The sequence below is a fragment of the Micropterus salmoides genome, unplaced genomic scaffold (assembly GCF_014851395.1).
Source record: "Micropterus salmoides isolate LMB-PRFRI ecotype aquatic unplaced genomic scaffold, ASM1485139v1 Ms_hic_scaffold_18, whole genome shotgun sequence".
Taxonomy (NCBI): domain Eukaryota; kingdom Metazoa; phylum Chordata; class Actinopteri; order Centrarchiformes; family Centrarchidae; genus Micropterus; species Micropterus salmoides.
Genome location: NW_024040928.1, coordinates 11,380,758 through 11,484,375, shown reverse-complemented (window position 1 = coordinate 11,484,375; position 103,618 = coordinate 11,380,758). Strand labels below are relative to the sequence as shown.

Sequence of the window (103,618 nt, the reverse complement as noted above, 5' to 3'; positions counted from 1 at the left end):
GCAGACAGCACAAAATATGTTTTCCATTCTAAGCTGGGGTGAATCAGGGCATAAACACAAATGTTTTAAAATGGTGTAGTGGTATAGTACATTGATGTAAAGTAAACCACACTGTCCATTTGGGTGTAACTACAATGTGGACACCAGCTGATCTGAGCAAGGTTAATGTTTTCCTCAGCAAAAACATTTCTACTTCACTTACATCAGTTTAAAGAAATAGTTTGACGTTTTGGGAAATACATTTATTTGCTTACTTGCCATCTGTATGCTAAAAATTAAGCTACAGGCAGCTTAGCCTAGTAAGACAAGATGCTCGGAAGTCAAGGTGATAGGCAAGAAATAGTCGAACACATAACCTGTAAAACTGCAACTTGTCGGTTTACATTTTTTGTACAGATTAAACAGACTAGATGTTATGTTAGCTTTAGAGGTTGTGGTAGGCAGATTTTACTTTTAGACAGAGCCAACTAGGCTAGCTGTTTCCACTTGTTTCCATTCTTTATGTTAAGCTAACTGTCTCCTGCTACATAGAGAAGGGTATCAATGTTCTCATCTAACTCTCAGCAAAAAAGTGTATTTCTCATATGTTGAATTATTTCTATAGATCTCCACAAATGTTCTTCATATAGGCTGTCACCTTATAAGTAAAATGTCTAAAATACATCTAAAACTCAGTTTACCCTTCAGTACATCTCTGGCTGCCACGATGACAGCAGTCTTAATCAAGAGCAGCAACATGCTGTAATGTCTGCTTTAAGGATTATTAGTTTGTCAGATTTACAGATCTTAATCCAGTTAAAAGTATCACTATCCACGTGTTACCCCAAATATGTCTCATGCATCATCAACAGTGTGAGTTCACTGTAATTTTTCCAGCTGTATCCATTCCTGCTCAGTATATATAAACCCATCAGCAGCAGAGCAGGAGCAATGACACAGGAAGGAACTATCACTTGGGTATCCGTCAATTCAGTGGCAGCAAAATAGGATTTTTTAAGGATTTTGCAACTCATGTAATTTCTGTTTTAAATTTTGTAGATGTGACTACATAATGACCAGTTATTACCAGAATGTATAATATTTTCATAGCTAATTTGAATTATAGCATTTAATTCTTGCTTTAACTTCTGTTCTTCTTTCTGAGATCACTGTTATGTTTTCAGCTAAACAGGAGAAACCACAGGTCTCAAACCCACATGGGGTCACCCAGACATTTATTATACACTCCTCATCTTTCTAAATTGAGCAAACAAGATGCAACGCTGGACTAAATCACTTCTTAAGGACATTTTTACAGTACAGAATCCTCCAGGATCAAATATAGAGACCCTGCTAGCTAAAACTGAGCCTTCTGTGCTTTAAAGCAGGATGCATGACCCTTGTGCAGTCTCACTTACAGTACAATGATTGAAGGGCGCGACAGTTATGTAACGTACAAGGTGTCATGTGATGCTGTGTGAATATGAAGCCTTGTCCCACTGAGGACAGCCTTTACAGGGTACGTCTGACAGGTAGGTGTTCTGTCACAGCATGTCAATACGAAGCCTGTCTTGGAGGCCCATTTCTCACTCTCTCGGGTCCTAACACATTTTTCCTTTTACCCTTTAAAAGCTCATTTTACTTAATTATCCCTGAAGTTTCCAAATACTTTTTCTCACCCAATCTGATTTCACTTTTGACATTTTTTTACTTTTCCTTGTCTCCTCCACCCATCTGGTTTCTTTTTTTCTCTCTCCCTGAGTCTGATAGCCAGAGATCTTTTACTAGCTCTTTGTTTTATATCACGCATACAGTAGTGTTCTTACAAGGTATGTTTTGTGTGTTTTTGCAAAACTTAAACCTTCCTTTGCACTCTAACTTTTACCAAGCATTTATAAACCATAAACTGAGGGTTGCACATTTCTTAGAGTGCCTTTTGACTGCAGCCTTTTGTGGTTAACTGTATCCTGCTTTACCTTTGCTTCTCACGGTAACTGTTCCCAGGTATGTTATTCTCCTGCCTTTTGGACATGTGGTTTAACGTGCCTGGCAGGGCAGCAGGCAACTCTTCTGGCTTGGTGTGTTTATGCAGGTGCAGGACATTCAGGACACACCACCCTCATGAGTATTTTGGAGGGGCTTTTCAGGGTAGCCTACCCTGCAGTATTAGAAGGGGCCGCCTATATGTGGCATTTAGTGGGACAGCCCAGAAAAGGCATTTCCTCAGGTTACTGGAAATGGAGCAGTAAAGGGTTTAAAACAAAGTCAAACACACCAGCGTAAGGAATATTTTAATAACAGGCAAAAGATGGATGCTCAGAAATACACTGTGAGATTTTATGACCAACAGGAGTGTGCATTAGATCAACACATTTTCTTATTACAAACTACGTTGTACAGTATGTCCCAAAAATGTATAGCTCAAAGTAGTTTCTAGAACATACTATAGACACGACATTCAAATACAGTAATTTTCACCTTAATTTTTACTCTTTTTCTCACAATGCAAAAACATTTTCATGCTCCCAGAATTAACAATAATGTGGAGGAGATGACAGTGGGATCTCAAGACTTTTGAATGGGTGTCCTAAGTGGGGCACTGACTTGCAGGGGTTGCATAAATTAAGTCCGGTACACACAAACACACACACAAGTTTGCATAGCTATCTTGCATTGACTTTAAAGATTTTTGAACAGCCTAACCCAAAAACTAACTTTAACTTACCTCCTAACCTCAACCAGTACCTCAGAAATTATGTTTTGCCTCATTAGGGCCAGGCTTCGGTCCCCATGAGGAATACTGGGCCCGACAAGGTCTGTACTTACCGGAAAACAACAATGCGTGCACACACGCAAGCAAAAATGAACCATTTCCCATATCTACTTTTAACATTGCAATATCTTATATATCTAAATTTTTTTGTATGTAAAGCTTACATATCTCTCTTTGTTTTTAAGTCCTCAAAAAGAAACTGTACCTCCATTAAAAAACCTAAAAAAAACCTAAATACAAAAAAACACAAGACACATTCAAAACACTTCTTAAACAGTTGGTTCGAACTAAGGTCAGGTGATTGTATGGCTGATGAGGGAATGGCTGTATTTGAAACTGCCAACGATATTAGCACAAAATTCTGTAGTATGCAGTATGCAAACAAAAGCAAAATCTGCAGTATGTGAAAAACACCCAGATATTTGGAAAAAATTCTCCAGTATGCATCGGACCAGTCTACCTTGTGTACTGTGTCCCACAATGTAAAGCACTAGAATGTTAACAACAACAGGTCTTTTAAAAAAATGTAATCTTAATTTAATCGGGCAATCTCAACAATTGTTGAAATGGCAGCACCATCCCTTTGTCATTGTCAGTGGTGGACAAGGAGCAATATAACTGCTCTGTCCCTGATAATACAAAATATTACTCATCATTAGTTTTAAGTTATGTATGTTGTGTTGTTTTCTTGTTGACAGCTCACTAAGGTTAGCGATGATGTCTTTGTGATGTCAAATGTTATCTTAGCAGGCTTAATACAGTACACATCAGTGGTAACAGGCTTTATTGGGGCATATGTCGGTTTTATGTTTGCTGATGATATGCCCCAGGGTTAGAAGGTCGCAAGATTATAAAATTTGTGGACTTGTTGACAAAGACAACAAAGTTGCTGAGTTGCTCAAGTACTTGAGGGAATACCAACAACATAAAAACCGCATAAATGTACAATCTGTCTTTTTATACCTCCAATTTTTGTGTAACATCCCATTCTTCCAACACAAATTAAATTGATGTAGAGAAATATTATTGTATTATACTAAGATATACAAAGCAGAGTAAAATGGATTTCATAGGGCTCTATCCATGGTCATGTCGCCCAAATATCTGAAGGTAGCATAACTGTAGCAAAATCCATCAGGAGGTTTTAATTTTAGTGTTAAAAATGTCTAAGAGTAGTGGAGAAAGTGATGATCCTGAACAGGCAAAAATTAGTGCGTCGCGTCTACAATGACACCATGTATCCGTAACACACCAGCACATTTTTAGTACTCTGGACTTTTGTAAAGATGCCTGGTCAAAGTGCAGTTGGTGTCTAATGATATCTAATGGATCGAAGTTTTGATGTACTTGATATTTTTCTTACAAAAAGAATCAGATCCTTGTTGCCTCTGTACAGATAGAAGCAAGCTGTCGAGTGTAAAAACAGGGCTTCCAGATAGCCTTGGTCACAGTTCACATGGCAAAAGAACAGTGGTCATCAGTAGCAGTAATAATAGGCCAATTGTATGCCATGGTTTCATTGTCAGAAAGGACAGGAAAGAAGAATAGCCTCGCTCTGCTTGGCTCACGCTTAAGTTTCCGGGATAATGAATTCCTCTGGTTTGGTAAGCCACCAGTAGAAATGAGGAGAAGGGGGATGAGGACTAAAAGTATGAGAGGAAGGCCTTGGGTGTTTATCCAGTAAGCACTTAGGGCGTTAACAAGCTCTCTGTATTGTGGATAATTGCAGATTACTGGCTAGATAAGTGGATTAGACTAAAAATTAATGTGGGGGAGTGCAGAACTGTAAAATAACAGATTGCAGTTCAAGGTTTTGTCTTGTCCCTGAATATAGAGGAAATTCAACATGTACGACTCTTCAGGAATCCTGGTATTTCAGTCAGACAAACACGTTAAAATACCAGAGCAAACTGTGTTAAAGAAAACCCTGCATTGATTCAGTTGTGAATTAAAAACCATACCTGTTGGCTACAGAAAGCAGAGTTTGGTCCAATACGCATCTACCTGTAATTCTTCATATTGACAACATACACGGGCTGGCTGGATTTACACAGGCTTAAAGTTTATAATTTTTTAACCCTCCAGTATGTTCCACTTTAAAGCTTGTGAACTTTGGCAACAGCTTAAAATGAGCACATGCTCAATGAGCCATACTGTTGCTGCATGTGTACAAACACAGATGCACACTTAGCACACACCTTACAACACAGTATGCACACACACACACAGCACACTGCGCTTGCATGTCGGAGTGAACTAGGTTGAGAAATTTGAAAGAAAACAAACAGGATTCCAGAGCAGTGCGGTGTGGCGTGAGGCTGCTGGACTGAAGCACAAAGAGAGGCCTGTTCGCAGCGTACAGGAGCATTCCAGCTAACAGAACAGGCTCTGGGACACTGTTGACCTAAGCTACTTTAGAATGTTTGTGCAATACCTTTTGACCACTTGATTAAAAATATCCTTTGATGCTGGAGCGGCCGTGTCCTAGCAAGGGGCAGTTCAGACTGGTCTGAGCAGAGCAACATGTTGCCGCATGAAGGGAGGCCTCTTAAAAGGTGAGCACCGAGCTGTTTGCCTGGAACAGTGAGCCACAGTTGAAACCATTGAGAATGATCATCCGTGCTGTCTGGCACTTATATAATGTAAATTCTGCTAGAAGCCAAGTGTCTTATTAGACAATTGGCCGCATGCAAGAACCACTCGTACGAACAGATTTGTTCATAAGTGGCTTGTACGAGTGATTTGGAGAACTTGCGCATTGACCAGTTTTCCCGTATTTTAAATTTTCTCTTAGGTACGAACACAATTTACAGGTGGTTCAGACATGTAGTAGGAGTCCTTTGCAAATAGTCTGCTGTGATCCCAGAGTTTTTTTTACTAATTGATTGTATTGCTTTGAAAATAAAATGAGTTTGAAAATCCTTCATAAATAAGAATCCTGTTTGACTCTGCAATTGAAATTATAATACAATTCAAAATTTATTCATATAGCCTAATGTTATCATCCATTTAAATTGGCTATTGATGCTATAACACCACAAAATCAATATGAACATGTCAAACTGCAAACGACTTAGATTATGTACTAATTGAAATTTAATTTGTCTCTGGATATAACAAGGTCTGCTGGAAGTGTAATCTTTTGAATGGAGAGTGACAGCGTGCTGATGTATTGGTAGAGTAGATGGCAGATGAATTGTTGTCGTTACGGTTTAGATTACCATTGTCTGAGCAAATGTGAAACCTTTTAGAGCTTCAACTATGCAGAGAAACACCCCAATCCAATTCTGTTCCCTTAATTCCTCTGCTGATGCAGTTAAAAATGATAGACCTTCCTTTATGCACCTCCGACAGTAGGACTTTAATTTCTGAATTCCTTAAGTTCTTCTTTCTAATCTTCAACATCATCATCTTCATTTTCATAACTGAACACTTCCTGACATATGGGGCAGGACCATAGACTGGGGCTTTAATTATGCTAACTTGCAACTCTCATAATGTTTGCAAATACTGTATTTTTACACAGTTAACAGAAGTTATAAGTGTTTGCTGAATCTGACGTGGTATACTCGTATGAAAAAAGTTAAGATTTAAGTTAGAATATGATTAGATTAGAATATGAAAATGTTTTTGCATGAGGCCCAATGTGCCAACTTTTCGAGCATAATGGACTGAAATCGCATACAGCTGTTACATGGCTAATCTGTTTTTAGCCGAGGGTCTGGCCGGTATGATATTTTTACAGTATGATTACCATAAGGAAAAATATCACGGTTTTACGGTTTTTCACGGTATTGTGATTCTAGCTCTAAAATGTATTATTTTTAAATGTCTAGGTAAAAAACATCAACATTTTTTTCACTAAACACAATATAGTTTATTTTTAAGCAACAATATATACTACTGCTGCTAAAAATAATATCAAATAACGCTAGAAAATTGATTATTGTTATTTCGGTGTTGCACATATACACATAAGGAGAGAGACTGTCTCTAACAGACACACACACACAGTTAACGGTACTGTAGAGCTGACAGGAAATCAGCTGATGTGCAGTTCATAAAGCAGAGAGATTTAGTCAGTTTAATTACGACAGTACGCTCTTGACCGTGGAGTGTGTGCAAGCTCTGGTGGGAGTCAGTCAATTGGAAAAAAAGGAGGTGCTAAGTAAGGTAATGGAGAGGGGTGCGACAAGTACAAGTAGTAAGTAGTATTAAAAAGGTCTTAATTTAACTTTGAGAACCATGGGGGTACCCTGGAAATGCAAGATTACTTAACTTTTCACTCAAAACTAGGTCAAAAATTAAATATCTTCACAACCAATAAAACACTCCCATCAGTCTCTGGTGTACATTGTGTTTTGTGCTAATTAAAGGTGGAGTAGGCGATTCTAATCCAAAATAAGTAGTTTTTTCAAATTCAGCAAATATCTCCTCATGGTCCTAGCTGTCCGTTCTGTGTGTGCTCTGAAAAAAAATCTTGTTTACATAAATTTTGGTAGGCCGCCCGCCACACTGGCAGGTAAATGTAGCATGAAATCACCTAATAGCTAATAGCCGACGGGCGTTCTTGTTTGTTGTGTGTCGCACTTAAAACCAAGGGATCTAAAATCACACAGCAACAACACACGGATTAGGCTGGGTCATTGGTTGTTGTTTATGTTCATTTCATGTTACTTGTGTTTGATTGGCGTAGATTTGTAAGGGGGTGGGCGTTTGGGACAGGACTCGGGAGGGGAAGAGTGAAGAGTGAGAGTATAGCTGCTTTCAAACAGAGATCAACGTGGAAAGAATATCCGCTGCTTCACATATATATGTCGCATTCGCAAATTCATACTAGTGTTGTAGTCAAAACCACCCAAACCTAGACCAAGTCAAGACCAAGACCAGAGTTTATCGAGACCGAGACGAGAACAAGACTTTTAGGGGCTGAGAGCAGTCAAGACCGAGGGAGGGCGAGACCGAGTCAAGACCAAGACCAGTTTCCTGCATTACATGGCACGCAATAAAATGTGAAACGAGATCATAGCTACTTCTCAAAGTGATCTGAAAGATCCACTTTCCCATTAAAACACCCACATGCAAACACTAAGAGCTGAAATCAACGTAAGCATCGCAGGGAGGGGTGACAGTCGTTAACGGTAACAACATGTTTTAGGGTTATTGGCTGCATTTGAAGCAATAAGTTTTACTTCCAATCAAAGTTAGGATGTTAAGAAATCGGACAATGCAAGATCAATTTATTGATATTGATTTATTGATAAGACCGGTCTTGAGTACTACAACACTAATTCATACTAAACAAAAGTTCGCAACATTATCCCGCAACCGTGTGTGCTTTCACATAGTGGTCCGGCTTTACCAGAACCAGCGGCGTGAAAAAGGACTGTCACATGTAACCATAGACTGTATATAAAAACAACACCAGCATGCTGGTTGTGGCTTTTCACACAGAGATCGTTCCGTCTCTCTATCTCATTTCTGTCACCAACTTTCACGGCTCAGAGGCAGATAAAATCAAACCCCCCTTTTCAGGCTCCGTACCTTTCATACAGCACAGCGAGGCGGCAGATTGGCTCAATACCCCCATGAAATAAGCGTGAAAGCTGCTAGGGTTTGGAGCACATTACAAAAGTTGTACTTTGTACTAGTGTTTTTAGCTTTTAGCTGGCTAGCCACCAGCGCAATGTGCCGACATTTAACATTACCACCAAACCAACAAAACGAAAAAATGAAGCAGAGAAAGAGGAGGCTGAAGTAGAACATAATAAAGTTGGCGGCCCAGCCAGTGTCTGACACACTGTCAGATCTTCGAATGGTCATGCTGTCCTCCCCAGAGATCAAGGAGTATGATCCATAGACTGATCCCACAAAAGCTGTGATGCTTTGGCACCATGACTCAGAACTAGGAAGCCAGAAGAGGGTGATAGCAGAATGTGAGCAGTCTGATGAGGAGGTCTAAGTTGAATGATAAAGCACGATTAAGAGTGAGCAGTGATGAGGTTTAAGGTGACTGATTAATAAGAATATTAGTTTAGAAAACAATTTACAGGTATGTTAAGGTGACCAGAGATCTGAAATTAAAACCGGGGACATTTTTTGGTTTAGTGGTCAGTATGTGATTAAAAAATATAATAAAAAAGGGGGACAATTTTGGTTTTATAATTTGTGAAATATAACTTCTGACTGAAATCAAGCCATTTTGAGGCCGATTCTACCTTTCACTCAATAGAGGCTGCATCACTTTCTGGCAAGTAGAATACTGCATTTTATGTGTTGTTTTGGCCACTTAAAGGTATTTTAAGAGGTAAAAAGTTCTAGGTGAGTCATTTTGAGACAGAATCTACCTTTCAGTCAATAAGTAGAAGCTGCAATCACTTTCAAGCAAGTGAAATACTGCATGTTATGTTTTTTTTGGCCATTTAAAAGTTATTTCAACAGGTAAAAAGGACTGGATTGGTTGGTACACAGCAAGTTAATTAATGTAGAGTCATAAGGATAATTTAAAAAAAAGATCATGTCTTTATTTTATATATAACTCAGCAGTAAGTCATGTTAATTACAGGCTACAGTCTGTTTTACAAATGTAAACAAGGATATTAGACATAGGCCTACCAAATAAATATTCCACTGGCAACAACATGCTTCTATTATTGCCTATAATCACGTAAATGTCACGCCTGATTACGGTACAAACTGCACTTATTTAGCCACAATGTGATTATTCCATTAAAAGAAACAGTAAAGTTGCTTGCATGGATGGCAATCACTTTTCAGCTATCACTTTTCGGCACATCACCTATGTGTTCTGCTGTCCAATTCTTTCTGGCGACGTAAAATCGGATTTCAGCTCCGTTAACACCTTATACATTCCATGATTAACACACAGTTAAAAACAGGGACATTTCCGGGGACAGCTCCAGAAGGGTACAGGCCACTAAAACTGGGGACTGTCTCTGGAAAACGGGGACGTCTGGTCACCCTATGTTATGTCTTAAATACATGGCAATTAATAATAACATTAATGGCAATAACATAATTTTGCTTCAAATTTCACTCTGGCCTCTTCTTTAAGTTTGTATTTGACATAATACCTTATTATCTCAATTAAAAGTATAAAAAAACGTTTTTTATTTATTATTAAATATTATTATTTATTGGTAAAAAATATGCTTGGCCTTGGAAAAGTTCATTTCTACCCCTGGCTCAGACCAAGCACACAACACTATTCCAGCTGTTCCAGCGATGATTTGTGTGTCAGGTAAAGTTAAATGACTTGCCCAAAATATTCAGCTTACTTTCTAGTCCACCAGGACATGCTGTTGTTGTGATGTTAGCTATAGAGAGCAGTCTCCTCCTCTCTGCATGTTAGTTTCATGTTAGCTGTGTTGTTGTTCGCACTGTATACATTTTTTGTCATGGTGGTGAATTTCTCCATAATCGTTTACTGCACCTTTAACAAATGTCATTATGCTAACATGCTAAATTAAGAAGGTGAACATGGTAAACATTAAACCTTCTAAACATCAGCATGTTGTGGCATTGTAGCATTCTGATATTAGCTTTTAGCTCAGTGCTCTGTCTTCACAGAATCCAACTAAAGGGAAACAAAACCCAGAACAACACTAAAATAAACTACATTTATAATAAGTAAAATGAAAATGTGATAATTAAGAATGTCACATCAAAGCCATGTTTTAATTCAGCTGCTTTGAAAAACTGGTTAGGGATCATAACCTGAATCACAGAATTAATAAAATGGTTTTAGAGAGACAGTATTTTTTGATTTGCTTGATTTTCAAAATCTTTTCACCGAATGCTGAATTGAATCTTCTAAATGTCTTTCATACAAAGTAACTAGTTCCAATATGTGAAGGCCCTATGTTTAGACAAGTGGGCTGATGAGAAGATTGAGATTTTGGATTACTGATCTGCCAAGAAAAATGTAGTTCATGGGAGTGAATGTGACCTTTTCTCTTCTCCTTTTGCTAATACCATAGAAATGTCCCTACGCAAATGTCCTAACACCCAAATTGCTCTGGTGGAGCTGCCTAGTGGGCTGACACTAGAAGACTGTGGTTGCACTGGGCAGCTGGCAGATATGAATGTGTGTATCTGTGTACATGTGAAGCAGGGTGTTGATGAAAGAGAGTATGTGTGCTTGGCAAATATTCCCAGGATAAATTAAGTCAAAAAGCAAAAGTCTATACTGAGGCCTAAAAAGAAAATGTTTGATGTGGTGGCAGATTTGTGATTTGAGGGTCGGATTGAACCGGTCCCAGAACAGAAGCATGGGGATGGAGTTAGCTGAAGTCTTACCTGAGGCTGTTTAGCCTGTTGTGTATCTGTGGTTGAGGAGATGCCCAAAGAGAAAAAGACAAATAATCAGTCTTACCAAACAGCACCAATTAATCCTAGCATGTTCTCCACAGAAAAACGACCATAGGCTATAGGTCGTTTTAACCGCACAAAATTGCGACTCATATTTACGTTTATTGCAGCAGCAACCTCTACTTGGGTGGTGGTGGGTTGGGTGGAACGATAGCAACCTACCCGGGAGACCAGGGTTTGGTTCCAGTGTCAAACACGATTAATTTGTTTTTTAATAAAGTTAAGTAGCGTTAGCTTTGTAGCATTAGCTAATTAGCTAACTATGTTAGTCTTAAAGGCGTTGACAGCTCTCCATAGCCCTTAACCCTTAAGCAAGGAATATACTTTCTGCTTTTGCGAATGCGAAAGCTAGTCCGTGAGACGAAAAAATCAGAGGGGGTATGCATAGGCTCTGTGCGGATGTCCACGTACCTCCCGTTTTTGTGACTGCGTGGACATGTCTGTGCAAAGACTACGCTACCATGGCACCAGCCGATCTACTGCGCATGTGTGGAACAAGTTCGCCAAGCTGACTCCAGAAAGTAGTATAAACAGATGTAGTCCGTGTTGTCCACAGCTGTTTGTGTACACGTACACTCCAGAGTATGTTCGAGTCTTTACCATAGACTGTATATAAAAAGGTCTTTACCCTAACCTTCACAAGGGTGTGTGCCTAAACCTAAGTCAGTGTTTGTATGCATGTTGACCGGTGAACCCAACAGCTGTGCAGATTGGTTGGTCACGTGATTTCTAGGTCCGGTCAATATTATGTAGCTGTAGTACCGGAGGCTGTAGTTTCGGGACCCCTGTGATGCTGGGACCGCAGTTCTAGGACCGTAGTTTGTTTGCGACAACGGCATCTAGTGGAGTGGTGGTGGTAATGCCCAGCAACATGAAGGAGGTTAACCCTGTCTGCTTGCACAGTTAACCGGTCGACATGCATATAGTCAATAACTTAAGTTTAAGCACATACTCGGTGGTTGTGGTAAGGGTAATTGGCTTCAGGGGGCTGTCAAGAATAACATAGTTAAAGTTATGGAGTAAAAGTTAAAGTTATGGAGTAACAAGCCAACTAGCTAGCTGGCGGTTTGGAGGTTGGTTAAAAAGACCTATGTTGTCATTCAGGTTGGAGTACTTGTTGATAAATACTGTTGTCAAAGCCTGCCACAGCCTCAAAAATGATGATAATTTCGTCATCACGTAATCACTTTTTCATCTCATTAGTAAAGTTTCAATCAATATATTTTATCTCGTCTCATCTCATAAGTAAAACTAATTAAATTTAATCTCACCTACCCTGTTCTCTTCTCATCTTGATTCATATCATCTCATCTTGCTTCCTCAGTAAAGTTCACGTTAACTCATCTTATTAGTAAACCTCACCATTTCTAATTTCATCTAGTTTCACATTATAAGTAGAGTTCATCTCATCTCAGAAAATCATCATCATAAAGTTAATCAAATCTTATGGAGTTATTTTTATTCTACTCATGTGACATCCCCTGTGGGGCTGTCCTTTGTAACATTCCTCTGCTTACATTCATTAGGTAAATGGTGAACACCTGAGGGCCCCAGTGTGTGCGCATTACTTGAGCCTGGCAGTAATGCAGTTACTGCTCACTTCTTTCCCATCATAACAGAGTCGTCCCCCTCCATGGATGTGGCTTAGGCCATTTTGAGTTGTTGTTTTATTTCTATACCTCAACACCTCCACATACACCATACTTTCACTCATTCATACTTCTCACTACATGCTTTTTTTTTGCGTTTTACTTAAATTTATTGGTTATCCTTTGTTAAAAATGTCTGTTATACTTTCAATACAGTGTGTCTCCATATTTGCCATGGTCCAAGAGCCAGATCATGACACTCATCTAATCTCAGTGTGTTATCTTGTCATTTTGCATTTCTTCTCATCTCAAGCTCAAGTTCATCTCATATCTTTTCATTCCAGTCATGTCTAATATGTGCAGTACAATTAATCACAACTCATGAAATGTAAAGTAATATCAAGCAATCAATCTCTCTGATTGTATTATTAATTGTGTCTCATTTTGTAATGTCTCTTTTCTTCTCATCAACAAGTTTCATCATCAGTAAAATATAATAAGTATATATATACTATATATATATAGTTTTGTCTTACTTCATCTAACCTAATGACTTCTTATCTTGTCTTATCTCATACCATGTCATCTTGCCATATAAATTCCTGCTATCTATTTTTTTCCACTCATCTCATTAGTCAAGGTCATCTTGTGTCAATCTAAATTTTATCTCATCTAACATCCTATCATCTTGCCTCCTTAATAAAGTTTATTTATTTATTTAAAGTTTATTATAGTTAATCTCATCTAATGTAATGTAATGTAATCATCATTTTGTATTATTTCTACGCTAATATTGTCTCATTTCATCTTATCAATGAATTTTGTCTCATCTCGTTAAATTAACTAACACTCATCTACCCACCTCTTCTTATATGTCATTACACATATCATCTCATACATACATATACCATTATCTCTTTTTTCTCCCCATCCTTATTCGATCTTAGTCCCTTCTAATATGTGTCTCAGCTTGTCTGGTCTCATATATCAACTGTACACAACTCAACTACATCTTGACAGTTGAAGGTAAATGCCAGACAGTGAAATGGAAACAAGCAGCCTGAGAATCCCCCCAGTGTGAAAACATGACGAACATATCACAAAGCTGTGAGTAAACCGAGGGCCTTCCGCCTTCACTCTTTCCCTCTCGTGAGCTCTCTGTCTACCTCCCTGGCTTCCTCTCACACACTTGTCCTTCCTCTGTTTCTCTCATAGACTATTCATATATCTGGTGTGTTTGTGACAGCAAGCTGTGTTTGCTGAACAGCTTTCACCATACCACCACTGCTCCACCCATCAACCCCTCTTAACCTTTGACCCTGACAGCCCCACCTGCCTACTCAAACACACTCTTCACACCTCTTTTTTCCCCTCTGACGTCAAACGCCTTTCAATGCAGCTGATTAACAGGTATAAGTCACTCATGACTCAGGGACAGGATCTGTAAATAATGTGTGTGCATTCCTGCTTGTGTGGTGTTGTCCGGTAAGTCGACCGCATTGAAATAAATAACTGAAGAATAATCTATCTCAATAAGTGTTTTGACTCTCAGCTTTAAATCTTATTTGTGCAAATAAACAACACATATCTTTTAAATGTCATATCTGTAAGGAATCAATCATTTAGCAAAGTCTACAATGCTGTTAACAGTCTTTATAATATTACGGTCACCAGAGCAATATTTGAATTGATATTTAATAACTAAAGAGTACATGTAAATGATGGGATCCTACATGAACACAAAATTTTCCACAAAAGAAGATGCCCTGTATTTCTGTGCACCAATCAGGGTTGTTTCCTCTCATGTTGCCATCACTGTTAATCACACCTGGTCAAACATCTGGTCAAACCACACCCACACTGTTCTGCTCTGAATCTGCTGAGTTATAGCTGAGTAGCTGAGTTTTCCAAAGTTTAATTCATAGTTCAGTTTTAAGTTGCTTATTTAATCATTAATATTTGAAGAATTAAAAAAAAAAAAATTCAGGGGCTTTATAATCAAAGCTTTGCAATGATGCCCTAGTAATTCACTGATTGGACGTGACAGTGCATCAGTGACTTTGACTACCAGGGTGTGTTCTGTCCAGCACGCTACCTCATTCTCTGGCTTTTTTGTTATAATTACATTTTATAGTCTAAATAGCCAAATATGGTAGACTGTACGTAGCCATCACCATGGAAGAACAACAAACAGAAAATGATGTAGATCTGGTTTCCTGATTACTTAAAATATGTTGTTTGGGTGGGAAGCCGTCTAGCTTACTCCGCTGGCAGGTTTTTCCTGCTTCATGCAGATCCTCCAAGCGTAACTGTAGTTCAACAGGAACTTCAACTGAGAGCCAAATTCCTCTAGTCCCACCATGACAAACACCCGCAATTTATTACCTACCATTATAGAAACCGAGAATCAAATACCTACCACTGTAATAATGCAGACTCTAATTTCTATGGTCCCACCATGGTGAAGCCCCAGAGTTTAATCCTCACCACTGCATAACAATAACTACAGCTGAAGCTTGGCGAGGCCCTGCTATTAGTGTGCGTATGTGTGTCTCTGTTTGTGTGTATGTGTGTGTGGTCTGACCAGTGCCCACATCCTTCCAGAGCAACAACATGGCCACCTAGGAGACACTCATCCATTCCTCAATTACCTCCCTGCCTTCCTCCATCCTCCATTCTTCATTCCCACCAACGGTGTGGCGGCTGGAGGTTATGACGTCCGTTGCGTTATACAAGGTCACCATAGTTTGTCTTCCTGCATTTTTTCTCCTGGTTACATTTCTCTATATAAACAGTCCCCTACACATATAGGAGATGATTTGGGGTGAGCAAACCAGAATGGTATTTAACTTGTACCAAAAAATATTTGAGGTGGAGGTTAATGAAAGCCTCCCTTACTTTCTCCTTTGTTACAAATGAATAAATCAATTTGTGCTGTAATAAGAGATGTCTGCAGGATGAGAAAGTAGGAGTTTGGGAAATTGTTAACAGAAATCATCTCCAATATCAGCTCATACCTAAGATAAAACTCCTGGTTTTAAGGTCAGCATTTAAACCACAAGGCTAAACTGTAAGGAACAAGTAGTTATAGAAAACAAAAAATTAAAACTGGGACGTGTTTTTCATTCTGAAAGCCACCCAGACTCATGAAAACATTCCCAGTCATGCAGAGATGTGGAACACATAGGCCTGTGAGACATTTACAGTAATAGCTTGAGAAACTGCAGGCTAGGTGACAGGAACAATTGGTTATAGTTAAAAGCAGCACAGCTAAATGACAACAGCCACAACTGAAAGAGTCTCAAACTGTAAAATTATATTACAAACTGCAAGGGAATAAGTTCATGGGCTATTTAGTGGCAAGTCAAAAGTAGCAACATTTTAATTGTAGTCTTCCAGATGTTTGAAGATTACTTAGACCTGCATAACGTTATTCTTTAGCCACTTGGGGGCAAAGCAGCATGCTGTAAACACAACACTGACATATTATTACCAGATGGACCAACATTAGCATTCATTTCAAGGCTTGTTTCTGGCCAACTGGAGACCTTTTAGCTCTGTCTTACTCTCTGCCAACTCTTGAGGCAAAAATCTGTCTGTTTTGGATGCTTAATACTCCACTGTGTTAACCAGCTAGTTTCTACATTTGTCTGCTCTATGCTGCTGGGCGAGAAGGGTACCGTGGGATTATCAGAGCTTCTTTAATTTTTTGCAGAAAACAGCTGCTTTGTGTAGCTGGAAACAAATTTGATGAGAGACTGAACCAAAACAGTGCAGTAGCAAGACGAAAAAAAATTAAACAATGAACCTAAAGAAAGCTAAAAAAAATCCTGTAGGGCTGAGGTGAACCGCAGACGAGTGATAATTCTCTGTAGGTTTGTTACTATGAGCAACCCCGTTCCCATCGTTTATCTAAAAATGTTACATTAGTGCAGCTTTAAAGGTACTTTATTAGAGGTGAGGAACTCAGACATACTATATCACATGAGGCAGGAATTCAGACTAAGGCCCTTTTCATACTACAAAGACATTCAACAAAGACAATTTTAATTTGTCCTTTTTGCAAATGTGATATGGGACTGAGGGTTGACTGAGGGTAACATAAATAGATGTTCTGACTTTCTTGTCCCTTTGGTGTCCCTTGGCATGAAAAGCCCAGCCACTTTGGTAAATGTGAGCATGCTGCATTCTGTTTACCAACACCACATCACATGGTTTCTGCTTATTGAAGTTGTTTAGCATCATTTACCACTAGCTCCCACCAGCAGCCACCAGACTATTAAGTTACCCGCTGTGAGCTTAAATATGAGAGGTTATCCAAGTTCAAAAGCACAGTATCTGCGCTTACTTGATTTTATTTGTTTGTTTATCAGCGCAGATGGAATAAACAGTTCTGAACAGGTGTACGAAGGTTTTGTTGTGTGAGCTTGGAATTTTAACATTGAAACGGCAGGTGAGTACAGCGGTTTCCTCTCATCGTGGAACATCCTGTCACATACCTGAGAGAAACTTCCTCTTCAGAAAAACATCAATATTTACCAGAATACACAGATGCCTCTAAATCTAAAAAAGGCCTTTCCTCCTAGCATGTTTTTATGTTCTACTGCCAGTTGCCCTCCCACCAGTGCCAGCTCTACCACATCTTTATTTATGACTTTTTTTTTTCTAAATATTCCTTTTCAGAGAGGGTACACTTCAAGGAGGACATTTTAACAGAAAGTACTCTGCATTCCTCCTGCCGGACTGTAGCTGGACTCCAAAGTAAAGTTTACATTTCTGGGCTGCTGAGAGGAATTCTGCCCTCTTGGGCTCTGGACGAGACCTGAGGGTTACAAGACAGGGATCACGGATGGAGACTGGGATTCTCACTTACAGATACGTTGTGAAGGTGTCACCAAACACAGGCTCATTTAGACTTTAACTTTGCACTTTGTGTGGCACTGATGAGATCTGCAGAAGTATTGATACTTTAGTGATAATTTTAAGTTGCTTTGTCACTCGTAGCAGCTTTGGCTCTGGAGTGGCTGTTAAAAATTCAGAATGTATCAAATGAACACTGGCAAAATGCTGATTTTAATTTTCAGAGTTGATGATTTTCTGTTGAATGTGGAGTCTAATTAAATCTTGATACAGGTGTGATACTCAATAACGAAACCCTAATGTGCTCTGCAAATTATCTCACTCTTCACATTTTAGTAACCTTCCAAAATACATGTTGAATCAACAGGTAAATGGATCTTTTATTAACATTATTGTCTTGAAAGAGAATAGACATCCTGCAGGCTTTAGCTAGCCCTATAAATAGAGGGCATCTGCAGCCATTGATACAGCACACTGTAGATGTGCTGGGAGAGGAGAGGAGAGGAAATTCAGTAACGACAAGCACAATTCTGCTGCTAACACGATTTCAGCTGAGAAAATAATGTGCTACTCTATAACTTTTACTGCACCATCTGATGATAATTATTATTGTGCTGATCTGAAACCCTGAGCAGAGCTGTCTCACTCAAGGACTCTTCTACATGCTGCCTGCTGAAGGGCTTAAAAACTGAGCAGCCACTTTGAAGGACAGTTTGGACTTTGATCTAAGCTAATTAACTTGGCCTGGACCAGAAAAATCTCACTTGGGAGAGATCAAAGCCTTGACTAGCTGTGATAAAGATCTAATGAAGTTTATTAGAGCTTGACTTTATTCTATTAATATATGAGATGTATTATTCTATTAACACGTTTATGCATGCGTCTTTGCGTGTGTGCACAGTTGTAAATAGCGGGCAATGACAGTATACTGTGTGGCTATTGTATTGTTGTACTTACAATAATACCAATGCTAGGCATGGGTGCAAGGTAATAGCAATACATAGTGGTATGTTGTAGACTTAACTACAACCACAATATGAGGGTTATGGTAAGCAGTTCAGCACTGCCCCCTGCTGGAACAATAATTAATTACTTATATATTTTTTCTGATGAAAAGACAGACTTTTTACCACAATCAGCAACTTCACATTTCAGGAAGATGTGATTAAAAGTGCATTGAGAGTTTTACAAAACAATTGCTTACATGCTGTGTACAATTGTTCAAATCTTATAGGATCCCTATTAGCCTCTGCTAATGCTACTCTTCCTGAAAAAATACACACAAATGACATGAAAGAAAAACACAAATTAATGGATATGAAAAGTGTGTAAAAACAAAATTGAACTGGTACATAACACAGTGTCTTTGCCCACAGTGTCCTTCACTGTCACTCTACTTTCAGCTTACTAATGGAAAGAAAAACTCACAGCAACTTATTTCCTCCAATCCTTTTTCTAATGACGCACCTGAACGACCTGACTTCAGTGATCTCAGTGTTTACCCACTGATGAGTTATTTATCCCATTTATCTGCATCACAGAAGAGTGAAACTTATTTGTATAGTCCTCCAGTCCAACTTCTGCCATCACGTGTGATTTTCTACATCAGCAGGCAGAAACCGCCTCTGTGCCCAAGACACATTACACTATTATAAAGGAGGAGACGCATCAACAGATTACTTCCACCTACAAGTTCAACCTTAATTCCTGTCTGCCATATAATCACATGTGGATTGCTGTTTAGCATTTTTCTTAAAGGAGACATTAAAATAAATGTAAAGGAAAATGACGTGTCAACTGAAAAACAACTTAATAATTTCCTATGTGTCTATTCACCTCAAAACAAACACCCCTGCTTTCTTTGCACCTGGTGAAACTTTCCTCATGCTCCTCAGCTGTGACATTTCTGTTGGGAAGGAAAATCTTGCTCAGCTCTTTGCAGAAAGCTGCTACTTTCTGTGTGTAACCACCCCAGAATACTCCCTGTCCTACTGACGTCCACTTCAACCTGTTCTCTTCCCGAGTGATGTATTCACAACATTGTCCAAAATGTCCTCATCCCTCACTCTGCCAAGGAAACTTTTGCCTTCTGCGTCACAGCAGTCTGTTACTTCCACATCTAAATCCAACTCCAGCACTGTCTGTTCTGAAGTATACAAGCTAAATCCTGTCTGCTCCTTGATCTCATCCTCTCATCGCTGCTTGGAGCTTACTTTCTTCAGTCTATGGGGTAAACATGGAGATGACATTTAATGGGGATTTTTAACTCCTATCAGACCAGAAAAGGTGTACCACAGGGATCTGTTTTTTAATGTTTCTATATAAAAAATGCTGTTTGTGACAGATGACATATTTGGCTCAGCCCCAGCAAATGAGGCATTTACTCAACTTTAGTTAACCTTTAATAGGGTTCAAACTTAGCTTTGAGAATGTAGGCTGTTCTTATATGCAGAAAATGCTGAGTTAATGCTGTTCTCAAGACACAGGAACACGGTCGTGCATCATGGGCAGATACTAGTGATGACTGTCTTAAATGACCAGATGTTGGCAAAATCATGAGCTGACATTCTCTATTATGCAACAAAGTTCAGCCGGTACACCATTTGACCTTGCCTATATTTGTCCAGTTAATAACTGGGCCTAAAAACCTATTTGAACCTTTATTTTCCCCAGGACAGTCAACTGAGTACACATGTTGTTTTCCAGGTTCACTCCCAATATACATTTACTGTCCTGTACTGATACTGAGCTATACTAAAACAGTTGAGTTAAATGCTTTGATCAAGAATAAAAAAAGATAGTCACTAACAGTTACTGAGGGTGGAAAGAGCATTACTCATAAATCACTTGTGTTTTATCTGCAAAGTTTAAAATTAGACTAACTGTAGGCACGCAGAGGTCACTGGATCTCTAATATCTTCTAATATGAAAGAAGCTATTAAACCTAGATCTGGTAATGTCTCCAACCAAGATATTTAACCTCAGATTGTTAAAACTATTTTAGTAATGTCCATCCTGAATTATTCATTAAATGTCTTCCAATAGGAAACTAGCACTTTCACAGTAATACTGTGATGTTGACAAAAAGAGGGAATGACATTCAATCTTTGTTCCTGAAGTCACTTGCACCTTAAATAAAACATTGTAAAGCGACCTGACCACTGACTCTCATCCAGCAACCTGCCAATCTTTGACTTTAACTATTGAATAAACAAATCTATTTCTGCAGTGTTTGCAAGAATTGTGCTATGTAGGACTGGTGGAATGACATAAAACAGTCCTAACTCAAAGAAGCAGTATGGATTTAAATAAAAACCAAATCTAATAAACTGTATTTTTACTGCAGAATAATGTAGTCATGCACACATACTTAAGGACTCTGTTATACTAGATTTGGCTTTGTGTTGGAAAAAAAGAACTTTAAGTGGTAAACTATAATTTCATTCAAATTAAAAATGACTCTTCTCATTTCAGGTTCAGTACATTTGGGTAATTTATTCAGCACATGGTAGGCTGCTAAATCTCAGTATTAAAAATATACATGTCATCATAACTTTACATTTGGGTGAAATAGTAAAAAATTATTAGTGTTTGCTTTAATTTATTTTACTTCAGGTTACTACTAAGTTTGGTTTCTTCATTTTCGGGAATATAGCTTCGGGATAGAGAAATGTACTGTGGGTTGTCAGTCACAGAAAAATAGTGATAACTGTACTTTAAGTGAAGCCCCACACGCAAGCCGTCAAGCCACACAGATGTTTCCACTTAATGGGACTGATTACACCTCTCCTCTGGACCGTGATTGACTGACATAGCTATGGCCACCATCAACGCATAAGGAGGATTAATCAACCAGATGATTGAAAACACCTGTGTGGTGTGCGGGGCCTTTAAAATCAACATACCTATGTACTGTATGTTAAAACAAACCATAAAACTGAACTATCACTTGACCTTCACCAGCACTAACTAACATATTGCATGTAGATTCATTGCGTAGGATCATCTGTGATGTGACAGGCAATTTAATACACAGAAGAAAGAACAGTTAAAAGTGATTTGTCTGGCCGAAGGAAACACCACCTACTTACTGTAACAACAAAATCTTATTACATGGAACAATTGGCTGATAGAAGAGTGTAATATACTGTCCTAAGCATTTAGGATGTGTATGTACTGTACTTCTTGATTTATCATTAGAATACAACAGTGTCAATTTGAATAGAAATTATCAATTTGAATGAATTATAACTTAAAATACAGGAGATAATAGATAAGAAAGAGGGCAATGTATGTCAGATCACTTTATTGCTGAATATAATTTGGCTAAATTGCACTATAAACCAAGGGTGGCTTTTGTTTATTCCCAATTTTACAGTGCACACTCATAGTTTAATTGATAAGAAACGATGAGAGACTGATCTGAGGGTTAATCCACTTTTACCGGCCTACTGCAACCTGCTGCTTCATTGCACCCAGAAGCATTGTCTGTACTGTATTTTAACATTCAGAGCTGGTGGAGCCAACAAGACTGCCACTGAACACAGCAATAATCTCCCTCTGATAATCAGGTTGACGGCTAAAACACCTTTTAGCTTTTCCGTCCAAGTAAATCACACCCCAGTCAGACACTAATCATTTAATTCAAGCTGATTACATAAATAAAGCTACCAGCGCTAGTTTTATTTTCACAGTGAAGGAGTGTGTGGTCCTGTCAGTGAGGACTGCAATATCTTAAAAATATAATCAGGTCAAAGAAAGACACACAGTCGTGATGACTCCCCTCATGAGGGGGGTGAGAAGAGGAAGGATGTGCTTGATCCGTTGTCCAGGCTGATGACTAAACAGGACACGTGGAGGAGAAGAGGAGGAAGAAGAAGAAGCCTTCATTGTTTGACAGAACCCCAGATGATGAGTCCAATAATAACAGCAACTACAACCAACACTATCACCAGGATACACATCTTCTTCCGGGAGCTCCGCTGATGGGGGGGAAGCACAAAGTGATTGTTTGTGTAATAAGGTATAAGATAAAGTGTGAATTGTAATAGAGGGATGGATTTTTTAACTGATGCAGTGAAGTGACTCAAAGACATAGCATGAATCAGATCACCTTGTGACTCAGCTTTTAATTTTCTTTTTTCCTTTATTTATTCAAGCAAACTGACTAAGAACTTGGTTAGATAAGGGAGCCCCTGTGCAGGAGTCACATATGAATATCTACTGCTACCCCAGAGACCACCAGAGCAACCAATCTTTCTTCACTGATGCACCGCTAACAATCAAACTTCTTGAACGTTTATACATTTGAATGCCTCTTCTTGTTCTTTAATCTCTTCTTTGTGTATCTGCCCTTCCTCTCATCTGATTGTCCTATTGAGTTTTTACCTGGTAGTCTGCAGCACGTGACAGCTGCTGTGTGGCACTCTGGACATGCACATCTGCATTCTCCACATTGGCTTCTATACTGTCTGCAGAACACACAGGAAACACATACATTTTCATGCAGCAGGTTGGAAGACGGGGGAAGATCATGTAGCACAAATACACACACTTGTGTTTTCACAGTCATTAGATGGTTAGACAGGTCAGCACAGTCATATTCTTAATTTATGTTATTATGCTCATTATTTCCCTGATATTATCTTTCTTTTTGTAACTATAAAAATTTTACTAATGTTTTTTTGTGTGTAGTTTTTCCTTATCCAAGGGTCTAAGAGAGAGTAAGATGAGAAAATCCTATCTGTCCGTTCTGTGTGAAGCACAGCCAGGTGATAGTTAGCTTAGCTTGGCTCAGCTTGTTTAGCTTAGCACAAAGACTAATTAGCATGTTATATCTCATGTTATTATCTAACTAGCTGTTCTCCCGCGTTTCCAGTCTGAGTGCTAACCTAAGCTAACTGGCTGAAGATTCATATTTACCGCACAGACATGAGAGTGATATTGAGTTTATCTTCTAACTCTCGGTAAGAAATATTTCCCCAAATTTCAAACTATTCCTGCAACACATTTGAGTTCCGCTGTCTTTCCCAAATATTTGGATTAAAAATTGCTTTAAAATGCTACTTCACTGTTATGTTGACACATTCAGAAATGACTATTTCTTCATTAATGTAAGATTGATATAGCACAAACTACAAAGTACTACAAAGTAATTTGATCATCTACTCTGTAAGGAGGAAGCTGTGGTGTAAGCTTGAGAGTTCTATTTTTTTGTTTTGTCAGCTATTATGTTAAGGGTGGATATGAACATAAGAATACATGTTTCCATTACATTTATACAGTTTTTGTTTTATTTTTTTATTTTACATTCTGGGCAAAGATTTTATTGAATAACGTTGGTGTATGTGAGAGAAGACTGTTGACCCAGCCCACATTCCTGTTGTCATTAAGTAGATCTTTCAGTTGCAAGTTGTTACATTATTAGAGGAACAGACGAGCAATCTATGAACAAGTGACAAAAGCTCACCTATCATGTCTCCCTGCTCATGGACCATCATCCCCAGGTCCTTGAAGATGTCATTGATATCTGTGATGTCAGCCTGAAGAAGCATAAAGACAGATGGTTCATGTGAAAGGGGCACTCGTGTACATGGGTTAACAGTGAACATAAAAACAAAGAGCCGATGAGATATTGTGATATTGATATTGTGTTCATTCTTATTTGCACCTCCAACTGCCTAATGGACGACTCTCTCTCCTGGATGAGCCTCAGGTCTTCTTCAGTGATGGCCTCAGCCTGAGCCTGTACCTGGGATTCACTGAGGAACAAATGCAGATCAAATAATAATAGTCATAATAATGATTGAAACAATAATGAATATAAATAGTGGACATACCTGGGGAAAGGAGGCCCACTTCCAAAGCTGGGTTCAGGCTGTCCCACCTGTCGCAGGAAATTAAGGAGTTTAAATAAACATAATGTGCTTGTTATTGCACATGTGACTGCAGAGGACGTTCTTTACTGTAAATATGGGTACAGCAACAATTCAGTATGTACAGAGGGCTATAAATCCCACAGTAATTCACATAATATCTCATCAAATATAATTTGATTAAATACCAGCATAACAGTTCATTGTCAATAACATGGAATGGGGACCTAAAGCAAATTAAACCCGTTGCTTTTAGTTTCCCAGCCAAGAAATGTTCCTTAAATCAACAACTTAAGGCAATAAGGAACTGTTCCTGCTTATCAGCATGAACACGATACTGTTCTGTGCATTGAATAAGGTGTGAGGGGACGATGTTGCTAAGAAGGCACGCTCTCCTGAAAGAATCTGTGTCTACACTGTCTGTGGCACAGTAATGTGCGCTATACCTTGTGAAGCTTCTCTTGTAAACTCTCAGTGAAAATAAATATGAACACACAACTTAAGTAGAGAAACCAATGCCAAAGTACAGGCTCATCAGCACCTGACATAGTGGACATCAGTTTTCATCCATTTTGGTGATGGTAGTCTTCTCCTTTGTTACTGCTGTCAACTGTTTCTTACCTAAATCTGCTGTCTTTATCTAAAGCCTCAATATCTTTATTGAGCTATGTGGCAGAGTCAACAGAAAAAAAGCCTAAAAGTCTACACCTTGACCTGGTGACCTTGCAGGCAGAGCAGGTTACTCACCGACACCCTGGAGCTGGCTCTGACTCTGGCCACAAACTCTCTCTCTTTGTCGGCTGCCTGCCGCTGGGTCTTTTGGAAGCTGTTCAAGGCGGCGGAGAAGTCATTCAGCAGACGCTCTTTTTGTATCTTTCTCTGACGCTAAAAGAAACACACACATAGAATAAAAATGTTGACCAAAAGAAAAGCCACAAAACTTAAACATTTGGAAAATTAACAGGATGGTACTAAACTGCTATTAACAAGCAGGGAAACTGTGACTTTGAAGACTAGTTAAGGAAGAAATTCGATACCTGATCAGGACCAACGGGAAGTACACCGAATGCCTTGATCAGTCTGTCAGTCTCCTTCGCTAGCTGGTTGCCTTGCTGCTGTTTCTGTTGCCTGGTCACCAAAGACAGATATTTTCTTCGTTTTGTTTGAGTAGAAAAATACTGTCCACAGATGTGTAAAATGCAGTATCAGTATCTGTCCAACATAATTTTTTTATGATTGATTACAAGGTTTATCCTTTTCCCCCATCTACATGACAACAGACCAATTATGCAAATACAACCGAGCCCCCATAACTCACAGCGTCTGACGCAGATGGCTGCTGTCCTTCTCTGTTCCCAGCAGAGAAACTGTCCTCTGCAGCTCCGAGGCTGGTGAGGAAGAAAGAGTGCAGACATTGTTTACCTGTACTGAAGTATCTCCACATGTCTACCATAATTCAAATACTGGAGTCAGTAAAGTGGTTGTAATCTGAATGTTGCAGCTGATGATGACAACTTCTTCTGTATGCGTGTATGTGTTGTGTATTACTCAGCAGTGTCAGCTTCTGGATGTTGGAGCTGATGCTCTGAACCAAAGCACTGGGCTCGTTGAGAATCCCAGCCTGGTAGGCCATGATGGGGAGCTGTGAGGACACACAACAGCACAGTTTGTTATTTCATTCATTCATAAAGTCAGGCAGAGACATTATTCTGGGATGTTTGCTGGGGTCATGTGACTCGCATGTGAAAACACATTTTGGTATTTGGGCTAAAAGCATTCAGTTTAGTTAGTGGGGGTGAGTTTTGTCTCTCTGTAGCCAATTTGCCTCATTTTATCACAACTGTAGTGGCTAACGTATTGAAATTTTAATACAGTAGAAGCAATAAAGTTGAACATGACAATATGTTCAGGCTTCACTGTAGATATCTGGAAAAAAAAACATAGTATTCAGCCAGTCTACACGTCTTCTCCACTGCAAAACACCAAAAATGTCAACTGTTATTTTTGGAGGCTAAGTCAAGTAATTGAAAAAACAGAGACTGATTTGATTGAAAAATATATATCCACACATTTGTGTTTAAGGGAAAATAAACATGCAAAAATTATTACAAATGGTGGTCTGATCATTAGTAAATGTAATGTCACAGTAGGCAGTAAACTACCAGCTATGATGGCTGAGGACACGGTACATGCCTGACACATGATGTGATTGAGAACGTGACACCTAGTTAGCAAGCTAGCAGAGAAGTTTAATTACTTAAAAAGTAATGGATAAACATTTGAAAAAACTGAATAAAGGATAGACAGTTGAAGTAATTAGCTAAAACCTATGGATACACTTTTGAAATAGTCAGCTGAAATTAATCGACAAATGTTTGTAATAATTAGCTAAAAACAGGGTTTTCCCTGGCTCAGAATGGGCCTCTGGGGGATGACTTTGCACGACAATAAGCATGATGGGTATGCGTTCAGTAAAAGCAATGACTTACCTAATGACCGAAATTTATGCATTTTCTTGTTATTTCTGATCATTTGATAAACAAAAAAAATATATATATATATATATATAACATTAAACAGAAAGTATAATGTTAGTATAATAATATATTTAGATGTTACACTTTATTTGGATAATCTGCCTACAGATAATTTATTTGTAGAGCCATTTTCTGATATTAGCCTACACCAGTGTGGTTAAGGTTTGATTAGTGTTAATGTTTGTGTATTCATTAAAATTTCAGATAATAGTACAGGCTACTATAGCTTACCATTAGTAGCCTAATATTAATTCCAGTTAATAAAACAGCAGTTTCAGTGGGTTGTTTTCAGTCACTAAATTATTGTGCAAGAAAACTGCTCTACACGGTGGTCAAACCAGCGCAGCGCATGTGTAACATACACAGCGGCAGTGGATGAGAGGAGAGATGCTGGAAGACAAGGCGTCGTATTTAAAGTTGTGTTCTGCTTGCTCAACAGTTGTTTGATAAATGGCTATTAAAACACATTCGCAGAGGGTTAGAAAGGTTGTCCCCCCCCCCAATTCTGATCGCTAAAACCTCTTTGGGGGGCGCCAAAATTTCTCTATGCAGGAAAAACCCTGAAAAATAATGTTTAACATTTTCAGTTTTTATCATTGCTTTTAATTAAATATTTACTGTAACTTTTATTATATTTTATGTTGCTTTTAACTTTTTTATATTTCCCTGTTGCTTTTATGTTTTATGTAAAGCACTTTGAATTACCTTGTTGTTAAAATGTGCTATACAAATAAACTTGCCTTCAATAATTAGCTAAAAGTAATAAATAAATGGTTGAAAGGCTCAGCTCCTGACACTCAAAGTAGTAACGTTAGTTATATAAATGTAAATTTGACTAAACCGGCCTAAACACTGACAAATGAATGTATGAAAAATTCCTGTAAAAATATCATATTCACTCTTATGCACTACTAAACTTCCACTTTAAATGATTTTAAATGAACACATTTGGAACATTAAAGTGGAGAAGGCATGGATGCAAACATGCAGAGACATTTCTATATATAGTTATATAAACAGAACATCCTGCGTGGGAGGATGCTTAATAAAATCTAACGTTATTTTTGTTCTTTAAATCTAGGTCTATTAAAAGATTTGTTCCATGTGCCAGAACAAATCCCAAAGCAAATTGTTTAATTAAGTCGCGGTTTTATCAGTGTTAGACTTCCTAATATTATCTTAGCATAAAGACAAAGGAATCATCACGTAACGATAGTAACGTTAACCGAGGAATCCCAGAGCCCTGACGTCACCTGGAATAACACCGCTAGCTAACGTTGTGATGGCTAACGTTAGCTACATGAAAATAACTCCACCTTAAGGCTAATTAACAGTCCCAAGCTCGACGTGTCGTCAAATATAACCCACTTAAGGTTATCATAACGCTACAGTAAGATAACTGCTAAGGGATGCGGGCATCATAACCTAACCTCCCACAGACATGCCACAGAAGCCTGTTTGTTTTTTTTGACAACTTAGAAGGCTTGATTCTTAATTACCCGTGACTCTGTCCAGGCAGACCCAGACTAGAAAACCTGACAGAAAAGGTTGGCAACAACTTGTCTGAAATATCGTTATATAGATGTAAAATATAATTTTATGCTGTGGCATTAATAAACTATTTCATTTGACTGGGACTAAGGTTAGCCCTAACTCACTAAAACAGTCCCACATAGACCTGAAGCACACGGTCTACTTTAAAGTTCGTCAATTTCATATGCAATTTATAGTTTTTTTTATTTTCTAATGGGACACTCACTCTCATTTACTGCATTAATCCTAATATGAAACAGGGTTGGGTGAGGAATGTTTACAGCCCAGTCACGCAGACTTCCTGTGCTTTTTTCTCAAGAGGACTGAAACTATGGCCAGTAGCCTATGCAAATAACCATCTGCTTAGAAACTATCGTGCCGTAAAACTGCAAAATGCGTTTTACTTAAAGATTCAGATAAAATACATTGATCCATGCTTTCTGCTTTAACCTGTTGCACACTCCCTCTCTGTCCGTTTAACTTTACTTCAGTAACTGCTAGCGAGAAAATGCGGAAACAACAGATTTCCACTGACGAGAAAAGGCAGCATACAAGATCTCTATGAGAACTGAGTAACTTCTTATCAGAATTTAAGTTGCTTTTTTCGTGTGAACTTTATTCCACTGTTGACTCCAACATGAAGCAGGTTACAGACGTCAATAAGTTACAATCAAAGTCGCAGCACATTTTTGAAGATGTTTCTCTGTCATTTTCCGGAGAACAACTTCTTTTAATGACTTAATGAATCAGCTTCACACGATAGTGATTATCATGCTAATGCTGTCAGTGTGGTCAATCCTTCCTAAATGTTCAGTAGTCTAAATGTTGGGACTTTACCTTTCTTGTGATTTGCAGCAGCGGCTGGTCGTTTCCTGATTCTCTGTTCCTTCCTTGTCACATGATGTCTGGAGCAGGCTAAATCATTGGTAGAAATTACTGTAAGACAAAAGAAGGGTTGTATGAAGCAGCAAAAAGTTAATGATAAGGATTAATAGAAACTGCATATTGCTACTTAACAAATATAGCAAAAAGGAAGCTTTAGTGTTATGAAGGTTATTTGTAGGAATTAATGGAATTAAGATGAATAACATGAATTTAAAAGATCTACGTTAAATAGACTATAAAGTACAATTCTGATGAGTATTTCCATTATATGCAGCTTTATACATATACACCACTACATTTTAAAAAAGAAATGTTGTGCTTTTTTTGTCCACTACACTTATTTGACAGTTGTGATTACTAGTTTCATATACATGTATGCATATACAAAACTCGTGCTTTGCTTGTAAAATATGCAAAGCAAAGCAATACACTGGTTTTAAATTAGCACCACCTCAACTGGCCACACCATGGAAATGCTGCTCACATTTAAATGCATCACTGCAACATCTATAATCATTTAGCACTGTGAAGAGATTGTCCTGCATGAGGACTTCTCTTTAGACTTTTATAAGTAAACTTTTACTTGTACTTGTAACAGAGTAATTTAATTGTAGTATTGATGCTTAAACTTGAGTCAAGGATCTGCATACTTCTTCCATCAAGGCTTGGATGTGTATCCTTTAAACACCTCTGTGTCTTCTTTAAAACATCTTTTAACACATTTGTGTAACATAAATCAAAATGTCAATATATATTAACAAGGCCAAAGCTGCCACCTCAGGTCCTGTCTTTTTTTCTAGGGATTTGGCGACCTACGCCGTACAGTTAAGAAAATGCTCATGGGGGGTATTTTATACCCCTGCTTCCAATATTTAAGACTAATGTATAACTTTTAGGCCATCAATAAATAATTAAATAAAGGATTCAATATTTCTTCCCCACAATTTTAGTCCTGGCAGGGTTAGTGCAACAATTTACAGAAAATTTGATTAAACAGACAACTAAATAAAAAAATAATGAAAAAAGACAATTAAAGAAACGTTAGAAACTTTTTTGTATCTGATCTAAATTTTCCAAGAATGGTTAGGGTGCAGGTGTGGGGGAAGTTGGAGGCATGACTCTTTTTAAAAAAATCTTGGCTTTAGCCCTGTGTGTCAAACCTGCAAATGTTAAATTACAATTTTAACATATTCACATGTTGTTTGAAAAAGTGACAAAAACGTGTGTTGTCCAGAAGATGCAGAGATGTGCTGAACACTCCAATGAGTGCAATAATATATGTTTAGGTAACTATGATCTGCTGTCCTGTGTAAGACCAGACGGGCACAGTGTGTGCACATTATGGTTCAGGCAGGTTAACCACACAGCCACTGTAACAGAGTTCAGTTCCACATAATCCAATCTTTCGCATACAAATCTGTTACACTGTTAGTTTGGAGACCAAAAGGCCTGTCAGAATCACAGTTTCTGCATGGCTGCACTGGGGGAGTGGTCAAAACAGTGTGCAAAAGTAAGACCATACAAACCATTAGAGGGCTGAAGCATATCAGCTCGTATGCACTTTCACATAATGTCCCATATCAGTTGTCCTTTGGTTTTGTAACTTGTGACAATGAAAGTCATGTGGGACATGACTTGTGAGTTGGATGTCATGTTGTGCCTGAGATTCCAGTTATACAATACATGGTGGTCAGCTGACAACTGTAGATGTGATAATTCACCACTGATGACCGACAGGACAGGTCTTATCAGTCTGCAGAGTGTGTGCTAAATGATGGTTAAAGGATTTAAACAGTCTTTTGAACTAGCTTTAAAAAATAACCTTAACAATTTTCAACTTACAGATAAAATCATGTATGTATATACGGTACAGTTTAAGACAAAAATAACAAGTAATAAAAGTGTCTAATCACTTTTACTATGTATGTGCCATTTATAGAGCGTTCAACTTGGTTCAGATGTAAAAACAAAAAAAACAAAAACAAATGAAATGTCAGTGACTGAATCATGGAGAAGGTCTGCTTCTTGAGTTGCATGATTTCTCTTTTATGCTGTCCTTATTCAACTCCACTTTTTATCTGGACTTTCTGTTCCTGAGTATTTGGATAGTATTGAGCTCTGTGTAAACACACATTGTCTTATTTGTCTGTCGCTGAGGGTTCACATGACAAGCGGACTAACTTGAGTGTGTGTGTATGTGTGTTTGCTTGTGTAAACAGAGGGTATTTAAGCCTTGTATTTATGTGAGAACTCTCCGTCCAGAGTGAAACTCTTGACTTCATCCCTCTGCAGTCCCAGCTCATCAGTCATGCTGCGTCCGACAGTCTTCGGCCTCCTCCTGGCATGTGCAGTATCTCTCTGCAGCTCTGCCGTATTTCTAGAAAATGGCATGCCTATCCTGTGGGCCCAAACTGCCGGCCAAGTGACTGACCTGCCGATACAGAATGGCATCCTGACTCCCGACCCCTGGCACTTCCTTCAGCGCATGAGTCTTTACCGGCTGATGATAAATGCTACAGACCCATTTATGGGATCCATGGGGACAAATGCCACAGACAGTCCAGTTTGGGGACTTACACTGCAGCTTGGATGGATGCTAACTACAGGTAAGATTTCAATTATTTTCTTTTTTTATCAATAACAATGTTTCCCCTAAATGAGGAAGAATAGTTTGTGCAAAAGTGGACAGTGAATCACTTAAGAGCACTTCTAAATCTAACCCTCAGCCATGACTTCTTTGTAATGATTAAATAAGCAACTTTTCCTGTAAGTCTCGGAGTCAACATGAGCAAAATGCCCATCCCTTGTTGTAATATAAGAGACACAATCTGATAACTTTATGTACAATGTGTTGTTTCTGCAGGGCGCCTCGCTGACCCAACTAGTGCTACAACCTGTGGCCTGCAGACAGGAGATACAACGTGTATTTCTACCCAGAGCTGGTGGGCCTGTAAGTTTGACAAATGCACACACACACACAACACACACACACACACACACACACAGAAAGTAGAATCCAAACTGTCTGACAGCATTCACCCAATGCACCTATAGTATCAGACCCTTTGGGTTCCCACTTAAAGTACCCATTGGACAAAACAACAGATACAAACACTCCTTCATACCCTCAGCCATTTAACTGCTACACTCCAGTAGTTAAAGGTACTATCAATTAGACCACACACCCTTATACTTATTTTTCTGTATTTTTCCTTTTCCTTTTGATATTTGTGTGATTTATATTGTGGTATCTGTGTGTTCGTAATGTTTTTACTGCTGAAAAACAAATTGCCCCTCCAGGAACAAATACAGTTCTACTTGAATTGACTGTAGATGTACCCTAGCCCTAACATTAAACCACATCTTCACCTTAAAATATAATAATTTGGGTTATAGGGACTTGCGTTTTGTCCCCAAAAGGAAGGCGAGTCCCCACAGTGTGACTGTGTAAACAAATTAATGTCCCCGTAACATTATACACACTGGCTCACACAAACACACACACACACACACACACACACACACACACACACATACAAACAGGGGCGGACTGGGACAAAAATTCAGCCCTGGCACTGTAGCCATACCAGCCCACCTTACCACGCATCCCCACGAACACACATTCACTACGTTTGTGTAAAGATGGTGAGATAATATAAGCAGTAGACCTACTGTATGAAACAGCAAGGGCGTCACTTTGTGTTGTAAAGAATTGGTGACATAAGGTCAGAGATTAGGGGTGTGATGAAAGACTTTGGTCATGAGAATAAGAGGAGAAGATATTTTAACACTAATTTGAAGAAATATTCGATGATAAAATGTTTGTGTATCAGGGGGTCCTCCCCCAGAAGATTTTGAGCATTAAACTCTTAATTTTCTGCATTCTGGAGACATTTTCTGCACCAATTTATGGAGTAAATGTCTTTATTTATATCAATGGCAGCACAAAATTTAGCAGGTGACAATTCAAAATACAACAATAAAATGGAATATAATGATTAATCAGTAGCTTTTTTTTGTTGCTTAAGTAACTTTCGTGGACAATGCACATTTGTTTCTTCTGTATTCAAATTGCATTGCATGTTTCTTATTGTGCAAGTAAACCTTTCTCAAAGCATTTTCATTCAGCCTACAAGAACACTGGGGGTCTCTATCTGTGCCGATTTCAGCAACGTCCATGATCACAGTAGCCGATTTAAACATTGCAGAAAAAAACACTGCTCTCAACATTGGAATACACATAAATAAAAACATTACTCACTAGCCTACTTAATTCTGCTCTCCTTGCCTTCACTTCTAATATTTCCACACAAGCAAGGAACAGACACCTCTGCTGCAAACACAGCAGCTTGCCCTAGCTAGCTACCTCTTCCTTTTTCTCTCTCCCTGTATTTGTCAGCCCTGTTGACTTTCTCCATCAGCAGTGGGCTGTTATAAATAATGTTATAAAGTGGCCGAAATGACACAGCATGACCATACTGTTTTCACCCGCGAGTGCGCGGAGGAGGCTTGTTAATGAGGAAGCCAATCGAAACCAAAACCAACATTGTACTCAGTTGCACCTGCACCAAAGTGTTCACTGTTGCATTAGGCAACCTGGTCCGTGTTTGTGAAATATTCACCGTCTGAGTCTTATAACGTAATCATTTCTCTCAGTGTTTCTCTGCAAAATGCTTAAATGGGTCGCCAAGTAAAGCTGATGTGTTGGAGACACTGATATAAATATCAATCGGACAAGCCCACCCCAAAACAAATAGTCCGGCCCCTCTGGCATATGCCAGAATTGCCAGGTGGCCAATCCGCCCCTGCATACACATACACATGCACACACACATGCACACACGCAAGCACACACACACATACACAACACTTTACACTAAAACACTATCAACACCACTTCTTTCTCCTCCAGGTGTGAGCTACTTTGTCTCTGCACTGCCATTCCTGTCTGCTGCACAGCAGGGCTTCATGGGAGAAGGAGTCCAGGTACTTGTGCAGTTGGACAAGTGAGACAGTTGATAACAAGACAAAGGGTCTATTACAGACATGCTAGCGGGCTCTGTGAGGCTTTTCTTAGGCACAGCAGTGCTTAGAGCTGAATGCTAACATCCACATGCTAAAATGCTCACAATGACAATGCTAATGTTAAACAGGTATAATGTTTACCGTATTCACCATATCAGTTTAGCATGATGGCATGCTAACACTTTCTAAAGTAGCACAAAGTTGAGGCCGATGGGAATAGCATTAGTTTCGCATGAATTTAGCCATAAACTAAAGTATTTGACAAATTAAAATTGTTATGGTGTTCATTATGATGATGATGATGATGATTGTAATCATGACTGATATTGATATTATTAGGTCCAGATGCAGGTGCCTGAAGGTGTAACAGACTATTGCACCACATATGCTGACTGTGCAGCTCGCTACCCTGATGCCATGTCTAAGTGGGATGCTTTTTTTCAGGTGCATGCAGTTCACAAACACACACACACACACACACACACACACACACACACACACATAGTACACAGTTGTTGTGGGGATCACTACTCAGCCTATGAGTATGATGTATAATGTCCTTTTTAAAACATAAAGCATGTATTATCTGGGGGTTTGGAGATTGAAAAATGTGGGCATACACAGTATATGTCTAAAACTCAGGATATCCCGGCCTCTGCTGCTTTTATTCTTCTTCTGCATCCCCAACTTTAAGGAAGTGCAATACTAAATCGCTGGAGTACCTCCTTAATGTTCTATGTGTGTGATTAAAGGGTCTGAAGTCTTCGGCTGACTCTCCTCTTCCTGAAAATGAAAAGAAAGACGCTCTCCTCGGCCTCTACTGGGCGGCCCAGATGGCTTCAATTTATGCCTCTGCTGCATGCAAAGCCAAGTAATCTATCTATCTATAATATAATCTATATTGAGATTTCGGAGACTTGCTAATCATCATCCCTGCCAGCTGTCGAGTCCCTCAACTAACTTTATTTTCAAAACTAAAAAATGCGAAGCATTGCATTGTGGGACTGTTAGCAGAAAATAGTGTACATGCCAAGGACACTACTTTTTTTGTTCCATTGTAGAATTTATGACGGCAGTATATAGCTGAAAAATTTACACACTTGTATATGGACACCAAATTAAATACAGTAAATATAGTAAATAAAGAGTGAATTCAGAAAGAGCCAAAATGTTTTCTAATCATTATGCTAAGCTAAGCTAATCTGCTGCTAGATGTAGCATCACATTTGGCAGATATTTGTGGTATGATTTTTCTAACTCTCTGCAACAAAATGAATGAGCAAATTTCCCAAAATGTTTGTGTCCTCTCCTTCAGGCAGAGCCACTACTCTGCTGCAGAGGTGTCATTTGCCAACAGCTGGCTGAACTCTGCGGAATATGTTTCGGCGGCACATTTCCACTCCAATTTGGAAAAATCTGCGATGTTCATGTCCCCTCTCCCAAGTAGAATTTTAAAGGTACGCACCCACAACATTCATTTCTGAAATCACATATTTCCAACCTGTGTATTTATCTCATTTTTGTTTCATCTGTCATATCTGTACAACTAGGATGGCGACAATGCGCCTAACATTGCCGATCTGAGTCAGGAGGAGAACTACACACTGTCTATCTTCTCCTGGATGACTAGCGTCAACAATATCCTGGGTAGGGCAGACACCCACACGCACACAAATATAAATAAGTATCTTTTTTATTGGATAAGTAAGCTTTTAAGGATGATCTTGATCATGTCACCTGCCAGGTGGGACTTTGGTTCATCTGTGGAGAAGTGCCATGTGTTCAGTCAACACAAGAGAGAAAGGCAGAGAGATGTTGGAGCAGCTCCTCCTGAATCCCAACTTCGCTACCAACACTTTCTTGTCCATCATTACTGGAATGACTACGAGCTGCTGAGACAAACAAACACACACAGAGAGAGACAGACAGATAGCAGCTGTAGTTCTATAATTGCATAATTGCAGTTTCTCATCTAAAAGTAACAGACAAATGTGAAAAATCTGATTTGACCTTTGTTTTATTTCTTTACAGTAATAGTAAGTATAAGTATAATACTGATAACTTTTGTATTAAAACTAACTGGCATTTTGTTTCAGTAGTGAAAGTAAGTTACGCCATTATTTGGATGATGTAGATCAACAGGTAGTTCCAGATTATACTTTAAAGCAGTTGATCCCCTGTATGTCTTTGTCCTTGACACTCTTGTGAATACATTGTGTCTCAGTAAATCATCAACAAGCCCTCATTTTATTGGCATTTTATTATATATTATAATCTTGTTATTGAACTGTAATCAATAATATATGGTACAGAAAAACAAGACACAAAAAGTTCTCAAACTTTTCTTTGAAGATGCACAGTGAGGTGTGTTTGCAAAGAGTATCTTAAATTTTTCCACTCCAATCAACTAGGCTCACAGTAAGTCACAATGTGTGGGGCAGATGGCAATGGGGGAGTGTAACTAAGTACTAAGTATTTACCTAATTACAGTTTTTTTTAGATAGCCTACCTTTCCTTCTGTTCTCCTTTCTTCACACTGCTTCACTGCACTTCATAGAGAAAATGTACTTTTTTCTTCACTAAATGTCTGTTACTAGTTACCTACACAATAAAGTTTCTAAAATGTGATGTTTTGTTATAGATTAAACTACCTAACAACAATAAATAAAGTAGTTTAATATCTCCACCTACAATTATACATCATAAAATCTTACACATTTATGCCTCAGTAAAAAAAAATCTAATTTTTTGAAAAATATAATAATACTGCATAATAATACGCATAAGTACGTTTTGCAGATAAGACTTCTGTATTTTTACTTGGGTAAGATCTTGAATTCAGGAAATTTATTTGTAATGGTATTTTACACTGCATTGCCACTACTTTAACTTCAGTAAAGGATCTGAATACTTCTTTCATTATTTATTTCTTTTCTGACAGATGGGTTTAAAGGTTAGACTCTTGCCATCAAGTACAGTTGAGACAAGCTCTTTGTTACAAATCCTTAAATGTATTCATTATGACTGTAAAGACAGTCAGCTAACATATCCTCATATAGCGCCACTTTGATTGATGTTAAATAATGTGTAGCTCTACTCCAGTCCAATAGTGCTCCCTAGTGGTAATTTGGTGCAAGTAATAACCTATCATGAGTTGTCAAAGTGCAAAGCACAAACCATGAAATATATCCAGTAAGACATTGATATTTTAAATAATACTTACAATAACATAAATTAATGTGTATTCTTCTACATTAGCGGAAGAGTGTTACACATACATGTTAATACTGGAAAAGAAAGTCACATGTTTGTAACCTCTTTTATTTTTATTTTATTTTGGCTTCCTTTTGTTGCCACTGGACAGAACAGCCATACACAGAGATGTTGCCAGACAAACAGAAAGGCAGCCATATCTTTGGGGGAAAGGGTGGCTTATCTGCCCATTAAATTCTAATGGATTTATATCAGATGCAGCTGTCTTGGCCAGAGCCATATAAACACTCAATGCCTATTTTCAATTTCTGCACATGGCATTAAGATTTCCTGGTAATGGATTATTGAAAGGGAACAGAAACACTTCAAGAGTATTTATGTGATGTCCAGGCAAAATGACTGAAGACAAGTGGGAAACCAATTTGTAGATGACAAGGAAAGTATGAAAGTAAGAAATAAAGATTTATGGAAAAGTCTTTATTTCAACACAAAACATGACATTTACTTTTACAAAATACAACACACATTTTAAATCACTGTAGGGGATGGCATCAAATAAGAATGACATCCAAGACATTTTTAAAAGGAAGACACAAAGGGCCATTATTCCTGCCAAGAGAGAGCACAATAAAACCCTCTGCATATTATTAACATCATGTACTGTATCTATGCTAGCTCATGATTGTCTGTGGAAAAGCAATATCAAATACAAACTGACAATAAAAAAACACAAACGCAGATTGTGATATCCTTTCAAGAAGTGCATGTGTGTACTGTTTTTTGTGATTTTGAGCTTATTCTTGGTGTTTCTTCCTATTAATTCTTCCTTGTTTTTAGACCACATTAGGTTAGTGCTACTAAATTTTGCTCAGTACAAAAACATAAATTATATTGACAGGGCTTTGAAGAGTTTAGCATAAAATTTTACATTAAATCAATTTAATATATCAACATTACTCACATGGTAATACAATGGCAGAATTTGCAGAATGTATTCTGGTTATAACTGTATTAAAAAACCTCTAAATTCTTACATAACCTGTGCCAATTTGCAGACAGGACTCACCAGTAAATACTGCTTCCTAAGGACATGTATATGATTTACAACACTACCTGTTCAAAATAGTCACGAATCAAGGTTTGATAATACACACATTGCACTGGCTAATTTACATCAGTGGTTCCCAAACTGTGGGGTGCGGCCCTCTGGAGGGACGCATAGGTATTACAGGGGGCACACATTGTATAGTGAAACCACAAAAGATGAATAAATCTTTTTCACAGTGGATTATTTAGAAATGTCCAACACAGGTGTAACTAATAACAGTATTAACTGACTGTTAACTAAACCCCTTCCCCAAACAGTGATTGCACAAGCACAGTGTGGCAACTTTTACTAGGCATGGCTGAGCTGTGGAGTTTTGAATTTTGTCCACATGTTGAAGCTACGTGCATAAGGGCCATACTCCGATCTAAAACCTTTGCAAAAGCAAAAACACAGGAGTCAGATGGTAAGGACTAGCTCAGCTTACTATTATTCTACCTACAAACTACCTTATTATGTGGTATTACAGGGTGTATGGGAGCCAATTACATTTTGAGTAACATCTGTACTATAAAACCAGGGCTAACTAGCTAGCAAGCCTAGTAGGCTACTGCAATACAGGAATGCTATCTCTTTATGGAGGCTGACATTTTGCATGAGACATGCACTTTTGCCTCAGCTGGGACATGATACTTTATCTGCATCATGTATGTAGACATCATGTGCTTTTTTAAGATCCCAAATCAGCTGGAGATCTAGTTTTTTTAACCACACTCACTGAGTAAGACCCAATTAGCTAGCTAGCTCCAGTTAAAAAAGTGCTAGAGACAGTCTAATTTCAGCCAACAAAATCCAAACTCCAAACTAGGAAATAAGAAAGCCTATGAAAGGCCCATTGTTTTAAAAAATTACTAATAATTTTGAGTAGTAAATGTTTCCATTGTAAACTGCATAAATGCTTTGCCAGAAGAAAAGCCTGATAGGCGGGACTTAGCAAAAAAGAAAATGGTTGCAATTGAATAGAAAACATTGATGGAACAGAGCTATTATGCTGCATTCCAGGCATCTCGGAACTGGGAAATTTCCGACCTCCAAACTAGAAAAAGTACTATGGAAGGCCTCTTGAAGTCAGGTTTCCTACTCGTGAACTCGGAGAAAAAATATGTACCGCGACTTCACGAGTAGCAGCCGAATGACGTCACACAACAATGGCAGCTCCCATGGAAGCACACATCTAAATGGTAAATCCTAAAGTAAAAGGCAAAGTCCATCCATCCATCCATTGTCAACCGCTTATCCTGTGTACAGGGTCACGGGAGCCTATCCCAACTGACATTGGGCGAAAGGCAGGGTACACCCTGGACAGGTCACCAGTCCATCGCAGGACCACACATAGACAGACAACCACTCATGCTCACACCTAAGGACAATTTAGAGACACCAATTAACCTAGCCTGCATGTTTTTGGATGGTGGGAGGAAGCCAGAGCACCCGGAGAGAACCCACACGGACAACATGCAAACTCCACACAGAAAGGCCGGGACAACCAGGGTTTGAACTGTGAGGCGACAGTGCTAACCACTGCACCACCGCGCTGCCCTGTAAAAGGCAAAGTAAAGTATTAAATTAAAATAATACATACAAGTATCAAATAGCAAAACTTGTTTTGCATGTAAATTGATCTAGAAATATTTTGTCAATGTTATTAGGTAGCTGGACAATATCTGAAAGTCATGTTCTCTACCCAAAAGTTATTCAGGAAAATATTAAAAATGCCCCAAAATGTGAAAACATTTGGATAGATAGCCTACAACGTTTGCTGACTTTTGAGGATTACCAGCTGATGTAGCTAGAAGGATACACTGTTAACAAGTAGGCCTAACGTATATTTATCACTTGTTTTTAATAAAATGGCCATCCTTTTAATTAAAACCAAGTGCACTGCTGAGAGTTTAACTGTGCATAATCTTGCCAAAGAAACAGTTTATCACGGTCAGCCATGTTATTTTTTACATTTGGCGTCATGCACCACCATGCAACTGAAACTGAAGTCGAATATTTCAACTTGGAAATTTCCCAGTTCCGGCCGGTCTGGAACACGGTTAGTTCTACCTGTGCTTTTCCTGCTATGACAATGACAAACTGTTTGCTGTGAAAAAGGTCTATGAATCAGAATTCATGTAGGAACATTAAAGAAACAAGATGTTAGCAAGGCTACCAAGATTCAGAGATTCTTAGAAATTAAAACAACATGTAAGCAAGATAAGTAGATAGGAAAAAATTACCATTGATATCATCAACTTGTCAGTCAAATCCAAAATATTAAGAATCTTGAGGGTGAGTTCACTGTTTATATAATTGTGTCTTTTTTTGTGTAAAGTTGAATTTATGTTTTTCAGTTGAACACCACAACATAATTCAAGAAGCAAGAAGCAAATTCAAGAAAATGCAGTTTGTGTTACATTCAATATAGTTTACCTCCTTTTATTACAAGTAGTGTTACTAGTCAATAAAAACTTGGAGGAAGAGGGGACAAGTCAAGAGGGTCACAACAGGAGAAGTTTGGGAACCACTGATTTACAGTAACAATGATCTCCTTGACAGTAACATCGGACCATTATCTACTATAAATAAATAAGCATTTCATTCTATGTAAAGACGTCTATGTTATAACTTTTGTAAAGTGTCAGATTGAGCACCATGGTATCCTATATCTGAAAGGATACAAAAAACAGACGTGGATTAAAAATGTCCCCACGCTCTAAAAGGAATGATAGCGGAGGCTGTTTTATTGCCCCATTTCCTCTTAGCACTGGATATACATTTCACCGAACTTGACAAAACCTGTGAAAAATGGCATAACTAACATTGAGTCTGTCCAGATATAAAATAGGAATGTCACTGTAAAGTCTAAACACAGGAGAGGAATAGATCTGGAAGGAGACATTTTAAACAAACATTACTCACACCCACTCAGGTCCCCCCCAGCTGCAGAGCTTCAGCAGCAAGGGCAGCAAGTGAAAGAGCTTCAGCAAAAGCTCTGGGACAAATGCCTTCCAAATCATACTCAAAAAGATTTAAAATTGGGAGAAAACACCCCGGGATTTCAGATGTTTGGTTTTAAATGAGCATGTATTTCACATACGCATGTAGTACACAGTATTGGCCATTATCTTGCTTTGGCTTCTTGCCGTCTGCTGAGTGGTGAGGTAGAGAAATGACTGAATGGCAGGCCTGCTGTTAGCTGTCTTATAGTCGAGCTGACTTGGCTACATGAGAGGTCGAGGATCTCTGAGCATCATACAGGAAGCTGCCCTGAGCCTGCTAATGCACTGGAGTGTGTGTGAAAGAGTGTGTGTTTGATTCTATGTGATTAAAGTTTTTTTGCTAATGTGTGGGCATGTCAAACAGTTAATGTTAAGGTATATATATATATATATATATATATATATATGTGTGTGTGTGTGTGTGTGTGTGTGTTGGGAAGAATGTCCAGGGAGTTATGCTTCTTCGTAGGCTGAGGCCTTGTCTTTTAACAGGTCCAGACACAAGTGACAGCTCCAGCTCCCTGTGGAGAGAGAGATGGAGAAAAAGAGGCTGAAATCTTTGTCCTCCTTTCCATATATAGCCTTTGCTTGTAGCTTCAAATATACAGCACATGACATATATACTATCACACCCTCTGATAATGGAATAAACCGATGAGAGTGGCTGTTATACCTTCTGGAGGCTGGGTCATTGGAGGCTTCAGGCAGTACATGTGGTATCCTCTGTCACAGTCATCACAGAACAGCAGCTGGTCCTACATCAGCAGCACAAAGTCAACATCTTATATATATAATATCTATAAAATATGTAGTGGGCAAAAATATCAATCTGAACGCTGAAGTAAGGAAGTGATTTTTTGTGTGACTAGCTCATGAATTTATGATAATTTACATATTTTCTCCAAAAGAGCAGCACATTTATTTTTCACTCTTAGAGAACATATTACGGAGTCAGCCACTGATGTAAAATATCACATCACAGCAGGGGTGATTAATCAAGTAAAATATCTGTGTTGGCAAGTATAGTAAGTTCAGTTTAATGTGTTGCATATGACTGTGGAAAGGTCACAACATTAAAAGGAATTCAAGTCAAATTTGGTGCACCTCAAAGAAAATTCAAATTCAAATAGCATTCAAATAGCATTCAAACACTGACATTTTTGGAGGATCTTCCCTCTCCCACAGTATACATACATCATTCTCTGAGGTGCCACAGACGCTGCAAGACTTGCACTCTATGCACTGCCACTGGTACGTCCTCACTGCCTGCATCATGTTGTCAGTGAACTGCAGACATGTTGGGTGACCTGGAGAGGGACGAGAAAAGTGAAGAAGAGGTGACAGAGTGGATTGCCAGAAGAATTTCCAAAGCAAAGTTAGCAGTGTTTTCTGATGTAACAGTTTAGAGACACGTGGCAGAAGCTCTGAGTTGGCGCTGACAGCAGATGCAGACAAAGACTGACACGTGTATTTACGTAATCCGTAAAAAGATGACTTACATTATCTGCAGCTGTATCTGATTGCACAAGTGCTTGCTTCAGGCTTTGATGTGCAGCAATGATGTATTTTTCTATGTTAATGATAGATTAATACCAGTATTTACACTGCTCAGATTTTGTAGTTCAGCTGCACTGCAACATTGCAACTTGAAGTCATTTTTGATGCTGTAGATTAAAAATGGTAATCTGGTGTAACAATAGGTTTAAATTGTTTTAAAGAAAATGTTTTGCCCTGGTTGAGATGCATCCATTTAGACAACATTATGTCTCCCTTCAAAATAAGATTGCCGAGTCTTTGAGCCACCGGTAGGTGTTTACTTGTCTGTCATTCAGACAACTGTAATTGCACCCCATATTGTTGACAGTCCATAGAGCTGGACGGAAAAGTAGCATCAAAAGCAATCTGGCCACAAAAGACAAGTGATTTTATATCTGGAAAGCGAAACACAAGCAGTTATGTGTGCACAGGAAAACACATTGTTATCATCTTCCCATGAACCTACAGCTGTGACAACACAAAAAGAATGGTATGTGGTATATATAAAATTGTCATCTTGTTCCCTGACTTAATAACTGTCTTTTATAGCCTCCCCATAGCTTCACAGTGCTGTCTGCATCTCATCTTGCACACAGTTATCTGCATCACCCTGGTATCAACGGGGTGTCAATGAGCCATGAATGAGCCATAATCAAGGATGAAGTGATTTATATCTGGACTGGGAAAGCAGCCAGAAACATTGAAAACATTCCCTATCAGCCTGCGATGGGTGAACAAAGAGAAACGTGAACTGAATAACTTTTCAGACAGAAATGTTAAAGCTGCTGCCTTCCTTTCAAAATTAAATGGAGGAATTACAGTTGGGGAGAAATTAACTGTGGCAGTTTAAATCATCTTAAATGGATACCACTTTGGAGAAAAGGTATTACGCATCAGTACTGCTACTGATGAAACAAAATATCTAGTCCTTAAAGACAGAGAGGAGCAATGGAGTGCCGATTGGCTCTTACCTCTCCGCTACATGTCCTCTTTAGCCAATGGAGTGACTCAAGAGTCCACGTTCATCCCTCCCCCTGCCACATTTGCGGCCACTCATGTAATTAATTCCTTTTTCTCTGGTCCATCGTGTCTGCTATTAACCTTTTTGGTCCAGAACTAATTAAGATGTAGCCACGAAGTTTAGTCTATGATCTTGATTATCTCATGCAAGCAAAGTCGTATGTAAGGACATTATTGTTTGTTTATGAAAAATGGAAAATGTGTTAATGTGTTGGACAGTAAAATCCACATGAGCATGGTTTAAAAAAAGCCTTTGTATCCACCTGGGACAACATTTCCAAGAAAAAGATGGCGTTAAATGTCTTTTGGAAAGAATTCATGTCCTTCATACTCTCTCAGAAAAGTTCAAAATAAATCTGTATATTTTTCTGGTAGGAGTGCCTTCAAGGGGAGCCACTGTACAACATTCTGCGCCTTCAAAGACTTTCAGTGTTCCCTTAATGAAAACATTTCATGAAAAAAGTCATTACTGCCACAAGGTCCGGCTTGAAGTCCCGTTATCAGCTGTCAGCCACAGCATCATCATCGTCTGAAAACAAAATGTCTTGCAGCTCGGCGTCTTCAAAGCCATGAAATGTAGAGGCCTCGCTGTCTGATGCCGCGTTGTCAAACAATTCTTCTAGAGCACTCAGCTTCCTCCCATCCTTCTTCCCTCCTCCTCTTCCAGCTACCATGAAAACATCAGCGTCAGAGCACAGACAAGGCCACATACTCTCGCAACTGTTCTAACAAAGTCTAGGGTAGCAAGAAAACACCTGACTTGCTGAAATGAAAACTCTGCTCTCTTACTGAACAAAACGGTTTGAGCTGATTCAAGAAAGGTTTTGCCCGTGATAAGGGAGGGGGGTAAGAAACAAAAATGCAGCCAAATGTGCCATAAGATAATGCATGAAAACTGAGCAACAAAAGAGTGAATGCATGTCGTCTATAGGCAGAAGTCCTTACAGATGGACGAGGCTGACATGGTGAAGCATGCATGATGGAAGCAAGCAGCGGGGCCTATGAATCAGTATTTTTTACAAGGGAAATTGTAAGCTTTTCCTGCAATTGGTTCTCACTTTTAATGGTCTACAAGGCTCATTGACAACCCACTGAAAAGACACTGTAGCAACATGAAAGCTCAATTCACTGCACGCCATAACCGGTTCTTTATCAAGTAAAGACACAGGTTAGTTTGAACAAAGATGACTTGGAACAACAGCTGAGGCTGTCCTTTGTATTTTAGTGATTTTTCACAAACTAAAAGGATCTGTGTGAACATTACTGTAAACTTTGTATTAATAGTAGCTTCTGAAGAGATCCCCCAAATAAATTACAATTAATCTAAATAGATATTTGATGCATAATGTAAGACTTCATCACATTTGTGGCCATTAGGGAAGAACCTTTTTAGTTCATGTATCAAAAATAAACATCGCAAGAAAGCGAGGAATAGACATGAACAAGATTGTGGATAAAAAGGAAGTAAAAGGAAATAAAAATGAGATGTGTAGTAGACACAAATTAAAGTGTGAAACTAGCAAACAACTAATTTCTGAAAATCTCAATAATTTCCCAAAGAAACATTTTACACCTATTCATTATCCTGCTGAAATTTAGAGGAGAAGATTGATACAACTCACAGGTGGGTTAAATATGAAGCTACAGCCAGCAGACCGTTCCCTTAGCTTAGCTTAGCTTAAACAGTGGGAACAGGGTGAAACAGCTAGACTGGCTCTGTCCAAAGGTACAGCACCTCTGAAGTTCACTAATATGTACAATGTTACATCTTGTTTATTTAAGCTGTACAAAAACCACATAGTGACAACAAGACTCCAGGAAGTCACTGCGCCTGGCCAAGACATAGTCCAGTGCAAAACAACTAAACAAAAATTACATAACTATTTAGTGAGATGCAGAAGTGTTTTTAGGCGGCTTGTTACCCCTGAACAGAACCAGGCTAGCTGTTTACCCCTGGTTCCAGTCTTTATGCTAAGCTAAACTAACTCCCTGCTGTCTGTAGCTTCATATTTATCCTACAGACATTAGAGTGTTATCAATCTTCTCATTTCATTCTTGGCAGGAAAGTATCTTTCCCAAAATGTCAAACTATAACGCTTGATTAGAGTGGGATAAGTAGTAGCTTTTGCTCGTACGACATTTTTAAAGTGCACTAATTTAATTGGCAGGAAAACAAAGCAAATACTTGTGGTCTACGTTAATGCTGACGTCAGCAAAGAACCTAAAGCCTTAATGGAAACCCTCCATGTTGTGGAGACTGGGAACTCACCGGAGCGTCCACAGTCAGAGCAGGACACCAGCTCCTCAGCCTGGCCTGTCTTCCTGTTTGAGTCCTGGTCTCCCAGGCAGAAGTCACAGTAGTCGTTGGGGATGATGGTACCGTCTGGGCCCTTTTGAGCTGTCAGCAGGAACAGACACATGTAAACAGAAAGACACGTGAGCTGCCACTCATTTTCTGAAGGCTTAAAAACCATCTGGGTTATCACAAACTGTGACTTGGAACATTTCATGCTTATGAGTGTGTGATGAGGAGTTTCTATCAGGAAAAGCATTAGGACATTTCTAGCAGTTACTGAAACCTTCTGTTGCTTCTATGTAATTACATCCTAGCCAGCATCTTACGTTTGTGGTTGTCCAAGCTACGCGGAGGAGATGGGCTCATCTCTGTTTCCTTCTCCTCCTCGCCCTCCTCCTCTGCCAAGTGAGTGTGGGCGTAGTGGTAACTCAGGCCAGGACGGTTCTTGTAACGCTTTCCACAGACTACAGATAAAACATCAAAAGTCCATTAGACACACGTAAAACCTTGTGCGGCGCACTGCACAGTCTGGCTTAACATGAACTGTTACACATTTCTAAAATTGGAATATAACATATTTTTATGGAAGGCGTCTGAGACAATTTGCAGGATTTTCAACTCACTGTCAGTATTTTTATGTTTGATGGTTTATCACTCTGCTAAATCAAAATCATATGTGCTGCAGAAAACAGACTCTTCCAATACATCTCCCCATGCTGCCATATGGACAATTTGTTCCACGAAAAAAGTGTATGCTTTGCTTTAGACTTAAATCTATGGCAAAAGTCAGGGACATACATAAATATGTTCACTTTTTTTACCATAACAACCTCAAAGGTGATGTCACTATTAGTTTAAGAAAGTGTTGTTGCGAGGATTTATTATTGCTTCTGACACGGCGAGAAAGAGGCTTATTAGTTATTTAATGCCACGCTTTTATAAAAAAAATCAGGCAATTATTTTATATGAAACACCATAGCTTTATTGATGAAAATTTTACAAGGAAGTCTAGTGAATAGATATTTAGACAGGACAACCATCCAGTATCTGTCTACAACTGTTTTAAAAATAAGATTATTATGAGCAAACCAACACAAGGTTTGAGCTTGACAGGCACATTTTTACCCTGCTGTTGCTGTACTGTAGGCATGGAAGTCACAATCTTAATATATAAAATCAGGATTGGTAAGGAAGCATTTTGTGTATGAAACTTAGGATCTATAGTCTACTACTGTAGTAGTTCTTGGGGTTATTTAAAGCTTAATGAGCACATTAGAGCAGTAGTCATCATAGAAGTGTCTTATTCAAGCTTCACTGTCTGTCTGTGAACTCCTCATCAATCCAATCCCAGGGTTAAAAACTGAAAAATTCAAAGAATTCCTCTGAGTGTAAACACTTCTACAATGGCTACATCTGTGGATCACATCACAGCTTGTGTGGCCTTAAGAAACATGCATCCCTCGGTGCGACATTAGTTGAGCTGCTGCTTAAGCATCATTTGGTGCATGCCTTGCAATAAGCAAGCATTAAGGCACAAGGCGTAGTGTTAGTGTCATGCAATGCTTGCACTGAATTTAGGAGCGGGTGTCTGGACTAGCATAAAGCAATTAAAGCATTAGATATTTCCAAAGCATCAGTATTCAGTCAGCCACTCCCACGCCAGATGCCCATGAGCAAAAAGGCACTAGAAAGACAAGATGGAGACAGGTTCAGATACCTTCTTCAGCCTTTTTTGAGTTATGCTTTTGTTTGTATCTATCTGGAACAGAGAAGACACAAAAGCAAATAATAAAGGAAAGACAGAACAAGACACAAAATGAGGATGAGATTTGTTTGTTTGAGCGGGGCTATCTCTGTTCACAACCCCATGGCAATCCATTCCTGGGGGGTTCTGCCCAAATACGTAAGTGGCATGCTAGTCGGGTCTGGATTCACAGCAAACTCTTTCTTCATGCTGCAGAGGACTGCTCTTAGAACAGAAGGAGACTTCAAAGATGAGAGAAAATGTATTTTCTGCTAGATTTGTCCCTGTTTATTAAACATATAGTGCAGCCTGAGACTTTGGCGCAGGCACGTAGAGCAAGGTTTCCTAACAATAGGAATTAACTAACTAGCCAGGATCTAAGGACAAAAGCTCCACTCCCTCGAGCTTTAGGAAGCACTGTGATTGTGGATTTATTTATACTAACATGTAAACCAAAAACCAATGACAGTGATCTCATGATGTCACACAAAGAATGAAGTTTTCTTTTCCCTTACTGTCACAGACGTAGGGTTTGTCCTGGTCATCCGTGTTAACGGGCTCTGTCCTTCTGCGACTGGATCCTCTGTTCTGAAATGAAACACAACAGGCGTCTGACATTTAAACCTCTGATGTATGAATATTTCAACTCAAATTTGGGATATTTAAGATTTAATTCCAAACAGCACACTGCAGACCCATACATTTTTATATGTATTTTAACATGCCATTAATTAATACATTTCGAAAACAAGGTTTGTTGGGAAGCAAAGACCTTAAGATGTGGCTCAAGTTTAAGAGAAGCATGCTGTAGAAATAAGTGTTGCACTAGATTTTGTATTGATGAAACAGTGTTACTATTCACACACACAAATAGGTATGTGCGTGCACACACTAACTTTGCCTCTGTTTCTGTTCTTTCTCTTTGGAATATCCATTTCAAAGTCTTCATCATCATGGAAACCGTCCCCATTTTCATCCGCCTCCAGAACTCTCTACAGAGCACACAATTACAGAAACAGTGAGGGTCAGAGGGGAGGGAGAAGAGTAAAACAAGGAATATTTTGATCATTTCACACCTCTAAGTTGCAAGCTCTTGTTTGCAATACCAACCTTTGCTCGCAGAACAACAGACAGACTTTATATTTGTTATACAATAGAGAATTTAAGATACTGTACATAATGCACAAATAATAAAATACCTGTATTTCCAGCATCGTCTCCTCTTCCTTACAGAGGTTGTTTTTTTTCTCCAGCAGGTTGTCCGCCCTAAGGAGGGCCTCCAAGGCTGTGGCCTCCGCCGGGGGAACCTCATGCTTTGGGGCCAGCTCGGCTTCTGTGGAGGTACAATAAGAGACAATAAAGAGCATTTGAGATGGCAGATGGTGTGCGTGCATGTTTTTTCTAAAAGTTTGTTGACCATGTTAAACACAAAAGTTAAACAAATTACATTTCCTCTACTGGCTCTTTGCTGGCCACTTTAGTAACCAGCTTTATGTCTGATCACATGATCAGAATTTTCAAAGTTATCATATTTAGAAAGCACTTTCAAAAAGCCCAGTTTTGAATGAACAACTAGTGCTAGTTTAGCATTGATGGAAGGCAAAAGCATCAGTATCAATGTGGACATTGTGTAAGTGTTCCCTCTGCATTGGACGTAAAGGCCGTTTTAACAGTTGTATGGCGGGCTGCCAGATTCAACATCAATAAAAAACTAAGGTGCACAGTAAGGGAAGATGAAATAATGAACCGAAACAAAAAAAACCCCATTGCTCATAGGCCTAACTTATATCTCCTGTATCTCACTCTCTCTTTATCACTTCGACTTTATCTTTCTTCCTCTCCCTCTTTTCATTTCCGTGGAGCTGAACTTGCTGCAGCGTAGACTCTCTGTCCTCGTCTTTGAACTCTGATGTCAGGATGAAAACAGAATGAAAGTAGGGATTTATAAGAGAGACAGGGAGCGAGCAGGTCTACAGATTCTTTAAGATGTTCTTATTGAATACTGAGCTGCTGTTTGTCTGTTGCTCCTACTTCCCTCCCCTTCCTCTTGTTTCCATTTGTGCAGGCTGACTTTGAACTGGCAACTGACAAGACATTTCCTCCGTCATCACTCTGTAACCCTCATCACAGATCCTAAACCTGCCCCACAACCCTCCTCCTATACCTCTGTTCTCTGCTGATCCCCTCCCTCCTCTTCTATGCTAAACCACTCCTTCATTTGATTTCCTCTCCCCCATTTTCTTTGCCCTCACCCATCTTCCTCCCCTTCTATAACCTCCTCACTCCTTCCTTGACTCTCCAGGACAAACATGAAGAAGAGAAAGAGGATACTACTGCTAAACTTAAAGGGACACTCCATGAATTTCACTTTACATGTCGGGAGAAGTTTGAAAAATGAACCCTGATGATGTCAAATTTTATAACAGAAAGCCTGTGTTTCTGTAGGTATGGGGGTTGAAAGAAGTGGGCCTTTTTTGGAGACAGGGGGTCTAATGAAATAGGCTATTGGGTTGCATTATGGGAAATGTAGGATCCAGAATTTTTAGAGCTTGACCCATACTAGGGACTAAAAATCAGGATAGAACTTTTTGGAAGTGCAAAACTGAATCACTGAAGTGTCCCCCTAATTTTGATTGGCCAATGCCATTACACCCCTGATAGTACACAACAAAGATGGGTAAGAAACCGTCTACTCAAGGTGAACATGAGAAAAAAGAGAACTTAAACTGCATGCTCACTGCATCTGTACATCTTAAAAAAGAATGTCGTAGTATAGTAAAACACCTTCATCAGATTCAACAGTTTTTATACCGAGTTTATACTGGGGGATGCAAAATAGCTGGTGAGGTATGGCCACTAACATGTTGAGCTGTGACATGAAGAAAAAGCAGAAGATCAAAACAAGGAATTCAATTCTGGTATCAAAGGATTTCAAAGTAACCTCGTGACAGAGCCCCTGTGTATCTTCACACACAGAGACAAACCTCAGGAAGCATTAAATAAACATAAAGCATTTCCAAATGCCTGGAAGGGGAGCACTTGCATTCCTCTGTCGTGTTATGATAGATATCTGGGCCAAAATACAGAACTGGATCTCTAAAAAACAAAAGTGGAGACTTGTACTCTTTCACCCTCAGCTACAAAGCCTTTCCTGCTCCTGGTAACAACCGTGTCTCGCTAGTTTCCTTTCCCTTCACATGCTCTGGTTGGTTGATTGGTTGGTTGGTTGCTGCCCCCCCCCCCCGAAAATGACTCTGCTTAAAGCTGAATCGCTCTTGGTAGAAGACTCTGGAGTATTAGATTGCGGCTGGACGACAGCGAGAGGGAAACAATGGTGTAGCAAAGCCGAAACAAAGACTTGCCTTTATTTCTACCCCCTTATCAAGTTCCTAGGGCATTCCTTTGCTAAAATCCCCTATAACACACACATATGCATGCATGGATGAATACACACACATACACACACACAAAAGCACACACTTCCATCTCATAAGACTCACTTGCATTAATGCCTCATGGACAAATGATTATAGAGGCCCAGTTAGGGTGCTTCTGTGCTGCAACAGAGAGCGAGAGTCATGTGCGGGGGTGTTTGTGCGCTTATGTATGCGTGTGTGTGTATGTGCGTGTGTGTCTACTGCCAGAGAACAGAGAGAGGAGGCATTGATTCGGGGAAGAGAATGAACCTGGAGACCTGGCGAGAGAGACAGGCTAACCAGAGCCAGATGGTCAGATAGCGAACATTAACGCCACTCAGCACGCCTGAAGCTCTGTGCACAGAGGGCATAAACACAATGTACGTGTGCTTTTATTTGAACATAGTGTGAACACAGAAATGAGTACCAGTTAAAGTGGCTTTCATTGTATGACTCTGGGTCGATACTGCTGTGCTCAAGCCATTCAAATCAATGCGCTGCGTGTGTGTGTTTGCCTAACCTAGTCGAAGCTCACACAGGCGGAGCTGGGGATCCAGGGGTGGGTGGAGTCGCCTCTTCTTTCTCCAGCAACGAGCAGGGTAGGTATACATCTGTCCAGCCGCCTGACCTGGACACACACACAAACATATTCATATTTACAGATGTACACACATGCAGAGACACAGGCACACAGGAAGAATTTTAACAACCACTGACAAGCTTAAAATTTTAACAAAATGTGCATTGAGCCCCCAACACACACATACGCACACATAGTGGACTGGTCTTGGTTTCCTGACACTTAATATGTCTTGCTTTCAGTGCTCGGTGTAATGGTCCATGTATTCAGAAGGAAAAAAAAATCCTGCCATTATGGTCAGATTCCAGAAACTGTTTGTCACAAAAGCCTGAAATTTTGTCGACCGTGTTGTGGATGCTTTATCAGACATATCCGTGTAGAAATGTTACTTGATGTTGAGGACAGTTATATTCAGCTTTACTCCGATTAACAATTTAACTAACTTTGCTTTGTCATTATTTCAGCGAAGAACACTTAGAGAATATTTTGGTCTCTGCCCTCGTGTCTAATCATATTCCGCCATTAGCTTAGCAGAAGGCTGGGATGGATGGAAAGAAGCGTAATATTCCATCAACATGAGCGGAGACAAAAAATCAAGAGAAGGAGGAGGGGAGGGACAAATCCAGAATAAATGCATATAATGTGACTAAGGTCTGCCACAAAGTATAGGGTGTGGCCTGAAGGGCTTTGCATACAAGATGGAGTGCAGGCTATTTGTGGCCAGCTCTCAGTAAAGAGCAGATTGTTCCCTTTGGCTTTACAGGCGACCCAGATGTGCATAAAGCATTCTGACTGCTCATCTCAGGATAAATCAGCAAGTGGTAACTAAAATATATAAAAGAGGGGCTGGCTTGCTTTTTTATTGAGGGAGGAGATTTATAGGTCCTTTTTTATCAATCCATATTTATGCATTTGTGCTTATTTGGTTTCCTGCTGAGAGCTAGATATAAGGACTATATCCAGCTCTCAGCATAAGGACTGGAAGCAGCTGGAATCAGCTAGCCCAGCTCTGTCCCAAGGTAACAAAATCTACCTACTGGCATCTCTAAAGCTCGGTTAATTAACATGTTAGATTTCACAGTGACCTCATGGAGTCTAAATTGTTTGCCTGACAATCATCGTCTCCAAGACTCTGGGAAATTACTGTAAGTATTATGGCACATAACCCCTCTGTAAAACTAGACCTTTATGTTTTAACAGTACGTTCAGTTTTTGGAATGGTACATATAATATGGACCAAAAAGTGTCTGTTAAGATTCTCAGTCATCCAGGTCATAGTTATCCAACGAAGGTTAAAGCCAACGAAGTCCAACCTTCGTTGGATGGACCAAAAAACAGATCTACAGCACTTAGAACATAGAAAGCCATATCAGTAGCATGGATTTGTTCAGTAGATCAGATGGTGCCTCCCACCTGGCTGGCGGTGGCGCTTTTCCATCCAGATGTAGCAGTTGTTCTGTGCCACACCAGTTTGCGAGTCCAGGAATGGCATGCGCACGCTGCGTTCGGCACAGAGGCGGGCATTGTAGCTGCGACAGTGTTCGATAGCCTCCCTATAGAACTGGTCCCCGAGCCTGAAAACCGACAGACAGTCAGAGAAATTGGCAGGAAACAGTCAGATAGACAGAGAAGAAACAAAGACATACATCAGTTGTGATTTATTGAATGTAAAGCATTAGGCTCATTATTGTTCAGTTCTACAACAAATGCTCCACTCATTCAAAAAAACATCTCTTTGTGGAACTCAAGTTACCCACAAGTAGCATTAGTCCTATTTCTGACATTGATCCAAGCTATTTGAAGCACGCTGCTTCAATTTCTGTTTTCTGTGCACTGAGTCATCCCTGCCGTTTAAGTCCTATCAGCTAAACGCTAACATTTTTTGGATGGTTAATGGCAATAACACGTGTTGGGTGGCTGATGATTTGGTACGGTCTGCATATTAAGTATCTGTTCAGTCCAGGCTAGCCCATACTCCTCTTCACATTTTGGCCCAGTTTGTTGTGTAAAGTCTGGCTTTGCTGCGTAGGCTACATCAGATGAAACATGAAGACAGCTGACCATCTACACAGGCTGAGCACAATAAGGGAACCACGATGAACCATAAGAGTAGAAGAAATTGTTTCATCCTGTCCAATTGATAAATAAGCCAGAGTGTCGTACTGAACTCCACATAACATATGGGCTACACACACACACACACACACACACACACACACACACTATCGGCTGGAGGGTATCAATCAGGATGTGAGCCATCGATAATCTCCACAGTCTCTGTCTAGAAGCACAATGTCTGCAGCTAAGATCATTAGAGACAGATAGAAAAAACCAAGATGACTCAACAGTACAACAGACAGTCATCCAGTCTCTCTGACTGGCTGAGCAGAGATAGGCGCTTTGTGGACTCTCTACACAGATATGTAAAGAATGCCCAGCTGGACAAAGACCAGCACTCTGGTCACACTGAATATCACAAAGATGTGCAGTGTGCAGTGCGGAGGAAGAGGGTGGGAGGGGGTGTTGCATTTACAAATGAAGGAGAAAGGAGAGAGAGTTCAGGAGACGAGACAGGTATGAAGAAGGTAACTGAGTACAGATGAAGGTTCATATCTCACAGCTGTGTTATAGCATCTTCTTCACACTAAAATGTGAATTACACCTCAAAGCTGGCTACTGCCGCATCTGGACAAAGATCAGAAATGAATGGGAGATTTGCTGGTATTCTGTGCTGTACCATAAATATTATTGCTTTTTCCTCAGAGGACAGCAGCTGACCAAAATGAACCCTGACAAGAGGAAAGGCAACAAACTAATTGCATACAGAAACAAAAACAAAAAAATATATTCTTTGATGGAAAAAACTTAAATTATTCTACACCTTATTTAAGTGTGGCTGTGACTAATATATGCTCATCACATGTGATTTTGTACGGATAAAAAAAACAATACAAGATATAACATTTTAATTAGTGAGATTTATTTTTTTACCTTTGAAAAGAGACATGCTGGCAGTTTCCCCCTCATTGCAGTCTTAATGCTATGCTAAGCTAACCATCTCCTGGCTCCAGCTTAATACTTGCCATACAGATAATGTATGATCGTACATAGGTGTCATTTACACTGGGGACGCTGAGGACATGTCCCCATCACTTTTTTAGCGGCATTTGTTAAAAATGTTCTGAAACAAGAAATGTTAACTAACAAATGATGGTATTGATGATCAAATGACCCAGTTTTTTTTTATTTTCTCCCTGTAACCAGTTTAAAAAAAGGAGTGAAGACTAAATTTTCTGTTTCCCTTTATATAAATAAATACATTTCCATCATAAATTAGTGCAGACATTTTCACCAGAATGCAGGAAATTAAGTGTTTAATGCTCAACATTGTGTCTCATCACGCCCTTATGTCCCCACCTAAAGTGACGCCCTTATCATCGCAGTATCTATCTTCTCTTCTGACATGCAAGAAGGCAGAAAAGCCTGTTTCCTAAAATGTATTATTACTTTATGGCATAGATGTCTTTCTCTCACTCAAATACCATTTTTGAGAGGTTTAGCAGAGAAATTAGCGCTAGTGACGTACACCAGTGTGGAGGCAGTTGAACCAGTAGCACAGCAAATATGCAAGAAGTCAAACCTTTACATTGGCTCTGCGTGCACCTTCAGTGCCAGTGTGTGTGCAGTGTGACAACTGGGCTCAAACACATGTGGCGGTTTGCAGGCTGAGGTTTTTGTCAAGAGACCCACAGAGATGAGGAATGCAGCTGGTGTTTATTGCGTTTTTACAGTATGACACAGTGATCCAGACAAATCCGAATCATCAGAAGAGACTTCCTGTCACATAACTCACATTCCCAGAGGTAAAGCGTTGGCTCTGCTTTCACTATGTGTTGCCTGAAATGAATGTGTGTGTGTGTGTGTGGACCTACAGGCATTTCTCCTCATCTGTCTTCCCCACTCTTCTTCCTCCCTGTGTCATCCCAGATTGCCTGTACGTTTCTGTCCTATTTCAAACAACAAAGCGTCTGTATAATGTCCCCGGACAGGCTTCATAAACTCTTACATAAGCCGAAGTGTGCCTGCTGTGCAGTTGTTTGAGAAGTGTGTTCATGTGTTTGTTTAAGTGAGAGTCAAGAGTGTGGATATGTGTGTGTATGCCTCCAAGACCATCTGTCTATCGGTCTACATGTCCTGAGAGATCCTCCCCCACCCTCCAAACCTGGTTCAACCATCAGAGATTGTACTGTGCTCCTGTTTGCACCCATTAGTCGACTTCTATGATTCTTCTTCTGATCCTGGCGATGGGGCTTATGTAAGTTGAGTTTTGCATGTCGGGGAACGCATTCCTCTTGGTCAACAGCTTCCTGGATACTGATGGAATCTGCAGTTGCAGTGTGTGTGTGTGTGTGTGTGTGTGTGTGTGTTTGTGTCTGCATATACCACTGTGACTGTCTCAGTTGCTCCCATACTAGCACAGAGGAGCTTTGTGTGTGTGACGGTCAATCTTTTCACTGCCAAGTATAGAAGCGGTGATGGGCCGAGCGCCATTTCATCAGTTTCATCAATGATAAACGTTCACTGGTCGATGTTTCCAGGTAAAAAGCTCATCGAGACAGAGCTTATGGGAATTATAAATATTGAAACTTACACTTAATCCTTAGCCAAAGGGGAGAGGTAGCTCTGTAAATCGGCCTTTCAGCCTGGATGTCACTCCTCTCCATCAATCTTAATGTTATCTACCACCTATTTCTGTCAGTTATGTATTGCTCGCAGAACACTCTGTTCCTCCCTGCTAAATAGAATAATTAATCACTGAAAGAACTCATCGGTGGTTTAATAAATCACTGTCGTACTTCTCTCCACATTCGTGTTCATTAGTCTGCAATCTCGTCTACCCTGTTTCCTTCCCGTTTCAACAAGTACAGAAACGTTTAATGTGACACATCTTAGTTGCCTTCACTGCTTCCAGCTTCTCTGCTTTAATCTTTTCGCTATCATCAGACCATTTTGTGTTTTTTAAGGCTGTAGGTCAGATTGAACCAGCAATTTCATTGTGTCACCTTGAGCTCTGAGAAATTATAATTTGTAATTCTTCAGTTAATTCAGAAAATACTTATTTACTTCACAATGAAAATAACTGTTAGTTGAAATTCTATTTAATTTTGAATTTTATTCTTATTATCAACCGTATCATGATTGTTGTTTTTCTTTACTGGGTTAAAGAAAAAAACAAAACAAAAAAAATAACACCTTTGTCAATCATTTTAATGAGCTCTCTGCTTTGAAGCAGCATCTCGGCTAATGGCGTAGGTTATGGGGTCCATGAGACCACCAGAGAAAGACAGACAAGTGATGCACAACTGTAGAATTAAAAACATATTCTATTTTTCTTTTTCTTTTTTTATTATAAGGTGAACTGTACAATTTAATGATTAAGACGTTTAGGTGTTGTGATCATCTTGGAAGAGAAGCCGAGTTGAAATATTGCTCTGTCTTTATAACGCTTAGCGTTTGAAAGAAATGCTATATTTTATAACAGTAGTGCTTCTGTGTCCTTCAATATCTTTTCAATGTCTTTCACTAAAATCAGTTTGTGCCACTCCAACAAGGCAGCTGTTTTTGGAGTCATACAGACATCCCGGGTAAAAACTGATCACCTCAATGTTATTTTATTCAAGTTAATTAACTTTATATATTTTACTATTAATGCTTTCATCATGTCTTCTGATTAATGACTTTACAAACTTTTTAGATAAACGATATATAATTTAGAAACTGAGCACACTCAGACGTCAGAAGACACAGAGATGCGGTTGTTGTATGTGGTGCTTTATTCAAGATTTAAAAGAAGATAACTTTTGATCCAGATTCATTCATTCTAAAATTGTAGTAACCGTTCTTAGAGTAGTACTAATAGTATTGTATTGTATTTAGTGGTAATTATACTGTCAGTCAGGATCGTTTTTGTACTTGTGTTTTTGCACTGTTAACTCAGTTAGAAACCTAACTCTTTATCAATACAAGCCTCAGCCTGACAGATGTACCTTTCTATTAAAGGTTCCACTGGAACATATATATTAGTCTCAAAGGAAACTTAAACACAGCTAATAGTGTCAGGGAATGATGGGGGTTTACAACAAATTAGGCAACAGATAAGTGAGGAGAGAGGAAGTCCACTTTTGGCTGGGAATAGGTAAGAGGCCCCAAAGGAAGTGCAGGGCAGGGCACGAGCATGTGGGCAGTGATAGGCGTCTTTGTGGCACTATGTAGGCCGAGCAGTGGGGTGAAGCAGAGAGGAGGGAGACGAAGAAGAGAAGGAGGAGCCGAGGAGGCAGAACGGGAGGGAAGAGGAGGGGTCCGATATATCCCGGGGCACACGTGTTCCCTTTCAAACCCTGTCACACTCATTCTCTCTCAAACATGAGGATGTGTGTACGCACTCACGCACACACACACATACACAATCTTGCCCGTGCGCAAACATACAAAGGGAATGAAAGGGAAAGGTGCAGAGTGAAGTCGGAAGGGGGGGGTAGAGCAAGCAGCAAAGGAGGAAAGGGTGTTGCAAAAGGGAAACCCTGATTTAGATGCTGCTGCTGCTGTTGTTGTTTTGCTGGGGCGAGGGAGGTGTGTATGTGAGTGTGTGTGTGTGTGTGTGTGTGTGTGTGTGGAGGGGGGGGGGGGGCTGCAGGCTGGTGAGGTGAAGGAGTGGAAGCTGAAGACGTGGACTGAACGATAACTCACATCCACTCAGCATGGGATCACTGGAGGAAATCTGAGAAAATTTGTCTCCAAAGGAAAAGATACTATTTTATATGTGAAGAATAACATGCATCCACATCATCTCTGAGAAATCACACTCATACACACACACACACAAAAACACATAAAGAGAGAAAACGTGCCAGTTCCATGTGCACAGCAGGAAAAAGCAGGATCACTGCATGGAGCTTTCTATAAAAAATGTTCCTGGCCATTTAATTCCCCATGCCTGGAAACCATTCCCGGACATTCCCATTCCCCGGGCTCGGGTAGACAAAGGCCAGAGTTCTCCCCTGCACTGAGGGTGTAGTATAAATGTATGCAGTAAATGTAGCCAGACAGACAACCCCCTCACCCCCCATACCTCCATCACTCACTCATGCTCCCTCTCACGCAAATTGGGGGAGGGGCGGGCAGCTACAGAACCACCCACACACGCAACAAACACACACAATAAAAACACAACCCCACACACGTTGACTCCCCTCCACCTCCCACACACACCACCTTCTCCTTTACTTTCCCTAAATATCAGCCCACGTCCTTTCAATCTTTATGCAAACACGGCCTTGCCGTTGTCCACCTCAGCTCTTGTGTTCAGTGTAAATCCAAAATGATAAGACAGAAGGTGAAAGGACACATAATGTGCACAAAAACACATCTCTCCATGTGAACTGCGTCGCTCATTTGAATCCTTCTCATGTCAGCTCTTCATTAAGTCCCATCTCACACATCAGATCGCAATCACAAAGAAGCCTTTGTAGAATTGATAGTTTAAATAAATCGAGTAAATATGCACGGCTAAACATGACTGAAAGAGTCCGGAGAGCCAGGTGTATTTACTGCTGGCTGATGGCGGCTGTAATTCATCTTTCAGAGCTGAGCACTGGGCGAAAGGGCAGGCAAGATTATTACCACGTCCCTATGGAGTGCGTATGATTTACCAGCCACATCCTGAGGACAGACGACAAGCTTGGCCGAAATGTACACCACAACAGTATTTCCCATGGTAATAATAACTCATATGTTACTTGATATTAGCTCTTACTCACTCCTACACGGTAACTTTACATACATTTTTAGACAGTTTTTCTCTTGTATTATGGTGCGGGCTTATGTTTTGGTAGGTGGAGTCCTGCCTCCAAGCTACACATACATACATTGTTTTGCCTTTTTGCAGAAATTGGATGGGGGAGGCAGGTTCTGCCACATATATGAAGGGCAGATGGGGTTCCCTCCCGCCACCTCTCCCTCTGCCCCAGCATCAGTCTGTCTGTCTTTACGTGTACATCTCCCTCTCTCAACAGATGGAGCAAGGAGAGTAGTGGGACGCCCCTAATCTGCTGCTCTACATGCACAACTGCAGACACACACACACACACACACACACACACATATACACCTACATTCTCTACAGCCTAATCTTTTACAGCAGCTTAAAGCCTTTTTTTCAAGTGCTGTTTGTCCAGTAAGATATTTTTCAGTTGTCAACAAAGAGCGTACAAAACAAGAGCATAATGCGTTCTCACTGTACTTATTTCATCCTCCTTTCCTTTCCTCTGAGTATGATTACAGAAAATGTTATGAAGCACAAGAATGGTTGTGTAAAAAAAAAAAACTTAAGAGGATGTACAGCTGATGACTATATTTGACAGCTGATTTTATTCTCACATATGCAAATTGATACCTCACTTGTCCACGCCATCAGATCAAAGTTAGTAAAGTTAATTTTATTCCTGCCAAAACGTTCTTTGTTTCAAACATCATTATGCCCTGGTACATTGGTACTTTATGGTACATTCCACAGGACCTGTGGCAAACGTCTGCTCTGAGCCAGCAGGGAGACAGACATGCATTCAGCAATATAGACTGAGATGAAGGTTATGAGTGCATTTCATGCAGGGCAGACATAACGGGGTGTCTGTCTGCATGCCTCAAACAACAAATCTGTGCTCAATTCCATTCATATTCTATCCATTAATATTGCATTAATAACTTGGTCTGTAAAAAGTAAACTATAGTTTCTTATTTGACTATTTTTGCATATTTTTATTCCAAGGTAACATAATGTTTGCTGCTCAGTGATTAATATTTCTACAAATCCGAAATTGCTAATTCGCCGATTATTATTAGGATTAAGATCAGACAGTGATCCGTTTTAAAATCAAAAACCCGCCATAACACATTACAGGTTTCCTCTACATGCTCGATAGGAGGTTAATTTAAATACTGTATTCTAACATATAATAATGTGCTGCGCATTGTGGAAATGCATTTGACACTCGCAGCAAAAGCACGAGCATCGCAATGAGCGAGGGTCGCCCTCTCAATGTGCGCTTTGTGACATTAATTGCATGAAATTATCTATGCAAATGCTCCCATCTAGCACTGACAAAGAGCCCCCTGCATGCAAACTTCTTTCAACCGTGTTTATAAGGCAAATTGTGGACAATGGCAACTTTCTGCCTAAGTGAAACCAAGTGCATGAGAGTGAGTGTGGACATTAGCGCGCGGGGTTGGAGATGTTTTCTCTGCAGATTGTGCATGAGTGCATGCTTTCATATTAGAATTACACAACACATCAAACACGCAACGGTACCTGCAGAAAACACATGGCTACATGGCAAAAGCGTATATTTTGTGATTCTTACTTAAACGCGCGTTTAACTCTATATAAGTTACAGCAACCACGACATGCAATAAAACTATGCAATCATTTCACAACATTTTCTGAAATTTACTCACGATTTTAGAGGATTATGAATGACAGTCGCCATTTTCCTGCTGGACTGTAACGTAATATTCCAAATCTCTGTGTAGTTTGGGACCCTTGTGAAAAAAAACACAACAGCCAATGCGGTCCTGGGCACTCTGCTCCCTACCAATACAACACCAGCATCAATACATTAGGCGTGGCCTCAGAGAAATCTGTCAACATGAAGTCCTCATGGTAGTAATAATTTAATTTCCTTTTTTTTAATGAAAACGTCACAGTTTTATATACGAATATTAAACATCATTACCATGCCATCTATAGTTTTTGTTGGTTTAAGGGTTTATGGCTGTTTGGTTTGGACACTGATCCACCAGCCTGTAATACGAACATTTATTTTTAATTTATCAGAATTAAAAGGGGGTAAATGAAATGCACGTTTTAGATTGAGGAGCACATACGTTGTGTTAGTACTTTAGAGTATTTTGAATGTCCATCGTCCGTCAATCAAATGTATAATATATATGTTATGATGCCTGGCTGTGACTTCACAAAGAAAACAACCAATGAATGCCTCCAACGTCAGGCACTATTGTTAAGCCACAAGCCAATGAACGGCATTTGGAGGCGGGACAACATGGCAGGAAGGAGCGGGCTATACAGTAGTTAGCTCATGAGGTGTTAAAACTGCTACGTTACATCAGTTTAATAAGAAAAATAAGCATTGTTTGCCTTCAACGGCAGACGTGTTTATTGGCTTATTAAAACATCATTTACGTTTATTACTGGTTAATGTCCAGCATTGATATAAAGGTGTCGAGAAAGATGTGCCGCTAACGTTAGCTCAATAATGCTAATGATTGCAACTTGCTAACTTGGCTAACAAGTAAACATGCTGCATCAACTATACACATAGAGGTGACTGAAAGACAGCGTGGTGTGAGGATCCGTACTTTTGGGTCCGTACAGCACTGCAGGGATGAAGAAGTGGAACAGGCGAGAAGGACAGCGACCGCACAGGCGACAAGGTGCTGGTCAACGCCACGGCTGGTTCAGAGACAACCGGCGAAGATCAACGCAGGACGAGCAGTGGTGAGTGAAATACTGGCACACATTTTAGGTAATGCCATGTGTGTCTTAGTACTTCTCAGCGCATGCAGTGCCAACATCTGCCATTCATCCTTCGGTTAATATCGAGTGGTGCTCTGTTCACAGGTCCGATGCAGGGCCATCAATAAGAGCATCTCAGAGGAGATATGAAAACCATTCCGTCTCTTCCTCTTCCTCATCCCCCTCATCTTCATCTTCTTCCTCCTCCATGGCCAGCAGTGCTGCACCAGGTCAGTACCAGACACCAACCCTCTCCATAATTGAATATTTGTTCTCTGGAGCCGTAACATATTACAAGCACCGTTTACCTGTTAGTGAGTTAAAGCTATCAGAGTAACTGATTTCATAACTGCTGAAAACCGGTATCAGGATCCCACATGAAGTCTTTATCAGAAAGTTCAAAATCCGAGTATCCCTAGTGTATACCAGATAATCACGGAAGGAACTTGAATTGCAGGAATAAAAGAGTTTAATGCTGACTTTTACCTCCTCTTCTGTTGCCAGAGCTGCCTGGTTTCTACTTTGACCCAGAGAAAAATCGTTATTTCCGCCTGTTGCCCGGACACAACAACTGTAACCCGCTGACCAGAGAGCAGTTGCAGGAGAAAGAGAGAGAGAAAGAGAGAAACAAGATGCTGGCGGAGGATGAAAAGCCCAGAAAAGTGAGTCTGTTACAGGAATCCGTTTTTAGCCTTTAGCGTTTTAATGTTGTTTCTTGTGCTGGAAACTTTAAATGCCTAAATTGTCTTTGTCCTCAAAATAAAAGCTTATCATGGTACTCACAGACACAGAATTTGTAGACTTGTAGACTGTACTAAGGCATTTTGGCTACAGCAACTGCTGTAATGGCCTGTCAATGCTGAGTTCACCGTTGATTTTTGTTAAAGGCAAGCAGACCTGATATCTTCTGGTTAATTTCAGGAGAGATACATTTTAAATTAAACAGTGATTACAGATACATTCTTCTTTTTGCCAGCATCACAACAAAGTTTTCATTACTAAGCTGGGAATGAACCTTAGTCTCTAACACAGTGGTTCTCAACCTTTTTTGGGCCAGCGCCCCCCTATCCATTATCCAGGTCCCTTACCGCCCCCCATCAAAAAAGATGAATATTGCCCTGAATATTGTTGAAACACATAATTGAATGACAAACAACATATTCATTACTTTCCCAGGTAACAAAAAAGCCATGTGAAAAGTAATTATATTTAACTAATAAGTGAATGTTCCTCACAGAAACTGTGTGTGAAGCCAGAGACTGGTTTCTTGGATGGGGCACTTAATAAGTGGGGGTATGGGGGTCCTCCCCCAGAAGATTTTGAGCTTTAAATGCTTAATTTCCTGTGTTCTGGTGAAAATGCTCCAATTTCTGCCTTTTCTGCACCAATTTATGGTGGAAATGTCTTCTTATATCAAGGGAAACACAAAAGTCATGTGGCAGGTGACAATTCAAAATATATAATTATAATAGAATATAATGTAGTGAGGCTCTCAGACATTCTTTATTGCTTTTAAATATTTTTCTCCTGTAGATCAACTTATTTAATATCATCCCTGTTGAGTGACACATGATTAAGTCTTACATCCTCTTTTGTGGGGAAGTAACCTATTTTTGTGTTTGTGGCCCCTTTTAATCTCAGTGATAAATTAATCAGTTTTAATTCAGTTATCGACTGGACTTTATTCATCATCTTATCATAACTCAGTGTTTCCCACAGAATGACAGTGTAACTGTGGCACAGCTACAGCATGCTAGCGTTGAAAGCCCAACTGTATTCTAACATTAACTTAGCTCTCCTTATTAGCTAGGCTCCTTACATGCTTGCTAATAACTTTTTTAAAGCTGGGTCTCCGACATTGACAGCCTTGTGTTGGACTGATTTGTGCAGCTGTGTTCATGAGGGAGAGAGAGAGAGCCGAGCGAGAGGATGTGTTGCGCGAATACGTGCTGCCTGCAGCTCTGCAATCAAGTACGCCTTTTTAAATAGGCCTAGTAAAAAAAAAATCGACAATCAATATGTTGCAGTCAGCATCGATATTGTGACGGGCCGCCACAAATAAATGAACGTACGGGAGACACTGTAACTTATCTACTCACTTTCTAAACTTTCTGCACATTCAGAATCTCTCCCACTATCTGTGTTCACATGACATGTAAAGAAAAAAAGACGTATTAGGAGACTAACGTCATTAGCCTATTTAAAGAGAATTCATAATATTTTACTACATGCCCTATACTGCATTATGTTACTGATTCGCTGGAAGTATCCCCTCGACCGTCTGACAGACACAGAATTGGATGAGACGAGGAGGTGCTCATGCCGGGGGAAAACGAAACTAACCGACACCTGTGATCAGGCAGAAATCTCACGACAAATGTTAACACGTTAACTTAAGCACCTCTGATAAAGTGCCGACTACAATCCCCAACAGAGCAAGTCAGAGCTTCAGTTTTTAATGTTACAATTTTATAGCCTACTGAAACTACTGTATGTGTCCACCTTGGCACAAACTGTGACTCACAGCGCGAGATGGGTTCTCGTCACTCGCTGGTGTCGCAGCGAAGTTGCTTTCAGGGTAAGTCCGACAGCGGAAATCCCTCTTGTAAATGTGTAACCACTGCGATAACAAGACGTTCACGGTGTATTCCTCAGAGAAATAAACACTTTTCCACGGTAATACCAAGAAAGAGAGCGTCAATTTTCCAGAGTTTACACAGTAAAAGCCATGTGGGTAAGATTTTGCAGATGATACTCTGACTTCCCGCTCCCGAGAAGGCAGCACGGAGCTGCACCACAAGTAGCTGAGGGAGAAAAAATACGCCTTCTCGTCCAGTCGCAGTGGACTAAACTGGCAGGTTTTAATGTGGCAGACCACATTTTTTTAGCAAGTAGTTTAAAGTTTAAACGCGTATTGTTGTGAATCTTTGGTGTAAACTCGCCTTAGAATTTCCAACTAACAAACCCCTCCAAAATGCATTTCAGCTCCCCCTTTCCTAAATATTGCTTCCAGCGCCCCCCATCCTCCTCGGAACGCCCCCTGGGGGGCGGTACCTCCCTTGTTGAGAAACACTACACATGTACACATGCTCTGTGGGCTTGGATGGGTTCCATGCTTGTTTAACGACAGGAAGTGTGACAAAAGACAAAAGTGTCTTATCTTCTTCGTAGAAAGCACCAAGAAGAGGACTGAACACTTCACTGCTGCTTCAGAGAAGACACCTTGGCCTGTTACCTGAGAACTCATATTGCAGGTACTGTATCACACTGAATGTGTGCACATGCATACATGGACATAGCTGTTCTCCTTGTACCCTACACATTACACTGCCCACAGCTGTAACACATTATAGAAAAAAGAAACTTTAATGGTAATCAGTTCTGTATGTGTAGAGAGAGTTTTCTTTGGAGTGTTGCCGGCCTCTAATAATGATACTAATACAGTTTGACGGGGGTTTGAAAATAGTCAGAAAAAGAGAAAAAGAAACAAAAACATGCTATAATGTAGTGAAAATATCGTGCTGCCTGACAGTTTGAATGTAATTCACATGCAGGTACAAGAGATGCAAATGATTTGTATTTGTCCTATTGGCAAACATTTCTATAAATAAATAAATACACAGACACACATTGTCATGTAGCTAAGAGGAGATGAGTGAATGATTCTGGTAAAGCAGATGGAATGCAGATGGGTCTAGTCGGTGTAACCATGGTTACTGTGTGTCTCCAGGCTGGTCCATGAGGTGAAGGTCAGTGGGATGAGACGCCACAAACTAGAGATCCAGAGCACGGACAACAGCAACCCCAATACTGACAACTTCAGGCTCATAGTGGTGAGCAGTTGTAATAGACGCACTGTTCTGTGAAATCATTTTTCCTAGCGTACTTGCTGGTGTATCATCTTTAAACTCAACCCTCCCTCTTCTTCCTCGTCTCTGTCAGGGGGACTCGGCATGCGAGCGAGTGTTCACAGTCAACGATGTCTCGCACGGAGGCTGCAAGTACGGCATCATGAACTTCAGCAGCAGCAGCCGGGGATCGCTTTCTGTGGAAATGTGCGACAACCTCTATTTCACCAACCGCAAGGTGGGAGCGTTTCACAGGAGCAAACGGTTTAAAGGACACCTTTGGTTTATTATGCCTCTTTTGAACATTAAATATTTAGATGAATCTCATAAGCTAGAGGTGTCAGATACCCCTTGAATCCCCTTCAAAGCCCATTGTACATCAGTAAACATTAAAATGTAAGAAATGCTTGTGACAGCTCTGCTCTGGCTAAATGTGTTTCAGGTGAATTCCATCTGCTGGGCCTCAGTCAACTACCCAGACTCCCACGTCTTGTATCCTTTTTAAGCTTTCATAGAGCTCTTGGTCAGTCTACATGTCTTAAAACTCAAGTGCTGCTTGGACACTGCCTGCATTTACCTTGACTAAGCCGACTGTCAGACTGTGTCTGGTAGGAGTGGCAGACACACCTGGCTGCGTCAGTTTACTTCCTGCTTCCCTCTTCAGCAACTCCAACCCAGGTTGTATTGAATAAAATCTCCTCAGGTTTCTCACACAATTTAAGAAGTTCACATTACCCTCCCATATTTGATCGTTCTTAAAGGTAGATTGCAGTTACTTTGCAAGATTTGTTTGTTTATGTCCCCATTTTAACATTTCTCCTCTCTCCTCTGCCCTCCACTCTCCTCAGAGCAGCCCGGGATGCTGTGTAGTTTTAAGATATCCTCTGCCTGGTCTTGTGCTTGGTGTCTCAACCCCCAGTTTGACAAGACCTTCAGCACTGGTTTGTCCAGCCATCGTCCTTTGTCTTGTGATTCATAATCAATCATGATATTCATAATCAGATAGTCATTATCACTGGCTTCTGTCGGGTCGTAGTATTGTTGGCTTGGCTATAGTTTAGCAGCGTCAAACTGTTTTTCAAACTCTACCTGCACAGAAAAGCAAACACAGTGATGACGTCCATCTTGTAACCTAGTATCCGGTTATTGTTGTAGATAATTAAAATAAGTATACTGTAACTGTCTTGACAAGAGAGCTGGTGACTGACAGAATCTGTATTAAACGATTGTGCATACATTTCCTAACCACAAACGCAAAAATCTAAAATGATTACGTGTTCTTGTTGGCAGGCCTGTCTCGCAGGGTGATAGTGAAAGATGCAGAGACGGGACGAACGCAGACGTACAGCACTGGCAGCGACGTCTTGGCTCAGCAGTTTGCCCTTAGGGTGAGTCATCTGTTACATTTAAGTGATGTAAAGCAACTCTGATATCACTTGTAACATGCTGTAGTGTAGTATGTAGAAGAACAATGTAAGAAAGAAAAGAAGTCCACTACCTCCTTTTTTTTTGTTGCCCTAGGTCCCTGTGCTGTTTAATGGCTGCCGATCGGGGGAGATCTTTAGCATTGACCTGCGGCAGCGTGGCCGCAGGGATCAAAGCTGGAAGGCCAGCCGCTTCCATCAAGAATCAGCCATCACCTCCGTACACGTCCTGCAGGACGAGAACTACCTGCTTGCTGCTGACATGCTGGGCCAGGTCAGGTTATTGGCTTGAAAACAATGGGTGTCGTCATAAATGTCAAGTTCTAAGTTACTAGTATGTGGAATGTGTTTTGGTCCTGAGAGGAGGCTCATGTGGCAGCTACCATGTGTTTGTCATTTCAGGGCAAGCATGGTGTTGACAACCTAGTAAAACTTTGTGGTTAGAATAACACACAGCACTGTTTATTGTTTATTTGAAACTGCAGTCCAACTGCAAACTGTGAAGACCAACAAAGTGGTTAACTGTTGTTCTGTTCTACTTCACAGCCCTCAACACACAACCCATGAGCTTGTATATAATTCAGAGAAAACAATGGGATTCTTCAGAAGATAATAAAAAATATAAACCCACGTGGATGCTGTTATTGCTTGAACTTTGCATTTTTCTTCATTTATGTGCAGATTAAGCTGTGGGATGTGCGTGTGACAAAGCCAGTGCAGGAGTACAAAGGGCACTACAATGAGCATGCCTACCTCCCCATCCACGTCAATGAGCCCGAGGGGCTTTTGTTGGCAGGTAGGAGAGAACGAACACACCTGTTAAAGTATTTGGTTTTCACAACCTTCATGGTTTAACCGATCTAATCTAATAATAATAATAATGAGAGACACCAGGTTTACACCTTCTGTGCTCTGACGTACTCAGTGTAAATCAGCACGAGCTTCAAGATTGAGCCATCACACAGTTGCAGATAAAAATTCACTATGATAAGGCATTACATACAGAGAGAAGTTTGAGAGAACCAAAGCCTGCCCAAGACATCTCATTTCTTCCACACAGTGCTTTTTCTACTCTGATTGGAAAAACAAAACCTTCATTTTGCATTTCCTCCTGCTCTGTTCCTTCCACAGTTGGTCAGGATTGCTACACAAGGTTATGGAGCCTAAAAGACGGCCACCTACTGAGGACTATCCCATCACCCCACCCGGCCGCAAACGACCTGATCCCGAGTGTTGTCTTCTCCTCCAAGTTGGGTGGCTGCAGGGGGCTTCCGGGCCTACTCATGGCCGTCAAACACGACCTTTACTACTTCCCGTACAACACAGATTACCAGGAAGGAGGAGAGCAGCAGGCTGGCTTTTAGGAAAAGACTGAACATTTATCTTCTCACAAATAATTTCTTCAAACAATGACAGCATCATTTTTTTGCCAAACGTATGAATGGGGTTATATTCATATATACAAAGCATAAGTATTGTATAATTGAAGAAGTTTGGCAAGAATGCAGTTCATTTCCACATGGTTGTACTGAACGTTTGATTGGGAAGATGACCTCGGAAGAGTTGCAGTGAAATCTCAGGGGAATGTTATTTTTGACAGACTTGTTTGTGCCAACAGGAAACGCATGCCACATATGAGTCCAACAGTTACTCAAGTTAGGACAATGCTTTCTGTAACCTTTACAAAAAAAGTGCACTTACTTATGACATGATTGACTAATTTAGGATGCCTCCCATCTGAATTTGAAAGACAATACAGCACATCTACTATAAATCGACACATTTTATAATTTAAATAAATCACTAAAACACTGATCTATTGCGTTGTATTTGCTCCTAAATGACACACACAGACTTGAGTTTCTGCAGTTTAATACATACTGTATGAGCATACATGAGGATAAAGGTGTTTATTTGTTCCTTGTGATATTCATAGTCATTGAACATCTCTGAGATGAGGACAGCGGTGACATAGTTCACCGAGTCAGGTCAAAGTGTTATTTCAGCTTATTTGTAGACAACATAACCAAACCAACACTCCCAGATAGTTACTGGGAAAAAAATCCCAGGTTAACCATCACTACAGTCAGATCTCAGAAAGCCTAACTGCATCTTGTGTACAGTCTTGTTACAATAAAGGCGACTTCAAACGTTACTCTATTCCACATCCTAGTTAACTAGCTACACAGCCTGAGTCGACAGAGTAAGGAAAAAAGGATTACTCTTCTAATTATCTCCTGTTTTGAGGGGCCAGCCTCAAAGATGTTTTGAAGTCTTTCCTCTCCCATATTGCCACTGTGAGCCAGCCACTCTATAAAAGCAGTTTCTGTTGAATGCCACCCCTCTGCAATCAGATTTGTCCTGTTAAGGGACGGTAGTTTTTGACATTTAAAAACAAAACAAGGCCATTTAAAAATGTCCCTATTAAAGTAAACGTTTCCCCATGTTTGTATATTCTATGTAGAATTTGTGGACAGCTTTCTTAAGGCTGTTCTATTATTGTCTGCCCGTTCCAATGCACAAACAACCACAAAGGATTAAGGGATTATGTAAGTAGTTATTACCAAGTAATGATATACGGTGGAATGCATCTCTGTGCTACAGTACATCATTGGCTTGTGATTGTTCAAATCCTCCTGAAGCCATTACTGGACGGGTAAATCTTACAGAGCTGAAGCATATGAGAACTACTGTACATTCATTCAAACAAGCACAGCAATTAACCGAGGTGGATTATTTTTACGGTTTTCCATCATTTCCATCAAGCCAGCCCTGGATGTTATCTCCACGACTCCTACTAGAAACAATCTTAGAATAAAAGTGCTTCCCTGGAATCAGTTTAAGATGTTCAGTCAGTACTTCTATTAATAAATGGTTTACACATTGATCCCCAGACTACTAAAAGGTGCTAATAGTACTAGTGTGTCACACTGGGAAGGGATTGTCACAGGGGTCAGGGTTTCATGTGCATCAATACAGATTTTAAAGGGGTACATGGAAATTTACCTGAACTGAATTGTAAGCAAGCACATACAATACTCCCTTTCATAAAATGCTGTCAAATTGTTTTATCTCTCCTACCTTCTTGATATTCAAGTCTCACTCTGACTGGTATTTTTCAGTGTAAAAAATAGGCATATTAAAGTGAAATAGCATCAAGGGACTGAAGTGATGTGATGACAGCGGAGTCCAATCTTTTTTTTAAATCTGCCACAGATACTCTGGTGGCAGCTGACAAATGCCACTAAAAAGACGACAGGGAACTGACTCCTTTTAATTAAAATGTTGTCCATTTCAGTTTTCGCAGAGGCCGGCGTCCTTGACCCATCCTCGTCCTGCTAGAGCTCCCCAGGTTTCTGGTTGCAGCCGTTGCAGACCCTCACCGGGTGGTCCCAGCCGCGGGAGGGCACGGCGCGGCGCTCCTGGGAGCACTCATCACACACGCCCTGGCCACAGGCGCGGCAGTGGTGGATGGAGAGGCGTGGGGAGAACTCCCTCTGGCACTCGTTGCAGGAGTGGATGTCCTGGTCTGGGACCCAGTAGGCCGGGCGAGCTGCGTCCTTCACCAGGCCTGGATGAAGAGGAGAGGAGAGCAGCAGTTGTTATTGTGGCCAATGTGTCTACTGATTAGGGATGTGGAAAATAATAGATTTTTAGATGCATCGCGATGCGGATTTGTGCGATTCTGAATCGATTCACAAATGTCATTAATCGATTATCTAGAGGTTAACTGATAACGTAATGTTGACGGAACAAAAAAGGTGGAACTCGGAAATGCATATGATAGTAGTACAATAAGACAAACATGCCTGATACTTTCACAGTTAGCCCCAGGCGTACACGCTTGCAGCTATTAATGATTCAGCAGTAAGAATCACAGTCTGCATTGTATTGATAACGTAGACAGATGTAATGCTCACCGAGAGGTATGTCGATGGCACCAACTACAGCTCCTAAAGTGTTCTGAACCGCTTCCCCCACCTTCCGGGCTATCAGGGTGCTTCCCTCCTCTTCCAAGGCAGCATCCAGCAGCTCTGCGGCGTGCACACATGAATCACATCCATAACATAAAAAACAAATATTAAGGACAGCCCGAAAATGGTTTAATTCAAAATAAGGGACTAATTTGCATACCGGTTGAGATTTCCCTGTTGTGGAAGCAAGCGTCGCATACTCGGACAGGTGCGAGGCCCCAGCCCCTCTCCGGGACCGGCCGGGTTTTGGAGGAGCAGGAATCGCAGAAGCCCTCTCCACAGGCTCGACAGTGGTGCTTGGTGTCGTTGGGCTGGAACTCTTCCCCACATTTAAAGCATTTCTGCAACACACACACACACACACACACACTGAGGATTTTGAAGATGAACAGCCTGGGTATCTGCTGTATGTGTGAGCCTTGTTGGTTGGCCTGTGTAAAACATGAATGTTCCTCTTGAAAATCAAACCTTCATTTAGAAAGGTTATGTATATTGCTATCAATTGTCGAGCTGCCAGCAGATTCTACAGAAACTACCATTAAACTAAATTTTTCTATCTAAGTCTGATACTGGCATTTCTGTTTTTTATTGTTATTGTTGACGAGTCTGATCCTGCTTTGGCTACTCCTGTTTAAAGCTGTTCTTAACTTTGCTGTACTTTTCTATGCTGTGCTGTTATGCATGGTATTATTGTCTTTTAATTCTGTAAAGCACTTTGGTCAGTCAGTGGCTGCTATAAAACGTGCTATATAAATAAAATGAACTTGAACTTGAACTAAACCGTTCCAAAGGCCAAACAACTTTAGTAAAAAGGCTAGCAGGTGAACAAGGCTCTGAGTGGTGTACCAAGTTGAATTTCATGGAAATGAATGACAACATGGACTCCACAGCACCTTATTTGCATATATGGCAGACTATCAAAGTGAGATATGGGGTTGGAATGAGTGAGAAGAAAGGAAAGCTCAAGTACAAAGTTGCATGCACTCATGGCTCTGTTTCTTGAATTGAGAATTTTACTGTCAGTCTTTCTATGTCCTCTAGTTTTAGTGAAATTTTTATTAACGTACCAGGATAAGGGAGTTAGGTTTCCAGTAGGTGGGAGCAATCTGATCGGTAAGCCAGGAGGTAACTGCTTTGGCGGGTTTGACGCTCAGTTCGGACACCGACTGAGAAATGTATTTGACTCCATCTAGCAGCCTCTGGGCAGCGTTGTTGTTGTCTTTCAAAAAACCGTCAGACTGAGAGGATGAAGAACAACAGTCAACAGAGTTTGAGAGATAGACTTCTCTTGTATATACATATTATACTGTGTCTATACAGGTGCATCTCAAAAAATAATATATTTACATATTCTAGATTCATTACACATAAAGTGAAATATTTCAACCCCATTTTTTGTTTTAATCTTAATGATTATGGCTCACAGCTCATGGAAATCAAAACTTCAGTATCTCAAAACTATTAGAATTTTAGAATAAAGAATTTATAATACAGAAATGTCGACCTGAGAGCCCTAATCAGCTAAATAACTCAAAATACCTGCAAAGGTTTCCCGAGTCTTTAAGTCTGGTTCTAGTGCTCAAGATTTTCCACAATATTCTAATCTTTTGAGATGCACCCGCAGATTGTTAGAGAATCTTTTTTTAACATTAGTTGTGTACTGGTTGTGTACAGTATTATTATTTTAGTCATGTTTATAGAAGTATGATTGACTATTATCACTCAGTACTTACCACCATGCTGAATGAAATACAGTAATTTGTCCCTCTTCATTGCTATTAGGCAGCAGCATGGTCTTATCGGCTGACATCCAGCATGATTTATGCTTGGCATTTAAGCTTCTATCCTCAGCACTTTTGACTAAGTATGCTTCGATCAATATGAAGAAGATGAAAGAAGGTCATAACATTTTACATTAGTTTCCTGGGCATCTACATACAACCAACTTGCAAGAATGTGCTGCAAATGCAGCTCACAGTGGACGTGACAACATTCATTTGACTTAAAACCTTTGAAATCTTGGCCTGCCACTTTAATTGGTTTAAGCGGAATCTCATTTAGGCTGTTCCACTGTGGCCTTACCCCCGGCCAGATGTGCTGGATCTCTGTTCGGACCACTGTTTCCACTGGGTCCTGGTTTCCATACCAGTACTGCCTGCTTCTGTAGATCACTGCACAGTTGGGGCACTCGATTACATACCTGTATGGAGACAAAACAATATCTCAGTTCTGGATTCAAGGGGACAGATTATGTTGCTTCTCCGTCTGCAAGACATTTGGCGTTGCACTTTCTGTGAACGGGCAAATGTTCTAATTTAACATGTGGGTTGATCCCAGTATGCTTGCAAGGAAGCTGGACTCACCCAGACCAAGCGTAGATGGCCAGACCAAACCACGGTGAGTCAGATGAGGCTGTCGTTTTAGGAACCACTATTACCTCCTTCCCTCCCTCATAGCACTCCTGAGAAGTTCAGCACAGACACTCAGAACCTCGTCACACACACCTAATTCAAAACACAGCGCGGGTGGCATTTCGGGTTTGTACTTGCCTTGCAAGTGTAGATGCGGTTGTCATACTGAGCGGAGTAGCGGCAGCGATGTTTGGCTTCGTGGTCGAGTCCTTCCTTCAGGTGATTCATGCTTCTCTTACAGCCTGAACTGAGAGCGTGAGGACACCAAGTAAGAGGAAAAGGCCAGAATTTGTTTGCAAATATTTAAGGGGTATACCTACGTTGAATCTTTGAGGGTGACTGTTAACCAACATTATGGATCATAATTAAAAAAATACTATTGCATTACTTAATCATTAATTAATTAATTATACTATTTACAATGTTCTTATTTAAAGATACAGCAGTGGGAAATTACAAATGCAAGTTAAATGTGCACAGCCCAGTAGTATACTGTGAGAAGCTCCTTCATAACGCTGCTGTGACATCTGAGAATGTTATATGACTTTTCTATCATATTCTTTTTGTGGTCTCACTGATTGTAATTTCTACTTTTTGTTACTGAAAGAGTGAGGAATGAGAGAGAGAGACTTACCCACAGCTGAGGCAGAGGCTAGAGCAGGTAAAGTACTCATCTGGAAAGAATGAGTTACTGGTCATGTGCTCATCTGGAATCTCGCCACTGAAGCTCTCGCTCAGGGCCTGAAGGATGGAGCCAGGAGAAGATGGAGGGACAGGAAGAGTCAATAACGCTCGCTGTATGTAATTTCTTATGTAATTCGGCCAAACTGGCACATTAACACTTTCATAGAGTACACACGCAAAGGTGTCCTGTCTACATCAAATTACAAAATGCCCAGAAGCACGTTTTGTGTATATGATACCAATTCTTCATACAATCAAGCAGCACCACCTGCAGAGCCTTGTAGATGACGCTGGCAGAACGGGGCGAGCGGGTGGTGTTGTTGTCCAGCTGTTGCTCCAGGCTGCGCAAAAGACCGCTGAAGTCCGTGGGAGGGTTGTAGGTCCGAGTTCCACGGTACTGGATGGAGCTGAATGCTTCTGGAAACAGACCCAGCTTCCTGAAACGCTCCTGGAGAAGACGCTCGGCCGATTCAGAAGGTTTGTCTAGAATTTGGGTCAGAGACAGAGTGACGGACAGAGAAAATAACCATCTTTAAACAATCTTACGCCAGTCTTGCTGATTAAATTCCTACAAAGTACGGGTGAAATAATAAAAAAAAGAGGGTGACTTATTTCATGTACCGGATCCTAGCAGCTTGGTGTGGACGGTCTCATGGAAGATGATTACCGCAGGACCCAGAGTGGACAACGGGACGTCCAGACCACAGCGGGTGGTAGTCGCTTTCAGCTCCCTGGTGAAATGTTTCAGGTAGGCATCTGATGCGTCGCCAAGGAACTTGAAGAGATCGTCGTGGAGACGGTCAGCATGGGTTCGGTAGATTACCACATCAGAGATAGCCAGGACTTTGAGGAGCAGCCGGGTTCGCTGACCCTGATTGGCTCCTGATGAATGAAAACAAAGGAGTGAATGCCTGTTAAATGAGAAAAACAGCCCCTATGTATTTATGATACTAAGCAGATCCATCATTTGTGCCATACCAGCCCCAAGAAGTCCTTCTGTGTCGATGACTACCACCCGATGCACAGGGTCCATGGCTGCCCACACACCCACGGTGCAGGACTCTTGGGTGGGTGAGGTCTTGAACACTTCTCGTCCAAGGAAAAATGTATGGTTCAGGGTGTGGGACTTTCCCTCCCCGGTGTTTCCAAAGATGGACACCACCTTGAGGAGCTCATCTGGCCTGCAGCCCAGTCTGCACACAAAGTCCTCCTCATTCTTCACCTGAGAATCCACACAAGATCGGCTCCATCGTCAAAACATCACATTATTGAGGTGACATCAAAAAGATTAAAACCTGCTCTTGAGCATTTACCTTCATCTCCTCCCTCTCATCCACCAGAAGGAAGCTGCACACCTTGTCCAGCTCAGCTTTCAGCATCTCCATCTCTGACTCCCCTGCAGTCACGCTGTTATCCTGGGCAGCTTTGGCAGGGGGGTACGGTGTCAGCGGGTGCTTCTTCTTGTTGACTCCACTGTGGGTGCGTTTCTGGCAGTCCAAACACAGGTTGATCTTACACCCCTGGCAGCGCACCACTGCTCTGAGTCGTCCACCATTGATAGAGCAGCTGCTGTCACCTTTGCACGAGTCACAGAAAGGAACGTGGCCCGGTGCAATCCGAACTCGGTCGTGATTCCTCATCCTATCCTGGCGATGGAGCTCCAGTTCACAGCGGGCACACTGCAAGCTGCCACATTCATCGCATTCAAATGCAGCCTCATCTGAACCACCACAGGCGTAGCTCTCCTGACAGCCAAGGACTGTGTTCATTCCTTTATCTACAGCTGGACCTTGACTACTCATCTCAAACCTGACAGGTCAGGAGGACACCCTCAGTAAGTGAGAGTAACTAGGACAGCTGATGCAGAGGAAGACCCAAAGTTATTGCTTGGTTAAGCAAATCTCTGACCAAATGTGATGAAACCTGTTTTGTTCAAATTCTCAAAAAAGCCACACCAATCATGTGCAAATAAAGTCAAAATGCACAATGAAATGTTCAACCAAGTACCCTGTTACTGCTTATTATTAATGAGGGTGTGCAGTCTGTTTCAAACACACTTGTCAAGACGAGTCATTACTTTATGTTTTGGGACAGCAGTTTGCTAGCTAACATTAGCTGCCTGCATCTCTTGTCTTGTTTTAGTGGTGTTGCAGCTCACCTGACGATGCCAAGTTGCTTTTTAAAGGTAGCCTGGTAGGCTCGTCATAATGTCTAAAAGATGCGGGCTGAAACTCAGTAATACATACTATAGCTATCATTAAGGGACAACAACCTTCGCTTCAAACGACTGACCTAGCAGCGGCTACCAGCCCGACGGACGACGACTGACTCAATAACTAAAATGCTGCCTCATCACAGTCTAAAAGGGGACACGTACACCGGCTAACATCATGCCGCCGACTGCCACATACGGCTAACGTTGTTGCGAAAGTTAGCTAGCTGAGCTATTTTGTGTTGGACCTCTGGAGATGTTGTTGCTTTTTACATCAGCTGATCGGCTTGTTTTTGTCCAGAGGTCAAAAGTCATTAAAACACAATGCATTTTGGGAAATGGAGGGTTTGGGAGTTGCATATAAAGACGATGGTTAAATATGTGCTTTTACACTATTTATACACTTGTATTCGATGTTGTAGTACATATAGTACTTATACTCCTGACATGGCTGATAAAGTTAGTTTAACAAAGTAACTACCTGCCTACGTAAAGAGACTAACCGTTGCCCACAATGCTTTGCACCTTCCAGCTGCTATAGATTCCACTTGTATTTATACCCGGCGTACACCGACGATTACACAGAGTTACACGGAGACAGCAACTGATATAAGTACACACCGTGTTAATTACAGTTGCTGCGTAACATACAACATATTTTATTGTGTATAGTGTATAAATATTTAAATGCCTCGAGTTGTTGTGAAGCGCATGGATCCACAGTGCCTGCCTTTTCGACTGTGTTTTAGCTTTTAACATCTAACCCGAACAACCCGGTGTACAAAACGAGCGCAACCAGTGTGAGAAATTGTTTTGGCATCATTTCAGTTTAGTTCAGTCCTACAAATATTCAGTGGTTTTGCGCGTTACATTTTCTCTTATGTTGTATGTGTAATTGAAGAGACTTACAGGACTTTGCCTTTTCCCGTTTAAGAAAGCTCCACTTTGTGTCTTCATGCGCGGCTGACCTTGCCTGTTCACTGACAGCCAAAATTAGTGTAAGCTAGCTAAGCTAAGTGCTTGTGTCTCCCAGAGTTCACTTAACGTTAATGTTCGCGTAATTGTTTCTGTTGCGTTCATGATGGAAGATGAAGCTTTCACTGATATTAATGGCAAAACGATATCTCTGGACTGTCAGTGTCACTCCGGCTTTTGCAGGGAGTTCACTGTCAGTTCCCCGAAAGTGTCCATGGGCAAGGTGATGGTGTTCACCTCCTCTGTTTGGCTTGTGGCATACGCCGTGTTCTTTTTCACTGAGGTGAGACAAATACACGTCGTAGCTGTGCACTGGGTTGGACCAGCTATGTGTAACTTCTCTCCTGAGTTAGGGTGTGAAGTCGACTAAAGGCTTAGTCACTACTAGTTAGTTTGTAACTAAATCAGCTACTAAAATTGGGTTCACAACAATTAAGTGGGGCAGAACCTCACTAGTTTGGACGTAAAGTCATAATTAAGGCAGGTGGCCAATCAGCGATCAAAGATACAGCTCCATCATCATGGTTACCTTGAGCATTAGCTTTTTGACTGACAAGAGTCACTTGCAAAGCTAGCCAGATTCTGAGTATCATTTCAATAAATTAGGTCTCTACAGGATTAGTGTTTTAAAATGAAATGCAATTAATGCAAAAATTACTGTGTGGCAGAAAACTGCAGTTTAACCTCTAGTAAATATACAAGACATGACAGTTTGTGATTTACTACCTACATGTGTAACCATTTAGTTGTTTCTTTATTTATGTTGTATCTTATCTCTGTGGTGCAGCTGCTTTGATTTTAGTTAGGGCTGGACGATATGGCCAAAACTGTCATCAAGATAAAAAAATTTCATGTCATTCAATATTTTTGCTCCTGGGTGGAAGTTGAGAGGAAACCAGGTGCTTATTTATGGTTTTGTACTTTTCTTTATGGTCAGAACAAACTTTCCAAACAGTGGACCACTTCACAAATCTGAGGTAGAACATTCAAAACAATTATGATAAATATTTTTTCAACAAATATGCATATGTAAAATTGTGTAAAATCATGTTTTTTAGTCCCTTTTTCTCAACAAAATAAATAACAGAAAAATGTAGTGCTAATTCGTTTGTGATTCAAATGAATTAAATCAAACATGTATTGAACATTTGTTATATTGTTATTTAAAAAAATTATATCACAATAATTTTCATATTATTTTATTACCCAGCCCTAATTTTAGTAATGTATAAGTCAAAACTTATTAATAATTTACGTTATACCTAGTCTAAGTTTGAACGTACTTACCCTAACCCTTGCAACAGTCACTCCTGGCTGAATCAGTTTGCCCCCATATTGCTACTAGACCATAAATCACGTCGTCTTGAATAGTTTTCACTAAAAAAGTACCATTAAGTAATTTATACAAAATTTATAAACTGAATTACTGTTCTAACTTTCCTGTCATATTATCTTCATATGACCATATCATACACCTCAGAGCACTGACTGTCATATCGTCATTCCTGATGTTGAAGCAATCAGTCAAATATATAGCATTATTTGTGCCATTTTTCCAATATCATTATTTTGGAGGGGTTAAACCAGACCAAGATACTTCTAATGGACAAAATATTGATGATGCTCCTTCTGATCTGTAGCCTACATTTAAATGATCACAAGTATTGTACATGACAATATCACACTGAACAAGACCTTCCCTCTCTTGCAGAACACTGCTGTTCTGTCCGGTGCTATATTTGTCACCCTGGTTGGCATGATGCTTCACATCCACTTTGTGAAGGTGGACCATGAGTCCCTGCTTGTCATTGGCTCCTTAGGCATTCAGTTGTCCTCCAGCTACGCCTCAGGCCGTGAGACCACCACATTCATTGAGATGAGCAAGATCAAGGATATTGTCATCAATGAAGCTATTTACATGGTGAATAAGGAAATTTGTCTCTTCTGTCTATTGTTTGTTCGCACTTTCATTAATATCATGACTCTATGTTATTCAGTTTGTGCTTTTTTAAGATGAGTGGATTGACATCTAATGCTTTTATTTCAGCATCAAATCATCTACTACCTTTGCGTACTGTTGAAGGACCCCTCAGAACCTCATGCGGTGTCAAGTGTTGTGCCATTGTTTCAGGTGAGGTCTGATGCCAGGTGTACACATATCTCATAAAACAACTTGCATTTCGACAAGTTACTTATTCTTGTCTGCACACCGTAACCCATTTATAATGAACCCCCTTTCCTCATTTTTCAGAGTTCAAAGCCAAGGCTGAACTGCTTAGTGAAAGTTTACAAAAGCTGTCAGGAGATCCTTTCCAAGTGCTGATGACACACATTAGAAATGTTTCTTGTCGCACAGCATGCTTTTTACAGCAGGTAGTTTATTAGTTTATTTTGGCACAGCTTGATTTGATTGGATCTACATGAATTCAATCTGTTAAATACAAAAGAAAATGTTGCCGTGTTTAACAGACCAATATTAGTGTCAGAATGACTTTATGTAGTACTTTGTTTTTTAGTTACTTGAATTACTTAATAACACTGGTCCTAGACTACCTGTTTAAATCCAAAGACCCAAACCTTTTCTCTGATGATGTATTAAAGAGATAGAAATGACCTTTAACAAATTTGCTTTAATACTTATTTATGCATTTAGATTTGAATGGATTCCTTTATGTATTTTATAAGCATTACCACACTGTATTGTTAAAAATAAATGTGATAAAACATTTTTAAGTCTTATTGTTCCTAAATTATTTGCTGTCACTGGTGAGTAGTGTACTGGTAGTGATATGCCTGCTGGTGAATGTTTTTGAGGAGCTTTGTTTTCTGTACCCAGTAGGGGGCAGCACCACACTTACTCAAGCTTGTGCTAATCAAACATTAATAAATCATTCATGAACCAGTTCAGACAAAAGCACTTCAGATGTACAGACAATGTATCCTATTCTTTGATTTGAATTTACACTTTAGAACAGAGTTATTAAAGGAGATGTGTAAATGTGTCAGAAGTACTATGTATGTACACTTTTATAAGTAAACATCCACACCTTCTTCCTCAAATTTATTTTCACTTCCTCATAACTACATGTGCATCTCATCTCCTGGAAGCAGTTGGTCACATTATCTTCACTTGTCTGTTACCTTACTTGTGACTGATGTCCCAGACCTGTTTTCAGAAATGCTACTCAAGGTTACCTCACACACACCAAGTGACAGTAATGACGGTGTGTGCGTGATCAAGTTCAGGTCGAACTCTGTTGCAGTGGAATGACAGTTTGATAAGGCCTTAACTCCTAGTTTGAATATTATTATGAAAGTGTTAACAAATATAAGTGCTGTCCTGAGACTAGAGTCAAAGTCAGTGCCCAGTGCTTACTGTAACACCCTTTGTAATACTGTTTGTATAAATTACTATATAAATATATTATGTAAGTGTGAAGGATATTAACATAGACAAGGTGCTCATTAGTTTCCTCCAGGAAGCAAAAAGTTTTCCTCCTCAAATGCCTCCAGGGCAGAACTAATCTATAACAATATAGCTGAAAGTTAATGGGCCTCCATTGCCCACAGTTTAAAGTTCAGCGCCCTAGTTTTCACCACCACTCTGCCTGCGTTTTCCCCTCCAGGCCTTGTTTTTTCCATCCATCGTAATTTTCGAGTACCATCTGCAGCTCACGGTCAGATCTGTGTGTGAACCCCATCCTCCACAGGCCAACAAAACAAGCAGGAGGGTGTGATTTTCACAGAGCAAAGCGTTACGCTGCTGTGAAGAGTGGCCCTCTGACGGGATAATTGTCCCTCCTGGAGGTGCGAAACAGCCAGGAACCAGGGAGAGGAGAAAACCTGGGAGTGACACCTCAGGGCTCGGGAATAGGCCTCATAAACTGGTAACCCCCCTGAGTGTAAATCATCAGGTGGTGAAGAGGTTTGGCTGGTCAAAAACTCAGTGAGGCTTTCTTTAGCCAGAGGTGTGGACTGTAAATTACCCCAGTTTATAATAGGGCTGTAATCGCACATTTACTTTTTATGGCTCACCTCTTGTATTCCTGTGGATATTTTAAACTTAAAAAAATACATACCAAGACATACCGAACTCCTGTTGCCTGTCCTTGTACTGCTGGTTTTCATTAAATTTGTTTTATGTAATTCTTGTAGTTCTCGGTGGATGTGTTGAATCAGCTTTCAGTGTTTTGGGTGTAGGAACCTCTGGGTTTAGTGGGAGAGGAGGGATTGGACTCCTCTATTGAGATGGGGAGTTGCCCCTTTACCACCTGCTGTGCACACAAACACATGCGCACACATTCAAATGTACTCACTGTTCAAAAACATAATCATGACACATTCAGAGGTTATGACTGAAGTTAAAGGAATAGTTCAACAGTTTGCTCTTATTCGCTTTCTGGTAAGACGAGAAGATCAATACCACTTTTATGTCTGTCTGTCTATAACTTTTACTCCGAGGTACCTAAGAGGTCTAACCAAATTAATATAACATATATATATATATACACTGATAAAGTTTGCTTTTCTTGTACGTTGAGCTCTTGGCTGACAGATCCGGAAGGAAGAAGGTGTCCCAGCATTGTTTGAAATCTGTCCGTTTATCCTACTGGTTCATACAGGCAGGTGTAACTTGATGTCTGTTTGGATTTGAATCTCAAAAGATCCCTCCCTACCTCACGTCATTCTCCCTCTACTGAACACAGGTACACAGTGTTGTGGTCTTACATGGAAGTGTGTCTTCCTGTGGGACCTGTATTTACAACACCTTGCCAGCCATTTAAAAAATGTATAATAAACTTTTTTTTCCTTCTAAAGTTAGTGGACATTTTTGTGTTACATTTTGGGCAGTGCATGTGTCATGTAATAATGTCATGTAATCCATATCAGTTTACCCTGACTGTCTGTTGGTCATTAGAGCTACCTTTGGGGGACTCTAACTTCAGAACTTTTTGTTCTTCTCCCCAGTGTTCAAAATGTCCTTGATCACCTCTCCAAACAAATGTGTCTCTTTGTATACTCTGTGCACCAAGCAAGGACAGGCTAATGCAGCCTGTAAGAAGAGAAAGCAAGCTATAAGACAATAATATACTTAATAAAAACAATATTTGTTTATACAAAATATAGTGAAATCAGCTGTCTATAGACCTTAACAATACTATACTATTTACAGAAAACAGAAACTATTCATGATCAACAGTGCTCGCCCTCCTCTGCATTTAACTAGATTGTTTTATCTAGTTTAGTGTACATTATTGACAACGGAAGGACAGATAAGACTGAGCTGCAGGTCTGAGGATAAGACTGGTCTGCTGTGTGGCATTGCACCGGGCTTGGTACAAAGGAACGCTTATCAAACTCTCTGGAACCTCTTTAGTAACATGAGTCACTGATTCCAGTCCATGATAGGAAATTAAATATGTCTAATCCTCTACTCTTTTTGGATTATAATCTAAGGGTCTTTGCAGGCTTACATTTACCTGTGTACCACATGCGGTACAAAAAACAAAAAACTCCCTTCTATCTTCTAACTGCTGCTTGGTGTCCATTTAGTCAGAGGAATATTAATTTCCATTGTCGTTAGAGCCCAGATAAACCACTGTGAGGCTGTTTGACAAGCGTCTCAAGGAAAAAAGACACATTTGTTATATACAATTTGTTACATATCAATATACATCCAATGACTTGGATATTTATGTAATCCATCAACCCTGTAACTAAAGGCAGTGACATTGTACTGCTTTGGTAATCTGCAACCAGTGTGATTCATTTTTTTTCCTTCAGGGAAAGACTTATTTGCTCAGAGAGCAGCTTCTTTCCTAGGCAGGAAAGTCCAGCGGTGCCCTTCTTCTTTCCTCTCACAGCGGATATTGTTGAACCTCATTGTTGAGGCTGCCAAAATGTATTTACCCAAGCTTTAATCACCTCAACCTGCCACTCAGTGAACCTTGTCAATGACACTGTTAATATGACTTGCTGATCCTGTTGGAGCTTTGGCAAAGTGACAGCAAAGCTCCCTCCTCCTGTGCCAGTCAGTTTGAATGCTTTTTTTTTTTTTAAGTACAATGAAATAAATGAAAGCAACTTGTCTCAGGTCACTCCTCTTGCAGAGTCACCTGGTAGGTGTGAGGTAAGTGAGACAAACTTCTAGTCAGACCAGCTGGCAGCAGATAAGAGAGCGGGAAGCCTGCTTTACAGGTCTGTCAGGGGGCTTACAGCAGAAAGCTACCTGCAAACACACATCCATTTGCTCTGTTTGTCTCCGGAGGAAAACAGCCATGCCATTGTAATGAGTGCGTATGAGCATGTGGGTTTGTGTATGTATGATGGCAGGTCTTAACTGCCATATTCAAATCCTCTGGCCATGTCTTTGCTTTTATTGGTCTGCAAAGAAGTGATTTGATTGTCCCTCTGTTGTGTGTCTCCTCATTACATTGCTCTATTCCCACTCTCATCAGTCATATACCATTGCTGTGTGATGACAGCTCCTCGGTTTCTTAACTATCAGTGTTGCCGCAGTGTCTGTGACTGGAGACTGAGTTAGAAATAATGTGGTTTGCATAAAACTTAAAAGGCAATGCATTTAAAAGGGCCATTAATAAACAAATGTGACATTAGAGAGGATCTTCTAATTCATGGAGTGTTTGTTTAGTTTATTTTTCATTATAAATCATGCTGAAGAGGCCGCCATCTTGTCTGATTTTGGTGAAGTCATTTTATGCTGTAATGCTTTTTGTAAAACCTTGTTTTTTTTTTCATCTCTAACTTTTGTGTCAGTTATAATTGCGAATTATCCCAACACTGGAAACTCCGCTTAGACAGCTTGTAAAAGTAATGGCAGAGCTGTTTCCGTCATGTCTCATAATAAATAGTCATGCACAGGTATGTGTGTCGTGGATAAGTACAGTATGCCTGCTCAGTAATCAGCTGTTGCAGAGATGCAAATTTTTAAGATGCTATGTCACTTGTTCAGAAGTACCCCTATGGTTAGCACGTAGCCTAAAGCTCTTGCTCCACACGTGAAATCAAATCACATGTAACAGATAATGGACAGGGTGAGTGAAGGATATAGTCACAGTGAGGGGGTGGTGATGGTGCAGTGGATAAGACACATGCCTTTGGTGTGAGAGACCTGGGTTCAAATCCACTGTGAGACACCAATGTGTCCCTGAGTAAGAGTCACTTTGGATAAAAGCATCAGCTAAATGTAACAATAAATGAAAGATAGGGACATTGTCAAGGTTACAATGAAAAACGGTGCTCCTTTATTGATAATTAACCTACCAGTAGTAGAGCAAATCTGTTCTTTTACTGTTCATTTTAAAATAAAAACTAAATTTACACATATGAGTTAAGGAAACACTCTTTTCTTTTCCTAAACACTCTTTTACAGCTCATGAAAAAAAACTGATGTTTTTGAGCTATAAGGTTTGCCGTGAAAGACACTTTATATCATGTGCTTATCTTAGATTTACAAACAATCAACGGTGAATAGGAACTCTTGGAAGCCCAGCAGGAATTTTATATTACGTCATGATGAATACCTGACACATCCGCATTGTCCCAAAACACCTTGCGTCTAAACTGTTTTGCTATCATATCTGAGGACATCTCTCCAGACAAACAGCATGGAGTGCAGGAGTGTTGCTGTGTTTTGCTACTGTGTCAGTGTTGATCTACAGCTTCTTCTTGTTTTCCTGAGGTTACGGTCAACAGGCCTGCTTTATGTCACTGCAGTTGTGTTGACACGGAATAAATTAACACTGTTTTCCTAACGTCACAACATATACACAACGTTCTGTAGAGCTGTGTCTGTATACTCTCTTTATTTGAGTTGCCTGCTAGTCTTTTAGCATCTTTGGAAAAAAAACAGCTACCTAAGTAGCCTACATGGAAATCCCACATCTTATCATATCCAATCTGTATCCTGTTTTGGTTATGTATGTCCCAAATTTTTGATCATCACCGCTACAACTATAGAGAGGATTAATAGTTAAAAATGGAAAAGGGAGTTATTTCTGGGAATCAGAACTTTCTGTATGACTAGCCAGCAGTGGTGGAAATTAACTATTTACTCAAGCCTTTAATCTGCACCGTGCTTGAGTTTTTTCATTTTATGCTGCTTTATACTCCTACTTACGGAAGCCCTAAGCAGTAATCAATTCAAACATTTTTTTACTCTGTTTTCTCGTGATCTTGAGATAACAAAATAGTAGTTTAACATAGTACTTTAATAGTCATTTCATCATATGTATGAGTGTTACTGGTTAGCTCAGTTAGTAGAGCACATTAGTCATACTCTTATAGTTGTGAGATCAATCCTCATTTTTTAAAAATCTTTTTCATAATCCTCTTCAACAAAGCTCTTATGAAGAGACTGGCCCACATCCATCACCCTATGAACTGAATCATTCCCAGGCAGAGGAAATTCCTGTGCTTCTCATTCAGGGGAATCCATTTGACGTTACACATTTCCTGACGGCTATTTTGGAACCTTTGAAATAGCTCTCGGGAAATGTGTGATTGGATTCCCCTGAATCTCTTCATAACAAAGTTGTTGAAGAGGATAATAAAAAAACACACAAAAGAAGAAAAGAAGTTGTTAAGAGCAGGAATCAAATCTGCAATCCTTGGATTATATATATATATATTATATAATGTTGTGGTGGCAGCCCGGCTGACGGTGAGTGTCCTGGTTTTTTCTCCTTTTTATCAGTTTTTCTGCTTTTTTCCTTGGTTTCCTGTTCTCTGCCCGCCTCCCTGTGTTTTCTCCCCTGTGTGCTCTCTCTCTCCCTCTGCTCCTGAGCCCAGCCAACTACCTGCACCTGCAACTCATCAGCCACCTCGTCAGCCTGCCACACCTGCCAGTAATCAACCTCATCCCAGCCTGTATTTCAACCCCGGTTTTCCACACCATCCTCGCTTGATCGTCGTTGCTCCATACCTGGTGCCACTTCTGTGTTCAAGTGTCCATGTTTCTTGTTTTTTCACACTTACCCTGTGCCTTGTCGTTGTCTTCCCTAACCTTGTCTCTCTGTCTGTCTCCCTCCCAGGTACACTCACCGTCGTCCTCCGTTCGGCTGGGCTCATCCACTGGCCCACTCCTCTTCGGACTTCCCTCACGGCGTCCTCCCTGTTTCCTCTGCCCCTGTGTTCCCCGGCTCCCTGGTCCCCTGACCCCTTGGTTCCCCGTGCCTGTACTTCCCCGACGTCCTCCTCTCCCTCCACTCCAGTCCCTCTCACCCTTTTTCCCTAAATAAACCTCCTTCCCTCAGAGTGCTGCATTTGGGTCCTCTCTGTCCACACACCACACCCCCTAACTAACTATCTATCTATCTATCTATCTATCTATCTGTATATGTATGTGTATATATCTCTATCTCCTAAGCTAATGTAATGTTCAAAAATACTGATTCCTATGAATGTGAACTCATGTTTTTTCTCAAGCAAATAAAGGCACCCCTACACAGACACACTCCTTAGATGGTGACACAACAGGCTGAGTAAGCCGATTTACTGTGCTCTGAGTAACTGGACAGCAACCAGTCACTTTCTGCTGAACAAGTGTACACACGCCTTATTGTTCTCTCAGAAAGTTGACTGAAACACACTATCTATTGTCATTAACATCAGAGTACATCATGTGTCATACTCATTAATGTCTGCTTGCCTGTTTTGGGGAAAGTGTGTGTATATGTACATGTACCGTTTACCCACAGTACTTCATTTTGATTGTCATGTATCATTTAACTGTATACATGTGTATTGGTCTCTGTACGCGTACACGTGTGTATCCACACCAGTGTAGGCGGGGGTACATGGAACAACAAGGGTTTTGTCGATTTGCATCATGCCCTCACTTGCTGCTGCCACCATGTGTGTTGTGTGGATGTCACAACACCCCCTGCCTCCCTCCTCTCCTTACCCCCTCAACGCCACTGTGAGAACACCTCACCCCCTTGATTCCCAGACGTGTACACACCCAATGTGCAGACTCACAGCCAATCAAATCACACACTTCCCAGGTACAAGTAACACTCAGTATTAGATCCTGAACATGGTTAACTGTCACTTTTCAAAAGTAAGAATCAAAAACACTGACACAGTTGTATTATCTGTTCATCTCCTTTCGGCTTGGCTACAGATTAAGATGCGGCTTGATAAACTGCGTGAAACCAATCTCAATGTTAATGCTTGATGGGTTTATTTTTGTATTTACTGTAACTGTGACATTACAAAATATACCTCTTTATACAATAGAGAAGCCAACACATCTTAAATCTAACCCGAATATATTTCAATATGTCATACTATACTGGATTGTCCTACCAAAGCAATTTAATATTAGTATTTATATTATATTTAATTTACCATATTACTTACTTAAAATGTATCTTATTTTTCAAAGAAATTCCTGTTCGTGTTTTGGCTAGTGAAAACATATAAAATATAGGCTATCTGAATTGGCCAAAAATCACTCCCAGGAACACAGTATTCTTGCAAAAATGGTATGCACCTCCACCAGTCTAATTTTACATCCTGACGTTTGTCACAAAAGCAAACCCTGTTTTTAGCTGCACATTTAATATCCACAACCACTGTGTATCTCACACTTGATAATGATGTCTAGTTGGGTTCCCCTCCAGCCAAGACATTCAGGGCTTCTCACAACAGATAGCTGATGACAGTTTTAATTCAAATCAGAAGGAAGGTGCTAAGATCTGACAAGGATGACTACTACTCTCCACTCTGGTAAGATAATACAGTCATTTACACGTGATCTTCAAGAGAATGGGTTGTCAGACCTGCTGAGAGGACAGTGTGTTGAAAAGACTGTGACACCTTCAGTGAGTAAACCATCACCTAGACTTTCATCAGATTGCATCTGTTGTTCATCATAGAGGCTAGCTCACACTTACAACATACAGGGCTTGATGGTTTCACAATAAAAAAGATCAAGTTATGTTGTACAAAGAAAATCCAGCATAATCTAATTTATTTTTAAAAGTGGTCTTTTGGATGAATTGTTAAAGGAATATGTGTCTACTACACTACTATAACCAAATTTAAGAAGGTTTTTGCAACATTAAAATATTTATTTTCATAGCAGTAGTTAACTAGTAGCCGTTGTTGCAACTGTACTGTACCAGTCGTACAATTAACCCTTCATAATGTGCATGACTTGCAGCACTGGTGCCCACACTGTTAAGCACATTAACTTCTTAGTACTGTTAGCCTGTACCACATACTGCTTATGGCGATATTCTATCATTTGCACCTATTCTAATATTAGTACTTGTAACATTGCAGGTTCATGCTGCACAATGTTGTGTCTGTTGGTTGCTGTTTTCTTTTGTGTATATTGGGGCATCACATGTGGACTCTGTCTGTGACTAGTTTTTATGTGTATTTCCTTTTTATGTGCCTCCATTGCCAATCAGCTTGGGATAATAAAATTAATCAACAAAGAAGTGTCACAACATGATTGTGAATTCAGTGAAAGCTGCAGACGTTACACACCAGTCATCCCTATTTACACCACAAAACACAACACTTCACATCTGAGCTGTGGAGAGCTGGTGGTGTCCTGAATGTCTTCGGGTCGTCAGTGACAGAATGAGTCCTGAGACGGCTTGTTTGAAGTGCTAATCACCTCACCGTTCCTCGAGTGCAATACACGCTCTTCAGTTGTTTCATCTCAAAAGCTGGATGTACTTCAGCTGTGCACGACTTTGATCATGTGTGGTCATTGATGGTCACTCTGAAGTCACTATGTCCCTTGATGACTGCAGATTAACATGAAGGGAAAAGCTGGCAACATACAGTAGAAAGAGCATTTTACCATCCCTGTGTATTACTCAACTGCATGAATGAGCCCAGCAGATTCATGGAGGCGAACTAAAGCTGTTGACTGTGGGACAGAAATAACCGTTGTTGCCTCCAGGCACAGTCACAGCCAGGAAGTGGGACGATTCTCACACCGAAACTGACAGTTTATGTTTTGACAGAATTTATGAGAGTTTGTTTTTTTTGTTTAACTTGCACTGTTAATGTGACTGACAGGTTGGCTTTTGTTATGCAAATGAACTCTAATTGAATTACCTGAGAAATAGGGAAATAGTACTTATATGCAATTTAAACATTTTATGGCCACAACATGAGTTTCAGCTCTGTTTTTTCGTGTTCATGTTTCCCCTTAATTCTGAATTACCCAACCATAATATCACACACACACACACACCTTACACAGATTTTCAGAAACACACAACCAGCCAGTAGGTGAAATACAATAACAACAACAAATCACAACAGAGAGTTTTTTGTCCGTGTGAAAGAGACGCTGTGAGCCACGCCAAGTCTCCCCCAAAGCATAACTGTTCAAACTGCCAATTTGGATGACCAAGGAGCAGCAGTAGTGAGCCAATAGGCTTTGTCCTCGGCCAGGCAGACCTGTCGGTGCACCTGCTGATTCCCAGGCCTCCTTGCCAATCTTCGACTACAGTGAAACCCGGCAAGAGTGAAACTGGCCCTGAGCCAGGGGAAGAGCTGGTTGACTACTTCTGACACAATCACTAAAAGCAGGGGATCCTAGGGAGGAGGCGAGGACCAGCCCTGTGTAGAGATAAATAAATGACTAACCATGAGAAGAGAAGGAGAGAAGGAGGAGAAGGAACAGTTCACTGAACTCCTGGGAACCTAAAATCCTAAACCTAAAAACATGGCCTTCACGATTGCTCAATGAGTGCACCATGACTGCACAACCTGTATGTGTCTTCACTGCATTATGCGTGACTGTATAAACTCATGCATTTAAGACATGACATTTTTTTAATTTATTTTGTTCCCCATGTTTTGCCTTTGAATGAAAGGTGTAAAAACAGCTTCAGTGGAAAATAGTCCAAAATAAGACATGGCATTTAAGTGTTTCTCAAATGAGTCTCGTGACCTGCCTTGACAGGGCTGCTACCTTTGATGTTTATAACCATAATGCTCCTGACCTTCCCCTGCCCTCACACAAAGCTGAACATCCCTTACTTTCAGCAAAACACATACACACACGTGGCAAGGCATCATAACCTTTTGATTAACAGTGATCATGCTTGAAAGTGTTCCCTCGACTCCTTCTGAGGAGACAGACAGCTGTGGCCACCAATAGTTACCAGTTCTCAGCAATTAACCTGGTGAATACAATGTTATTATTACTGAAAATGGATAAAAATTTGACCCAACTCGTAATAAAAAACGGTGTTGTGTTGTGTTGTCTGTTCCCGTTATATAGTGTCTCCCTTCCCTGAAAATAGTGTTAAGCGCTGCCCTCCAAGGTTGGGGTTAAGGCTTTAGTTAGAAGTGAAGTTAAGATTATGCGTTGTAGAGATAGCTGGTTGTGGTTAAGTTAAAGATGGGTTGAGTTTAGGCATCGCAGAAGAGGACTTTTTGGAGTTAAGGCTACGGTTAGGTTCAAGTTAAGGTATGGGTAACACACTTCAACACATCACCGGAGATGATTCCTTTAACCTGCATTAGCTGTTCATTCAGCCCGTTGGGGGCAGTGCAACAAGCTGTAAACGAGACATTAACATATGATTCCTTTTTAAAATAGATATTGTGAATGTGTTAGCAAACAGTAGCTTATTTACACATTGAGCAGACGCAGAGCAACATTAGCATTCATTTGAAGTTGTGTTTCTGGCCAAGTGATGTTTTTAAGTCCAGTGTTCACCCTTGTTTTAGTTCTGTTTGGGTCTTCGCCAACTTCTGGGGTAAATATCTGGTTCTTAAGTTGCTACATGAGCCACTATGTTCACCAGCTAGCCACTAACTTTGTTTACCACTTGGTGCTGGCAGGTAGCGCACATTGGGCTATTAGATATTTTTCACTAAAACAGCTGCTAAACAATGCTGATAAAAGTGGTAACAGCGAACCGGAACAGTTGAGTTCCAGGCTGAAAAACCGAAACCATGATTTGAAAGACACTAAAACTTTACATTATCCAAATCATTTGATCCACTGTTAACTTTAAGTCCTTATATACAGTACTTTTGACATCCGTCTTAGAATCGCAGTGGATCAAACTTTCCAAACCTTCATGGCTACCATCAGCTGGTCCATGAGGGTCAAATCAAAGTTCATCATGGGTCTTTCATCAGACGAAGGATGCCTTGCTTTAACCCATTAATAACAGTTGGTCAAACAGAACCCTGGCACATGCCCGTGCGATGGATGGCACACTGACTAATGGCAAACAGATTGATGTGTTGTATCCTCTGGCTCATCTGTGACTCATCCACCCTGCTCAGAACAAATGCAATGCAGAGCTGTCAGGTTCACACGTTTTTTTATAACCCATTCTCCACTCTGTCTTGATCTCTTTTCCTGTCATGTTTACTTCACTTTGCTGTACAAAAAATCCTCTGTCTATGTATGTTTCTCAAACTTAGGTTAAATACAAGCATAAAAGCATTTATGCGGTTTTCACAGTCACTCCCCTATCAGACAAATGTCAGTGACACTGTCAAGTTTCATAAACAATGTGCACACTCCATTGTTGTGATAAAGCAGCACATTGCTACTATTTACTCTCAATCAGTGAATGTGACTCAATCACTGATTTGAATGCCATTCTCCCATGTACCATAGCCCCTTTGAAAGAGGCACAATCAGACACAGCAATCAGTCACAGCATGGCACTGCCAAACCCCATCAGCAGTCATGTGGATTGTATTAGAACTGGTCAACCCAAGGCACAGCTGGAGGTTCGAGGTTACTTATCATATCCTTGGACAGAGACGGTTCAGGAAAAGTACCTGGTGTGGTAAGTAAGATTATTCAGACTCCCTGCAGAGGACAGGGCTCACTGCTTTTTAATGATTTTGGTGAATCTTTTAAAGTCTTCACTGAATGTAAAGTAGTCAATACAATCAGACTTGATTGTGAATTGCCAGGTCATAACAATGCCGGCAAGCTGTTCTAAAAATATACGTAACACTGAAGCTATAATTTGCACTTCATTTATTTGCATCACGTCACTCCGACATGTAAAAAAGACACACAGGTTAGAGAATGTGAGGGTAAATTGAGAACAAAATGTAAAAAGAAAAATAGGTTGTGGAGTACATTAATGCATTTAAAATCCACATCTTATCTAATATTTCATATACATAAACATGACAAATTACCTGTTTTTACAAACAGAATAATATACATTTAGCTGACTTCCACAAGAAGCATAGTAAAGCCTCGCCCTGGCTCTGGTCACTTGTATATCCATCAAAATATGACTTTTGCACATGAATCACAGACACAAGGCTTTAAGTGTATTACTTTACACTTATACTCAAGCAGAGGCAATTTAGCGTCCTCTGTACCCTGTACACAGCAGGAGATAAGGAGTGTATTGAGCATATAAACAAAGAGGGGCGAATAAAAAAAGCCAGGCTGAAGGTGGTGATGGGTGGATCCGCAGGGTGGAAGTTAAGACTCCAGCAGAGCTTGCTTTTACAGATGCAGATTGATGGGAGACGGGGACAAAGAGGCAAAGGTTACTGCTCCCATGCAGCCTTTTACCTCAGGCAAGAGGATTTTCAAACAAGCTCCTGTGCATGTGAGAATTAAGACAGTTAAAATACATTTGTTCCTGATTTGTCACAAACACATCGTCCTGCTGTTTTCCTTCCTCATAGATGTTAAATCTGTTGATATAATTCCAATTAAATGTAAATGTGAGGGGTGAGAAGATTGTTAGTCGATGAACTTAAAGATAAGAGAAAACCCAAACCGGCCAGTGGCGCTTTCTCACACAGGTAACAATGTGGCACCTCGCACCGCAACCTACAGCTGCTGCATATAAATAGGCTGGTGTAGCCAGACAGCAGGACTACAACAGAGAAGTGGCTAACGCCCATCTGCTCAAACACAGACCCAACACTTTCTGTTTCTCTCTTGCTTACTTTAAAGGCTGCAGCTGGTGGTAAAGCACAGCATGCAAATTCACAACATTTACATCATGGCCTGCCTTCTCTCTCTGTCGCTGTATAGTGGGCAACTTGATATGTGTGCCTCCATTAAAGTCTCAATCCACTGCCCTTTTCTCTGAAGTGAGTCACGAGTGATGCTTACACACAAAATCATACACACATTTTTTATATATAATGTGTTTTTTTCTATTTGCCTGGAACAAGAAAACATTTGGATATAATGTAAACAACACTGCAGTCCAGACCCTGGCTTAGAATGACCCACAATCCTCTCTGCTGTCTCCGCAGATGTAAGTTTCCAATGCTCACTGTGCTCACTGTGTTTTGTTTCCCTTGCACCATTTGGCATCCCAGAGTAAAATAAGCCAAATACTTAACAGGGAAAGATGCTGAACTGCCACAGATCAGAGATGCGACATCAAGCGAAAGAAAAAAAGATTTAAATAAATTAGAGTTTTGTCCACAACCCACAGGGTTAACAGTTTGTTTCTGAGTTCAGATGAAGCAGAAGAACTTCTTCCAGCTGTATCTGGAGAAAGCTTTAGTGCGCCTGTCAGAAAACCTCCTCTTCTTGGTCTTGCGGGCTTTGTTCTTAATGGCAGCAAAGATGGCCGCATCAAATGCCTCCTTCAGGTTCTTTTGGGTGAGTGACGAACACTCTATGTAGTCTGCAGCCCTGATCTTTTCCGCCAAACTCCGGGCCCGGGAGCTCAGAATGGGCTTGACATTAGATCGGTCCAGGTTGATGAGGACGTTCACGTCTAGTAAGAGGTCCGATTGAGTCCCAACAAGAACGATGGGCGAGGATGGGTTATGAGCCCGGATCTCTGACACCCACTTCTTGGTGATGTTCTGAAATGAGATGGGGTTGACCATGCTGAAGCACAGGAGAAAGACGTCCGTGTGGGCATAGGAGACAGCCCTGAATTCATCAAACTCCTCCTGAAAGGAACATAAAGACAGAAAGCACAAGTTAGTTTCAATCAAACTGTGTGCAGACATGATCAAGGAATAAGTGACAGAGACTGACTCACTAAAGTGTCAGGAAAATATCTTACTGAGCACACGTTGGATTAAGCAGGGATGTGATTCATAACATTAAAAACAATAAGTATATTATATTAACAAAAGGGGATTTGATGTTATAATTTTGTGTAACAGATAGATTATCACTTGACACAATTAACTCAAAATCAGAAAACATGTAAGTATTTGGGACTACATATTCAATATTAAAAATCCACCTGTAACAATAATATGATGATGTTATTTGTCTACATAATTCACTAATATGATATTGAACTAATAGTCTTACCTGTCCAGCAGTGTCCAGAAGCTGAACTTTGACCGGAGATCCTTCTACTTGGACCTGACCTGTTGGAAACCCATAACATGAATCAGTCAGTATCAATTTAGTTTCAGACATATTTCAAAATACGAAAACATTTTAAACATCAAAATCACACTTTCACAAACCTACCTAAAATGCATGCAAACTAATTATTACTAATATTATTATAATTAAAATGAAGTCTACATATGTAAAAGTTAAGTTAAGCCCTTCAAATGGTAGCCTATCTTTTGTCTGTATCAGTGACACACACTAAAATCTCTTCAGAATAGCATATTCAGACTTGTATTTAAAAATTATGGCATATTGACTTGTAAGCAGTGACAAGTCCAAAACTCCCCCAATAACCTCCATATACCAAAATTGTAGGCTATTGTGAAATTAGAAAAAAAAATGTGAAAGGCAAAATAAAAGTAGGCTACAGGTATTGTATGATCACTCACCAGAGAAGACATCAAAGCCAGTCTGTTTGTATTCTGTCGGGTATCCATTGGAGGTGTAGCTGACAATCATGCTGGTCTTCCCGACGGCTCCGTCTCCGACCAGCATACAGCTGATAACACCGGGCTCCAGCTCATCCTCCCGGGTCAATCCGCAAGCGGAGGGGACTCGGGACTCGTGGTAAAAGTAATCCATGTGAGGTGGCATGTCGAGCTGCACATTCAACTTTTGAAGCAGACTCTCCTGCTTTCCGAGCTCCGTGAGACTGGATGCTATAGAGTCAGTGGAGGGGTCCGTCTCTCACATACCGCCGGGCCGCCTATCCTGTTCTGACTGACGGGTTACATTTGTGGGGCTGGAGGTTTGGCAAGTTTGTATTCACACAGGTTGTGATTTGCATAGACACTCCCACCGAGCAAAGAGAGAAAGGGGATAGCTTTCTACATAGATAGCTAATTGTTTTAGGCCTATTGTTTTTTTTTTTATGTATTTTTATTTCTTGGGTGTATTTTTAAATAGCCTAGGCTTTTTTATTTATGCAAGTAAGTTTAATTTTCCGGTATGATACTTGTTTTCCTGCCACACGCCCAGGGTCTGCAATACCATGGTTATACTGCTTTGTTGTTTGCAAATACATTGTTTACTAAAGTAGCCTACACAAACGATAGATTAGGGAAATGGAAATGTATTATATACATTAAATAACACCAAAGTACATTAAAACTTTACTGAGTGAAAAAAATTATTGTCACAGAGGCACATAGGAGTTTATTTGTAATATTTTTCAATGCTGCTAAATGCATTACATTTAATAAAAAATCACTCCCTCTACGTTTGGGCGAACAGCGACCCCCTGTGTTGGAGACAAGCACCAAATGTGATCACATGACTCCTTGTGTCACCTGATTCTCCGAGTTCACCCTGTGTTGTGTAGTCGGAAGCTTAGCTAGCTGTTATGATACAGATTTATTATATTCCAATGTTTGCTACAGAGTAAGACATTATATTGAATATATTGCTTCTCAATTTAGACGCATGCGTACGTTAGAGAGAAAGTACGCTTGTGTGCCCTTAACGGGTGGACTTTGTGATAGCTAGCTAGCTGTGTAACGTTAACCATGTCGTCTTAGGATTGTTTTAATTCGCCAGTCTCTTTATCTAGTTGAGCATTCGTTTGAAGGTAGTAACATACGGTGGAATAACGTACATTCAACCATGGCTTCAATTCTCGATGAGTACGAGGACTCACAGAACACCAGGCAAAGTGCGCAGCAGCACAGCCGCTTGTCAACGGCCAACATCGGGATAACCCACTCGGGTAGGTCGCCCTCATCTGCAAGGATGCTGTGGCGTTATTGTTTCTTTTTAGGAATGTTAAACCGCACACTTTTTTAAATATTGCAGCCATTTTGTTGACTCAATGCTTTCACTTTTCCCCGACGGCAGGCTTTGTGAACGTGAGACTTGAGGAAGAGAAGCCGATATTCAACAAGCAGAGGATCGACTTCACACCGCCTGAAAAGATAAACCATCTTGCAGTCTGCAATAATCAGCTATGCATGAGTCTGGGAAAGGACACCCTGCTGAGGCAAATAACATCATCATACGCACTTAAAACGCTGTGTTAATGGTCACTAATGTTTGCGTGGTTTTGATTGGATTACTCTGATTTAATGGCTGTTCTCCTCTCTGATTAGTACTTATCTGTTGTTAGCCATTGCTGTTTGTTGGACCTTCTAAAAGAGTTGTGAATGCAGCTGACATGAGCTGTTGATACTAATGTTTCATGTTCTGTTTTTATACAGGATTGACTTAGCCAAGCCCGATCAACCTAATCAGATTGAATTAGGAAGGAAAGATGAAAGTAAAGTGCACAAACTTTTCCTGGACCCCACTGGTGAGAAAAGGCACAATGATCATTCAGATTATCATTTGAAAACATTGCTCATATGCCATAATAAAACAACTAAATTAAAGATTGTGTGTTTTGATTATACTTCATGTGAGTATGTCTTATATCATATGATTATCTCCAGATTTGCTTCAGGTTTTTAAATTAAATTGATTGTTAAGACTTCAGTCTTTAGCCAAAGGACTGTATTTATTGGGTATTCTGTAGTAACTCATAAGGTACAGCAACATGGGACTATTGCTATCCACAAAGTACTGCGTACTACCTGGTATGGCTTAGCTTGGATTAATGTGAAATTCTTTCAAACTGCATTTTTTATGTGATGAAATTTAAAAATGTCTCAGAGACTGCAGCAACCCTTCAAGCTGTCAAATGAAACGGCGGCAGTGTCATGGTCATTTGACTTAACAACAGCAGCAGCTATGTCCTCCTCCATATTTTCCCTCTGCAGGCTCCCATCTGCTCATCAGCCTGAGCACCACCAGCGAGTGTCTGTACCTCAACAGGAACACGCAGAAGGTGCGCAATCTGTCCCGCTGGAGAGGCCACCTCATTGAGAGCGTGGGCTGGAACAAGCTGCTGGGCAACGAGACCAACACAGGACCCATCCTGGTTGGCACCAGTCAAGGCATCATCTTTGAGGCTGAGATCTCTGCAACTGAGGGGAGCCTGTTCAACACCAATCCTGATCAATACTTCCGACAGGTCAGAGCATGTGTAGTCACACCCGTTATGTATGGTGTGTAGTATGTGTTATCAAGTTTCAACACAGTTGGTCATGTATACACAAATCTTTTAAACTCATCCAACTACAACAATATCTCAAAGTGCAAAACTTTGCCATAAGAATGTAGATGTTGTGTATATACTATGTTTGGTGGTATTTTCAGGTTAATCAAAAACAGCAGAAAATACTGACCTACATATTATGTTATGCAACTCAACACCAATGTATTTTCTTCCTGCGGCAGGTCCACTCCCTGGAGGAGGATGGGAGGCCTGCCCCAGTCTGCTGCCTGGAGGTGGAGAGGGGCCTGGAGAACAAGTACTTCATCATCGCCACCACCCGCAAACGCCTTTTCCAGTTTGTGGGCAAGGTGGCCGAGGGGTCAGAGCAGCAGGGCTTCAGCTCCATCTTCAGCCAGAACCAGGACCTGCTGCCCAGTTTCCAGGAGTTTCCGGCCAACATGGGCTACAGCGAGATCACCTTCTACACCTCGAAGCTTCGCACCTCCCCCAAGGCGTTTGCCTGGATGATGGGTAATGGAGTTCTTTATGGTCAGCTGGACTATGTCAGGCCTGATTCCCTGCTGAGTGATGTGCAGGTAAGTGTGTGTGTGAGAATATTTTTCATTCAACAGATCTTGTTAGCTCAAACAAATGCATATCTCAATAATGTTTAGTTCTCCCCTCTCCGCATTCACCTTTGTTCTCTTTGTTTTTGTGTTTCAAATACTTCCTCCATATTTCTTCCCTTCCAATCCAACAGGTATGGGAGTACACCCAGGAAATTGACCTCAGTGTCAACAAGCCCATCTCCATTGTGCTGACACAGTTCCACTTCCTGTTGCTGCTCCATGACCGAGTTAAGGCCATCTGCACTCTGAATGGACAGGTGGTATATGAGGATGTGTTCCCAGATAAGTTTGGCACCCTTAAGAAGATGATCAAGGACCCAGTTGGTGGGCTGGTGTGGATCTACACTGAGCGGGCAGTTTTCCGGTACCACGTCCAGCGCGAAGCCAGGGACGTTTGGCAGATGTACATGAGCATGAATAAATTTGATCTGGCCAAAGAGTACTGCCGGGACCGGCCCGAGTGCATGGACATGGTGCTAGCCAAGGAGGCTGAGCACTGCTTCCAGAACAAGCGATACCTTGAGAGCGCCAAGTGCTATGCGCTGACACAGAACTACTTTGAAGAGATAGCACTCAAGTTCATCGAAGCCAAACAAGAGGAAGCCCTAAAGGAGTTCTTACTGAAGAAACTGAGTAATTTGAAACAGAGCGAGAGAACGCAGATCACCTTGCTGGTCACCTGGCTAGCTGAACTCTACCTGAACCGGCTTGGCCAGCTGGAGAGCGACGGTAACAGCATCATTTTCCAGGAGACCCGTGAGGAGTTTCGCAACTTCCTCAGCAACTCCAAGCACAAGGAGTGCCTGTACAACAACCGCAGCACCATCTACGACCTGCTGGCCAGTCACGGCAACGTGGACGACATGGTCTACTTCTCAGTCGTTATGCAGGACTACGAGAGAGTGATATCCCACTACTGCCAGCATGACGACTACAGTGCTGCTCTGGACGTGCTCTCCAAGCACTGTGATCAGAAGCTTTTTTACAAGTTCTCCCCCGTCCTCATGCAGCATATTCCCAAAAAAGTAGTAGATGCGTGGATTCAGATGGGCAAGCGGCTGGACCCGAAGAAGCTCATCCCGGCTCTGATGAACTACAGCCAGATGGGCAGCACCCAGCAGATCAGTGAAACCATTCGATACATGGAGTTCTGTGTGTACGAGCTGACTGTGATTGAGGAGGCCATCCACAACTACCTGCTGTCGCTCTATGCCAAGTATAAGCCGGACTCTCTGCTGTGGTATCTGGAGCAGGCGGGTACACACGCCTCGGAGATCCACTATGACTTGAAGTACGCCCTGAGGCTGTGTGCCGAACATGGCTACCTCCAGGCCTGTGTCCTGGTTTACAGGATTATGGAACTGTACGAGGAGGCGGTGGATCTTGCTTTACAAGTTAGTGATGTTATTTTTGGGGGGTCAGAATTGCATGTGAATAAATACTATTAACAAATAAAATATCAATCTGTATTTTTATTGTTATGGATACATAATTATCCAGATCATTGGCAAGAATCTTAGTTTTTAAAATCTTTGACAGAATTTGAGTAACTGTATGTAATGTATTTATCGTCCACAGGTGGATGTAGACTTGGCCAAGTCATGTGCAGACCTGCCTGAAGATGACGAGGAGCTGAGGAAAAAGCTTTGGCTGAAGATCGCCCGGCATGTGGTGCAGGAGGAGAAAGATGTGAAGAAAGCCATGAACTGTCTGTCCAGCTGCAACCTGCTCAAGATTGAAGACATCCTGCCCTTCTTCCCAGATTTTGTCACGATTGACCACTTTAAGGTCTTTATCAAAGTATTTCCTTTCTGGTTTTGGATATTAATGAGAAATACACAGCTTTTTTTCTTCCCATTTTGGAGGTGAACCTGAGTGTGTTTCTTTCTTCAAGTGAATGTACTTTATCATCTGTTCATTGTGGCTTCTCAGGAGGCCATCTGCAGCTCCCTGGAGGAGTACAACCAGCACATCGAGGAGCTGAAGCAGGAAATGGAGGAGGCCACGGAGAGCGCTAAACGTATCAGAGAAGACATCCAGGAAATGAGGAACAAATACGGCGTGGTGGATTCTCAAGAAAAGTGTGCCGCTTGTGACTTCCCATTGCTCAACAGGCCCTTTTATCTGTTCCTTTGTGGACACATGTTCCACTATGACTGCCTGTTCCAGGTAACTCTCCAAGGCTGCTTCCAAACTACTTTTTCAGTGTCAATATCTGCCACTGCACACACCACATGTTCTCTTTTGCTTTTCTTTAATTAATTCACAAACCGTCTAAAAACTATTATCATGTTTGTCTTACTTCAAAAGATACATTTAGGATACATCTCCCATGTGACGCTTTTTTGCTTACGGGTTGTCCATCCGTCCCACTCTCTCGAATGCACGTTTCAGGGATGCCTTGAGGGAATGTGGCCACAAATTAAGTGATTTCATTAGAATTTGGTTGTCAAATGTCAGACAGCATGTCAAATGACCTCACAAAACATTTTTCTGGCCATAACCCAAGAATTGATATTTCACAGTTGGTCGGACAGTGAATTGGTGACACTTTTTGACTCATAGGTCAAGGTCACTGTGACCTCAATATGACCTTGAAAAACAAGTTATTGATCATTTCACTTAAGGGTCATAGAGGGGCTTTGCATCTAAAAACACCAGTTGAAAACAGAAGCACCTCATTTTATGTAGATATACACTAAGGATCCATCTTTAAATAGAAATCAAGTTCATGTGTTCCTTTTTATCCAATACATCTATGATAAACCATTATGAATCAGTTCAACAATGTATTGTTGACTGGAATCAATCAAATTTTTCTTCTACCTTCTAGGAAGTGACCCCTCACCTGACGCCCTATAAGCAGAATCGTCTGGAGGAGCTGCAGAAAAAGCTGGCTTCAACCACGCAAACGTCCAAGTCACGCCACCGCCCAGCGCCCAAGGACGAAGGAGACACTTCCAGCCTGGGAAAGGGCAATGCAGGCACAAGCCGCGAGCAGATAAAATCAGACATGGATGACATCATTGCGTCTGAATGTGTGTACTGCGGCGAACTGATGATCAAGTCCATCGACAAGCCTTTCATTGATCCACAGAAATTTGAGGAGGAGAAATCAAGCTGGCTATGAATAAGGCCTCCTCATCTCTCTATGTGAAAAGACGTGACAGTCCACCTTCTATATGTCAATGAAACTGCACCATCCATAAGACTGAGCCATTCAGTGGATACAGACATTCACCTGATTGCCTGTTGGTAGTGCCTACTGCTGAAAACTTTATCAGTTTCAGTTCTCTACAGAAGACACTTATTTTGTTGGCAGTATTTGAAGCAGATTTAAAGACCTTTGTATGGAAGTGAGTAGTAAAAGGTGGACATTGTGGGCAATGATACAAGATGAGGTGGTGATGTAAAATATTGCCAGGGATGTACAGTGCATACAATGTGCCTGATCGTCTGATTATACCGGTAGAAAAGGATTCAAAAGCTAGAATCAGATATAACTGCACTATAGATCTGCTGACTACATTAGGTCATGCACCTGTTTTGTCTATTGAAAACATAATCTGCACTTAAGACAATATCTGTGATTCCTTAGTTCAGTTCAACCACTCTGCTCTACAGCTCTGTGTTTGTCTAACAGTGTGGAGCAGATTAACAAACTGTTATTTCATGTACTCGATGTTTTGCAATTCATTTATGGCACATTAAAGCTTCAGTCAGTACTATTCTGGTTTAAAGTGTGAATAAATATTAATTATGATTTATTAGCTGTACTGAGAGAAATTAATACCCTTCATCACGGTTCGATTAGGGGGTATCTACAGCTGCCTGGAGGAGTACAAGAAAATCAGCACTTAAGGCATGGAGAACTATACTTTCGCAGCATAAGAGAAAATGGGTAACTCAGGGTTTGGGTGTAAGCCTTGATATAACAGGAAGATTTTAGTTTAGGCCACTGTGACAGCAAGCATCACAGTTTGGATCCTGACCAGCCTCATGATGAAAATGAATAATCATTACCACTATAAATTTACTATAAATGTTCATACATTTTAATTTGTTAAAAACATCTTGAAGTCGCTGTCAACACTAGACACAGAATAATGTTATAATTATCA

General features: G+C 40.4%; 8 protein-coding genes across 11 annotated transcripts; 4 read left to right on the top strand and 4 right to left on the bottom strand.

Annotated features, from left to right (window-relative positions):
• Positions 1 to 21,067: 21,067 nt before the first annotated feature.
• On the bottom strand, positions 21,068 to 29,471 carry stx7l (syntaxin 7-like). Its single transcript, XM_038726816.1, has 10 exons — positions 29,375 to 29,471; positions 26,016 to 26,109; positions 25,786 to 25,855; positions 25,505 to 25,595; positions 25,215 to 25,352; positions 24,432 to 24,478; positions 24,263 to 24,353; positions 24,062 to 24,134; positions 22,981 to 23,063; positions 21,068 to 22,574 (listed from the first exon to the last, which is right to left on the bottom strand). The coding sequence occupies exons 2-10, from the start codon at positions 26,098 to 26,100 to the stop codon at positions 22,479 to 22,481; spliced, it is 774 nt and encodes a 257-aa protein (XP_038582744.1). The 5' UTR covers positions 26,101 to 26,109; positions 29,375 to 29,471; the 3' UTR covers positions 21,068 to 22,478.
• Positions 29,472 to 31,626: 2,155 nt separating this feature from the next.
• LOC119909188 (protein LEG1 homolog) lies at positions 31,627 to 37,075 on the top strand. Its single transcript, XM_038727284.1, has 8 exons — positions 31,627 to 32,028; positions 32,286 to 32,372; positions 34,335 to 34,408; positions 34,787 to 34,891; positions 35,200 to 35,318; positions 35,763 to 35,904; positions 35,998 to 36,094; positions 36,192 to 37,075. Exons 1-8 carry the CDS (start codon positions 31,731 to 31,733, stop codon positions 36,341 to 36,343), a joined length of 1,074 nt encoding a protein of 357 aa, XP_038583212.1. The 5' UTR covers positions 31,627 to 31,730; the 3' UTR covers positions 36,344 to 37,075.
• A 4,399-nt stretch (positions 37,076 to 41,474) lies between these two features.
• dpf3 (D4, zinc and double PHD fingers, family 3) lies at positions 41,475 to 62,029 on the bottom strand. 4 transcript variants are annotated; one of them, XM_038727281.1, is made up of 12 exons: positions 61,855 to 62,017; positions 53,758 to 53,918; positions 52,285 to 52,392; positions 49,548 to 49,681; positions 49,245 to 49,340; positions 48,864 to 48,936; positions 48,322 to 48,363; positions 46,931 to 47,068; positions 46,578 to 46,706; positions 42,947 to 43,059; positions 42,426 to 42,507; positions 41,475 to 42,273 (listed from the first exon to the last, which is right to left on the bottom strand). In XM_038727281.1, the coding sequence occupies exons 1-12, from the start codon at positions 61,884 to 61,886 to the stop codon at positions 42,206 to 42,208; spliced, it is 1,176 nt and encodes a 391-aa protein (XP_038583209.1). In that variant the 5' UTR covers positions 61,887 to 62,017; the 3' UTR covers positions 41,475 to 42,205. The 4 variants fall into 4 exon arrangements, 2 of the variants coding, with proteins under 2 accessions (XP_038583209.1, XP_038583210.1); XM_038727282.1 differs by lacking the exon at positions 48,322 to 48,363; XR_005445395.1 differs by lacking the exons at positions 41,475 to 42,273; positions 42,426 to 42,507 and adding an exon at positions 44,260 to 44,975 and having other exon boundaries at positions 61,855 to 62,028.
• Positions 62,030 to 62,443: 414 nt separating this feature from the next.
• wdr21 (WD repeat domain 21) lies at positions 62,444 to 70,019 on the top strand. Its single transcript, XM_038727280.1, has 13 exons — positions 62,444 to 62,914; positions 63,038 to 63,162; positions 63,437 to 63,594; positions 66,104 to 66,186; positions 66,663 to 66,765; positions 66,875 to 67,018; positions 67,223 to 67,272; positions 67,379 to 67,458; positions 67,629 to 67,721; positions 68,071 to 68,168; positions 68,302 to 68,478; positions 68,886 to 69,000; positions 69,336 to 70,019. Exons 1-13 carry the CDS (start codon positions 62,802 to 62,804, stop codon positions 69,566 to 69,568), a joined length of 1,572 nt encoding a protein of 523 aa, XP_038583208.1. The 5' UTR covers positions 62,444 to 62,801; the 3' UTR covers positions 69,569 to 70,019.
• Positions 70,020 to 70,059: 40 nt separating this feature from the next.
• On the bottom strand, positions 70,060 to 77,797 carry zfyve1 (zinc finger, FYVE domain containing 1). Its single transcript, XM_038727279.1, has 12 exons — positions 76,587 to 77,797; positions 76,252 to 76,495; positions 75,895 to 76,155; positions 75,542 to 75,756; positions 75,224 to 75,330; positions 74,728 to 74,836; positions 74,542 to 74,639; positions 74,261 to 74,378; positions 73,246 to 73,416; positions 72,339 to 72,519; positions 72,125 to 72,238; positions 70,060 to 71,775 (listed from the first exon to the last, which is right to left on the bottom strand). The coding sequence occupies exons 1-12, from the start codon at positions 77,073 to 77,075 to the stop codon at positions 71,543 to 71,545; spliced, it is 2,340 nt and encodes a 779-aa protein (XP_038583207.1). The 5' UTR covers positions 77,076 to 77,797; the 3' UTR covers positions 70,060 to 71,542.
• A 488-nt stretch (positions 77,798 to 78,285) lies between these two features.
• Positions 78,286 to 81,188, top strand: pigh (phosphatidylinositol glycan anchor biosynthesis, class H). The gene is made up of 4 exons (XM_038727283.1): positions 78,286 to 78,743; positions 80,172 to 80,381; positions 80,508 to 80,591; positions 80,712 to 81,188. The coding sequence occupies exons 1-4, from the start codon at positions 78,564 to 78,566 to the stop codon at positions 80,781 to 80,783; spliced, it is 546 nt and encodes a 181-aa protein (XP_038583211.1). The 5' UTR covers positions 78,286 to 78,563; the 3' UTR covers positions 80,784 to 81,188.
• Positions 81,189 to 93,453: 12,265 nt separating this feature from the next.
• On the bottom strand, positions 93,454 to 96,886 carry rhov (ras homolog family member V). Its single transcript, XM_038727774.1, has 3 exons — positions 96,230 to 96,886; positions 95,751 to 95,809; positions 93,454 to 95,377 (listed from the first exon to the last, which is right to left on the bottom strand). The coding sequence occupies exons 1-3, from the start codon at positions 96,432 to 96,434 to the stop codon at positions 94,931 to 94,933; spliced, it is 711 nt and encodes a 236-aa protein (XP_038583702.1). The 5' UTR covers positions 96,435 to 96,886; the 3' UTR covers positions 93,454 to 94,930.
• A 227-nt stretch (positions 96,887 to 97,113) lies between these two features.
• Positions 97,114 to 103,225, top strand: vps18 (VPS18 core subunit of CORVET and HOPS complexes). Its single transcript, XM_038727773.1, has 9 exons — positions 97,114 to 97,545; positions 97,674 to 97,815; positions 98,033 to 98,124; positions 98,591 to 98,844; positions 99,111 to 99,464; positions 99,629 to 100,891; positions 101,076 to 101,285; positions 101,430 to 101,666; positions 102,331 to 103,225. The coding sequence occupies exons 1-9, from the start codon at positions 97,443 to 97,445 to the stop codon at positions 102,625 to 102,627; spliced, it is 2,952 nt and encodes a 983-aa protein (XP_038583701.1). The 5' UTR covers positions 97,114 to 97,442; the 3' UTR covers positions 102,628 to 103,225.
• The last annotated feature ends 393 nt before the right edge of the window (positions 103,226 to 103,618 follow it).

What these genes read in the sequence shown, in the direction of transcription:
- stx7l (XM_038726816.1), bottom strand. Translation starts at nt 26,100, where the DNA reads ATGGCCTACCAGGCTGGGATTCTCAACGAGCCCAGTGCTTTGGTTCAG. An exon ending in CGTCCATTAGGCAGTTGGAG is followed by an intron (nt 24,135 to 24,262) that starts GTGCAAATAAGA and finishes ATGCTTCTTCAG; the next exon opens with GCTGACATCACAGATATCAA. An exon ending in CACGTGCTGCAGACTACCAG is followed by an intron (nt 22,575 to 22,980) that starts GTAAAAACTCAA and finishes CCCCCCCATCAG; the next exon opens with CGGAGCTCCCGGAAGAAGAT.
- LOC119909188 (XM_038727284.1), top strand. Translation starts at nt 31,731, where the DNA reads ATGCTGCGTCCGACAGTCTTCGGCCTCCTCCTGGCATGTGCAGTATCT. An exon ending in TACCCAGAGCTGGTGGGCCT is followed by an intron (nt 32,373 to 34,334) that starts GTAAGTTTGACA and finishes TTTCTCCTCCAG; the next exon opens with GTGTGAGCTACTTTGTCTCT. An exon ending in TAGCGTCAACAATATCCTGG is followed by an intron (nt 36,095 to 36,191) that starts GTAGGGCAGACA and finishes GTCACCTGCCAG; the next exon opens with GTGGGACTTTGGTTCATCTG.
- dpf3 (XM_038727281.1), bottom strand. Translation starts at nt 61,886, where the DNA reads ATGGCGACTGTCATTCATAATCCTCTAAAATC. An exon ending in CTCAAAAAAGGCTGAAGAAG is followed by an intron (nt 47,069 to 48,321) that starts GTATCTGAACCT and finishes TTTTATCTGTAG; the next exon opens with TCTGTGGAAAGCGTTACAAG. An exon ending in TAGCTTGGACAACCACAAAC is followed by an intron (nt 46,707 to 46,930) that starts GTAAGATGCTGG and finishes TCCTGCTGACAG; the next exon opens with CTCAAAAGGGCCCAGACGGT.
- wdr21 (XM_038727280.1), top strand. Translation starts at nt 62,802, where the DNA reads ATGAAGAAGTGGAACAGGCGAGAAGGACAGCGACCGCACAGGCGACAA. An exon ending in AGGATGAAAAGCCCAGAAAA is followed by an intron (nt 63,595 to 66,103) that starts GTGAGTCTGTTA and finishes TCTTCTTCGTAG; the next exon opens with AAAGCACCAAGAAGAGGACT. An exon ending in CTCAGCAGTTTGCCCTTAGG is followed by an intron (nt 68,169 to 68,301) that starts GTGAGTCATCTG and finishes TTGTTGCCCTAG; the next exon opens with GTCCCTGTGCTGTTTAATGG.
- zfyve1 (XM_038727279.1), bottom strand. Translation starts at nt 77,075, where the DNA reads ATGAGTAGTCAAGGTCCAGCTGTAGATAAAGGAATGAACACAGTCCTT. An exon ending in ATGAGAGGGAGGAGATGAAG is followed by an intron (nt 76,496 to 76,586) that starts GTAAATGCTCAA and finishes GTGGATTCTCAG; the next exon opens with GTGAAGAATGAGGAGGACTT. An exon ending in CACCAAGCTGCTAGGATCCG is followed by an intron (nt 75,757 to 75,894) that starts GTACATGAAATA and finishes CCCAAATTCTAG; the next exon opens with ACAAACCTTCTGAATCGGCC.
- pigh (XM_038727283.1), top strand. Translation starts at nt 78,564, where the DNA reads ATGATGGAAGATGAAGCTTTCACTGATATTAATGGCAAAACGATATCT. An exon ending in TCAATGAAGCTATTTACATG is followed by an intron (nt 80,382 to 80,507) that starts GTGAATAAGGAA and finishes CTTTTATTTCAG; the next exon opens with CATCAAATCATCTACTACCT. An exon ending in GTGTTGTGCCATTGTTTCAG is followed by an intron (nt 80,592 to 80,711) that starts GTGAGGTCTGAT and finishes CTCATTTTTCAG; the next exon opens with AGTTCAAAGCCAAGGCTGAA.
- rhov (XM_038727774.1), bottom strand. Translation starts at nt 96,434, where the DNA reads ATGCCACCTCACATGGATTACTTTTACCACGAGTCCCGAGTCCCCTCC. An exon ending in TGGCTTTGATGTCTTCTCTG is followed by an intron (nt 95,810 to 96,229) that starts GTGAGTGATCAT and finishes GGTTTCCAACAG; the next exon opens with GTCAGGTCCAAGTAGAAGGA. An exon ending in TTCTGGACACTGCTGGACAG is followed by an intron (nt 95,378 to 95,750) that starts GTAAGACTATTA and finishes TGTTCCTTTCAG; the next exon opens with GAGGAGTTTGATGAATTCAG.
- vps18 (XM_038727773.1), top strand. Translation starts at nt 97,443, where the DNA reads ATGGCTTCAATTCTCGATGAGTACGAGGACTCACAGAACACCAGGCAA. An exon ending in GGAAAGGACACCCTGCTGAG is followed by an intron (nt 97,816 to 98,032) that starts GCAAATAACATC and finishes GTTTTTATACAG; the next exon opens with GATTGACTTAGCCAAGCCCG. An exon ending in CCCTGCTGAGTGATGTGCAG is followed by an intron (nt 99,465 to 99,628) that starts GTAAGTGTGTGT and finishes CCAATCCAACAG; the next exon opens with GTATGGGAGTACACCCAGGA.